This window comes from Tauraco erythrolophus, chromosome 5, assembly GCF_009769465.1.
Source record: "Tauraco erythrolophus isolate bTauEry1 chromosome 5, bTauEry1.pri, whole genome shotgun sequence".
Classification (NCBI taxonomy): Eukaryota; Metazoa; Chordata; class Aves; order Musophagiformes; family Musophagidae; genus Tauraco; species Tauraco erythrolophus.
In genome coordinates, this window is record NC_141469.1 from 41,242,623 (window position 1) to 41,386,260 (window position 143,638).

The 143,638-nt window shown below is 39.8% G+C and overlaps 4 protein-coding genes across 10 annotated transcripts; 3 read left to right on the top strand and 1 right to left on the bottom strand.

The window, feature by feature from the left end:
• Positions 1 to 18,156: 18,156 nt before the first annotated feature.
• Positions 18,157 to 46,268, bottom strand: SEPSECS (Sep (O-phosphoserine) tRNA:Sec (selenocysteine) tRNA synthase). 2 transcript variants are annotated; one of them, XM_086611620.1, is made up of 11 exons: positions 46,155 to 46,268; positions 44,595 to 44,749; positions 42,205 to 42,323; positions 41,959 to 42,117; positions 39,294 to 39,447; positions 35,208 to 35,310; positions 32,838 to 32,967; positions 32,618 to 32,709; positions 24,380 to 24,473; positions 23,643 to 23,733; positions 18,157 to 20,881 (listed from the first exon to the last, which is right to left on the bottom strand). In XM_086611620.1, the coding sequence occupies exons 1-11, from the start codon at positions 46,266 to 46,268 to the stop codon at positions 20,632 to 20,634; spliced, it is 1,461 nt and encodes a 486-aa protein (XP_086467746.1). In that variant the 3' UTR covers positions 18,157 to 20,631. The 2 variants fall into 2 exon arrangements, with proteins under 2 accessions (XP_086467746.1, XP_086467744.1); XM_086611618.1 differs by having other exon boundaries at positions 44,595 to 44,818.
• Positions 46,269 to 49,828: 3,560 nt separating this feature from the next.
• On the top strand, positions 49,829 to 71,730 carry PI4K2B (phosphatidylinositol 4-kinase type 2 beta). 2 transcript variants are annotated; one of them, XM_086611388.1, is made up of 10 exons: positions 49,829 to 50,120; positions 54,265 to 54,437; positions 59,659 to 59,859; positions 60,369 to 60,500; positions 61,651 to 61,804; positions 63,253 to 63,320; positions 63,822 to 63,921; positions 66,501 to 66,634; positions 67,703 to 67,762; positions 70,254 to 71,730. In XM_086611388.1, exons 1-10 carry the CDS (start codon positions 49,829 to 49,831, stop codon positions 70,425 to 70,427), a joined length of 1,488 nt encoding a protein of 495 aa, XP_086467514.1. In that variant the 3' UTR covers positions 70,428 to 71,730. The 2 variants fall into 2 exon arrangements, with proteins under 2 accessions (XP_086467514.1, XP_086467515.1); XM_086611389.1 differs by having other exon boundaries at positions 49,829 to 50,117; positions 54,289 to 54,437.
• Positions 71,731 to 72,155: 425 nt separating this feature from the next.
• Positions 72,156 to 84,824, top strand: ZCCHC4 (zinc finger CCHC-type containing 4). The gene is made up of 13 exons (XM_086612483.1): positions 72,156 to 72,258; positions 72,595 to 72,713; positions 74,054 to 74,136; positions 74,837 to 75,112; positions 75,614 to 75,691; positions 76,005 to 76,077; positions 77,697 to 77,847; positions 78,351 to 78,451; positions 80,419 to 80,540; positions 81,167 to 81,242; positions 82,095 to 82,146; positions 82,898 to 83,042; positions 84,657 to 84,824. Exons 1-13 carry the CDS (start codon positions 72,156 to 72,158, stop codon positions 84,778 to 84,780), a joined length of 1,503 nt encoding a protein of 500 aa, XP_086468609.1. The 3' UTR covers positions 84,781 to 84,824.
• Positions 84,825 to 85,913: 1,089 nt separating this feature from the next.
• Positions 85,914 to 105,903, top strand: ANAPC4 (anaphase promoting complex subunit 4). 5 transcript variants are annotated; one of them, XM_009985809.2, is made up of 28 exons: positions 85,914 to 86,024; positions 86,687 to 86,792; positions 88,267 to 88,399; positions 89,621 to 89,695; positions 89,837 to 89,863; positions 89,962 to 90,006; positions 90,923 to 91,007; positions 91,402 to 91,512; positions 91,704 to 91,787; positions 92,056 to 92,142; positions 92,866 to 92,930; positions 93,024 to 93,066; positions 93,173 to 93,249; positions 93,690 to 93,790; positions 93,870 to 93,921; positions 94,226 to 94,281; positions 96,208 to 96,257; positions 97,193 to 97,249; positions 97,407 to 97,463; positions 97,837 to 97,930; positions 99,630 to 99,727; positions 100,224 to 100,285; positions 100,369 to 100,407; positions 100,495 to 100,596; positions 101,560 to 101,634; positions 102,382 to 102,552; positions 103,748 to 103,871; positions 104,244 to 105,903. In XM_009985809.2, the coding sequence occupies exons 1-28, from the start codon at positions 85,917 to 85,919 to the stop codon at positions 104,457 to 104,459; spliced, it is 2,400 nt and encodes a 799-aa protein (XP_009984111.2). In that variant the 5' UTR covers positions 85,914 to 85,916; the 3' UTR covers positions 104,460 to 105,903. The 5 variants fall into 5 exon arrangements, with proteins under 5 accessions (XP_009984111.2, XP_009984188.2, XP_086467658.1 ...); XM_009985886.2 differs by having other exon boundaries at positions 96,208 to 96,254; XM_086611532.1 differs by lacking the exon at positions 102,382 to 102,552 and having other exon boundaries at positions 96,208 to 96,254.
• Positions 105,904 to 143,638: the final 37,735 nt, after the last annotated feature.

The following is a 143,638-nucleotide window of genomic DNA, read 5'->3' on the forward strand; positions in this document are numbered from 1 at the left end:
AGACGGCAGCGGCCCCGCTGCAGCCAGGACAGACTCGGTGGAGCAGAGACTCACTCACAGCCCGTGGAGAAGCCCATGTTAGAGAAGAGATGCCTGAGCCTGAGGACAGTCGTGGAGAATGGGACGCATGACAAGGTAGAGACGCATCTAAAGTCTATGTGACGACGCACGCTGGAGCGAGTGGCAACTCCCTAAGAATCCGTGACTGTGGTAAAAGCCCACGCTGGAGCAATTCGATGGGGAAGGATTGCATCCTGCGGGTAGCACTCATGCTGGAGAAGTCTATGGATTGCCTCATGAGTAGGGGATCCACTGGAGCAAGGGAAAAGGGTGTAAGGAGTCCTCCTCCTTTAAGAAAAGGAGCAGCAGTAACAACATGGGATAAACCAACCTGCGCTCCCCCATTCCCTGTCCCCCTGTGCCGCTGGGGGAGGAGGTAGAGTCGGGAAGAAAGGAAAGGGGGGGGAAGGTGTTGTTTTTAAGATCCGGCTTTGTTTCTCTTTATCCTCTCAAGTAACTGTTAATAAATTGGGTTATTTTGTCCCCAAGCCAAGTCTGTTTTGCCCGGGACTATGGTTGGTGGGTGATCCCTCTGTTCTTGTCTCAACCCTCAGTCCTTTTATTACATTTTTTTCTCCTCTCAACTTCACTGGGGAAGGAGTGAGAGAGCGGCTGTGTGGAGCTCGGCTGCCGGAGTGGCCTAAACCACGACAATCAGGCATACCCATGTCTGTGTTTTAGCAATTAAAGACACGGCACTCACACGGGAAGGGCTGAGGACCTCAGTGCTTGCACTGCCATTCCCTTCTGAAGGCAACACAAAGTCCTTTTCTCAGGCTTTGAGTGAGCAAAACTGCCTTGGATGATGACTTCAGGTGTGTAATTCCAAGTGCACTTTTCCCACCCCTCCTCTGCCCATGGCTAATTACCCAACTCAGGAGGGGAGGGTGGAGAAGCTTCCTGCCATTGTTCAAAAGGTCTTTTAAAAGCTGTCCAGGTTTTTCACCCAAAACGTTCTTAAAATTTGAATTTTAACTCTTGGCTCTACTAGCCTGTTCCCTTGTCAGCAAAGGGAGCCTGCCTTCTTGGCTCACCCTCTGCCAAAATGCACGAGGAGTTACCTCAATCTGCCTGCTCTTCCCTGCGCTCCGAGAAAGCATATCCACACCAGCATTGGCACTTGCCAGCTCCCACCATCATGGCAGGCCTCAGTGCTGAGAGGCAGGGTGGGATGAGGAGAAGACCACCAACAGTGTATGAGGATCGAGTCAGGGATCCCAAGAGAACTCGGCCCATAAGTGTCCATGGGACCTGGTGGGCTGCATCCAGGGCTGCTCACAGTGCTGGCTGCTGCCCCTTGTAAGGCCACACTCTGTCATCTTTGAAAGGGCTTGGGGGGCAGGAAAGGTCCCCAGCAACTGGAGGAAGGCAAATCTTGCATCTGTCTTCAAAAAACGCCAAAAGCTTAACACAACCCAGTCAGCCTAACTTGGGTCCCTGGGAAAACCACAGGACAAGTCCTCCAGGAACACTTTTCTTCAATGGATGATATTTACCTCAACTTTAGCTTTTGACTTTTTGTCCTGCAATATTCTTGCATCCAAGTGAGGACATTATGGTCTGGATAGGAGGACAGCTAGTGTGTAAAAACTGCTTGGATAGTCGGGCTTAGAGGGAAGCAGTAAATGAAGCATCCTCTACCTGGAGGCCAGTATAAGTGGAGTATGGCAGGCATATGTCCTGGGACCTGTCCGTTTTAACATCTTTATCAATGACACCATGAGTGTACCCTCATCAAGTTTGCAGATAACAACAAAGAGAAGGACTATTCAATACACGAGAGGGCAGGTCTGCCATCCAGTGGGACCTGGACACACTGGAGGAACGAGTCAGCAGGAATCTCCTGAGTGCAACGAGGATGAATGCCACATCCTGCACATGGGAAGGAAGAGTCCCCTGCAGTGACACAACTGGGGCCTAACTGGTTGGGGAACAGCTCTGCTGAGATGGATCTGGTGATGTCGGTGGATGCAAGCTGGGCATGAGCCAGCAGTGTGCCCTGGCAGCATCCAAAAGCAAACAGGGCTGAACTAACAGGAGCACGGCCAGGAGGTCACGGGAGTGACTAAACCCCTTTTCTCAGCAGTAGTGAGACCATGTCTGCAGTCCTGTGTCCAGTTTTGTCCCTCTCGAATGAAAGAGGATGATGAGCTGGGGTGAGTCCAGCAGAGGGCCCTCAGGCTGGCCGGGGTCTGGAGCACTTCCCTGTGAGAACAGGGTGAGGAAACTGGGCTTGTCCAGCCTGGAGAAAAGATGGCTTTGGAGGCACCTAAGAGCAGCCCCTCAGCATCTACGGGGAGGTCCTTGAGGAGGCAAAGCCAGGGTCTTCACTCACAGAGATGCATAGTAGGAGAATGGGAGACAAGAGATGATGAAACAATAGAGGTTCAGACTCGATATATGGAAAAAGGTTTTCCCCAGGAGGACAATCAGACAGTGGGACAGCTGCCCTGAGGGGCTGTGCAATCTCCATCCTCAGAGGTTTGAAGGAACAACTGTATGAAGCCCTGAGAAACCTGGTCTGACCTCCGAGCTGGCCCTGCTCTGAGCAGATGTTGGATTAGTGACCTCCTGAGGTTTCTTCCAACCTGAATCATCCTGTGATTGCACGAGTCTGTGGTAATGGAGCCTTGATTATAGACTCCATAAACAAGGAGCCTGGCTGTATGTGGTGTCGTTGAGGATAAGAAATGCAACTTTGAATTTTTTTGCCTTCCCTATATTTAAATTCTCATTAAAAATGATGGATTATTTCAGGGTATTTTTTGCATCACCCAGATATATTCATATACATGTGCGTCCGTATATATAGAAACAGAGAGCGTCTGTGCGTTTTCCTCTGTGTATTTATCCGCTAAATGCATGTTTTATAATCCTCAGTGTTTTGCCAGGCTACGGGGTAATCTGCTTCATTCAGTAGTTACTCTTGCTCAGGAAAGGCACAACAGTCCCAAATGCTCCGCAGCTTGGTTGCTGGGTAAACGGTAGCTCATTTGTATTCAGCACCCTGCCTAAAAGTGATAAGAAGCCAAATACTCCTAGGAAACAGCACAAATGAAATACGGCACACAGGAGGCGAAGTATTTATAGAAACAAAATATCAGCATTTTCCACACATTTACACAAAGCAATTTCGGTCTTTTCATAGGAAAAAAAGAACATCTCTGGCACTCATTTACTCATTTCCCTGCAGTCATATATTTTGGCCAAAAAGCACTGACTACATAGAAAACCTTCAGGTCACAGCAAATTAAAGATCAATGACAACCTAAAATAGACATTGTCATATTTTCACTCCTAACATGTCTTTGTAATAAGAGCATTGTTTTCCTAAGTAAATAACGTGACATTTCTGCTTGAATGGGATTGTAGCGTCGTGGCTGAACCCTGCCCACAGATCCCCAGCCTGCTATAGAAGAAAGAGTTACATCTGCATTTATCTCCTAGGGACCTCTGGATTGATTAGCTGAAGTCCATCAAGCGCAAGGCAGAGGCTCGCTGATCAAAAAAGCAGCTGACCGCATCTTTCTTCGTGTGCACGCATCAGCCGCAGCTCCGTCCAGGACGGTGAAGCATCGCTGTGTTCGGATGCTGTGCGCCCCGCGCCCCTGGGAACAAGCCCCCTGCTCCAGCTAGGGGTGCTCCTGGCCATTTGGCCAAAATGCTGCAGCCTTGCTCAGGGGAGGTAAGGAGAGGACTGCGACAGCCTTTTAAAGGACTGAGCATCTGCATCCCACGCGTGTCAAACCAAGCCCCCATCGCCTGCCTGTCCCTGGTGTTGCTGCTGGTGCTCGCCCACCCGTCCCCTCCCTGTGTGCGCCAGGGCCACCAAGCACAGCAGACACCCCTGCGGCTGCCTGTTACCCAGCTGGCAGGGCAGCCTGCCCTCTCTCTTCAAATGGATGGGTAGGAATAGAGAACTATTTTTAAAATGTAGGTGGCTGTTTCTTAAGTCTAACGGTGACATTTTAAGACTCTGATTTTATTAGGTGTACTTGGTCCTCCCTGGGTGTGTGGCTCATATAGTCTTATGAGTGGCATTAAGCCTATGCAATAACACTCATGGACTGGAGCAAAAATACGGTCGTTTTGTCATTCCACTGTAAAGTAATAGAATATGTAACAGTTCTCGCAGGAAGCTTAGAAAATAAGCACCTATTTAGCTAATTCCAAGTATTATTCCCATTTGGCTAAGATGTGAGTAAAGGTTGGGAGACACCATCAGCCGTGCCTTCTGCTGTGATCCCTTGACTTAAACGATGATTTCCTATTTGTGGATTTTAGGGGTGGGGATTTGGGAATGGATGAAAAAGACGTGATAAAATCCCAGCTGAAGTGTGAATTTATATTTTATTGCTAGAGTGTTTATTAGGAACACTGAGAAACAGGAAAAACAAGAGAAAATGCTGGAACTGTCTAATACAAAGTAAAGAAATAAAACAGTGAATAAAAGAAAGCATCTGAACTGGAGAACAGCAAAAATACATAAAAAGTGTCTTTTTTGCTGCCATAGCCTACAACTGAGTAAAAAATATTTTGGACAGAAATTACCTGTTAGTAGAAAAGACATTAAATTCAATGGTACTAAGTAATCTTTTACACATCTCTAGTTTCAGCTTCGTTCTCTTCGATCTCTACCAAGGTTAAACAAGCGACTAAGCACGTAGCAGTCAGCACAAGCCAGAGATTTGCAAGCAGCAAAAAGAAGGCTTGGTCACCACTGGCGGCCGTGCGGCAGGAGCCACGTGGTGCTGTTGGTTGCCTGTAGTTTGACAACGTATTTTCTTGAATCTGTTTTCTGTCTGTATCTACACACACAAAGTGCACAGGTAAAGCAAAAACATTTTTAAAACTGTATTCCTGCAGCACAGGTTTCTTGCTCAACAGGGCAGCAACCTGCAAAGCTCCAAATTTGTTCCTGCCTGGCAGAGGAGTGACAATATGTAGCAGCCCTAGACAAGCCTGATAAAATGGAATAAACTAGGGGGGAAAAAGATGCAGTTATAAAATGTTTAAAAACCTGATCCTAAAGCAGCTGCAAAACAGCAAATCCAAGACTCCAGCCAAAAATGTGGACGCCTTGCAAGTTAGTCTGCTTAGGATAAATTGATGCAATACTGTTTCTTACAGAATTTCTGAGCCCTGTTCCTTTGGGCATTGGAGGGATTAAGTAAACAAAGAGAGTTTCTGTGCTTCTACCAAGTCTCTTCCAGACAGCGTATTTCTAAAACTGCCCCTCTGGGCTTTTTCTTAGGGTTATGCTTATTTAGGGTAGATCTGATGACTTTCTGCTCAGTTCTGTGTTGTTCTCTTCCCTCGCATCTATAGTCAAGCATCAGAAAAGTTCCTCTTTCCAGGTGATTCTGTTTCTTTAGTGAATTTACATATGTCATATAGTGTGTCTGGTGCTGATACAAGTGAAAAATGGTTGCTTCACCAGTTTCTACAACACAGCTACATTAGTATAAAAACTATAGGAGACCAAGATAAATATTCAAGCTCAGGACATCTGTTTCACCCTTCAAGACACGTACTGGTTTACTGAGGTCTTTAAAATTAATGCAAACACTCCATTACGTTTTGGATCGTATAGTTAACCTGATCCGATTTCTCCAGAGCTGTAACAAGGACGCCAATGTTTCCAATTTGTGTACTCAAACAGCATCTCTTCCTCATATCAGATTTCTACTTCCCTTGCTAGGATCCTTGTCTATGTTCAATACTCCTAAATCATACAGATGCAACAAAATAATTTCGTTTATTATATACTCTCTTACAGGGTCAGCGAGATCTTATCTACAGCAATGCACGTGCATACGAAGCTGCAGTTTAGGAGCTGTACCTTTCAGTTAAAGAAAAAAGACAGGCTGGGAAAGTAAGCTAATAGCTCTCTGTACGAGGTCCAGGTGCAGAACACTGGAACCTCAGCAAAGTATCAGACAGATCTTGAAGGCCACATGAGGGAGGGCACAAGACTCTTCCCTCCCACAGGCAGGAGGATGGATCAGTAACAATAGCTAACTCAGGGTAGGCTGGAGGCTGAAAAAAAGGGAAAAAAAACATCTGATGCAGAGATGCTAGATGGTTAAATGATTGATGCATCCTTTGTTGTGCCTCCTTGATGTCTCAGAGAAAAATGACCATGCCTGAAATCAAGCAGGCTGCATGGCTTGGGAATTTGGGCATCACCTACAGAACACGGTTTGCAGTAGTGAGGTGGCCACCTCTCAGATGGCTTGGTTGTTGCATCTCTGGTGGTAACAAGTTCAAAAGGTGCTCACATCCGAAACTACCCAAAACTTAGGGCTCCAGATCAGGGGTACTTAAATTCAAAGGAGATGCAGAAATTGGACATTTCTTTGCCTCTGTCCCCGTGAAAGCCTTGAGCCATTGTGTTTTCTTAAAGCACCTTAACCTACCATGGGATCAAGGGCCTCATGAAATGCAGTTCCAGCCACTACTTTAAAAATCTATTCTATAAAATATCATTGTAAGCGCCACCTTCCCCCTTCCCTCCACAGCTTTCTGATCACCATTTGTCAAGGAAATGACAAATCTATTCTCAGTTTTGCCCCAGGTGATTCTCTAAGCCTCGAGGGAAGAGTCTGAGCCTGAGGCTTAGAGTCTCCTCTGGAGGAAGAGGACGAATGTACTTCATCCTTCCCGATGTGCCAAGGAGCAGAAAAAAAATCATAGAATCATAGAATGGTTAGAGTTGGAAGGGACCTCAAAGATCATCTAGTTCCAATCCCCCTGCCATGGGCAGGGAAACCCTCCACTACACCAGGTTGCTCAAAGCCTCATCCAACCTGGCCTCCAGGGATGGGGCATCTACAACTTCTCTGGGCAACCTGTTCCAGTGCCTCACCACCCTCATTGTAAAAAATTTCTTCCATATATCTAATCTAAATCTCCCCTCTTCCAGTCTAAAGCCATTGCCCCTTGTGCTGTCACTACATACCCTTGTAAAAAGTCCCTCTCCAGCTTCCTTCTAGGCCCCTCAGGGTCCATTGAACTGAACAGAAGGAACAATGACCTGTGGCCTTGTGACTCAGGAAGGAGGGGGCAGTGCTCCAAGGATGCCACTGCTCTTCAAGGGAGTGGGGTAGGGGCCCCAGTGAGGTCTGGCGGGGGAGGTCCCATGGCTGCCCGCGCCTCCAAGTAAGGCCCTCTGCTCCTTCAGCCCTATCACACGGCTCAGAGTTTCTATATTTTTTAGGCCAAAAAGCCTTTTGGCAGCTTCTTGATAAACACTCTGGGGGCAGTGGACACCATTCAAAGGGGCTAGGAAAGCAGCATCGCACCTGGAGGTACCCGTGCCTTTTTTTGTTTGTGGCCGTCACGGAGGCAGTCTCTCACCAGAAGTGCTCTGGCCTGGACAGACCCTCTATCAGGAACCGAGAGGGAGCGGAGGGACATGGACTGTCCACGCCGTACCGCAGGGGCACTAGCGATGGCAGCTCTCCTTCTCTCTTGGGTTATGCCCCACTCCAGACCCAGGCTCATGGACACCATCCAGAAGTACCCCGGTGAGCACGTCCTCAGTGCTCAGTCTGTTGCTTTTTATAGACAGCACTGGAGAAAAGAGGCTTAACAAACCCGTGACATGTGCAGATACGCACCCCAAGTGCCACAGCTGCAGGAGGAGGTACACCGGTGTCCGGCGCGGTTGCCCGGCTCAGGCAGCCCCTATGGCTCCGCAGCCACCAGCACTTCTGCACAACGTCACTGCCATGCTGACAGCCGAGCAGATGAGCCTGGTTCTCCCTGGCGATGCAAATCTAACGTCATGGCTTGCACCAGGAGAATTAGCACTATGGCACCTGCTCGCTGGAGTAACGGGGTGTTGCTCTGAACCAGACAGTCACTGAAAACAGAAAACACCTACCAGTTCAAATTCTGCGTCAATGAGCTAAAAGAATATCCTTTCTTAAGATAAAAGACTGAAGTCATCAGGTTATTCTATACCATTCGACTGACTTTGCTTTATATTTACATGACTTTTTCCTTCATTTACATTTTCCCTTTTGCTTTCAAAAGCAGAATTTTAAAGAAGTTGTATTAAGGGTGAGTTTGAGTGGAAATGATTTATTTGTTTTGGAGCAATGTTAACACCCGTTTCCAGAAAGAATGGAAAAATACAGTCAAGATCAAAGAACTTTGAACAAAGACAAAGGTAAGCTCTTCAGGAGTGCAGCCAAAGCTCTGGGTATGGGAATCATGTTCCCAGAAGTAGTTGGCTGTGACCAACTGGAGCATGGGGAAAACCTAAAGACTAGCATGCGAGAGCAACTAAAGGTCATAGCAGCAAAGAAGGAATACGAAAAGATGAGATTAACCTGTTGGGAGTTGCATATTTATCAAGAATAGGCTTTGAGGAAGATTGGCCAGGAAGATGAGGCAGGCAGGAGAATTTGCTTGAGGAACAAAGGGGAGTAACTTTCTACTGAATTTGGAAATAGTTAGTACCACCTATCAGCTAACATTTTAGATGGGAAAACACTGGTGTATTCCCAAGTGTGCCTATGCAGATACAAGAGAAAAGCCATTGCTATTATGATGTTTGTTTTTATAACGGCACTTGAAATATTTATAAAGACAGGGTTCTTAGTTGCACTTCTTGTGACATATTTTAGGTCGGTTTTCCATAGTGTGCTAAGTACTTGGAAAATATGTATGTTTGAGCTTAACAAGATATGATTAGACCAGCATTATTTCTGACCTAATTTCAATTAAAATAAGAGAAAATCCACTGAAAAGCCTTTCCCATGTCTCTCACACTTATTAGTATTTAAAAACACATGCAAAATCTCCAAATGCACTAACAAGCAGCAGAGCAGAAAAGACTACAAGATAAATATCTGTAATAAAGAACTTGGTGCCTTCTCTCCAAAGCCGGCCTAATCAATCAAAATGTATTTTGCGCAGCGTATTTGCCTATTATATTTGCTGACCTGTGTGAGTACAGCTTACAAATATTGGCAGCCTGGTGCTTTTTGGGAAAGGAGATTTCAAGTGAGGTGCCATCCATCATAGTGTCAGCACTCTCAGGACTTGTTTAGAAATAAGCTAGGACTTCTTGGGTTGTTCTGGGGGCTTTTAGTTAGCACTTGTCATTGTTATAGAAATGGTTACTATACAGTGACCAACAAAGGAGTTTCTATAACAGCACATGTTAACTTTGACATGGAACAACACAGTGGCTGCCCTAGTAAGCCTACAATTTAAATGCGGTAATTTGTCTATTTCCTATGCCCATCTTCTTTCAATTGCCCCTTTTTTTTTTCTGTTTGGGTGTTTTTTTTCTCTTTTCTTGCTAGTCTGTTAGCTAGAAACCTTCCCTCAGAGGAATCAGACTGGTCTGCAGTTCAGACAGGTTAAATGTGAGTGGGAAAAGCCTACGTGGAGAGATTTGATTCGGGCCCATCAGGAGCTGTGGTCGTTGCCCAGGCTGGTGCCAAGTACCAGCCACAGCCTCAGCTTTCCCTGAAGTTCATTTGCTGGTTGTCAACAGCCGTTAGGATCAGACCCTGCTCCTGCAAGCGCTATTGACATCTAATTGGATTTGTTCGAAGGCGTTCCCAAACGGCGCTGTTTTATCTCATGCCTTGGTTATCTTTCTTGCGTTGAACAATCGGTTAAATAAAGGGCAAACAATTCTGCTAGGATCTGCCTGCGCTTGGCCCAGCCACCTGGCAGCGATCAATAACCTACTGATGTTCCAGCCCTCGTACAAACACAAGTTGGCCCCGAACGCAGAGCGCACAGCTTATGTCTCTGTCTACCGCGTGTGGATATTACTTAATTCTTTAAAGTCTGACATTTCTGAATGCAGTTGTTATTTCCATGAACTATTAAAAACATCAGGATTTCACAAAAATATTGGAAAGGTATTTGTGTAGTGAAAGCATTCGTGTAAAATGTGAAATCACAGGGGAAACTTTGTGTAGGTATGGGTTAAGTGTGGCTTAGGTGATCAGGATTTATGGCACCTGTTTTTTACTAAAAGAATAGTTTAAATTAAACTATTATGTTTTTTTAAGATATATCTCAGAAGTGACTGGGTTTATTAATTTTGACTTTAATTTTAGGTATTTCTGTATGCTTTCTATTACTTTTATTGTTGAGACTTTGCAGTAAAATTGAAACCAGATTTCAGCAATGCCCTAAGTTTGGGCAGAAATTATAACCTCATTGGTAAACAAACCAACTCTCTGTGTACAGATGCAGCGTATGCTGCTGCTGTTCTTCACTCTCCATCTGTTAAAATTCAAAGAAAAAGATCTTCTCGCAGATAGAACCAGAAAGAAAATTAATGTTTTCAACTAACTGATAGTACTGAAATTTTTGCTGTCAAAATCTTATTTTAGACACATTGTTTTCTGGAAAGCTACACGTAATAGCTTAAAAAAAAAAAAAGTTTTCTGATATGACCAGACTTCCATTGCATGTGCATAAGTTATTTGCTTAACTTTAAGCAAGCTGTATTAAACTTTCCTAAAACCATGGACTTCAAAGGTAGGATTGGCAGTGTGCAAGAGGCTATGTAACTCTCATTGCTGAGGTACTTCAAATACTTAAGAAAAATATCTGTTGACAGGCCTGAAAACTGGCATTTTCTGGCAGTGCATATTTTGTGAACTGAGAGCTAAAGAAACGGTGATAGCTCAGTGTCACTTCCCTGCTCCTCCACTGTACCTCTGGAAGGAAATCAGAGGTCTTTGTATTTTCTAAGCTCCTTTTATCTCAGGCCCTTTGAAATTATCAAAGGAGTCAGCTAGTCAAAGCCACCAGCCTGGAAAATGGGAGCTGCTGATTTTACCCCCGTATATGCCATAATGTGGTATTTGGTCTTGTGAATCCTATAGCAAATCTGTTCAGGCAGAAACATATTTATTCTTGTTTAAGTAGAACAAGTTTAATCTGCACCTTAAAAAGAGAGATGCAAGGATAGGGACAGCATGTGTCCTGAGCTACCTGTCTCGGGTATCGGACTTTGACCTGCTCCTTTGGGCTCTCTGAGATGGAACCAAAGGGCATAACCAGTGTCAAGCAGCACAGCTACACAAAAGGCAACTGGTACTCGGAGGTGACCCTTCTGTCTTTACTTTCTTACCTATAAAACGGGAAGGATACTTACTTAGCGCCACCTCATAGAATGAAGGAGAGAGAAATCCATGTTTTCCATTCCAGGCTTTGTAAGACCTCAGGCAAAACTAAAAACTACAGGCAAGTCTTGTACAATCAAGATCATAAAATAAAAAATGAAATTGAATTTTTAAATTAAAATATTTAGGATTTTTTTTGTACGTGTAAAGGTTTCTCTGAGATCAGCTTTTCCATTTTTTATGCCAGCTGCTAGTTTCTACTGGACTTTCTGGAAGGCCTTGAAGCAAGTCCCTCATGACATATATGCTCTTAGTCTGGACCGGTGACACAACCAATTTTCTGAGCCACCATCATCCTCTGCACTTTCATGACACAATGCTTACACTGTTATATTTTACTGAGGAAATGAGGTCACCCAAGACTCACGGACTCCTAAATACAAACTCCTGTTACCATAGAGCAAGGCAGAAAAACGGGCAACCTCAACCCCGGCGTGTTCAGAGACCAGAGCAGCCTGAACAGCCCTGTCATGCAGGACATACGACCAGGAGGATATACTTATGCACGGGGCCACGTAGCAAGACTCTTGGCACAGGATTTCTGCCAAGGAAATCTGTTTCTCTACATCCAGCATAGGGATGAAGAAGAGCGAGAAGAGCTGCAGGACTGGCCTGTACATGCAGATAGCATCAGCACACCTGTGGAGGACCAACAAAACTGGAGCAAAGAGTGGGGAGGGGAAAGTTGAAGCCACCTTATCATTTGATAAACTCAGGCCTGATCAATAAAGAAGCAAATACAAAACCCCTGGAGTTCTGCCTGCACAAAGGACTGGAGTAAGGCTTGAAGTAGGCTAGCCCCTTCAGAAGCTCTGGAGTTACAGCTCCTCTATTCCACAACGAGTTTCGGACCCATTTAAACCTTTTCCGGGCCAATTCCAATCAGTGCTTTATGGACACCAGCTGCAGTTGCGGCACTGCCAGCCGTGGTTGTGCTGGCCTGGGAGGCCACACTGCCTGTGTCTCCTTCACAGACGGGACCCACCTTGATGAAAGGTGGGACGCAGCAGAAGGTGGGATGCAGAAGGTGGGTGCAGCCAAAGCAGCGGCATGCAGAAAACCAGACCCGTACGGTAAAAGGCAGAACACACAGCCACTGCAAGAGAAAAGGCAGGGGGTTACAGCAACCTGGTAAACTCACAAAGGAGGAACTGTTAGAAGGGCGAGAAGATTTATCATTAAAAAACTGCCCTGCTCTTCCCAATGTGTTTATTTTGGGAACACATTCATTGTGCGTGTGCGGCTTATCTCTGTAGCTCAGAGAAGAGTATAGATCAGCTCTCCGCTGTCATCTTGACTGACAGACAGCTGCTGCTGCAGCAGAGTGACAGCTGAAAAGCTGCGCGATTGATTCCAATACCGTCTTGCTCCATTGCAGCTAACGAGAGGCTTGTGTTCAATCTGCTTTTACTGAAGTGATTTCTTCTAATTGCCTATTTAACACCTTAAAAAATACCCCGAGATACAGGTCAGTGCTCTGGTAAGCTGGTGTTCGGGCAATGTTTTCCAGGTACAAATGAAGATTTGCTTACGCTCAACACAAAGGCAGCAGAGAAAAAAAAATTAATGATCTTATCAGGTAAAGCAGGTGTTGTGGTCACACCACCAAGGTCACTAGCATTTAACAAAACACTCTGAAAACAGAATTGTGGCATGTTCCCAGCAAGGTGCTGGAGTGTTGTAGAGATAATGTGCTCAGCCTCGAGGGGAAAAAAATATGATGCGCTAACGCTCACTAACAGCTGTTAATGGCAGAGTATTGCAGACAAGGAGAAGGATGTTTGACCTACTAGTCCTTTGGAGGAAGATGTAAACAACTGGCTTGATTCCCCACGGCCTTGCACCTGCTATGGCCTTCTATGCTTGTGCCAAGTAAAGGCAGCATATATACTGAATGCTGTCACATCGAAAGAGCTGAGTTTTACCACCACTTGCACAGATGTAGAAGTCTACAGAAGGTGCAAGGTAGGGGAAAATCAGGGCATGGAAATGAAGGAATTGGGGCTCATGCAAGAACAAAGTGAACAGGGAGACTCAGAAATGCAGTTACATAGCAACTAAATGAAAAGAGCATCTTTTAACTCTGCTAAGTGGAGCCCCAGGAGCCTTGTGAGTCACAGCTACTTGCTTCCATGACAAAAATACATTGTTATTGCCTCTTCTCCCTGAGCCCGCTGCAGAGCCATAGCATCTAGAAAAGAGAAAACACAACTCCCTTTGGGATCAGCAGACCAAAGAACGCAAGGCCAGCTGAGCAGTTCACTTCTGCCTAGCTCACACCTGCAGAAGGGCCACCGCAGCCCCCACCTTGCTTGGTGGTGCAACGGCATTTCATTATTCGGAGCACAAAGCATACCGTCACCAGAGCTGGAACACCCTCAGCCCCGCTTCACTCCATTAGCACATCCACACGCACCTTACAGCCTTGCTGAAGGCTACAACCTTGCTGAAGGCAGCAGCAGTGTTTCACTCACTACAACTTTTAATGCTTATCAGTATTTAAAAAAAATAAAAAATTAACCTCATCAGAGTGTATGAGTGATAAAGAAGTGTTCATCCTGCCCATCTCAGTGTGAAAAGAAAAAACTATTTACCTGTAAATGAGTGCATGGATCCAGAAGTCACTGCATGAAGTCACCACAAGGCACCATGAAGGGTATACATACCTTACAAAGACCTCCAGCAGCCACAACAGATTCTTTCTGAAGACACAGAGTCACTGAGAAACACCTCACCTCAAAAGCCCTTGGAGACAATGAGGCTGAAATTCCTAAGCATGCCTTCAGAGACGAGAGGAACTCTGCACGGCCTGACCAGACCACCTACTGCTAGAAGATCCACATGGTGCACGTCTTTTCTGAATCCTGAAGTGCTGCCCTGACACAGATTTAACATTCCGCTGAAGTTTTTAGAAACAAAACCGAAGAGAAAACCAGAACGTGACAAATTTGTGCCATCTGCATGGAATACGAGCTTGAGTTTTAATAGCATCAGTTATATCGTTATTAAAAAACATTTTTATAGTCAAATCCATTTACCGATTGTAAACTCTTCAACAAAAAAAGCGAGCAGCATGTGTGCTTGCACCTGCAGCCTCTGCGTCCAGTTGACTTCTTGCATATGAAGCTGTGTATCAGTGGGGATGGCAATGCACTGAAAGGCATCCTTCCCCCTCCCCATCCTTCTTCTGATGCATCAGTACAGCAAAGTTTGCTAAAAAAAAACTCACCCCAAAATACTCAGTGGGGTGAGGGGAGAACAGAGTACTAGAAATTACTACTATTAGAGGGCAGGCTACTACTGTGATGAAAGGAGAGCTGTATTTTGAGAGTATTCTCTGGTGCTTGCACTGTGCAGCAGGTTGAGACTTTACTAGGCATACCCAGATCCTGCTGGACTTGCTACCTCCTCAGCTGCGTGGCAAGCATCTCAGGCTACTTCTACTTATATAAACTTCCCAGACACTTTCCTCATCTTCCATTAAAACATGTGTCTTGAACTGTATCCCAAGCCCCTCTACCCACTAAGCCATTTGCAGTTCCTTTGCTACCATTGAAATAGATGCTGTGTAAAATCAGGAGCCAGAATCTACTTCGTAGCTTCATTACAGAGGAATCCAGAAGAAAACACTGAGAGTAGTGAGACAACTTGGGTTTAATCAAAAGTTTATACAATATGTTGCACAATGTTTTTTTAAAGATGCTTCTCTTTAGTTACGTTTGACAGATTCTTCTTCCCTCAATAGCTACATTCCTCGTTTGACATATTACAGACCAAACTAAGCACTGTTTCCATCTGCAGTTCCTCAGGCTCCAGAAAGACTAGTTATAGGATTAACTAACTGCTCAACAGGATTTGTGCCTGCAAATTAGCTCTACTTGTCACATCTGCGTGGCAATCCAGTATCAAACCAAAGCAGGAACGCTTTGCCCTGCTTGGGCACAGAATTCTCCTCCTGCAGCCAGAGCTCATGGCTGCGTTAGACAGCGATCGCTGGGCTGCGGTGCCAGAGCAGCACACGCTGCCCCAGCGCCCACCGAGGGGTCACTGCACCCAATTCAGCTCCTAGAGTGAAACAGTTTAGGTACAGGATGAGAATGGCTGCAAACACTTTTTAAAGAGTTTACATAGCAATATGAGCTTTATGCATAATAAAAGCCAAACACATTATGACCTATCTAGAAACCTTCTAAAACGCTGGCAACCTTGCTCCTTTTCCCTGTATTTCAGCCGTGTGCTCCTGTGGTACTTTTGATCACAAGAAACATGCCTGAGAAATGCCTTTTGGAGAGAACGGAACAGTAGAAACACTACACGCTTCTCTTGAATCCTAACAAATCCTAATTGGGATGCCTAAAGAAGGATTAATAATGCACACATCTCCGTTGTTGTCCTGTTACTTGTACAAGACCAACTTCCCCCCTCCCCAACCAGCAGTAAGTTTAAGATGGTCACCTACCGTCTGCAGCTCTTTGAGAACAATAGGAAAGGTAGCACCCAGCTGAAACCCACCGTATTCTTTCTATTCACGTTAGGCTAAAAACCAAGCAGCTGTAATTCTGCTACAGCTGATTCAGCCTGAGTTTGAATCCAGGATCTAAAGGCAAATTAAATTTCACCGTTCACATTAAGAAAGCAATTCAGCTTCTGAACTGGATCAGCTTTGATGCTTTGCTGAAGAATTTAGTTGAAATGTGGTATGATCAAAGTCTCCTGATCAGCAGCAGATATAATTATCAAACTGATCTTAATTAGATCATGAACTTGAATTTAGGATCCCTAAAGGAGTATTGAAAGCGTAGTCCAGTTACACTGAACTTGGTCCAGAACACTGAAGCTTATCCGTCAAGACAAATATATTACTAGTTCTTTGATATGACAGATGCTTGGTAAGTGACAGAGCATATGCCTTTTTAACTATGGTTTTTAAACAGAATTATTAAATGGCACTAAAGTGTATGCTGTTATCTTTGAGCGAAAAAAGTATAACACATGAAAAACAATTATTACAGAGCACATAGAGCACAATTTTTCAAGTACTAGTTTCAGAATTAAACACATTTGAACAAAGGTTCTCTCTGTGGAGAGTCACTTTGTAACCAATTCAAGCCTTTAAATAGCTATTGTTTAAAAAAATTGTCAGCTACTGAAATTGTTTTTCCTTCAGATTCCAAATCCTGTCAGGCCAGGTTGATTAAAATGTTGCATAAAAAAAGAAAAAAAGAAAAAAAAAAAGAAAAAAATAGGCAATCTAATCACCCCTTATAAAAGTGAAAACAGCAACTCAATTTTTAAAGCATCATGAACAAAAGGCTATAGCCCATCTATCATTCACATATGGATTCATGTAATGATTCTTCAATTAGAATTATTATCTATACAGCAGCTGAAGACTGAGAACTGCTGATACATTGCAGATGAGAACATTTGCTAGTCTCTGGGCTCCAGCCTTTCTTAAAAAATGATGATCGCACAATATAGATTGCTCGGTTTATATGTGTATTAAGCTGCAATGCCAGCATTTACATTTGCAACATTACAATTTTGCTTTCTTAGGCTCAAGAGAATTTGCTGCATCTGGTAGATTTTATTTGCTTTGTATCTTAGGCAATCGTTACGAACAAAGTGTGAAAAGGCAGCATTATTACTCAAACAGCTCTTCGTTTTGTTCATTATCTCAGATACTACAAAAGAAGTAAACTAAGAGTGGGCCTGTGAGATGGGTCATTCAGTGTCAGCTTGCTTGCACGATATTATCCCAGTGCTATTTTTATAAGGCAAGTCCATCTGCTCCTTCATTTCTTTCACCTATACAGATCCAGGTAGCACAAGATGCAGTATCAAAGGGAAAGAAAAGCATCTCACCGAACAGTTACAGGCACCATAAGGGAGAAAAGCCACCTTGGCGATTCAGCCTGCAGCAATTTGAGGGGGCCCTGCCTACCCATGCGCCCTGCTCTGTTGCCAAAGGTTACTGCCTTCAGAAGCAGGTATCCGTAGAATATACGTGCTGCAGAAGAAGAATGGGAAGCGTGCTAGCTCTACAGCCACTGCTTCTCATACCTGCACTGCTCAAACATACCTCCGTTTCCGTATTTGCTAATACTGAACTGCGGTAGCTGCCAAGCAGGCAGATCACTTTGCCACCTCTGCTACAGGGCAGAAACTTACAGCAGCAGACTAGGTAGCAAGAATGGTTACCTCCTAAACTTCTCTTTCTGAAGCTCTTCTGGAATATTTCAAGTGCGTGCCCATTCCTATTTCACGGCTGGTAACCACATGCTGTGACCTAGATGACGGAGACAGGTAGCTACATAAATAGTAGCTGTGAGAGAGCCTTACTAAATGGGCATCTGTTCCTGGCGTTCCTACTAGGGCTCTTGCTGCATGAGCCCCAAGCATGTTCTGAAGCCCAGGTAGCTTTCCTAGATGTCTCACTAGCCCTGTGGATGTGGAAGACTGCACATAGGCTCTTGCAGATTTTTGAGGTATGTGGAAGCCTTTAGCGACATGTGCCTATGTAGAGGTCAGGAAAAGGGCTGTACAGCTAATTAAGAAGCTTCTCACTTCACTGTACAATCTTTGAAAGATTTTCACAGAAGGCAAATATTGTTAATATATTTGTTTTGCTCTGCATAGTTTGACAAGCCTATGCCCTACTCTTAGTGAGACCTGCCGTAGCCACGAAATCTCCCCATATCTGTTACACAAAGGAAATGAAAACTCTGATCATGGGTGTATGTTCCAATATTATTTCACTGCTTTATTATAGGTATTGGTAAATAGAGAATAAGTGATTTATACTCTTCCTTGAAAAATACTTTTAATCTACTGAATCTCCTAAACAACCCATTCTTCTCCATTTACTTGGAAGTATATTACCATTCAAATTAATTAACATTTCATTGTATTTATAATGACATTATATAATGCTTCCATCTCTAAAGAACTTAATATTAACTGAAGACATTTAAGGGGACAAATCAAGCAAACAAAATCGAAAACTGGTACACCAGCTTACCAAAGTAACATAACACAAATATTTAGTTCGAGAGTTTATACACATGATGGGGCACATTTCTCAAAACATTTTGAATTTCCTGACATCAAGTGGCACCACCAAGGTTTGCAAACAGATGTAATGACACACAAATTAAAAAATGTTTTAAACCCATAATCTTAATATGTGTTTTTTTAAAATAAAAAATGTTCAAAAGGTCAAAATCAGAACAAATCACTTAATTCTTTCCCTGGATACTTGTTTATAGAGGTTTGTTGAAATTTTCGGCTTTGATTTCAAATGGGAAACATTTTGAAGACAGGAAAAACACTACCCGAGAAAGCAGTTCAATCCCTAGTAGAAGTGAGTGAATTATTTGCAGCAGACAATTTATTGTGAGACCGTAAAAGGTAAAGGTTTCTTTCCCTCAGAGAAGGCAACTGCTGTTTTCTTTATTCAGTTTCAGGATATTATTCATCAAATGCTTATTTTAGCTGCTTCCACACACCTCCCTAAACTCTTGTAACAATAGCTCTAACGTTCGCATTATGTGACTCGCCAACTAAATCAATAATTTATACTCATTCAGGCACGGAGCAGCGATATAAAAATCCAGGAAGAAAGGTACCACTAGGGCCTTGTGGTTTTCACTGGCTGCTACAATGTACTGAATACTGAGGCAGTGAGCTGCAGAGTTTTGCCTCCCAAGCTTGTGGAAGAGCTTTACTGGAAAAACTGAGGTATAGCATGCTCTCAATTAAAAAAAAAAAAAGGCAAAAAAGAAAAAAAGAGAGAGAGAGGAAGGAAAGGAATTTACATCTCCTTATAGCCACAAGGACTCAGTGGTCAAGTTATATTACATTTCTCCTAGGATGTGTTTGTACAGCAAGTAACAACCGCGACTGTAGTCTGGGGAGCCATACCTTCCCAAGCTTTAATCCATCCAAGGTGTAACTGTAGCACTAGCAATGTAGAAGCAAGCAGTTCAATTTAAGCCCAAGATACAAGGGACCTCATTAAGTGAGAGCACCTTCATGATGATTAGCACACTATTAACTTCTGCATATTAACATCACCTCTTGCACCAACTCATTTGAACATGCGAGCTAGACAATCTTTTCAAAAGCGTCACTATTTTGATTAAGCAATTTACAGAGGGCTCTGAAGGATACGTGTCTCAGATCCCACCAAACAAAGTAGCTAGAATACTTCCTGACATTTTGAGCTCATTCATTGTGGTGTCCCAAGTATTTCTACATTACAGGCAGATGAAGAAAATGTCTTTGAACATTAAGCTCGCTTTGAACAGTAAATGACATAAAAACTACGTACAACGTAGGAATTGCATTTAAGAAGAATTAACTAAAAGTTTTGCAACCTACAGCACTGTCACTTTGATGAGACAGAACCTTTGTTTCAGGAACAGATTCTGCTTAATGAATTCAAATCAGCAACAGCACACAGCCACAGAAGCAACAGTGCCAATGGCAAGAGACACTTCAGAAATGGAAGTCTATACATTCTAACAATGGACTAAAAATGCCAGAATACCCTCAGGTCTCACTGGCTCTTGAAACTGCTGTGTTAATTCAACAAGGCATTCCTCCTTTTCAGTGGATCTCTGACTTGATCACCCTATCAAAGAAAAGATGAAATGGAAAAAGACAACTGTGCCTCTCCACTCCACAACCCCTTGCTTTCATTATTAATATTGCTTTGGGTTGCTGAACTTTGTTAAATGTTTCCAACAGCTGAGCACTGACAGGATATGAGGTATTTTAGGTTTTCCTTTTCCACTGACAGCTGCTTTGTTCTAGTCAGTTCTTGAGAGGTGAGAACACCTGAGAACATTACTATTTCAACTCTATCATTTCCTCATGAAGTTTTAACATTGTATTTAGTAAGGGCTATCCCAACACTTACATAAATGTTTGAAAAGAAATGAAAAGTGGCACACATGCTGATGCGAAACAAGACATATTTCGAGAGCAGTGAAACATTTCTTGCTGGATGGTCTACACCTAGGAAGGAATTCAATCCCTGTCACAGAAAATCTTGTTAATCAGGAATATGCGAATAAGCATTCTGTGATTTGCTGAACACTGGTCCAAACAGTCACCCACAGACTGAAAGGCCAGCTCAAGGTCTTTATGAATGTAAAGGTTTACTTTGGCAGATATTAAGTGCATTTATGTGCTGCAGAAAATTTGTGTTTGGCCCTCTGTCTTGGAGAGAGTATTACCTACTCTCTTTAAAGCTGCATTTTCACCCATTTTTTTTTGTCATTGCTGTTTTCAGATCAGGAATAAATTTTCTCCACTGCAGATCACAATGCTAACCCAATACAAAGCTGACATACTTCGAACAAAAGTGCATCTTCCTATGTTACTAAATCTGTATCTTCTAGTCTTCAGGTTGTTCTGTGCCTGGATTAGAATTATTTATTTCATTTACACTGTTTTCTTTGTTTGCTTCTTTTCTAGAAGTCTTCAAACACTTGTCAAGTCTTTTTAGGAATACATCTACATCTTGCTTTTTAATTCCAATTGCTGAGGCAGCATTGAGGTAAGCACAAGGATAGTCATTTGCATGTGACATAAAGCCTTTAAAAGTGTAGTTATTCACTGTTTGTACAGACCCACAGGGAACAACCCTGAAACAAACAAACAAAATTGTGATTCAGTTACAGATGTCTTGGATATTTTATGTGATATCCTACAATGAACACACTTAAACAAGTTCCTATACAGTGTAATACCTGCTAACTCTAAACAAATTAATCTAAGCAGGCTTAGATCAGGCATTCTCCAAGTTAGTGCCCAAGCATCACTACGAATGACAGCAGTAGCAGATCCTGAATTAGCTCATCTGTGTGCATGTGTGTATGACCCTCTTCAGTTAAATTATATAAAGGTCTTCACTACCGGAATTTATGAACTCCCCAGTGTGTGTGGGGAGAGACACCTGCAGCAAACTTTTCTATTCTGTAACAAGCTGTCGTGGGTTAGGCCGCTCCAGCAACAGAACCCCACACAGCCGGTCACTCACCCTCCCCCACCCCCAGGAATGAGGGAGAGAATTAAAGGAGAAACGGGAAACCCGCAGGTTGAGATAAGAACAATTTAATACAGATGATTTAATACACAGTGTAGATGCTCACCACCCCCTCTTATCTGAAGCCCGTCTCGTCCCGAAGCTGCAATCCTGGACGAATGCGAGGCCCCGAAATAGAGAGGGGCAGAGACAGAGAAAGTACTCCAAGAGTGGGAGTACTGGGAGAGAGAGGGGGAGAAAAAAAAGGCAATAGAGCAAAAGCGCAGCAAGCACAAAAGAGCAGAAGCGGCGAAAGAGCCAAAGCGCAAAAGCCCTTCTGCCTGGCTGCCCCTCACTTTTATACTGGGCATGACGCTGCATGATATGGAATACTAATTGGCCAGTTTGGCCCTCAATCTTAAGTTCCACACAAATCACAAGGGGAATCATGTCCCCCTTGTCCCGGCTATGCTCCCCCCTTATCCCGCTGTGCTTCTGCACTCAGGCCAGAACACAGCACACTGAAAAGTCCTTGGAGTTTCACTTCCAACCACAAACATCAGCTTGCTATCAGCATTCTTCTCAGAGCGAGCCTCTGAGTAAAACCAAAACATGGAGCTCTTCTAGCTGCTAAAAAGAAGAGCTGACTCTGTCCCAGCTAAAACCAGGACACAAGCCGTAACTATCTGACCTGCTCTGGCTCTGACCTGGGTCGGTTTGCCTCCTCTTAGGCAACCTGGTGACCCTGACCTCTCTGGGATCACCATGATGATGTCAGCCTTTGTGCAGACATCTGCTTGGCATAGTATACTGCAGTCCAAAACGTCTGGGTTCAAGTGATTCAGAGTGCTGAGGATCCCAACTTCCTCCCGTCCATTCCTCTCTACTGCATCTCCCTTTTCCCCCATCCTATGACGTTAACCTCATATTCATTCCCTCCTTGTAGTGGATACTTTTTGCCATCGCTTTTACCTCTTCCTCCTGCTAAGAACCTCTACCTATTACATGCTATTTGTCAGTACTTTCAGTACGTATCCACTCCCCGATAAATCAAGACCCTAATCCACATCCTTACTTGTTAAAGGAACAACTCGCCTTGTGGCTATAGTTAAAGCCTACACAAGCAGTTAACATCAATCAATTGATAAGAATTTATAACCTCTATAGAGACATTCCCTGCAGTTCACAGAAGAAGCTGCATTCAGACAAACACCACTAGGATCAGCAGATCCTTCCTCTGTCCAAGTGCTCAGACCACAGGTTAAGTAAAACCCTGGACGCTACTGAAATAGGGAGTTGCTATTCCTACCTCTGACATTGAGCACAAGCATAACATTTAAAATCTGTTGAAATGCAGGGTCAAGCAGTATAGTGTATAGTACAAAAGAATTATTCGCTTACGTACAAAAAAGGAAAAATCTGAAAACTTTATATGAGGCAAAGAATTGGAGAATTTTAACTTCAAAAATTGAACCTCTAGAATCATTTCAGCCAAAGACGGCTGAAATTGCAGGACAAGCCAAGGTTAGGACAGGCAAATTAAAAAGAGCATCTAACTACAGTACATATAGATTTACTGCCATTCATCTGTGCGGGAAGTGGAATAATCCAAGTTAATGAAGCATACCTTCTTATGTGGAAACATTCAGCTTTGCTACAAAAAATTGACATTAAGTCTATGGCAGAAGTTAGCATGGCAGCAGTAATATTCAGATTAAGAAATCCTGCCAAAACAAATTTTAAATAATTCTCTTCTTCTAGAAGGTTTAAACCAAAATAATGAAAAATCATTTGGCTTGCGTTTCCAGGTACCAATGTCTCTAAGAATAAACTCAGCTCAGACTGGCTAAGGTTGTAGATTTTTAAGGGTGTAAGGTTTGGTTTGCTTTTTTTGTTGTTTTGTTTTGTTTTTTTTTAAACACAATTAGTTCCGGACAGCAGGATTTTCTTCCGTATAACAATAAGCTATGTAGGGTATTAAAAGCTTATTCCCCTGCTATCCAGCACAACCATATTTGTGCTGCAATAAACAAAACAAAGATCTTCCCTAAGTAGCTTACAACTTAACTATTAAGATCAGACAACAGCTGGAAACTAAATGAAACTAAGGGATACTAGGGAATAATGACACTAAATTAAATGGGCATAGATTATCTATTTAGCCTACCAAAGCTAACAAAGGGGGCCTCATTGCTAACTCAGGCAGGTAGACATTATTAGTAGATAACAGTGAAGAAGAAGGGTGTATTACTCTCTGACTTGTTACTGTCAGACTGTAATCTGTAATGATGAGACAACTGGTAAAAAACAAATATTATAGGATTTCATAAAATATATGCTAATACAATCCCCTAAATTTTTCAAATTCATAGCATTCTCACCTTGCTCCAGAAACTTGTCTTGTGAAAAGCATAGATCCAAGCTGAGTAACAGCAGCATCATTATTTTCATCTAGATTCTTCAGTGACATGGCTAAAGCAACAAAAGGTCAGGTCAAAACTACAACAAAGCTTCTTTTTCTCCAAACAAGAACCACAGAGGACAAGTGTTTTCCAATAACAAAAATCTAGCCAAATATTTATTTTCAGATACAAAGAAAAAAGAAATACAAACCCTACATTTCATAATTTTTAGTTTTCCCATAATCTGTCAAAGATTACTTCTTTGGTTAGACTGTATGTAAGGCACATTCTGCACAAGTAGGCAATATTATCTTGGTGTTCAGCAGAATTTTTGGTTAGAACAAGTATCCTGAGTGGGAATTTCATAATCTCTTTTACAGCACTATAAATTGACGGGTAAAATAATTATACCTTAATTTATTTTTAAATCTAGTTATTTATAAAGTATTACTACATGCTAACATCTTCTGACTGCCTTGGTTACAATAAATGAGTATGCTGGACAGGAGAAATTTTGTAAAAAAATAAAGGGTTTGAGTCACTACTCTACTTTTATAGCAGATTATCTTATTGGGTTCAATGGTTTCACATCAGCCTGAAAACAATTTAATGAAGCATAGTGAACAATGTTTAATATATAGGAACTGTATGTGAAAGTGCATTCTGAGTGCACAGTATATTAAAAACATTTTTAAAAGATAAAAAACAACAATTACCTAAGGATATGGGATTATGTGGTGTGTCTAACAGTCTCTCATTGTGGTTATCCGCCAGCTTCTTCAGCTCACTTGAAAGATAGGAAAACATCTCCTAGAAAAAAAGACACAGTATTTTTGTTATTAGCTCTCAAACAGAGAAAATAGTACCTATTTCACAAAACTGCTAAGTCTCCATTATATCCTACAGGTGTCCAGCTGATCCTCTCCTCTTTTCACGTGTACCAAGTAAGTGGACCAGACAATTCTCTGAAATCATTCTATAAAGGAACAGCTCCATTTCCTGAACACTGTTCTTCCCCCTCAAGCTGGTACAAAGCTCTCTATTTGGTCTAACAGACATGCTTGGGATGTCATTCTCTCTCTGTAGCCCTGAAACTTAGGGAGGTAAAATGATAGCATGGTTTGGGTTGGAAGAGACCTTACAGATCATCTTAGTTTCACCCCTCCCGCCAGAGGCAGGGACACTTTCCATTTAACTTTGATCAGCTTGCTCAAAGACTCATCCAACCTGGCCTTGAACACTTCCAGGGATGGAGCAGCCACAACTTTCTCTGGGCAACCTGGTCCAATGCCTCAACCACCTTCAGAATGAAGAATTTCTTCCTTATCTCTAATTACATGTACCTTCTTTCAGTTTAAAGCCATTGCCCCTTGTCCTATCACTACATGCCCTTGCAAAAAGTCCCTCCCCAGCTTTCTTATAGGTTCCCTTTAAGTACTGGAAGGCTGCCAGAAGTTCTCCCGGAGCCTTCTCTTCTCCAGGCTGAACAACCCCAAATCTCTCAGCCCGTCTTCACAGGAGAGGTGCTCCAGCCCTCAGATCATCTTCACGGCCCTCCTATAGACATGCTCCAGCAGGTCCATGTTCTTCTTCTGTTGGAGGTCCCAGAGCTGAATGCAGTACTGCAGGTGGGGTCTCGGGAGAGCAGAGTAGCGGGGCAGAATCACCTCCCTCGACCTGCTGGCCACGCTGCTTTGGATGCAGCCCCGGATATGGTTAGCTTTCTGGGCTGCCAGCGCACATTGCTGGCTCATGTTGAGCCTCTCATCAACCAACACCCCAAAGTCCTTCTCCTCAGGGCTGCTCTCAGTCCATTCTCCACACAGGCTGTACTTATGCTTGGGATTGCCCCAATCCATGTGCCGGACCTTGCACTTGGCCTTATTGAACTTCATGAGGTTCACATGAGCCCACCTCAAAATCCTAATAAGATTCGCACTGCACAGCAGGTCTTACCCCACCTCACTCCTGCAAAAGCTTCCACTCACCAAGCCCCTGAGCCACAGATGGCCATGTTATGGCAAATTGCTCCTTAGTTTGCTTTCTCTCTATTAACACATTCCAAACTAAGAGTAATGCATTTTGTTACTATGTATCACACAATCACAATTACCACTGGTGCTAAGACTTCTTTTTTTTTTGTATGAGAATGGCAATACAGTCTCTTCAGGAGAAGGCTATGAGTAGACATTTGAATGTATGTTGTTTCACACAATATATACTTCCCTGAATACTCAGCTCTACTGTGTAGCCAGTCCTCTTCCTGGGACCAGCCCCTCCTGTTCAAGCCTACTAAAAGAACGGAGATATCTGAATTTCTGCTATCACCTAATTAGATTGCACCTTTATTGTGAAAGTGTCATAAAACTGAGATTCATAAATGTTTTGGCTCAAGTACAAGTCACACTGCACATAAAAGACTGTTTCTCTTACTTCATCCATATTTTATTTTCTCCCTCTTCCCCAGTAGTAATCTATGATAATTGCTCACACTCTTCCTCAGTTTAATATCTTCCTTTTTACATATCAGCTCAAAACAGTTACAGGCAGAGTGAGAATAAACACCATTCTTCTTATTGTATCCTTTGGCTTCTTTTCCATCCTTTTTAATGCTTAGTCTCTCATAAAAACTGGCAAAAAGATACAGATACTCTTTTTAAAAGATATTAACCACCAGATTTTTCCTCTTTTGGGCCACAAAGATTGTGCTGCTCATATCTGCTTCAATGTGACTGTGTGTTTAAGCATCCTCATCAATTTCTGGACCTGACAAGTGATTTTTCATTCTCTAAATAGAGTTGCCTTTTCTGTTTGTAGACCAGTAACCTGTTCTGACCTGTGCACTCTGACAGATACAAATTAGAGCTCGTGATCAAAACTATATTTTTGAGCAGAACCTCCCAAAGGTCTTATGAAACCAAATGAGCTTTGTGGTAGCGGTTAGAAGTATGTTACAGCTGCTTTACTTGAGCCACCGTAGTCAACCCAGTCTCACTTCATGAGTGACAAAATGAACACAGCTCCTGACCTGTTCTTCCTAATACCATAGAACGAATTCAGCCAGTGAGGAGAAAGTACCATGTTACTGTCTAAACGAATCAGGCTATTGATTCAACTATCAACAAGAACATAAAGCTCCTGTAATGCTTGGAACAACAACAAAAATTTTGGGAGGCATCTACGGTTAATTATCAGAACCTGAAATTTGCGAAAAGTCATTCTTATTTTTCAGAGGCATTTGTAAATCAAGTGATTTTATGGCTTCAATTAATCAGAGTTTGTTTACATTTCACTTGCAGAAGTTGAAAAACATTTATGTTTCAAACGTGCACACGCTTTTGCCTTCCTTCTGGTCCCTCACTGAATATAAAAACACATTACTCGTTCGTTATTTGCTTTCCACAGTGAGCATCACCAATGTGTTAGCCATTTTATTAGTACTTCTTTGGAATACAAATCATAAATTAATTTGTGCTCCCTCTGCTGGCTATTTACTTCTACATCTGAAGCAAAGGACTACAGAAGTACATACTCATTGTGCCTGCTATGGAGATATTACTGGTGAAATTAGTACTGAGAAAAACCCGTACTGCAACAGGAAGAAATTCCCAAGTAATTAATTTTTGTGTATTGTAACTAGGCAATTCTCTATTTCAGCTCTTACAGCATTTATTGATGAAAGGACTGCAAGTTGGTATAACGAGTTACCTACTGTATGAATGTATTAAATTACATAAAGATTAAATATCTAGGTTACTATATATGAGCCTTTATATACATAGAATTTGTTAAAACAAGGGAGAATGAAAAGACAGTAAAAAAAAAAATAATCCAAGTATGTATTTCCATCAGTTTGTGTTCAGGTAGCTTCAGTCAAATTCAGAACTTCCTATTTTTATGAATGTCACTGTTTTACATTTTCCCATTGGAAGCCCTCTAGATATTTTACAGTTTCAGAAGACGTTGCAAAATAGATTGACAGCCTTTCTGAAAAAAGGAAAAAAGCAATATTTTTGTGAGGTCAAATCTATAATCAACCTCAATTATAAAATGTTTCTGTTACCTGGAAAATTTATAAGCACCCTAAGCAATTAAACACAAGTGAGCTCTTACATATTGATTTTCTGTGGTAGGCACTCAAGTTTTCTCCAATGAAGTTAACTACGATGCTAAAGTTGCACCGAACAACCCAAGCACTAAATGCCAGTTAAGTTTCATTATTTAATTCACTCTTTCCCCTTAGAAACTTATCCCAAACCTTACCAGGTTAGTGAAATGAATGCTAAACTATGTGAAAATGTCTTGCGCTTCTTCTGGTCTTTCTAGCACCTAAACCAGTAAAATACCTCAAAAAATATAATGAACAAGTCAACAACTGCGTATGCATTAAATTTGCCAAAGGATTCAATTATTTGAACAAAATGGTCTACTTCCACATACATATACAAAACCATTTTCAATTATTTTTGTAAAAATTATTAAAAATGTTTGAATAATAGTGTATTTACATTATAAAACTATTTTTAATAGAACCTACACTAATATGGCTGACTCTTCATTTGTTGTTCCATCGCGACAGGCACTGTTCTTCTTCCAATGGAAGTTTCCCGCCAAGAGGTAAATAAGTAAGGAAAAAGCCAGTATCTCCAGAGAAAAAGCAGAATGTGGGGGTACTAAATATGCCATTAGTCCCACATCAGGTGACAGAGAGACAACTGATAAGGGCCAGAAAACTTCTAGTGTGTGACTGAAACTATCCTAGCTGGTTCTAACCACCCAGCCTGCTTATGCTCCGAGTCTGTAACACTCTGCCTTCGTCCCTGTTTCACACTCATTTGAAAAAATGAGTTGTCCTCAGAGAACAGCCATATAGCTGCATACAGCACTGCAGAAGACACTGCAGAAGAGTAATTTTACAACGCCTGTGCACTACATACAGACTGCCAGCTCTCACGTGCTGTACGTGAGACTGATCAGGTCCCATCTTAACTTACTTTGCAGCAGCAGCTGTTTATAATGCAACCGGCACAGCCTCTCTTCTGCTTTGCGTATCAGGCTGACCAGCTGCATCAGATCTGCGATCTGATCAGAGCGCTGGGCACGCCACTTCCCGCAGACAGAGCGAGGCTGCGGTGCTGAGCACGGAGGCCTGCTGGTGTGGGCCCCAGAAGAAAGCTGACTTTCCTAAAATGTTGCCAAACACGACAGAAACTATGTGTACGTGTGTGATACCTACACGTGCCACATACCCTCATATACAGATTCTCTTGTGTTGCAAGATCAAGACTTTTTGTTGCGAATTTACAATATACTGGAAAGTGTTAAAACGTGACATTAATTACAGAACCTTTAAATCTTTAAGCATATAAAAGTAATCCAACAGGAACCGCCCAGTTTCTTGCCAAACCTGACATGGTAATGCTAACGCTCACAATCACCACACTCTAAACTGAGGTCTCACTTAGCCCCGATCAACACATCTTCTCTTCAGCACTTCCAAGAGCTTGAGATCAGCCTCCTTGCGGGCCATGCCTCTCCAATACACGCTTTGAGTACGTACGCCTCTTTGAAGCCTCCATTCGTACTTGGCACTTGTTTAACTACACACCACCATTTACAATAAAGATTACATTCAGTTCAACTCTCTTGCCTCCAGCCACTCTAAAATTTCAAAATGGTTCCACGTAGTTCACACGAGGAAAATCCTGCAATATTCCCCACACATCTGACAAACTACAGTGTAACAAACTGACTAGACACAAAAAAATGAGGAGTAACAAACATCTGTCTTGTGAGAATATTTGATTCTTTACATTTTTAATATCCAGCATAAAATGGCTTTTCTTTTATTCTTAAATTCAATCATAAGTAGAGCAGCAATATAAACTCACGCTGAACTGTACAAATAATTTATTCCTATCAGAATAATTACAACGATGATAAACCATGAAATATAACCACAGTATTTTACTGAATTGTAAAACCCAAACAATTTCCTCCCACTTGGTGTGATTTTAAATATTTTACATACATATTCCATAAGGACATAAAAGTTACTCCAGTTAATCACTCTTAGAAAGCATACAGACAGATGGATACAGACATAAAAAGCTCCATCGTGTCCCAAGTAACACAGAAATAATTTAAGAAAATCAGAATTATCTCGATCGTTAGATTGTTAAGGAAAAGTCTAATGTGGAAATCCGTAACTGCTGAGAACAAAACGAAGCCATCACCTCTTCAATAATACTAGTATAATAATTAGTTAAATGGATTAAATGGACCACATTGGAAAATAGTTATCAGGTATTAAACCTGATACGTAGGGTCCTGAATGTAAACCTTGAATGTAGGGTCCTTGTTCTCCGTCAATTCTGAGGTGACAACTGAAGTTTACTGTTTATGCTATTACACAGTGTAACCACTGTGTTTGCTACCTGCAGCCTGGTTCAGAGGCACAAAAACACACACGAAAATAGAGTTTTAAAGCCTGGCAATGCAGAATATGCAACATAATCTGTACTGAGGAAATCAAAGGAGTCACTAGAAAAGTGTAACTTTTACATATTATTACGAGTTCTTTAAAAGCAAAGATATTAATAAATTTGACTATGGATCAGATGTCAGTATTTGCATTACAAAAGGACCTGGAATCCTCCACTGAGATCAGAAAACCACTGTTCTAAACACCACATAAACATATAGAAAAAAGAATACTGAAAATTAAGAACAAATGAAAAAACCTTACTGTTGGTGGTCTACTTCCATCCTTTCTCTGGAAACATCAAGGCTAAATATGACTGTTGAAAACATTCCTTACTAAGCTTTCATATATGGCCACCTTTATTCAGTCACTTGGACAGCATGTGTGTGCAACTCCCTTGCTCTTCTGTCCTCAGATCCATTGCACCATTTTAAGTCTTCATATCATAACATATAATCTCATGCTCTTAGAGAATTGCACACTCCACAACTGCCAGCTTGTCAGAAAATCCCACTCCATGTACATGCTACTCTCCTTCATATAATCTCTTCCTTTCCTATGTGAAACGGTTTATCCGTGCAAAAGAAAAACTGGGCACACTATTTCCTTCCTTGGCTTTGTCAGATTAATTTCTTCTCAGTAATATTCTGCTCTTTCTGGCTTGAGCTCAAATAACCTGAATTAACACTCATGTGAATAAGGGTAAGGTAAAAAGAGAAAGAAAAAAAAAAAGCCTGAAGTTTTTTATAGCTGACTTTTTGTGTGAGTAGGTGTAGCTGCACCGATATAGAAAGGAGTACTCAATGTCAAGCTATAAATAGCTCCTGCTGGGAGCCTAATAGTTCTGCCTCTGCTTTCACAGAGCACAGGCAATAAACTATCACTATTACATTTTTACAATTCAGGAACAAACAGATTTAAGCAAAAAAAGGTTTCTATTTCTACAGCAAATCCAATAAAAGAAACATATTTATGCCATATATAAGGTTGTGTTTATAGAGTATACTCACATTTGAAATAAAAAGATCTGAAGTTGTAAAAATATAATGCTTTATTCACTTTAGAATTCTACTTCCAAGAAAATGACATGATTCAAAAATATATAGCTATTCATTAAGACATTTTATTTATGAAATAATTATAATTTGACTTAAGAGAATATTTACCCTGTCCATTATGTACCTGCTACTAGTGTAAATCTAACATCAAAATCAGCTTTGCAGAAGACATGATGAATTCCCTTGAGATTCTTTTGAAGATGAGGGTGAAGGGGGAAAAAATACAATCTGCTTTTAATGAAGACACAAGCCATACATGGCAATACATACAACAGTCCAGAATAAAATGTTAGAAACTGTACTGCAATAGTGGCAAAGATGGTAACTGCTTTCAGTGCTTTACAAGACATGTTTTCACATCAGTTGCACAGATCACTTCTTAGTTTTTGTAAGGCCACTAAGCTGGTTTGGTTTTCTATAGTCTAGCTATTCCTATGGGATCTCAATTCCAGTACAGAATTTCTGGATGCCTCTACAAGTAGCTAGAAACAAGTCACAGGATCCAGCACTATTGCCCTGCCAGGTAATCAGAGGCATCAGCAAGCTGTCGGCAGCAAACAACTGGAACGTAGGTTCTAAATAAAATAATGGAGCAGATCATGCATGATTTAAAACTATTATCAGTATTTAATTCACAGCATTTCCTTACCTAAAACCCTCTACAAAAAGAATCCTCTGTGTTTATACATAAAGATAGCAAAATCAGGCCTGTATTATGTCTAGAATTAAGGACAACTCAAGATGTACAGGTCCCAACCTTGGCAACTTGAACGTCTGTGCAATGCAGCTATACCCAACATAAAACGTACAGTCTGTGAGAGGCAGAGAAGAAATCTAGCTCTGTATCTAGATGAACACCTTAAATGACAGTATTTTTCTCTTTTTGGGGCCATGCACAGTATTTATAACTTAACCTGAAGCTGTGATTCTGCAGAGAATGCGGTACGCAAACATTTAATTGAACACTATCATAGCACAAAGACACAATAGGGCCAAACAAAGAAGAGCAAAGACCCTTGGGTTACCTCTGAGTGTCCAATCTCACGCTTTAGCCCTGGAAGTAGTGTGATCATGGTAACACAGCACAGTACTTCTCAGATTAAGCTTTTGTGGGCAAATTTCTCCTGTCTTAGTCACACGTTAGAACAACAAATTGAATACTGTACAAGATAGCACAGGACCTCAGTTTAGCTTTATGGTTTGGAAAACAACATGGAAATGACGCTTACTCATGAGCACCATTTGGCCAAGAAGTAATTGTATCATACTGTCTTTCCAGATTCAGAGCTGTGAGCTCAGAAGAAATTAAACGGCTTTCTAGACAGAACCTGGATTTACTACACAAAGCAGTTTTGCAACAAGACTTTCTTAACAAGTGACTTTGAGAAAGTGCTGCTTGCCAAAAAGCCTACCTTTCTTTCTTTCAGTAACTGTTTGTAGCCACTGGCACCTAGAGACAGAAGTGTAATGAGGACATCTAAGGAAGGAGATGCAGATGCTCTTCCTGAAAAAAAAACAAAACAAAAACCAACAGATTAAATTGGCAAAAATAAATTTAATGTGAAAGAAAGCTGATAATCAAGTTTTCTACAGCTATTTCGTACGGATGAAATCAGTCCAAGAACCAGTTACCTGGATACATTTTGCTGATCTCCTGAATGAAGGACTCATTGAAGCCAGCAATGATAGCACCACCTACTGGAACCATAAAATTTTTGTCCAAGCTCTGAACAAAAGCATCTATTCTGCCTACGCGAGCACCCTTTATTAGAAAAGAACAAAAAGAAAAAATCCACAGCAGACATTAGGAAAAAGGAAACATGTGATAGCATAATAATTACACAGCAATGTAGCTGAAATAAATATAATTCCTGAAACCCTCACAAGATACTGTATTTGTGATGAAAAATTAAAAATCATAGTATTACCTTTTCTGAGCATTGCTCACTATTATTATCACTATCTGCTTACATAGTACTTTACAAATTCCTATTTTGCTATGATTTATAATATTGATTTTAGTTCCTGCAAGTCTAAATGCATCTTATTTTCAACCACAACCAAAAAAGAAACCCCTTGGAATTTAATGGGAGTAATACATTTAAAACTGTACAACCTGAAACATTTCACAGATTCTCACAGTAAAGGACTACAGGTTAATGCTTCATTAGAAAAGAAGGTTTTTCTTGATACATGTATAAATTTGCATTAAAACAAGAGCACTGTGACAGCACTCTTTCTTATAAGGCTGCCTGCTTTATAACTTCTTATAGCAGATCCCTCACTTCCCAGAACACAAAATGTCCTTATACTTAGCCCACTCAGATATTCTTAATGGAAAAAAATGTAGATTCTGCAGTACATCTTCAATTTGAGTAATACGCTACTGTGATCTATACAATTAAAAAGTATGTAGCATAACAGAACCTGAAAAGTATATTAGAGGACATATATATTGAAGTATATTCAAATATATACATAATAAAGTACTACGAGCTAAACCCAGGAAATAGAAACAGAATTAACAGCTATAGCAAAAAGAGTGAAAAAAGCAGATCCAACTAAACCACAGTTATTATTTCTACGTTTTAATAGCTTAGCACATGGGAGATGGGAAGATGCACTCCGAGTTTGTCAGCTTTTTACTGGGAAGACGAATGCCAGCAGCTGTCATTTGATTTAATTGACAGAAGACCACCAGAGGAAAAGCATGACAAGTGGAATCGTCTCAAAAGCTCCTTCCCGTGATACTCTCACAAGTTCTGTTCACACTGTGCTCAGCATGTACATATTCCTAAGTATTCATTAATAACTACTTTCCTCATAGACAGTACATTTTGTATTGCAGGAAATACATTTTTGTAAATAAATGCAAAACAAGTCAGAGCTCAAAGGTATATATTAGCCTAACCAGAGAGCAAACAAACAAAAAAACCCACCCCAATCAACCTATCAAGCCAAGAAAAACCACAGAAACCAACACAGTAACAGTTCTATTTGTAGCTTTGTAGACTGAAAAGATTATCATTAGATACATTTAATGCCAAGAAACTCAGTAATTCCACAGTCCCCTTCATGCCAGAATTTCACTGAACTTGTGCAAGTTAAATACAACAAATGCATTAAATACATTACAAATAAAGCATGCGCCATTTTCTATTTCACGTATCACTTCAAGTTTTATCAACTTCCTTCAGTCTCTCAAGATCTAGAAATGCCAACATGACGTTCCTGTTATAGTTATCTATCAAGTTGGTCATGGCCAAGTTAATAACATAATGTCTTCTTTAATAGAAAAAAAACCAACCTGGACATTTTAAATTTATAAGAGTTCAGGATCCCCTGGATCCTGTTAAAAAAATATCTCCCTATTCTTTTGATATTGGGCATCAGACAGAAAAGATAAAATATTGAAGAAACAGCGCGTGTACCTTGCAATGAGCAAAAATGCAAGAATTTTAAGTTTCATAGCTGATCTTAGATTTAAGCAATCTCTTTTTCAAACTAAACAGAAATTAAACTTTTTCAAGCACGATTTTGAACTTTGAACCCACTTTTCTCAGCCGTTTTCTGTGACAACAATATTTTAACAGTGGCAACATCTGTAAAGTTTTGCTGTAGAATCTTGTACCTTCAATTGAAAATCTGTAACTCACATGCTGTTAAAGGCTTAATCCCTATTCAAGTATGATCCATTACTCTATTTTTAGTTAATAAGTTTATGAAATGTTTTAAGAAAGCTTATTAAGAACATTTTTCCATTATAAAAGACACTTGAACATAAAACAAAAGCTAAATAAATTTTGTTTTAATACACAAAACGCACATAACAGCAATATTTCCCTCTGCTCTGCTTTCTCAGAAAATTGTTCAAACATCAGACACACACGGGAATAGTATCAAAGCTGTGAACCATCTGATAAAATTTGCTACTGTTATCTGCAATCAGAGATTTACTTATACTTGTTAAAAAAATTATCGTTTGATATACACAGCTCCTACCTGCTGGATAAGATGCATACATTTTGAAGACTGAACTCCATACGCATTGTTGACAATATGGGGAATGTCATAATTAGCACAAATCACAGCCAGTTCCTCCAGTCTATGAGCATAAAATTGTGATTTAGAGAAGCATTGATAACTGTAACTCATGTTACAAATCAGACCATTAGAAGACTGAAAGGTCTACAAGGAGGTCAGAATGAGAAAATAAGCTTTTTTGATTAGTACTTCAAAGTAGCACTTACCACCTTATGCTATTAACGTTAAGAAGAAAATTCTGTTAGCTTTTCATATGCTACAAATTGTTGACATTGGCTGAAATTTGTCATGCTTCACTGAAAGTTTTGTCTGGAACACAGTAAACAGATCCCAAATCATTCTGCTTCAGATAGAAGCAGGGGTTTTTTTTATATTTTAATGATAACTAACAGAGCATTAGCTAGTTACACTTTTTTCCCTTTTCTTCTAATATTCAACCTGAAAATGGCCTAATGGAAATTTCAAGATGTGTCGTGGGAATCAAAAGCATCATGTAACGATAAGTCTTTACATGCTTCTGTTTATTTCAAAGAACTAGTATTTCAACCCTTTGGCTGAAATCTCACTTGCATATTTCAGATAAACTGATGAACAGAAAAGATATTCTTCAAAGGAATGGAGAGTCTTAAAATGTCTGAATGTGGGAATCAACAAATTAGAACATTGTTGAACTGTTGACTCAGAAATAAAGACAACTCTTCACTTGCCTTTAGAAATCCCCAAAATCACAGCAAGCTCAGCCTGGATTGATTTCTCAGTCAAACTAGGATTTATGTGGGTGCACAGGTCATTTTGGGTAAGGGTCTTCAGCATTTTAAACACACATGTACTTAGTACCCTTTTTTGAACCATTCCAATCATGCTGTTTTTGAAAAAAGCTCTTGATTTCCCCCAAACTTGTGAATATATTTTATAAATAAAATCTGTTTGAAAAAATGAGGTAATATATAATAATTTAAAGTGACAATAAAGGTAATATTACTTAAAAAAAAATCTGGGAACTCTAAACCTTCAATGCATTTTTACTGTATTTTTTTGTACAGTCTCTGACTGTAATTTACTGACATTCATATAAAATGTGACAGAGTTTGAAAACATTTTCCAAGAGGTGATATTCCTCTGCATTCTATTTCTATTACATTGCCGAGTGTCGTTTTGTAACGCAAAATTCAGCTGCAAACCTCAGATTAAATTTTCTAAACCTGAATGCTTAGGAAAATATCATCATCACTGTGTTATCCCTAAAGAAATCACAAGTATTTAATGATTAGGAAACACCAGCAGTATAATGTACGTATTGATCTTCTACAGTCAGGAGATATTCAGCAGGAGCTGCATGTCCAATAATTTTTCACATTTATCAACATCCTATGTAACAAAATACAGGAAACATAACACTACACAGGGCAAAGCTTTTGCGTTCTGATCTGCTGATCTTAATCAGACTCATTCCTCACCTTCCACAGACTAAAGGGAAAACAGTTACAGGCTTCTTTTCGAGTGCAAGTAGAGAATTTCACCGAACTTGAAACAGAGAGGGTATACTGCTATGTATGTTCACCTTTCTCATCTCCTGAGACTTACAGGAGCAATACGCTAGCTTCTACGAGTACTGAAAACAGAAAAGTCTCTTTACTATTTCTAAAAATATTCTATTGAAAAAATAGATCCATTATTACAATACAGGATGAGAGTGCTACAGTTTGAAAAGAATATGTGATTATGCAAGGGAAGCAAACAATTACGCACACCATTTTTCTGCTTCCAAGGCTTAAAACGAACCATTAAAAGAGCTGCTAGTCATATTAGAAATATAAAGCATTAATGTAAGTTTGGCTACTACTCAAGTTCTTAAAAGTCACAAATAGGTCTTACAGGAATATTTTCCAGCTTATTTGTTCTTTCTCTCCTGCTTGTGAAAGTTCATAAAAAAGAAAGCTTCCCTCTTTCTTCTAATATTAATGAAAGTAAAAAGATAGCTTACCTACCTAGCAGAGCCCTCTAACTAAAAAAGACATTTTTTTTTTCCTTTAACCCTCTTAAACACAGTAGTTTTAGAGACAACTCAGAGCAACAGCAGGTAACAGACTGTCTGTGAACTTATGTCTCTCTGAGGAAGGGGGTTTATACACCAGGCGAATTATTCTCGTAAAGTTAAACAATACTTCAAAGGAAAGCTATGGGTACACAGGCATAAAACACTTACCCTGACCTTTTAACAATCCTAAGCCACTTGAAATTTTAAAACGCCACCGCCACAACTAAACAAAGCCTTACAAATGTAAGATATTTTAAAACAGACATTTAAACTGGTACCCTCCAGAAATGCTGTATGGGATTTTCCTTCCTGTAGGAAGATGAATGTTATGGCCTTCAACAGTTGACAGTATCCTTTAAATAGAAAGTGCGTTCGAATCCTCCTATCCATAACACAGTGCCACTACCTAATAATTCATCTCTTAGTTGCAGAGGACAAAACAATCGCATGTCAAAAAGAGGAGGCAGATAAGGAAAAGATTCATTTACACGAGCTATAAAACAGACCATTCAATTTTGATAGCTGTGATTTAGGTTAGCCAATAAATCTGCAAGTCAACTTCAAGTAATGTTCATAGTATTCTGACAGAATTATATGGTTTTAACTTCCCTCTAGCAATTGGGTTAACCTATGATAAATACTGGGTTTTTTTAAAGGTAGGAAAACAGAGCGAAACATATCTTTACTGGCCATGTTTCAGCGTCAATAGCGTTTCTTTCCTACACTTGCAAATATTCCACTTAATTTTCCAGATAAAGTAATTAACAAAAAAAGCATGCACTGCAGATGAATTCTAAACATAAGTCTTTTCAATTTTGTGATAAACTAAAAACAATTAAAATGGAACAACTGAGACACTACATTTAAAACTATGTAAAAAAAGTAATCTTACTAGTACCTCATGCTTCAGTGTACAACATCTAGGTCCATAAAAATATACCTGTTCAACTGTAAAACCTAACCAATTTGCTTCTTGATACTTATTTTCAAAATAAGCAAACAGAGAAAGCCAATTTTCTGAGTAACAATGGTGCTCACTTCAGACAAATGACTCAATATACCAAGCGCTTTAGCTACCTCTACTCCAACAAGTCATTTTCAGATCGAGAAGTTCTCCAAATATTTCATAACCAAGCTACACATGGAAATAATGTCTCAGAGGTTCTATTTCCCATTCATAACCGTAATGTTCATCTCAGCTTCAGCTAGTGCCTGAATGACATCTTCGTAGCAACTATGGAAGTTATGTATATGGACACATAATATCAGGAAAGAATGCAACGTATTTTAAGCTTCTTTTAATGGGGATTTAACAGCTGGAAACTGTAAGAAGTAGCATCATGCAACCAGGCAGCAAATGTTCAAACCAAGATAAGTTACAGCAGGGTGAACCATGTTATACTCATACAGCACTTCTGCCCTAGATGCTTCCAAGAATTTCCTTATATCTTAATTAGCCCTATAAACATCAGTACAATACAGGAAAGTGTAACTCCAGCAAAGATTTTAAATTTAGATGTAGTTTTTGGTTTTGTTTTTTTTTTAAACTATATTAACAGCCTAGGAAAATTCATCATTGGCTAGAGGAGAAGAGTAGAAAAGGTGACAGTAATATTAAAATGTGGCATTAGCTATGGAACTGTATTTCCTGGACTATGTTTCTATGAAAGTCTACTTTTGCTACTTCCACGAAATTAGAGGAAAACCACTGCCAAACTGACATTCACTGCACCACAAGAGATCATCATTAACATCAGTTATATGACAGAAGGAAGACCTTCTGCATTTTTCTCACTTTTTTAATATATTTATCTGAAAGTGGAACATTGTTTCAACCTTCCATTTTCCTTAAGTAAAGGGATTAAAGTATTTTCACTAATTTAATTATTGGAAGCAATTAAGCAATTTTAGAAAGATGGACAAGCAAAACACGAAGGGTTTTTTTTTTTTTGTTTGTTTGTTTTTTTACAGAAACAAATAACACACTTCTTACAAAGACTACTTACCTATCAGGTACCCTTGGAGCAAAGCAAGATGTTGTAGAATGCACACAAAGAATATTTTCAGCACCAAGAGCCTTGATTTTAGCCTCCACTGCTTTGATGTCTGTCCGCAGCTCATCACCTTCTAATACATTTTCTATTACCACAGGCTCAAAACCTGATCAAAAAAAGCAGGATCTGAATGTATAGCATCAAATCTCTAATTGTAGGTTTTCAGTTTCAGTATAAATTTGAAAAATCTTCCAGCTTCTGTTGTTTTAACAGATTCTTTCAGACTTAGATTAAGAACACAGCTACAGAAACTGTTTTATTGTACAATGCCCATATAGCTAAAAACTACAATAGCATTCTTGTTAAATACTGGACTCCAGACAAAAGCTTACCTTACATTCATTGCATGCAAGAGGTTTGAAGATTGTTTTAAAAACACATTAACCTCTTCCCTTCCAATTAAAAGAAAGTGCTTGAGTGGGATTCTTCTAAAACACTAGCATACTGAAACAGCCTCTCTAGGATGCTACTAGATGTAGCAATGCAATAATGATATTATGAATTGGTTTTCATCATAAGCCTCTGCTTTATCCAATCTATAAACTTCCAAATTACTTCTTACAAGATAAAAATGTCCACGTTTGACATCAGTTTGAAAATGAACTTTGTCATATCATAAAATCCAAGCTATTTCCCACAACAGCTGAATCTCATAAGGTTATTTCTCAAGGACGCATATGAGAAATGTTTGAAAAAAAGAAGTTATCCCTTTCTTCTAAATGCTGGAATGTTTCCAGTTTTGGAATGGGCTGCTCAGGAGGGATGTTGAAAAACCAGAGAGCATCCATCAGAGGGCTACCAAGATGGTTGCAGTATAGCGCACACAACTTAGGAAGAAAGGCTGTAAGAGCTAGACTTTTCAAGTCTGAAAAGGAGAAAAATATCTAATACCAGCCCCCAGCCCTATGAAAAGTAATTATGAAGACAAGAGACTCAGACTCTCCTTGATAGGATATAATAAGAGGCAACAGCAAGAAATTTTGGCTTGAGAGGTTCAGAATAAACAGCAAGAAAATCTTTTTTTTCATTCAAAGGATAGCACAGCACTGGAACTGCTATCCAGAGAGGTTGTGGAATCTCTATTCTCAAAGATTTCAAGATTCAGCTAGCCAAAGGCATGGCTGACCTAACCTAGCGCTTAAAGAGTTTTCTTTCTTAAAGAGGGAAGCCTCCCATGGTAGTTGCTCAAATTTCTAGCTCATAAATAAATCAATCAATCAATCAGAAAGGTTTTGTTTATGGAATAAAACACTGGAAACCATATATTCCCTTTCCCAAACAGGTGTGGCATGGCAGCAACATCACGCTAGCTGAAGCAACTGTTATCTTTCTTAAAAAGCAGGCAGATGTTCAGTGTACTGAAAAACAGTAAAGGAGAAGAGGCGAGGAAAAGGAGAGTGATTCCAAAGCAGTGTAACATGGCAGCAGCAATGTGAATTTTTCCTTCATGGCTCAACACCATGCCTTAACACTGACATATAATGCTCAAACTCTACAGAAGAACTTGGACTGGAATGATTTATTGCCAGTTTGCTGTAGCCTGGTTTTCAGTTTGTGATCCAGAAGACAGAGACTGCATTCAGTTGTAAGATATCTGATACCTGCTTCTCTCTTATTTTTAGTTGATAATTCTTTTAATTATGTGCTAGTTAACTATTCAAAAAATTAACAGATCAATTATATGTTCTCACAACCTTCTCCATTATAAACTTAATTTCCTTAGCTTGATGTTCGAAATTGAGCATAATCCCAAAACACTCCCACTTTTCTTATATACATGTTCTATTTGTTACGACCTGACTCTTTTTAAACACCTCTGCATCTCACCTGGACAGAATCCAGTCCCTGCTTCTAATTGTTTAGTCATTTTTATCTAATGAGTATTTTATGCAAAAAATAAATGTGTCCTAGGAACTAGGACCAGAATCTATGCCACCACCTGCAGGTATGTGCACTGAGCTGGAAAATTACGGTCTCCCTTACTTGCCCTTTTCTTGATCCCATGCATCTGCTGCAGGAGGGGACAGCTTCAGTGCACAGATAGACTTCTACCCTTAGCTTACTCATGTTGTGGTAAACAAGGAATTCCATTTGAGAGAAATTAAGGTTTGAACTAGGAAATGCACCAAACTAATTTCCTGAGTGAGCTGAGAGACACTGCAAGATTAAAAACAAATAGGGCAGCTAACACTTCCCATGTTCTAAAAGAAAAGAACGCGCAAATCAGACAGCTTGTCACCTTCTGATCACAATTCCTAGGACACGCATGCTTTGTGCATAAATCTAAGAGAGGTATTTGGACCACGAGCCTTGGTTTTACATAATTCGCAGGACAGCAAATTAGGCATCTAATTCCGAGAGTGAACGGTAACTTCCTTAGTATTGAATTCTCTATTGACTACTTTATACCTCAGCATATGCCTACATTTTACAAGGCATTGAGAAGACAACTCACACGTGTGATTGCATGCTAGAAATCAGGTGTGTAGAAATAAAGCACTTTGAACTACTGTGCATTAGGCCTTTTCTGGATTTTACTGCAAGCATACGATCACTCTAGATGAAGTTTTATACCTGTTAGAAGAACACACTGTGTAATCAGTCAGCTTCTTCTTACCTGCAGTTATCATTGATTTAAAGCAAGATTTCTGGTCTATACGTGGCCAGATAATGTATTTTGCCTTTGGTCTCTTGTGCCGCAATGTTAAAAAACACAGAGTTAGACTCATGCCAGTTGCCATAGGAACCACAAAGCAATTGGTCACTGTCCGGACACCTGCACATAAAAAGCAAGTCAGAAATTACCATGAAGAACCCATGACATGCCCCACAAAAAAAGAGATATTTTCAGATTTACACCTACCAGCCAGCTTTATAATATCCAGAACTATTGAATTAGTAAGTTTGTTCAAAAGGCTAGACCCTGCAGCTTTAGGCTGGACTGCAGAAATATCACCCGACCTTCCAATTCCATGGATCAACCTAAACAAAAAAGGTTGAAAACATACATCAAATTTTTTCACATCCCAAAGCAATAATTCTTGCAGACTGAAGAGCATTTAATTTGATAAACAATTGTGCAAAATGCTGCATCCAACATAACATCAATATCTGCTATAATGAGTTCCATTATAACAAAGTACATATATTCATATGAAACTGCATTTTTTTTTTAACAGTAGATTAACAATGTTCCAGCATGCAAGCAAAAACTTTCAGAAGATCCATAGTGGCAACAACTTTAGCGTCTGGCAGGCTTCCTTTTAAGCGCACCTCAGCAATTCTTGGTGTCTGTTGAATTAGCATCATAAATGCTGACACGGTCAGACACACAACTCCAAGGAAAACAAAAATCAGTTGCCTACAGCGTAGCATACCATAGGCATAGTGGTACTACACAGTTACTTCCCTGACAAATGTTTCATCCCTAACAGGGCAAAGAAATAATACATACTGTGACAAAATGTCCTGAAAGACAGGTTAATGTATCATTTTGCCCATCTTTTTCCACATACTCACTTCATCTGTCTCATTCTGCTATCCAATATCATGTGTCATGCAATACCATCTCTCTCTGTATTCTGTATATAAATTATGTTTATAAACTGTGCTTATACATGTTGGATACTATTTAGCATCTTTCAGGAGTGGAGGAACCTGAAATAGTTTCTAGAATATAAGTTTACAGAACTAACTTTACCCATGGTTGAAATGCAGCAGCTGCTCAAGTAAGCTAGTAACAATATACATCTATTTATGGCTTTAATTCTGTTTTTTCCTTGGGAATAGAGTAAAATGCAGTCTGATTAGTGTATGGAATTCAGAACTTCTTGGGGCAGAGTTTTACTGCTTAAATTTTTTTCCCCATTACAAGCTGTAAGTTGAAATCAACAATAGCTTGATAATCAATTGAAACTTGCACATAATCCTCACTCCATCAAAAATATTTTCTTCCCTCATTCCTGCTGCTATGTTCTTAATAGCTTTCTCATACTGCTACTTTTTCTTTTCTGCACTTTTTCCTAAAGAGCAATCCTCCCTAAGACTGGCCCTTAGAATTTATAAAGCTGAAAGAAAAGACAGCTTGTGAACCATCTCCTGCTACCTTCATCATTCCCAAAGTTATCTGGAAAACTTACTGCAGAAATAAGTGGAGCACAGGATGCCTCTACGCTTTTCCTTGCTATTGCTGATGCTCATAGGTGAATGCAAGATGCCAGGTGACAGAACTGCATCAGACCAACAGTAGCTAAACGCCAGCTCAGGCTCTCTCCGGCCAGAAGCTGGGCATGCTTTCTCCAGCATTGTCAGAAAGCAATACTTCCCTCAGATACTCTCCCCAGTGTGACCCTCTACCTCACATATCCCAGATTAAAGAGCAGTACAGAAAACAAAAGAGCCAAACTGATGTATTAGTGGCTTTTTTCATTAATTTTTCATGATACCGTAGGGCTTATGAAAGCCATTAAGCCTAAGTAATTCAACTTCCCTACGGTAAAGCTCACTAAATTTCTGGTCTCTGATATGGTTTTGTGTTAATCTTTGAAGGCAAAACATTTCAGGAAATATCACTTTGTTTCAATCTTGTTAGATAAAACATCACAGCAAGGTACTGAGCACAAAACTCTATGCAAAAATAAAGTATATCTTCATAAAGAAATTAACACAGAGCCTCTAGAATTATAGCATCCAACATATCCATCAAGTGTCAGAAGGGCTACAAGCTATTAAAAGCTCTTCTTGTCTTTCTCAATCTCCTTACTTTATAGAAAATCTATTATAGATGGACTGGGTCTTCATGTGCATATCAACTAATCACATTATAAAGATATTAATGAATATAACAAAATACTGTTCACTAGGAACGTTCAATACTTTACAACTACACTATGCAATAGATTTTAATAATATACAGATAAAAAACTAGGCAGTTTTAAAAAAACGCAAGTGAAGCATGGATTGTCTTAAACCAGGAAGACCTCTGCTTCCCTTGCACACAGTCAACTCAACATCTTAAGCTTCTATCAGTTCAGCATACAGGACATAACTCTGATAAAATATTTTTGTTTCATTCAAGACTCTCCAATGAGTTACGAACGAAAATTCAATACAGAAAGTTGTATCAATTCAATATTGCATTATATTGTTTTTCTCAAATGCTATCAAGGTCTCAAGTAACAAGACACAATAAAATATGCCATTTGGAAACATTAATAATAAATATGAATAATTCAAATTGCCAATAATTGGTACCTGTAATGCCTTCGGGCAACGAGTCCTGACGCCACTCTTCCTTCCCTCTCACCCACACCACAGTTGCCCAGAAAGTTATTGCTATCCATTATAGCGAGTTCATGAAGAAACAGTTCAATGGTGCTTTCATCCCATCCATCTTCAGGACATTTTCCCTTAATAATAATAATAATAATAATAATAATAACAACAACAATAATAATAATATAAAGGTAACTACCAAACTTGGAAATTAAAAACAAACACAACTGTATGCAACTTGTTTGATTAATGTTACCCTTCTTTCCCACGCTGAACAGCAGTTTCTATTTTCATTATGTTGTTTTATATTATCTAATGTTATGAACTTGTATTCAGAGAAAAGTTAAAATAATGATTTTTTCCATACATTCAGTGCAATTATATTAGCATACTCTAATATTGAAATAGTATGGGTATTTTCCACTTTTTTGTACACACAAAATCACTGCAGCACATATACATTAATTACTCCACAGAAGACTACAGATTATTTGATGTATTCTCTAGACAAGACTCTACTACCACAGGAATTCACCAGAGAAAACTGGATGAAAGGGAGATGATTGACTACTATAGAACCAAAAATATTAATTATCATCAGAAGGGAAATACAGTTTCACTTGTAATACATCTGCCTATCCGTATATTTTCCTTTCTAGTTATTATCCAAAAGGTAAGGAAACCACGTACAGAACGTAATGCGTCAAAACCGCAACCAGAGACATGCTCTTCCTTGTGCTGCTTTAAGAACTGCACTCATCTTTGCAAATTGCAGAAAAGATCCTCGGAGGAAAGGTACCCATAAATGCATGAAGCATTACTACAGCGGCTCAACCCCACCGGCTTTTTTCACATGTCCCAGTAACAATAAAACGAACTCAGTAAAACTGCTTCATTTCTGAAATGCAGCATGAAAGTTAAGTTTGAAACAGTGGATGATACGACTAAGGACGTTCAGGAATTGAGATGTTTGCATTGATAATGATTTCTGTACATCGGAGACAAAGAAATATAATTGTTTTAGCACGTTACAAGAATCATTTCCGGCCTCATGTAACAACCTGTTAGTATCTTACTGTTTAAAAAAAAAAAAAAAAAATTAACCGTTTCTGGTTAAATTTAACCGTTTGCTGGGCCCTTCTCAGCAAACACGCAACTGAAGGCAACCTCTTTTACTCCCAAACGTGGCCTTTCATTCTGGGGCTCCGTAACGTTTCTGCCCTCTGTCATCCGTGCCCGACCTGCCCACCGGCACGCAGGGCCAAGGAGGGCCGGGAACACAGCGTGGGAGACGCTGGGCAGCACAGCCGGGGCCTCGGCGGGGCCCGCCAGGCCGGCGCGCTCACGGCGCTGTGCGGGGACGCTCCGGCCGTGCCCGAGCGGGGCGGAGCACAGGCGGGGGCGGCTCCCTCGCTGGGCCCCGGGCCGGACCCATGCGCACGGCCGCCTGCACCGCCGAGCTGCAGGGTCCCGGCGCTCAGACCGCCAGCTGCCAAGGGCGGAGGCGGGCGGGGGGCCCGGCGGGGCGGCCCCGGTTACCTGCTCCAGCAGCGCCCGGAGGCGCAGCTCATGCGCGCGGCGGCCCTGCGCCCCCTGGCGCACGTAGGCCGCCGTCACCAGCCGCTCGCTAGAGCCGAAGTTCTCCGCGTTCATGGCGGGGGAGCGGGGCGGGGGGGCAGCGCGGCTCCCGGCGGCAACGGCTCCTGCCGGCGCAGCGCGGCGTGCGGGGCCGCCGAACGGGCCACCCACGAGCTCGACACTTCCCGCCCGAGGGGCCGGTGGGAGCACTGCGCATGCGCCGCCGCGCAGCGCCGGGGCCCCGCCCCTCACGGAGGCGGAGGGAGGCGGGGTCGCGCCCGGCCGCCTTCTCCCGCGCTGAGGGCGGTTACCTGCGAGGCGGTCTGCGCCCGATGTTGTCCGCGGGAGGCCTCGGGCTCTGCGTGGAGCGCTCGGCCGCCCCTGCTGGAGGCTGCGGCGGCCTTGGCGCGGAGCCGCCGTTGGGTGTCTCCGTGTTTCGCGCTCGGAGCGGGCCCTCCACGGGCTCCGCGCGCTCCCGCAGCCGGCGGCCTCTCTGCGTGAGGGGGCAGCGGGGCAGGGAAGCGTGGCGGAAACGGCGCTTCTTGGCTGTGAAGAGCCTGTCCGTGGGTTGTTCTTTTTTCCTTCTTCCCCAAAGTTTAGTAGTAGACTGTTGAGAACCAGCCACATGCCTTCCCTCGAGGTCTCTGTCAGGGTAAGGGTCTGTCCTGCTTCTCACAAAGTCGCCGTGAGCAAATCTGTTTGCGTGGCTGCGCGCGGCAAAATAACGGCCGCGTCCTCACTTGGTGCAAGTGCAGCCCAGCCGAGCTGCCAGCGCTGTGGAAGCAATGCAAGAATTGCATTGCAAGGGGAAAGGCACACTACTAGGACAGAGCTAATTTGCTTTCTTTCTTTTTTTTTTTTTTTTAAGACAGTTATGCCAGTAGGAAATCTGGGACAGTCGTTGCACCTTTACTGGGAACTGCCAGAGAAGCCTCAGCAGGTGGAAGCTTACCTGGAGCACGGGGACTCCTCAGAACCCTTGACCACCCGGCTCCCTCCACTGTGCTGTGCACTCGGGCAGCCATGGGGGCCGGCGGACTGCCGCTGGCCTTCCCGAAATAACCAGCAGCAAGCGTGTAAAAACTGAAGAGGTGCGTTAAGTACACAGTGTGTTTGTTCTAATGTTTAGTTTTAGCCAGGCTGTACCTGGTCAGCTGAGTTTGTTTATGAAGTCTTAGCTGATTCTTCTGTTTTACAGTTTTAAGCCGAGACGGCTAATTAACATGTGAAAAGTACTTAGAGACCGTCCTGCTTCTGTAGTTTAATTAGCCTGATTAGGATCTTTCAGGCGTTCTGACAGAGTAATCGTACACACCTGTTTGAATTGTTGGCTCAGACTGTAACTAACACATTTTCTTAGTCCTTTCGAAGAGAAAAGAGCTGTGCAAGTTGTATTGTCCCGCTGCTTAGTCACCGTAGTCATGCTGCATCTGGGTTGTTGTGATGTGTGTTGTTGCTTGTTGCTTTTAGAAATACAGAGAAGCTATTCCTCTGGTTCTTTATTTTAAAGTATCACAAGAGGGCGCTCACCTAAAGCTAAAAGAGCACGATTTTGCGTGTGTGTTCCCTTTTTTTTCTTTGTTTTTCCCACTCCAGTGTTTCGACACAGTACTCAGATATGTATTATAAACAGATGACAAAGTACGATGTATGGATTAGAAAGATAGAGACAAAAGTATTAGCAAGACGAAAATGATCCACCTAATTTGCATGATTTAATTGTTAGTAATTTTAATCCAGATGGCTAATTGAGAATATTAGCTACTCAGAATTAAAATTAATAGCTTGTTGATAACTATGATGGTGATGTGTATTTTCTTTAATTATGAGCTGTCATAGTTTTTGAACTCTGCATTACTGAAGATGGAGGCAATGTAAAGACTTTGTTAGATCGAGACCTGTGAGCAAGTTGCAGAATCCTCATTGCAGTAAAAGATGAAAACTACTATTAACTGCATTTAGACATACACTAGCATGTGTATATGAGTGCCTAAATCAGAAGAAATAACTAATGAGTTACTTCTTGTTTAGTTTATTCAAAAGAAAGGACTTTCAAACTTTTTAGAAACCCAGGGATGAACTGTTTGACAGAACATTATTGAAACAGCCACGACTCATTCGTAACTAATGTAGCTATAGGGAGATGTGGGCTCCCTTAATGGTCTGCTGGGCAAAATGTCAAACTTCTCCCATTTTGATTTGATCTTTTTGTTCACTTCACACGGGAATTAACATTGGTATAATCTTCTGTACAGAAAATTACCTCCAGTTGCTGTAACCTTCATCTGTTTGTTTACTAGGCGTAAAATGGCTGTTCGTCTGGAGTCACAGCTGACTGCATACATTCACTTTTAATAGAAAGCAATGGAATCAGAAACGCAAATGTGAACAGATTTTATCAAATGTTACAGATATTAATAGTTACACAAGTAAATGGTGCTCAACTTAGTTCCAAAGTCCGCTGGTGGACAGGTAACCCGAAACAAAACAAACACAAGTCAAGTGTTTCAGTAAGGGTTTATTTTGTCTGTAACCAAGCAAAGCAATTCTCTTGCTGTGGTCCAGGTAATGTACAGAATGAATCCTTATATAGTGAATAATTGTGAGAATAAGGACTAATAAATATGCACAATTACTGTTTTAGCTGAGAACTGATTTGCTTCCAGTATAATCCAGAATCCCAGTTCTATACAAGTACTTCACGCGTCTGTCTTTCTCCTATGTTTCACCAAAACCTTTGAGCACAGCACTGAGGAAAACCCCTCTTTTGTAGGGAAGTGTGGGAGAAGGTGTCTGTGTCGAAGTCTGATTTGGTGTGTTGGGGTTATAGTTGTGTTCTCTTTCTTCCAGTTAGTAACACAAGGATGGTTGTTGGAACATGGAAACAGGGACAATATATTAATATTGTGTTCGCTTACATTGTTTCCAGGCGTCCTTTTGGAAGTTACCGTGATGGTGTAGAACAGCGTGTTTTACAGTGCGGGGCGGGAGAGCAGGTGGCCGGTGGGGAGGGGTGGCCAGAAGACAAGCCTGTTTCAGATGTAGAAACAAAGCAAGTTTCAGGGGTGTTTTCGGTAAACGACAGGCAGTGAAAATAACGCCGGTATGGAGGCCTGTGGCTGTGATTTCCCAGAGGAACGCTGAGCGGATCGTGCCGCTCTTAGCCTGTCCTAAACCACCCGCAGACTAGCACCCGTGGGCCGCAGCGCCTGGCGCTGCCCCAGCAGCTTTTCCCTGCCCGCGGCGGACCTGCTACAGCACCGTCATCCTGCCAACCCGCTGATTCCCCGAGTGCGATTTTGCCGCGAGGCACGGGTTCTCTGCAGGTTGATGTCCCAGCCCCATGCCTGGTGGCTGCCTCGGAGAAGGCTCTGGAGCCCGTACCGCCCGCTCCTCGTCCCGGTGCCGACGGCCGCTCGCACGCAGCGGCTGGTTGGCAGATATTTGCGCGAGGCCCCTTTAAGGCAGGTGGCGGGGGCGGGGAGTGCCGGTGCCGCGCGCATGCGCGGGGCGTGGCAGGAGCGGCGGCCGCGGCGCTGGCGGTGCCGGCCGAGAGCGCCATGGGCTGCGGCGCCGGGGCCGGGGCCTGAGCCTGCCCGGCGGCTCCTCCCTCCGCGCCCAGCCCCCGGCCGCCCATGGCGGAGCCGGGCGCTGAGGAGCTCGATGAGCGGCTGCTGCTCCTCGCGGAGCCGGCGCCTCAGGGAGGGCCGCCCTGGCGGGGTCCGCCGGCGGTGAAAGCCGCCCCCGGCGGGGCTGTGAGGCTGTGTGGGGAGCTGGGGCTCGAGGAGGAGGACGGCGAGGAGGACTCGGGGCCCGAGGGGGATGGAGAGGACGAGCCTCTCCTGCGGGCGTCCGTCACCGGCCGCGGCCGCCGGGTGGGCGCCGCCTGGGACAAGGAGCACCGCGCCGCAGGTACGGCCCGCGGCCGCCGCCTCTCGCGGAGGGTCTCGCTGCGCGGGGTGCGCCAGGGCGGCTCGGGACAGCGCGGCCTTGCCGGGGGAGGGCTGCCCGGTGTCTTCGGGGGAGACGGGGCTGGAAAATACCTGTTAGGGACTAAAGTACGCTCGGTGCGCTGTGCCAGGTTCCTCCCTGAAGTGTCCCTGTCTCACGGGGAGCTTGTTACGAGCTCTTATCGGAAGGCGTAACTTCAGCGAGGGGGAGAGGTGCGTGGCCCTTGCTCGGCATACAGGCTTGCTGACTAATAGTCTGTGAAGGGAAAGTGAATGACTCGAAATTCGAATGCTTTATCTTTACGTGCAGGGCCGAACGAACTCGTTTACATCTTCATGAGTGTCTCCACTGTTACTTCTCCTTGTTCTGTGTCTTCTGTTTCGTTGGGCTTTGCTTTGTTTGTTTCTTTGGGTTTTTTAAAAAAAACCAAACTTCTGGCTTTGCATGTTTTACAGACTATTGTGTTCTGTGGTGGGACTGGCCGCTGCTTCCTGAACGCTTTGCCAACTCTGTCAAGTTTTCTATTTGTTTCGCCTATTCCAGCAATTACTTGCTTGTTACCCCCATCTGTTCGTCCTGTAAAGAAATTTTACTGTTTCTGTTATTTGTTCTAATCATCTGTTCACTTCTTTGTACCATCGCATGTATTAAGAGTTTTAGATGTGGACTCTGTCGTATTTTTAGTTTTCATAAAAAATTATGTTTTCTGTGTTTTGAAATCCAGTCCTGAAGAGAGAAAGAAATGTGATGAGAAAATTCAGAAGTACAAGAACTTAATTATGAATTTGAAAAGATGCATAAGCATGGCCATTATCTAATTCTAAACGTACAGGCAAGATGATAAACGACACAATATTTTTGCTTACTTTTTTTATTTAAACTTTTCAAGTTTTCTGATTCTGTGCACCTTGGTAAATAGATGTACATCTAGGAAGGGTTTGCTGATGGAAATCTTTGGATTTCTAATAGTGTTTGCTTTTTAAGTTATATGGTAGGATTTCTTGCCACTGGTGAAAACTGTTCCTTTTGCAACAATAGTGTATTAAAAAAAAAAAAAGAAACCCCCATCAATATGAGCAAAAGAAGTTATGCTAGTAACATTTTTTTTTTTTAGTAGCCAAGAGAGCTTTTGCTCATGTACTGTGTTTAACCATAAGAAACAACAAAAAAAATCTCGTCTTTCAACCAACGGTCCCAAGTGTAGACCAGACCTGTAATGCAAAACACGCCCTTAAAACGTTAGAGTTCTCTTGTCTTGTTCCCTCAAGACTTAAGATGGGTTAATGAGACAACGATTCCAGCAAAACATAGTAGTTAATGCTTCAGAGTAAAGACTAGAGCCCTGGGTCTTGAACTACTAGGGCAATTAAAACGGTGAATGCAGAGTGGTACTTGAGATCTGCCCCAAGAGTATGGTAAGGAAGTCTCAGAACTGCGATTGATCGCAGCGTCTCATCTCTTGTTCTTCTTTCCTTTTCTGTATGTCTAACACCTGAAGGTACAGGATCATTTCATGTGTCAAGTGGAACAAACATGCAACGGATGTTATTCACACATGTTACGGCAATATGGGGAGTGTTTTCACGATGGAATTATGGTCAGAATATGGGACTCTATATAGAAAAAGATGGATTTGGTTGAAGGGACTATCTTTAATTATGACAATATTAAGGTAGTATAAAGCTGGTTTAGTACTGAAGGAGTTCATACGTGTTACTCTTGCAAAGTGTATTAGTTTAGCTTATGTCATGTTAACTTGAAGGAGGAACAGGTTGGGATGTATACATGGATTATAACATTCATGTCTTCTTTGGTGTGTCCTCATCATTCAAGTATAGCAGCTTCACAGCCTTAGACCTTGTCCAAATTAATTTGAAAAAAGTTATTGAGCATGGTAGTGTGTCTGTGTAAGACCTGGTCTCCTGAGTAGGAGTTTAATGAGAAGAGTAGTTTTCAAGAGTAGTTGCAGGAAAAAAGCTTGATTAGTTATAATTGTAAGTTTAGAGACTGTACTGGGAGTAAGTTGTGACCATAACATGCTTTCATAGTGGGAAACTTGATGAAAATATTTTTTGAAGGGGAAACCAACTCGGAAAACCCTGCCACCTTCAGCAAATACTAGCTTCGATTCAAATGGCTTATATTCATATGGAGAGTGTTGATAAACTGAAAGGAAACTTCTTAAAACTGCCAGTTTCCCTGTTTTCAGCCTGTATGTTTCTGTACGGCCCAATCACTGTGGTAGCAGAAGGCTTTCTAGTAGCATAGTAGCAATAATGAACAAATCAGAAGTTTCAAAAATTATTTTTCTCTTCTTAGAGCATACAGCATAATGCTATTTGTTCATTTGCATTTAATTTGATTTTTATTTGAATATATTTTTTCCTGCAGTTATATTTTCTGTTAGAAAAGACATAGTTGAAGAATTTCCTCAAGACAGTGAGACTTCTTATGGTTTTAGATTCTGGAATGAATGCACAGAAATTAAAAACTAACTCTGAGAAAGTTGTCTTCTGCATAGGCAACTTCAATCCCTGTGACAGAAAGTTCACCTGTAGATCCTCTCCATCTGGAAGACAAACGTGCAGAGCAACTTAATATGGAGTTGTATTTGGTTTGGTAACAGTATAATGCGCAACCTTAGTTTTGCTTTCACTGACAAAAACATGTAGTAGTTGAGCTCAGCTGTGTGATGTGATATTTCTCATATAGAGATATTTGAGACTTGAGTATGGAATAAGAATGAATGATTCAAAGTGGCTTTTTCCATAAAAATAAGTGTATTGTGGGTGGGGTTTTTTGGTTTCCCTAACTCGCTTAGGTACTTTGTGACAGGGAAATCTTCAGACTCTTTTCCCCTCTCTCGGTGGCTGACTCTATGTAATTCAATTTATTGATTGTCCCTGACAGTCTCAGTAAAAGCCTTAAAATTAAACTAGTTTATTCAGACATATTGGTCAAGTAGTCTAACAGATTCTGATCTGATTTGCTGTAGTTGCTGATCCTCAAGAATGAGCTGTTATTATTTGCCAACTTATACTAAGGTTTTCATGTGTTTAATGCTTTTTAATTGTTTTTGTTTGGAAGCCATGTTGTTATTTCTGAGTGGTTCATGCAAGCAAGTGGTAACGTTGTAGAAAACTTCAAAGAATGTCCTGTGCTACAAAAAGATGTTCCAAAACATGGAGTGATTTTTATTATTGATTTGTTATTTGGCTATCCACAAACTCTTTACATTTCTTCAAGTGCTGAAATGGGAACAAGGTGACTTTATCTGTAAATGTTTCAGAAAGAATAATGTAGCTGTTTCTTAATGCAGAAATGAGCTCTAACGTGCAGACCAATTAAAATGCCCTCAGCATGTGGAATAATCCTAGCCTTGAAAGTAAGGTACAGAAATCCACAGTTTTGAAGCTTACAGAGAAATCGTTTGAAAAAGTGAGAGAGCAATAGATGTAGTAAATCCTGGCAACTTCTTTTCTAGTTATCTTTCTGAATGTTTGCATAGAGTTTGCATAAATGCCTACATAGAGCGGGTCTTTTGGTCAGTGTGCAAAGAAATACTACAAGTAATTGATATGTTTTACTGTTGGAATGGTGATGACATGCAGTACTTCGCTGAGATATTGGTGCCACTGGTCAGTGCTACGCGTAACATTGTTTTGTGAATAACTTGGTTGTGGCTTAGCAGATAACAAATATGATAGCCAAGCTGTTAAATGAATGGTATGATTCCATTCTAATAGTGAGTAATGGATAGTTTACTTTCAGGTAGCTTTCTCTGCAAAAAGACAGAGAAACCTTAAGAATGGCAGCATTTTTTTTTCCTACAGGTTTGATTTGAAGGGATTTTTTACTTATACGTTTCCTTATGTAAACAAAAAAAATCTTTGAAAAGTATAAACGCTTTGCAGTGGTAGTCTCAAATTAGTTGCTGCAGATTCAGCTGATTTACTTTAAACAAACAGTTGATTAGGCATGGGTAAATCAGTGGGAAAACTTGTGCTGCTTCAATGGACCAGATTTTTTGGCCTGCTGTTGAATGGACATTAGCAGGGAAGGCTGTTAGCTTTTCAGTGTATTTACTTATGTTAATTTGTAGTAAAAAATTACACTTAAGATTGCTTGTTTTCTTATTTTTCAGGACATACTACTGATATGAATATATTTTTAGATGATCCAGACTTTGCAGAAGTTATTTTGAGAGCAGAGCAAGCTATAGAGTGTGGAGTTTTTCCGGAAAGAATCTCTCAAGGATCCAGTGGGAGTTACTTTGCCAAGGATCCAAAAGGGGTAGGCATGTTACTGCAAAGTCAGAGACACTTATCAGCAACGCGTTTAAAATGGAAATTTAAAAATTCTATTTAAATGGAAATTAGTTTAAATAAGTTGTTTAATAATTTATGATATGCCAAAATCTATGTTGGAAAAATCAACACAAGTAATGTTTAGATTTCTAATTGTGTCTTGCAGCATAAGCTAAGCCAAAGTAACTATTATTTCTCTGTTGTAGTTTTACCATGTTTTGAATGATCTGCACCAAAGAAATATGGAGAAAATAAAAGGGCCTCTTTAACATCTGAAAACAATTCAGGGATTCCTTTGTGCAGAAGCTAACCTTTTGTTCTTTGTGTGTTTTAATTGATTTTCGACATAACCGAGCTTCTGATTTGGGTACTGTTTAGGTTTCTTTAGCCAAGCCTCCTAAGTTTTTATTTCTTTTCTTTTTAGATAGTCTTTTATTTAGGTCATGTCTCCTTCTTCCTATAAGATCGGTAGATGGGCAAGAAGAGTGATATAAATTCATCTACCTTTTTACTTGTACTTGTTTGCTGAATCTTAACTTGAAGATTCGGTTTCCCCTCCCTTAGTGGTAAATGGTACCTTGAATAGCAGTCATCAGAGGTGTCCTAAGGTTACTCTGAGACAGAAAAGTAACAGTTATCTGAATAGCTTGCTTGAAAAGTAGCATTTGTCTAACATTATTTACGAAGAGAAAATGATGTTTCGGACATACTTTCAGATTGTTTTCTTTAAATCAGAAATACTTTGTCTGCTTACTGACCTGTTCCAGAAAAGAAGACTTGCAACCCCCACACCTTTGTTAATCTGTCATATCAGAATTTATCTGTCTGTCAATCAACAGCCTTCTGAACTTAGGTAGATGTAGATATTCGTTAATCCTGAAGATCCCAGTTGTGTTGGGCGTGGAAGTTGTAACACTTCAAGTGCCTAGGTTTTCACAACATACTCAGATTGTTGTTCTTCCCTGCATCCCCAAAATAGTAATTTCCCATTTGTTTAGGAAGGTGTAGAGGTTTTTTTTTTTTGTTTAGCTTTTATTCATATTGTTGGTCATTACAGAACGTGTTCCTGTTTTACCACTTAGTTTTCTAGATGTTTGGTTTAATGCCACTTTTCTGGTGATGGTTGAATGAGTGATTTTTTTGGATAGTTAATTGACTTAATACAAATAAATATATGAATTTGTGGATTATTCCTAAGATGGAAAGTGGCAGAACTGACCCTTCAAAATCTTCCAAGAACTGCACGTTGCAGTTCATTCTCTGGTGTTCCAGGTACGTTTTTTAGGAATGACCCCCTTCATTCTGGTGGAGGAGAGCCAAAGTAGGTTGGGAAGAAAAGAATTCTTTCTCTTAATTGCTTTGTGGGATTCTTACTGTTGCATACAATGCTGTTAAAATGAAAACCTGTTCAAAGTTTCAGCAGACTTTTTAAACTTCGGGTCGCTTCCCTACTTGAATAGTTCAGTTCCTTGCAGGTTTTCAGGTTGTATGCTTATATTTACTTATTCAAACTTTATACTGTTTTTAAAGAGGTGTTTTAAATTAGAATTTATTGTCGTATTTAATATGCAATAGGAAAAAATCTAAGTAACCAATTACTGGTTTAAATCAATACTTTTTCAAAAATGCAATGCATGATGTGTCTAAAGAGCATTCTACAGTATTATGTTAAGAATTCTTTGGAATTGGTTAAGGATTTTTTTTGGAGTCTTTCTTAATGCTATGCGATTGAGAACTTTCGTTCTTAGAAAGTCAGTTATTAGACAAATTACTAGAAAAAAAAATCATACTTGTTCTGGATTCCCATATGTACAAATCTGTTTTGTCTGAAGCCTTTCTCAACTGCTGTTGCTGTTTTTTGGTGACTAGGAAATGCCTGAGAGACTCATTGTGCCCTGGGGCTAATGAGAGAGAACTTACACGTTGTTTGTGTAACTAATAGTGTTTTGGATGGAGCACTTAATTTCCTTGTTTCTTACGTGGTGATTTTCTTGTTGGTTTTACTTCTGCTTTGCAGTGAAGTGTTGTTGGTTTTGTTCCTAGTTAAGTTCCCAGTAGTGACTAGTAGGTCATTGATTTGAATGTAAGTATTTGAGAGAAATGAATACTAAAAAAACAGTTGTGGTTTTTTTTTTTGTGGGCCAGAAAAATTTCATTTCAAAGTATGAAAGTATTTGCCAACATGAGACTGTGAGAATTGTGATATTGAGTTCTTAGCTGACTTTCGATTTTGCTTTTAGTCTTTACACCTAATTTAGAGCTTGACTAAATTTGTTATCCGTATTAAAGGTCTGATAAAACTTCACTTTGTCAATAGTGCACCTCCCATTTGTAGAATGGATTTCACATGCTGTTTGACAGAGTATTGCATCATTCTACTTCAGACCAGTTTTGTGACTTGCGTTCTCCTACTATTCTTCTTGAGTAATCTCCTCTTCCTTGTGCTGGGAAAGAGCTTATTAAAGATGTGCTAAGCCTTCTTACTGGTCAGTTTCTGAAGTGTTTACCCACACTAATACAAGTTACAAGTAAAATAACCTGTTTCCATTTGTTCATCTTATTCGCTGATTCGGGTGTACCGGAAAGATAAAACTAAAATTGCCTAAGGAAAATGATTGGCTTTTTGTGTTTAGTGGCATAGCTGTACACGGATATGAAGCAGTTCAGTACTTAAGCAGCACCGTTGCTGAAGCGTTGACTGTTTCTGCGTTTGTTATCCATTGTGTAACCAATAAAGTAAAAGACATTGTGGCTGTTACAAACTGTTCTGCAATATGTTTTTGACAGTTTTTCTATTGGCTGATTGATAATGCCAATGGAGTCAGTCTAGAAATTAATTTTGACTTGCAAACTTAAGGCTGGCCATGGTAGGTTGTCTACATAGTGAGCTTTCTGGTTCTGCTCTGGTCCTCAACAGCAGTGGCTCTGCAAAATTTAGCAAGGTTCTAACTTTACTGAAACCTTGAAAACTGTATCTAGATTTGATAGCGTAGCACAGTTCAGTCAGGCAAGTAATGGAATGAGCTAAGCTACTTTTAAAAATGAGGAGTTTATAGGAAGTATTATCCAGAGAGTGATTCAGAAAAGAGGTAATTAATGGCTTGGCATATACTATCAAATATACCACTACTTTTCTGGGAAATGGAAAGCTGCTAGCTTTGTTTTTAGCAGATAGATACCTGTGACTTAATAGGAAGAAATTAAATAACTTTTTAACAATTCTAAACCTGACATTAGAATTTTGACTAAAATAGTGTACCAAGTAAATTCAGTTTCCAAAGTGTTGTGTTGAAAAAAAAAATGTTCCTAGAACATCTCAGCCTTTCATGTTGCATAAAATATTTATTGTAAGCATAATCTTTTGTGTAGGTCTAGATTGAATTGTATCTGTGCAGCTGCATAGAACTTGTTTATGATTTTGAATGTAACCTTAGAATCACAGATAATAGCATGCCAAAAACAAGAGAGTTTTTGTCAATTTGTTTCCTGCCCCTGGAAACAAAGGAAAGTTATTTTGTAAGATGAATGCAAATAGTGTATTTTTTAACTTAATTCTCCTGGTAGTTGATGGGAATGAATCTAAACAGATAGACAAGGCAGATGATGCTACTAATGCCTGGTGTCTTGAGTAATCTGTTTGCAAACTGAATGAAGTAAATTCTCCTTAGTTAGCTTGTTTTGAACAATCTTGGACTAGCTAGATTGTCTTGGACAGAGTGGGTGAAAATTCTCTAGAAGCTAGAACAGCTGTTCAGGTCCTCTCCCTAACCTGGTTGAATCGGCAGTTCCGGAAGCAGAGTGCTGGTTTCTGACTGCCAGCAAACGCGTTCGTGACTTAAGCGTGTAAATCAGCTGTGAGCGTTGGGGCAACAACAGGCAGTGTTTAGCTTATTGAGAGATTCACTTTTTTTGATAAGGATTTAGAAAAGTACTGACATGTGAAAATGCTTCTTAAACAGCTGTTCTTAAATACTTACTAGCTAAGAATTTGATTTACTTACCGTAGTCCTGTGAGAAGGAACGAAGATACAGCATTTTACCTGAGCTGGAAAAGAGTAATTACGTGGACTTTATGCACTAGGTTGAAGTTTATCACAGGCAATTGGAAGGTTATATATTTTAGTGTGGTAACAATCTAGTGGTTTGAGGTTGACAAATATAGAATCACGTGTAGGAGGCACCTTGAGAAATCATCTACTTAATACCTGTGTTGTGGAGCTGGATCACCTGAACATGATACCTGATGAATGTCTATCGAACCTGTCGTTAGTGACATCCTGTTTTGAAGACTCCACAACCTGGCAGTCTGTTCCAGTCTTGAGCCACTCTTAAGGTTCAAAAGTGTTTTTTCTTTGCAACTTATCTCCTGGGATTTAAGGCTATCGTTTCTTGGCTCATTAACAGTAAATGTATTTTCCTTTTTTCTGTATAGCAACCTATTACATAGTTCATTGTGCCCCGTTTTCTCGTAGGCTGAGCAATCCCTGTTCATAGTCTTTCATTATTCACATTGTGCTTATTCTCATTGTTTTTTCAACTTTCTCCAGTTTGTTAACACCGTTCTTGAAGCATAGTGTCCCAAATTGGACACAGTACTCTTGAGCAATTTTAAGCTTTATGACATGTGTCTAGTGTAAATGGCGGCTGTGTGAGCCATTGTCAGACTCGAGTTGAGGAATCTACAGCAACGGTGAATGACACCACTCTTTGGAATTGCAAAGTGAAGAATGTTTTCATCAGTTCTAACTTAAAGCAAAAAATAAAATAGGTGTAAAAGACAGAAGGTAACATTTGATTATTAGCATTCCGTATGTTTGTCACTTTCCTGGAACCATTATGTCTCTGTCTGAAATATCTTGTCAATAAGTTATTTAGTGGGTTAAAAATGATTTTTAAAACTACTTTTAAACCCTCCTTTTTTAAAAAACAAACAAACAAACCAAAACACTAGTAAATGTTAGCTGGTTTTGATTTTTCTCTTATGAAGAGCTTCCTTTGAATTTGTACTACTTTTAGGCAAGCATTTCTTGATAAAACTAACAAAACAGTATTCCATATAAATTTATTATTTCGTCATCTAAAAAGAGCAACTGGAAAATGCAACGTATAGTGTCTAACCAATACTTTCAAATAACTGATTTTCAAAATAATTTTGATCTTTTGCAACTCAAAGCATTCATACTTTAATCTTATATTATTTATCCTAGAAAATTATTGGAGTGTTCAAACCAAAATCTGAAGAGCCTTATGGACATCTAAATCCAAAATGGACCAAATATTTTCACAAAGTTTGTTGTCCTTGCTGCTTTGGCAGAGGCTGCCTCGTTCCGAATCAGGGATACCTCTCTGAAGCTGGTGCCTATCTTGTGGATGACAAGCTGGGGCTAGGAGTTGTACCTAAAACTAAGGTAAAAGTTAAAATACAGAAATTATTAAATGCAAAAAAAATATTTAGTGACAGATTTGTCATTCTCTGGACTGTAGTTGTGGAGACATCCATGTCTCTCATGGAAAAGTAATTTATAAACTACTGCAAGTCCACTGGCACAGTGGTTTGGTGTAGAAAGTGACTGCAGGGTTGTTTTTTTTAAGGAGATATTTGCAATCTGAAGTGAATCTCTTCTTTGGAACCACTTCAGTTTCTAGCATTTTCTGACACTTTTGTGCCTCATGTTTTGGTGAGATGCATCAGAATTGCAAAAAGCAGCATGTAAAGGTTCCCACTTAAGTCTTTTACCACATTTCTATTTGAGATATGTAAAATAGCACATATTCACCTTTTCATATAAAATTTTTTGTTGGAAATATCTGATGCTTCCTTTTTGCTTTTTTGACAACTAAGCATAAAATTTGCTGTAAATTCGTAGTTGAAATAATAAGGAATTCTGAGCTGTGTTTTTAAATTTCATATTTTAAGGTTGTCTGGCTTGTCAGTGAGACCTTTAATTACAGTGCAATAGATCGTGCAAAGTCAAGAGGAAAAAAATATGCTTTAGAGAAAGTGCCAAAAGTTGCTAAAAAATTCAATCGAATTGGACTACCTCCTAAGGTAAGATGAAAAATAAGTAATTTGTGCATTTCCTGATTCTTACACAAAACTTTGTTGAAAAAAAAAGCATATTTATAGCTAACTTCAACAGTAGAAGAAAAGCCTTATTGCTTGTTAAAAAAACTATCTCTGAATGACTCAAGTTTGATAAATATGACTGTTTCTACACAAAATCTATCCACTCTGTTACATCATTTCTTCATTTTAACTGCTTTAATAATATCGCCACTTGTATCAGTTTGCAGTCTAGCTTTCTGCTGGAGGAGTAACATGTTAAAAATACTGTACATCTCTCACCATTCTTTTTTCTTTTTCTTGACTGTTTATTACATTTCCCTTCAGTGTCATATTTTTATATTGTCTAATTGCTGCTTCTCTGAAATTTAGTTCTTTCATTTTTCCTAAATATTTACTTTTTTTCTTGTATTGTTTATTTCATTCTTTTATCTTGTTTTTATTGTTCATCCTACCTTCCTTTCATCTTGTGTGCAGTAGTCCACTGACTGAAACCTCACACCTTTCTTGCCTAATGAGCCTTATTGTATCCCCCAAATATTACCACAGTGTTCTACTCCTAAACTTGTAAAACACGGGTTATGTGCAGTTTGGGTAATCCGCTTGTGACAGTTCCCAGCAACTTTGATTCATGCGACACAACCTTGCATGGCGTATATCAGCATGGTTATTCCATATGCTATGTGTTTATCCATGTCTCTGCATGCGTGCAACTATCTGCCCTTTACTTCTTGAATGTAAGCCCTCTTTTGAGTTTTAATCTTGAGCAGCTTTCCTGTTGCCCACGCCTGTGAAGCCTATGCCATCTGTAGTTTTCTTCCTTAGACTCTTTAGGGAAATGTATTTCAGCAATTATCATGCAAAAAGTGTCTGTCTTGAAAAAATGTTAATGCTGCTTTCTTATCAATGAAATCTACAAGCTTTTCAGAGAGGAAGATTTTTCTTTGTAATTCTTGGTGAATTTCCTAGGAACTATTGAACCAAGTGTTTCCAATGAAAAAGAGAATACATGTTACTTCTTTCTCTTTGTTTCAAATACTGCTCATAATACTGAGTAAGAAAGAAGTTCATGTTAAAAATTATTTATGTGACCTACTCAAGTGCGTTTTCCAAATTAAGTTTCTTAATCTTTCAGGTTGGCTCCTTCCAGCTGTTTGTTGAAGGATATAAGGAAGCTGACTACTGGCTCAGGAAGTTTGAAACTGATCCTTTACCTGAGAACACAAGGAAAGAATTTCAGTCACAGTTTGAAAGATTGGTTATCTTGGATTATGTAATCAGAAATACAGGTATTTGTTGGTGTCTTTTGGTATCTATCTACTTTTGTGAAGCAGAAATGGTGAGGAATGCTGGGTGAAATCTGCTTATGAAGGCTTTTAATGCATTTCAGATGCTTTTTTCACAATTGAAGGCCAGAATGTTGCATTTTAGACTTTAAAAAATTTACTTAGGTTAAAGGAGGGTGGGGTTTAAGGAACCATAAGAAGAGCCATGGCTACCATTCCTTTTATGCTAAGCTGGAGCTGATAACAGCACAGTTCTGCATCAGTGCAAAATAGTTCATGTTCGTTGTGACTAGGCACTGAAGTACAGCTGTGATGTTTCTCTCTTAGTTCTCCTGCATTCGTGTCTTTCACTCAGAAGCTGGGATTCTTCTATTGACTATGTAGGTGACTTATTTCCTCAAGAATCCAAAGGCAGTTGTATATTTAATATACTTCCTTTGCTCCTTTGTCAGAAGTGGGCATCTTTACTCTTCTTCAGACATGCCAGCTCTAGTTCATTTTCCTTTTCTTTAATTCACTTATTAGAGAGCAATACAGCTGGCAATAAGTCACTCTAACCTGTGACTTTTTAGAAGCAAACTAAAAGAATAAAGTTTCATACGAGCATAATGCTTTCTAGCTGCTGCTGTGGCCTGTCAGCTTTATTGAATAGATCCCAGTGTTTCTGAGCGATTATTGTGTCCTGTGATGTTCTTAAAATTGCAAAGAAAATACTCAAATTCAAAGCCTCATTACGTGGATGATTTTAACTTCATCTAATATATCTAATCATTACAGAACATGAAAAATTTTCTGATGAACGTTGAATTAAACTTAAGGGAGCACCTTAAGATGATGGAACTACAAATCCATGTAATCATCCTCAATCTGGAAGACTTTGTCAAAGCCTTCAATATCTCAGTTTTGTCTGAATGGTTCAGATGTTTTCAGATCCTGAAAGGCTCTTCAGTTTTGACCCCTGCCTCTGTTTTTGAAGAGTGTTTTCTCCATATAGTCTAAAGTCAAACTATCCATGATTTTGGAGGGCCTCTGCCTCTTCCCGTCTGCATTAAAACAAGCTTAAAAATTAAGTCATTGTGGCTGCTGCTGCTGACAGTCTTTTCCCCAGGAAAAGTGCACACTACAGCCAATCTTTCTGTGTAAAACAGATGACAATAGTTTCTGTTAGGTTTTGTGATATTTTGCTGTATATTCAGGCAGTTGGGGAAACTAAAGCAGTAATACATTCCGAAGAACACTTTGGTAAATTTTTGATCTTTCCAGTAAATCAGTTGCCTCAAACATCTCAGTAAAGCCAAACCACACGTATTGTGATGGGGAAAAAACTTTTTGAACAGTTTTGCCTGACTCATTTGGTAAATTCTCAGTTTACAATATTAGTCATTGTGTATAACTGTGACGATGATTTATTTGTAAGTGAGATGTCGTGACATGTGTTTTCCTCTTTAAAGACAGAGGTAACGATAACTGGTTAGTCAGGTATGAAAAACAAGACGATGGACTTGATCTGTCAGATCAGGTAAGAAAATTGTGCTCCGAAACTTATGTTCTTTAAAGTGTTTAGTTTTGACTTGCTCTTGCAGGGTATTACATGCATGGCTTTAATCTTGGTGTGTGGTCTCAAGAAATATAACTGTAAATTATTCTAGGTGAAATAGATGGGAAAACCGTTTGGATTAGACTAGCCTGGATAGAACAGTGCTAGAAGTTATTTTTATTGTTGTTTTTTATTTTCTTTACTACCTTGGGCTATGATAATAATAAAACTGCCCACTGTTGCTCAAACATTTTTTTTCAGCTGTTTGCATGCTCTGCTTATCTTGTGTTTGGGGGAAGAGCTCCTTTTTAATGGTGGTAGAGTAAGAATTACATGTGCTAGAGTTGATTTGAATACTCCTTTATATTGTTAAAGCTGGCTTTAAGCAGTGAAGCTAAAAAGTATATTATTTAGTATTTTTTATGTTTCACAGTTTTTGTGAGCACATAGAAATAACTTATTTTTGAAATATTCCTTCCATAGGATAGCCAGTGGACTACAGCTAAAGAATCTGCTATTAAAATTGCTGCAATTGACAATGGTTTAGCATTTCCTTTTAAGCATCCTGATGAGTGGAGGGCATGTAAGTATTGTTTTCTTCAGTCATCTTCTTTTGGGAAAGTAACTTCTAAATACATTTTTATTTTTTTTTTTTATTTGGGTTGTAGTAGGAAACTAAAAAATCATCACTGTAGTTATATATTGAATTTTTAAATAACGTGCTCTTCTTCAGAAAGTTAGCAACAAATGCAATTTTTGCAATGGCAATGCAATGGTCTGTTTTCATATTTTTTACCCTTATACCTTTAAACAATATTGATATATAGATATTCATAAACATACTATTCCACGTAAGCTGATGGTGGAATTGGTGAAAAGATCAGCAACACGTCTCTCGTGCATTTTCTTGAAAACCATGGTAGAAAATTACTTGAGTGCAAGGATGTGTAAGTTCTCTCTAATGGCCAAATTTGTATTTCGAAACAAAGCGTACTGTTGTAGGTGAACAAGTAGACGTTATGTCTTATTTTTACTTGTCCTCAGCTTTAGCTTGCTTTGTAGAAGTTAGTCTTTAGTTAGCATTTTCGAGTAGACTGAAAATTGCTGTTACTGGTAAAGCTGGATTGCTTCTGACCACGTCTCTGACTACTTACAGTTTAGAGGGAAGTGACTAACAGGGTTTACAATTATTTCCGTGGACTATTAGCTGATCAGGTAATTATGGCAGTTAAGCGTGGGCTAGTTTTACTGTCAAAAGGCTAGTTAATTACCCCACCCAGAGCCCTGTATAGTCTCTGTGTATCTTTGATACTCAGTAGTTACTGTCCTACATATCTCTGGGCTACAGTCACTTCTGCAGCTGTTCTAGAGACGTTGCAATTATTGCTTACTTTATACCATCTTTTACTTCAACATCAAAAATAATAAACTTGGATGGTCCTTTAGAATTCTTTTGCAGTTGGACAAGTGTGTGACAATTATGTAAAGGTAAACTTGTAACATAACATTGTTTAAAATTGTGGGCCCTTAAGGGGTAGAGCATGTTTTCTTGATGACTAGAGCTGGCCGATCGTCAATGATAACCTCCTTAAAGCCAGAGAATAGCTTATCCAAAAGGCAGGAAGTTGGTCCAGTATGGATAAACAGGGAACTCCTGATGGAACTGGGACAAAAAAAGCACATACATTAAAAAAATGGGTGTAGAAACTCCCTTGGAAAAATAGAGACTTTGTCCGAAAGTGCAAGAATGGAGTCTGGAAAGTCAAAGTTCATCTGGAGTAAAGCTAGCAGAGGATGTGAAGGGCAACGAGAAAGGCTTAAGTAAATTAGAAGTGAGAGTGGGACTGAAGAATAGTGCAGCAAGGATCTAAAGACAGAAGGCATAAGAAAGAACAAGATACTCAATGCTGACTTTGCCTCAGTTTTCACTTGTAAGATTTCCTCTTAGGCTCTTAAGTCTCAGAGCTCATAAGCAGAGCCTCTGGGAATGAGTCATTACTCAAAGCAGAAGAAAGAGATCACTTAAGCAAAATGGACATACGGAAGTGCATAGTAGCAGCTGCCATGCGTTGGAAACACAGTGGGAACTGGCTGATGTCATTGTGAAGCTGTTTTCTCATCACTCTTGAAAGACTGTAGTAATGTGGGAGGTTGCTGATGACTAGAAGAAGGTAAGTATCGTGTCCATCTTAAAGAAAGGCAAGATGCAGGGTATGAGGAACAATGGAGTAGCCAGCCTAACCTCAGTCCCCATGAAGATTGTGGAATGAGTATTCCAGGAAGCCATGTTCAAGCACATGAAGAACTAGAAGGTGATGATGAAACCAGCATGGATTTACCAGGGACCAACTGTGTTTGACTGACTGGACAACTTTTAATGACAAGATGACTGGTTCTGTAGATGAGGGGAGGACAGAGAATACTGATTTTCCTTGACTTTTGCAAGGCTTTCTGCATGATCTCTCATAGTATTCTTGTAGTCAAATGTGAGATGCGAACAGACTGAGGTGGGTGGAAAACTGGCTGGACTATCAGACTCAAAGGGCTGTGAGCAGTGTTAGGAAGTTCAGTGGGTGGCCTGCTACTGGTGATGTTGCTGGGTTCCTGCAGCTGATACTGTTTGGTGTCTTGTTTAACATCCGGTAATATTAATTACTCTTACAATAGCTCTTGAAAAAGCTGTTTAATACCAATTATGGGAAAAGTTAAGAATTTTTCTCGGCATGCTTAGAAGAAAGCATTTTAATAAACTAAAAAATTTATTAAAAATAGTATCTACTTAATTTCTTTTGTTCTTCAGTATGAGTCAAACATCTGAAAGATTTCTATTTGATTGCAGCTGTTATTTTACTCCTAAGGAAACTGCATTACCAAACTAGGAGAAGGCCTCTATTGTTGCTTACAGCATTTCATTTATATACCTTTTTTACTTATTGCTTAAACTAAATATTTATTACTTAAAATGTATTTTCACTGTTTGGAAAAAAAGGCTAAGTACCTGTAAAGCTGGTTTTGTAACTGTAGCCAAAAGAGGTTTATGGGGTAACAATGTGAAAAATGATGTGTTATTGGTAGGCAGCAGAGTACTGTGTCAGCGGTCAGCACTTGAGAATTTATTTTTGCCTGTTGTTAATCAGTAAACGTCCTGTTTTTCAACATTAGATCCCTTTCACTGGGCTTGGCTGTCTCAAGCAAAAGTTCCTTTCTCTCAGGAGACTAGAGACTTAGTTCTTCCTCGCATTTCTGATATGAACTTCGTACAGGATCTTTGTGAAGATCTTTATGAACTATTTAAGGTGAATTGAGTGCTTCTTTGAATTCAGCGTTACTGAAATAGCTAATACCTGTAATGGAACAGTTAGATTATTTTTCTTTTTATGAATTTAGCTTTTGTATGTCATGATACTGTGCTATTTCAGCTTTAACACTAGCGTCATAGAAAGGGTTTATATAATTAAGATGAAACTGTCACTAGTGTGGCTAATTGATAATAATCAGTTCATTTGAAAACACAACTACCTTTCATATATGTTTCACATAATCTATTAAAGCTAGTTAACTTTTATAGCACAAATCTGTCTAAAAACTCCATTTAACGTACCTGTGTGGTGTATATAAACTGTAGCAACCTGAGGAGATAATGTATTTAATGTAACCTAAAGTACCTTTCATATACTTAATTTTACATACATATAGCGTGTGGAGTTAATGCTGAAATCTTGACCATGTTTAAAATAAGACAAACTTATTTTAAAGATACTGAAGCTGGCCTACAATATTGACATATGAAGGAGTGTCCTTCTCTAAAACATTCAGTAAACAATAGTGTCAGATGTTCACGGGAAATAATCCAAATGGTCAGGATGGAAAGAAGTGGAAATTTTAAACTTTTAGTGAAAATGCAGCTGTAATGTCAAAACTAGATCCTGAAACGTGTTTGCCATATTTGCGTTTTTGACTCAGTTGTACTCAAGATGGCTCCGGGTTGTCTGTTAAACCCAGTGGAAGTTGAAGTACTTGATAAATCTGAAGGAGGAGGAATTCTTCTGCCAGAGTAAAAGTGAGAGTCAGGGCGGTGTAACTTTACGTGATAGTATTAAGCCAAGTGTACCATGTGATGGTACCAAGGCCCTAAAGTGGTATCCACTGATGTATGTTACTCTGATGACGTGGAACATCCTTTGTTTTCATGTATGTAAACTTGCTGCAATAAATAGACCTTTTTGTGGGTCTCGCTAGGACTATTTAAGCTTCCACAAACTGTTATAATGTTGGTAAATACGACTGTGTTATGAAACTGATGAATTTGCATTATATATATGTATGTAATTCCCTATAATAACAATTTGTTTTCTTTAATAAAGACTGATAAAGGATTTGACAAGGCTACTTTTGAAAACCAAATGTCGGTTATGAGGGGGCAGGTAAGACTATTTTTTTACTTTTTTTTTAAATGTATTTAATTTGTCATCACTTCTTAGCTGTTTTTCTTAGATCTGCACAACCTGATTCCTATTGGATTGAAAGACACTTGAAGGTATTTTCATCTGAGAAGACTAAATTTCTTTCTAGAGTTTGTTCTTACTTGCATATATATGAGACAGTAGAAAGTGTATACAGATTTTTTTATTTTACAGAAGATTTTATTAAATAATATACTTGGGTTTTACTTGTTTTATGGGGAATAGGGGAGGACTTAATATCTATGTGTTCTTAGAGGGTATTTTAAAAATGAAACACTGGAGAAGAGTCATAAACTTAAATGGAAAATTTGGTGGGTAATTTTGTTCTGTTATTTAAATAAATTAGACTTTAATTTGGAGTGTTATCTTGATCATTGAAATACCTCTCACAAGAAAGTAATATTAGGTAATAAAATTCCTTCATCCTAGCAAATGTCAGAACCATACTTGGAACCAATCCGGCCATTTTCAGCCTAGAAATTTGATGATAATTGTTGTTTTTTTTAACACCGAAACAAGAGAGAAAAGTTTTACTATATTCTTGATGTTTTAAAACTTAAGACTAGAGCAATATACTGGAAAACAAGCTTTAGCTAAGAACAAATTATTTAGTTCATTGTAGGCATAAAACAGTGATTTGTGAAAATGTAAAAGCCAGACACGTTTCCTAGAGTGGCTTAAATCTGACCTTTCTCTGAAGAGTTTCCTATATCAAAAAGTACCTTGCACAAGACTGCAGCTCTGCTTAGTCAAACATAATCCCAGTTAACACTAGTTGTGGTGGCTAGAAGCCAGTGCACCTTACTTACTAAATCGCGTTATAGGAGTTAGTTCTGAAATAACTTTTCTGGGAAGTTTGTGCAGTCACTGGGAGGTCACTTCTGAAGTACTCATACATCTTAAACTGTGTTGAGTAGCTTTTTTGTGATGAGACAATTTGCTACAGGGAATCTGTTACTTAACGAAACGCTTAAGGAAAAAACCTGATGTATATCATTGAGAGAGATCTAGGTAAGATTGTCTAAATTAATTTCCCACCATAACGGCTGCATCTGGACCCTTTCTTTGCACCTTTTCCCTAAGGTGGATTAGGTGGATTTCAGCAGAGATGTTGTGGGTTTTTTTTTTAAATATCTCTCTAGCTATACAGAAATGTGTTTCACTGGAGGAGATGTCAGGTTTTCAGGCGTGGATTTAGGGAAGAAATGCAGATAATGAGTTACTCTGGAATGTGATTGGAAATACATCAGCAAATGATGCCTTTAAGCACTGACTTTAGACTTGCTCTTAGTGTAAAACCAAAGTATTACAAAGATATTATAAAAGAGTTGGATAACTAGATCACGTGATAATGGATTCATTCATTTAAGATTAATTTGGAGGATAGCCAAAACATCTCTAAATACTTCCTTAAAAATGAAAACTTTAAGAATTAGAAAATGAAGGATCTAGTTGACAAAGATAAGGAGGCTGAAGAGAACTATATCTTGCCTGTCAGGGGCAAGATCTTTAAATCTAAGGTATCAAAAGTAGTTAGAAGCATATTTTTATGAAGGGGGGAGGGGGGGGGGAATATTGAGAAGGGTTTCGAACCCAAGATAAATAGTTCTCTCAAGCATATAGAGAATAAGCAACAAAGTAACACAGATCTACAAAGGATTGCCTTAGAACTTAGAAAATGTAAATGTCGGATGGAGTTGCCGGAAGAGCCAAGTTGCAGTAAACCATGCAATGGACTTTATCTGTCGGGTCTCTTCAGCCAGGAAAGTGCAGAATGAACAGAGGATCAGCAAGTCACATGGGGAAGAAAGGGGCATTGTGCAGAAGAAAAACAGGCTTGGTATTAAGGGTAGTGCCAGTGTGTCACTACAACTCAATTGAATACTTGCATCAGTTTTCAGCAGGGTAGCACTGAACATGGCATAAATTATCAGAGCAGTTATGAGCACTGGAGTTTTGGAAAGAAGGTAACAGAATCCTGGGAGCTTAGGGCTGAATTTGGATCTTAACACTGGTTTTGATATGGGTTAATAATATGGCTTCATATTTTCTGATATGAAAATAACTTGTAGGTAAACTCCTGGTAGATCCTATGTTAAAAACATGTTGATTGCTTTCTTGCAGGTTTTTTTCATTAAAGGTGCAGTGCTCTTAAGAGATGTGCTAAATTTAAAATGCTCTCAGATTTTTGTCTCTTAACATTTTCCAAAAACTTGGAGAGGATTGCATGAAATATTCGAGAAAAGAATAGAAAGGTAGTCAGGTAGCAGTGGGATGTCGTAATGTTACCAAATACATAAAATATTTCTACTTGCAATGGAGTATCTTTTAAAAAATAATTTGACAGCACAGTCCTCTACAGAATTGATGTAAGTGTGGCATCTAAATTTGCAAGCCTGTTAGCCACAGTTTTCTTTGTGTGCCCTCACCTTGCCTACTTCTAATCTTTCAGATACTAAACCTTACTCAGGCATTAAAGGATGAAAAAAGTCCCATTCAGCTTGTTCAGATGCCACGTGTGATTGTGGAGCGAAGTAGCACTGGAAGTCAGGGCCGAATTGTTCACCTGAGTAACGCGTTCACGCAGACCTTTCACAGCAGGAAGCCTTTCTTTTCCTCCTGGTAGCAACAAAAATACATGGGAAGAGTAAGTTTCTCTTAACTTCAGAAAGCTGTTTCTGTGTAAAGGCCCTACAATAATGTACTTCTGCTGTATACCAAGAGCTCTGACTGCCGACACCTCAGAACTTAAATTCTAAAGACTTAAGAAATGTATTTTGAATGTAATAAAAGTTTACAATTTTTGTCTCAAAATTGTGAATTCTTATGTCAGGGAATGAGAAAAACTTGTCCATATTGTATTTTTATAGCCTAAATTAATGTATTCCAAATAATATTCTGGATAAGGGAAGATACATGGTTTGTGTATGCTGAGAAACTACTTTTGAATACAACAGGAATTCTTTTTGTTTAATATAAATGTGAGAACCTATACACTATCGATTTCTTTTTATATGATCTTTGAAAAATAAGCTCAGAATGTTGTCTTTGATTTTGAAAATGCTTTTCATTGGAATTTCTTCCTGATGTTTTAGGCTGTTTATAGATTTTTCATAGGCTAGTTACTTGAAAAGTCATGCACTAAAAAATAAATTAAACCAATAAATCAATCTGTCCTTGACAAACCAGTGAGAGAGAGAGGAAAAAAAATGCTCCAAGTACGATTTTGCACATGGGGACCAAAAGTAGTTAAATAGTTTAATTACAGCAAAATTTCAACCTGAGTAAGTGCACATAGTTCCTGCTGTGACAAAAAGAACTGAGTGTGCGTTTCAGAGGTTGAAATTTCACCTGTAGCTTTTAGGACTTGTGTGTTTAAGCACATGTATGGAAAATTGTGATATTTCTTTATAGATCCAGCACAGTGAAAGAGTCGCACCATGTTGTTACAGGTTCGTTTTGCCATACGTCTATAAACGTGTTCATCAGTAGGCACCAAAGTGGTTCGGCACTGTTAACGACAGCAGCACTGATGTGTTCGTCACAAACACGGCTTGCCTTTTAAATTTCTATCCAAACACACTGTTATTTTTTGACTGGAAAAAATAAAAAAGACAAGTGTAATAGGTAGAGCACAGAGACTTACTGTCATGCCCTTAGCAGTGTCATGCTCATCTGCCAGTTGCCGTTTGCATTTATGTTTAAGTTGCGTGGTCTAAGACTTAATGGTCATGTTCCTAGATCTGTGGCTTATGTAACATGGTAAATATTATTATTTAGTGATTTTCTGGGCTGTTAAGACTGGGAGTGGGAGAAAAATTGCTGCTTTTATGAAACTCTCAGTATTTCAGACATTGCTGTATTTTGTAATCCTAAGCAATACTGTTGAACTCAGAAAAAAAAAAATAAAATGCTTGTATTTTGTATCATTTTGAGTGGATGTAAGTGTTAGTTAATCATGTGAACTGCTGACGTGCTACATTGAAACGTTTAAGCCTTAAACGCAAAACTCCCCGTAGGGTGGCGTTCAAGAGAAGAAGGAAACGGCCACCTTTCTAAACTGTCCATGGTTGGTTTTATCCACAGGGCTTATGAAGAAAGCACAGGCGGTGTTTATGTACCAGGTGTGCCTGCTGAAGAAAACAAACGCCACGGTCTGAAACGGGCGGGGTTCGGGCTCGGCTGCCTGGCTCGTTTCGCAGCTGGCGGACACGGACGCTGCTTGGTTTGGGACCGAGTCTTCCTCCGCGCCGCGGGGGGGCGCCGGAGCGCCGGCTGCTCCGCTCCTGCCTCGACCCGCCGCCTGCGGCGGCGCCCGGCGGGTGGTGCGGGCTGCCGGGAAGGAGGCGGTAGTATGGCGGCCAGCGGCGCGGCGGGCTGGTGCGGCCCCGAGCGGCCGGCGGCGGGCGAGCTGAGCCTGCTCGGCGCGGCGCCCGGCGCTCCCAGCTGCCCGCACGGTGAGCCGGGCGCTGAGGAGGCCGCTCAGGCGGGGCGGGGGTGGCGGCCCCGCCGAGGAGAGGGAGGAGCGGGGCCGGCCCGGGGCTCTGACGGGCCTGGCTGAGGTGGCCGCGGTTCCCGGGGCTTGGCGGGGTTTGGCACTTCCCTGAGCGTCCCTGTGTCTTGTCCCCAGCTGCTTGCTCGGCTCCCCTGCGGCGGGTGGTGTTTTACAGCGGCCTTTAGTGCCGCGAATGTTCATGCTGTGCTCTGGAAGCCTGACGCTTGCAGTGGAGGCGTTAAACCAGATCTTTGGTTGGCGTCCCGTGTGTCATCGTATAAATGCGTTTGTCCTTTAGGTCCTGCTCTTCTGTTTGTAAAGACCAGCCAAGGAAGAGAAGAGGGAAGAAGGTTTTATGCTTGTTCAGCTTGTAGGGATAGAAAAGATTGTAACTTTTTCCAGTGGGAAGATGAGAAGGTAAGAGAGCATTGCGTAAGACTATGGTAAATATTGGGATTTTTTTTCTCTGTTTAACAGAATATTTGGGAAAAAAAATATTTTGTTCTGGAAATCTGTGGCGATTACTGTTTTATAAACTTTGTTTAATAGTTTTTATTTAGCAGAGTGCTTCTTTCTGTCAGGAGAATATGTTTCAAGTATAACTTTGAAGGAAGGCTGTGTACATTTTGAGCAAAACTGGCATTTGGTACTGTATTGCCAAAACACTTAAGTGTTCAAGTTATAAAGTTTGACAATACTATGCGATGTTGAACAAAATAGGATAGTTCTGATCCCAAGAGGTCCTCATCTTCCATGATTAAGACAGAAAAAGTCTGGTGGATACAGGTAAACAATGGGATATGCAAAATAGTGAGATGGTGGTGCTCAGTAGTCTCAGAATATCTGCAGCAATTTCTCTTCATCTAAAGAACTTGGTCAGATAATTTTAGGGTAACAAAATTGGGATTGATGGATTGATTTGTATTCATGGAGAGCTTGCTATGGTTTTTGTCCGCTAGATTTTGTGTTACTTTTTCTGTTACCTAAATGAGTATCTTGTGTTGAGGTCGTTGTCCTCAGCAGGTTGGCAGGCTGGAATTTAATTGGGTTCACAAGCACTTTGTTGCCGTGCTGGTGACTACTGAGAAGTTACATAAAGAGAACATGAGGTGGTTAATCGCTTGGTTGTGTAGGTTTAAATGGTGTTTTAGATGCCGCTTGTATCATGGTGTCTTTTGTTCTGTTGAATTTTACTGTCTTCCCCTTTACACGAATCAGTTCCATAAGCTTTGTGCAAATGTCTTGAAAATGTTAACTGTGAAACCATTAAGTATGTTTCATGGAAACAACGTGAAAGATTCAAAGAAGAGCCGTCATGCTTTTAAAATAATCACACAGAAAAGACTTGGGCAACATTTCTACTGTCATCAGCTGTGCAGAATCAGATCGTAGTTTTTCAAAGGGAATGCAACTGCTGGCATGCATTAATGGAAAGTATACCTTTTTCTGTCTTTGTCATAATAATGTTTTGAGTTTTTCCATGAGTATTGCACATGGGAGAAGAATTAAATGCTTCTATTTTTTGCACAGCTTAAATTCACAACGACAGACTCATGCTGTTATGCAGTATACCTCTGTGCTGCAGTCATCCTGGTTCTTCTGAAACAACAATCCAAAGAATGTGATAATTTTTCTATGCGGAGTAACTAAAGCACGAGACCTTTGATGCACCCTTTTTGTTTAAGAATGAGTTTTAATGTACAATACAGGGTGATATCTGTTCGTTTTGTAACTTCTTATATGCGTAAATTTTACAGGTGTCGGAAACTAGGCTTAGAGCCCGTGAGGAATATAATAGAAATCATCAGCCGCTGTTTACACACAGACAGAACGTGGAAAGGTATTGTTATGTATACTTTCTTTAGTAAAAATCAAGTAATGCAAGTTTAGGTACTCTGAATGTAGAGATAATGTTTCAGGATTCTTCAAATAAGAAAACATGCCCAAGGGATTTGGAAAAATAAGAACTGGTTGACTGCAATGGGAAAATAACATGAAACATCCTATTAGAGCATGGTATTTTCAACCTAGGAACAGTATCTTTTTTTTGGTTTTGTATGTATGTATAGTTCTTCTTACGTTAGTGCTCATAATGTGCTAACAACAAGTTAGTTGCAGTTTCAGTTCAAAAAATTGTTCCTGACTTTAGTGTGCAAAAGTAACAGGCTTAGCACTGTGAGAAGAAGCAAAGGTGATACAGTAACAGATAATGTCTGAGCTTCGTGTATAAACATACAGGACTACTTGCTGGTAGTTGATACGGAGTCTTCACTCTGTAATCCGGATATTCTGGAGACTCTCAATATGCTTGGGCAGCGTATTATATGCTTGCTCTCAGGGGAGGCTTTTGCAGAGTGTCCGTGGAATATTTTTTCATATTGCTTCACTCACACATACATAGCGGAGTTTTGCAAGAGTGGCTTAAACTACGTTGCCTGTTGGAATTGTACCCTTACAAAATATGAAACCTCCTCCATAGCTCCACATCTTTTATAGAGGCTTTTTCAAAGTTTGTTCCCTATTGTCTTTTGTAATTAAAGGTACAAGAATTTTGTTCTGTTGCCGTTGTCAAAGAGGAGGTTTTGCCAGGAATGCCAGCAATTGCTATTGCCGGCTGAATGGGAAGAACACTCGGATCACCAGTTCCTGTGTGATATCTCCACTGCCCAGTTAAAAAGTCCTAGTAAACTTCTGTATCCACTGGAAAACAAAAAAACAAATGCACAGTATTTATTTGCAGACAGAAGTTGCCAGTTCCTGCTGGATCTTATTGTTGATTTAGGATTCAGAAGAGTGCTCTCTGTTGGAACACCCAGGTACGTCAGTGAGAGTTGTTGAACTTTGAAATAATATTTCTGTCTCAAAACTGTGCAGCTTAGTAATATTTAAATATTCAAGGATTCTCCCATAATAAGAGGTTCACTGTGTTTTAGTTGGTTGGGATTATCCAAGCGCCTAGTGGGTTCTTGCTTTGAGCTCCTAAGATACAGGAGAAGACTGTAGCTGCACTGCAAATAACACACACGTACGCAAACACGCTTAGATGTCTTGCTTTGTTTCTTACAGAAGTGACAATGAGATTCTTTGCTTCTGTTTGGGGTTATTTTGTTCATGGTGATCCAGAAAGCTACACTGCCTTTTCATCTTCTAAGACTAACAAGTTTTTCTAACTCTGAAATTAGCCAAAATCAGGTTACTCCATTTTTTCTATTTGTTTGGTTTTAGGTTTAGTAAAGTACCAGGCATTCTTGTCTTGCAAGATAATTTCTGAAACCGATGATTATGTGTTACATTTCTTTGTTCCAATTATACTTCAGGCTTCATGAAATGATCCAGTCAAAAGCATCACAAGAAGATTTCAGGGTTAGAAGCCTTCTGCTAGATATTGATTTCAGGTAGGTTTTGATAAAACTTTTATCTATCTGAAGAGTATGTACCAAAATTTGTGTTCTTACTGCTTTAAAAGATAAATTGGTGTTTGTTTTCCCTTTCCTGTCTCTGCATCTCTGTTCCTGCACACATACACAAATGACATCTGGTTTATGAGAAAAGTGATTATACTTAATAATTCCCAGTATTGGTATGTGTTGTCAGTAATCAGAACCCAAAGGTGACGTTTTTCTTAAGGCCATGTTTTCACTGTAAATGCCCCTTAGGGCAGGCAAGAAGTTGTTTATATTTTTCTACTACTTAAAACTTATTTTACAGGTATTCACAGTTTTACACAGAAGATGAATTCTGCCACTACAACATGTTTAATCATTATTTTTTTGGTGGAGAGGTAAGGCCAAGGGTTTCTTGAGTGCTTTGTAGAGAAGTACATGTTGTTGATGCAGAATTTAGTAACAAAATCATGGCTAGCCTTGTAGAAAACAACTATCATAAGGTAAAAATGGTCAACAGTAGTGGAAATCAAAGAACAACAGCGCCTTGTCAGTAATTCTCTCCCACTTGATTCAAAGATAAAGTTACCTATTGAATTTATGCAAACTGATGTTTCTTGCCACACCTTAACTGCTGCTTTTATTAAAATGACAATTTGGTGTGAGTTGTCACCTTGTGTAAGTATTCATTAGGCCTGTTCTTGTGTTGCTACAACAGAATTAATTGTTTTATTCCCAGCCTTTGCAAGCCCAATGGATGCCATGGGACTTGTTCAGTGCTACTTGAGGTGGGAGGGAAGAGGAGGTTGTCCTGCTTTTTCCAGGCAAGCAAGGTCAAAAGGTTAACCTTGTTGTCATAAAATTAAATTGAGTTAGTGCCATGGTTTAAAAAAATGCTGAATTTCTTTTTAGTTTTAAAATGTCACATGAAGTGCTTAGTTTTTGAGTTCCTTAGGAAACCTGCAGCTGCAGTAGGACATTTATTGTAGCTTTGTACAGAGAATCACAGTGTAATTCAATTCCAAACATTAGTTTCAAACATTTATCCCAATAGTATACTCGCTCTTCACTTTTTCCCTGCCATTATTAGTAAGTCACCACTGATTTGCATAAACGTGTTTATCGTAACACCTTTAATGCTATGTAGATAATTTTACATTTTTTTTCCATTCTAAAGCCTGATTTTGAATGGGATCTTGAAAAATAAAAGGAATTGCGTAGAGTGAAACGGGCGCTGGTCTGAAAGCCTTACCTTTGAATAGTTTTATCCGTTACTGTATTCAGGTTTTGTATTTTTCAATTAACACAAAAGACTGTTCATTTTCATTATAAACACTGTAGTGTTCTTTTCAAGGTGTGAAAAGGTGACACCTGTAATGGCGCTGTGTCGTGGTGTATTCAAGGGCTGAATTGCAGCACTTTTGAATGCATATTAGTGCTAAAAATCTGGTTTTGGAATGCAATGGAATCTAAGTAATAGATGAATGAACACTGCAAGATGACAGTGAATATGTAACTTTTTACATTTCCTTTAATTATAGAATCCAGGTTGGATTGCTGAAATTTGAACACTATATCTTTTTATAACCAGTATAGATTTAATCAGTTTTCAGTAGACTGAGGTTTTTCCCATTACTTTGATAATGCTTTACAGAATAAAACTAAAGTTAAGAGGCATGAATAAACTGTATTCTGAGCCTGAACTTTGCTTTCTTGCTATGAATGACATCTTTTTTCCAAGTTAAATGTAGTACCCTTAGGAAGAAGACTATCTTAAGAAGCTTGAACTGCAGCTGCCCTTGATATGTTCTCTCCAACTGAACAGGGCACTTGTTTTCAGTGTTTCAGACCTAGCTGTTTTTTTTAAATGCTACACAAGAGGAAATTCACCTCCACAAGAGGAAATAACTTCCATGCTCAAAGTTGAAACTTCTAAAATAATAATTTTACTGCCAAATACAATATTTTTAGGATTCTTGAATTTGTATTTCTGGAAGTTAACCTCTGTTTCTTACAGGTTGCACGTGAAACTTGTAAGAAATTCCTGTATCAAGACAGTGGCGAAAGAGTCATTATGGTAACTGATCCGCCATTTGGAGGTTTAGTGGAAGCGCTGGCTTCTAGTTTTAAAAAACTGATGGCAATGTGGAAGGAGACAGAAAAAGAAGGTATGTATTACAACCAGATGGGTGGTTTGAGCTGTAGCATCACTGTAAGAAAACGTACGTATTTAAAAGTCTGTGATTCTTGCTGCTGAGGTGAATGTGAACACGCTCATGTTATAATGCCTGGAGATGAACTACCATATATCCAATATACTCTCCTGATACTTTTAGTGTAATAATACCCAATTTGCTAAGTCTCTCTTAAAAATTTTCATATATTCTTTAAAAATCTATTTTGAAATTAAAATGGACTTTAAAGGTAGAGAAGAACAAACTGTCCAAACAGTACCATTTCTTACCAATGTAGGCAGGTGACAAGTTTTTTTAGTTAAGTGGAGCTTACAGCTCCACATATACAAAATATACCAAAACTGTCTGTCACCTAAAGGAACTCATTATTATGCCCAGCATGACATAAGTATACATGTTTATGTATTTACTGTAAATGTTTCATGCTTCATGTACCTTGTTTTTCTTTAATGTACACTAAGTCCTTTCGTTACTAGGTCATAACAGCCAAGAGATGCCCATGTTCTGGATATTTCCATACTTCTTTGAGTCTCGTATTCTCGAATTTTTCCCAAGCTTAAATATGATGGATTATCAGGTATAACTGAACCCAGTGAGTCTGCTAAATTTCAGTTGTGTGCAATGTGAACAGGGATATGAATAAAAGCAGATATAATGGTACCACTTGTGTGTAGATGGGCCACCTTCTTAAATTGTGGCTGCATTGGAGGCACTTCAGACCCTGTGGTGCTCATCACGTGGACCCCAGATTCTGTATTTGTGTTAGTCATACCTTTGATAACTTTGTCACACTCCTGTAGTTTATTACTGTCTACATTTAGCCTGTATCTGCAGCTAAACAACAGCCAGCTGTTCTGTTACCCAGTCACCCCTCCCCACTCGAGAAGGGCAATCAGGAAAGGGAAGGAAGACCTGTGGGCTGAGATAAGAACTATTGAATAATTAAAATAAAATGGAATAATAACAGTGATAACAATAATAATATATACAGACAAGTGGTGCACAGTGCAGCTGCTCACCAACCGTTGGCCAGTGTCCAGCCTGTTCCCAGCTAGTGATCACAGAGCAGAAAAGTCCCGAAACCGCAATCCTGGAGAGAGGGAATAGGCCTTGTGAGCAGAATGACGAGCGAGACCGTCCAGGGAACAGCGACTGTTGAGGAAGAGAGTGAAGGAGAGAGAAGAGAAGAGCCTGTCCCCAACAAACTTTCCAATTTATAGTGAGCGTGATGTTACACAGTATAGAATACCCATTTGCCAATTTAGGTGTCAATCACGCTGGCCATGCTCCTCTCAGATTCTTGGAGATCTGGGTTGTTATTGAAAAATAAGTTGAAAAGTCCTTGAGCAGTATATATACCTGCATATACCATGACTGACTACAAACTAAAACAAAGTGTCTTATCAACTGTGTTCTGACCTAATCCGGTGCTGCAGTCTTGTTAAAATGCAGCTTCTCTGAACAGAAAATTAATTCTATGATTCTATCCCAGCAAAACCAGGACAGTTACATACCTTTAAATCGTCTGTCATCTGTCCATTAACTCATTTCTTCTGCCAGTTTTTCAGTGTGGCAAAATTTGCACTAATTTCGACAGGTGTATGTTGCTGAGGTGGGAGATAACTTGAAGAACAGTGTTTCATTTTTCCCAGATGTTGAAATGTCAGTAGCTTGGTGGGTTATGCCCAGCCCTGGACAATAAATAAATAAATAAATAAAGTCTTTCATCTCGAAAACTGCTGGGACCGGAGGAGAGTTACAGCAATGGAAATTTTTGGAATTGGGTAATAAATGAAGTTGTCAGTGATAAACCAGTGATCGGGCATCAGCTTCTCCAGTATTGTATCTATGCTTGAAGTTGTTTAAGAATGTGTACATTGGTGACTTCTGAAAGATCAATCATGGGTATTCATGGTTTTGAAGTTTTACTTTCTCATATAACAACTCTGCGTAATGTTTAACATGGGTGTTTCAGGCGACATATTTGTATCTTGTAGAATGGAAATTTGTGGAAGAAAGTTGGAAGCTTGTTCTAGGCTAGGCTCTGCGTTGCTGCTAGTGTTCAGAGATGAGAACTTAAGTGGCAAGTCTCTGAAAGCAGTGCTGGAAAAAGCAGTGCTGATTGGATTTGCAACTTTGTAATTGTTCTGAGATGGGTGAATATGCATGTCCACTCTTGTACTTTCCAGATAGGCCAAATTGTACATTTCTGTTTTTTTTTAATGGATTGCACTTTCATGGAACAAACTACTGCCATGTTATCTCAGATATCCCATGCAAAAGAGCAAAAAGAGATAAGTAAAATAGGATTATTGTAGTGTTGGGAATTTAGTTTCCTGAGGCTAGCCTCCTGTTACGATTGCCCAAATTTAAAAATAAAAGACAAAATACTTCTTGTAGAATTTGTAGTCTAATTTGTAGCTAGTCTTTTATATAAAAATGAAAATTTCATAAGGCACATATAAAGATAATAAATATGTAAATAGTTCTGTCTGTGCTTAGGATTCAGTTTAAGACTCTTTTTCTATGGTTTTATTTTTCTAGGTAGACTATGATAATCATGCACTTTATAAGCATGGCAAGACAGGTCGTAGACAGTCCCCTGTCCGTATCTTCACGAACCTCACCCAAAGTATGATTGTACTTCCTGTAGAAGAGGGTTATAGGTAAGATGTGTTAATGCTCGAGTGACTGGAAGTGTATGCTTGTGCTTAATTAGGGCATAAAGTCTCTAATGGACTTTGGGATGGTGCTGTTCAGTATTTTCATGCGTAACTTTGTGAGGCCAGGCTCAAGAGCACACTTCTCTGTCTCATTCTAAGGTTGCAGGTTCTATAAACGATGTGTAGGAGAGATGGGCACTTACAAAGGGATGTGTGTTTTCCAGTGTGGAATGATGAGATTCCTCAGCTAGTCTGTAGGAAATGTTGTGTACGCTTGTGAGAGACAGAGATTTACAGCTATCCCTGATAATCAGCTTGATTGAGACAGTAGTTAATAAAATTAACGCTAAGAGAAGCATCAAGGACAAAGGAATGGATTTGGTTTGATTTTACTGCTGATAGTGTTTCTAGTTTAAATTCAGGCACCTGAATTTTACTGTTTGGATGTACTGTGTCTAAATTGATTATGAGGCTCTGGGCCTAAGCGGTGATTTTATGCATCCAAAACATCATCTTTAATTTAGCAGAGTGATTTTGCAATCTTTATATTTATTGTTGAGCTTGTATTAAATTGATTTATATTGCTTCTTGATAACAGACCAATACATTTATAATTATTTTTTTTCCAGGTTTTGTGCTGTGTGTCAGCGGTACGTTAGTTCTGGTAACCAACACTGTGAGATATGCAATTCCTGTACGTCAAAAGTAAGTATTTTGACTTCTGTCTGGATATAAGTTTTAGCAGTAGTCAAATAATAACTTCTGTAAGTTTTGGCTTGGTAAAAACCTATTTTGATACTGATTTCCTTGGGAAACCCCAGACAGTTCAGTTTTGTAGACTTAGTATTAACTTCACAGGACATAATTCGTAGCCCACTGGGATCTGATTTCTGTTTCCCAAATTCCTTTGTGTCGGAAAGAGGACAGGAAAAGTTTGCTACTTCCCACTTACGCGATACCGTATTCATCAGTGGTCTGTTGACACATTTCTTCTTATGTTTCAGAAGTTATAGAACTTGCCAGCTTCAAAGTGCAGCCATTTTGCTGTGGTTGTCACAGGTTCTCAGGACTGTTGTTTTTAGGTTACAGTCCTTCCTACAGAGGACTTGTTTCTGTAAGTAATGGGGACCATATATCAGTAGTTTAGTTTTAAGACAGAATCAGTGTACTTAAAGGGGGCCTACAGGAAAGCTGGAGAGGGACTTTTTACAAGAGCATGTAGTGATAGGACAAAGGGCAATGGCTTTAAACTGAAAGAGGGCAGATTTAGATTAGATATAAGGAAGAAATTCTTCACTCTGAGGATAGTGAAGCACTGGAACAGGTTGCCCAGAGAAGTTGTAGATGCCCCATCCCTGGAAGTGTTCAAGGCCAGGTTGGATGAGGCTTTGGGCAACCTGGTGTAGTGGAGGGTGTTCCTGCCCATGGCAGAGGGGTTGGAACTAGATGATCTTTGAGGTCCTTTCCAACCCTAACCATTCTATGATTTTTTTCCCATGATTTTTCTATGATTTTTTTAAAAAACAAAGAAACAATGCATTTGTTCATCTTTTGTAGGATGGTAGACGATGGAAACATTGTGTTCTTTGCAAAAAATGTGTAAAACCCTGTAAGTACAGAAAAATACTTTTCTAAGTAAGAGTACACTTACTGTTTAAGCTCTAGTCCAAAGAAACTGAGATGACAAACCAGAAAATACTCTGTAAAAGAAACAAAATGTGATCACTCAGAGACATAAAGGAAAAATCTGTTTCACATGAGTTGCGATTTGATAACTTAGGTGTATTTGCACTGTGTGAAAATTTGATAAATTATTGTAGATCCTATTTATATTTGTTATAGGAAAACTTACATGTTTTGGTTTGTCATATAAGTGTTTCCTGATTTGTCATATAAGTGTTTCCCAATTTTGTAAACTTTTTCATTAGAATTTTATAAACAAATAGGCAATGACTGGAATATTTGTGAAGGTATGATCAAGCTGTTTCATACACAAATGCAGTTGTATTTGTAACCGTGTTTGAATAGCTGAAGCGATGATTTTTGTTAACCGATTCAGAAATCGCAGTTTGTAAGTCCATTTTAACATCCGGACTATTTTTCGTGTTACGGGATCACATATGGGATAATAGTTCTAATGGTGAAATAATTCAGTCATATTGAAATAGTTAGTATATCTAATGAAGAAGTACCTGGCTGCCTTATGAAGTGTGATAAGCGACCAGAAACTGACTACACCCATCTCTGTAAAACTAAAATAAAAATAAAACCCTGGTAATGTAGCTTATATTTAAAGTTTAGTTTCAGAATGATCATTCTAAACACTTCCAAGATCATAAATCGTGTTCCCTATTTTCCAGCTTGGTTTCACTGTAACAATTGCAACTGCTGCACTCTTCAAAACCACACGTGTGAGAAGACTGATGCCGGCTGTTTTGTTTGTGGCAAGGCAGGTCACAAACGCAGTACCTGTCCCAGCCTCTCTCGCACCAGAACAGCTTGCCAGTAAGTGTGATGTTGCATTAATATAATAAAAGATAACATTCAGATAAGATTAGATCTTATTTCGTAGAAACGATTTAGAAAGAGATTATTTTGGCCTTGAGTGCTGATGTCAGCTTTCACTAGTGTCCACTTGGCTATATTGCTGGGGAGTACGTACTGAAGGAGGATGTGATAAAACCCAGGCAGGTCACTTACTCTGGCTCACAAGTCCTTAACCGTGGCTTTTCTTTCAAAACTGATTTGTACGGGTCTCAAACACAGTGAATGGTGCATGGGATAGCTCTGCCAAGAAGATTCAAAATTCATGAAACACTTTTATCCCCTTCGGGTTCCTCATGAAAGCGCAAAGAAAAGAGTCACTACGCTGTTTTTATTGCCTCCTGTCTCTTCTCCTTTGTTGGCGGCATCTTTTTTCTTTCTGTGATACAGCCTGAATTTCCACCATGTAAGATCTGTATTAATGAGAGTCACATTAAGTACTTCTATTGTGCCATGATTGTGCTTCTGTAGCACACACAACCACATACTTGTATGTATCAAAAGACCAAAAAATGGTGTGTGTTGGTCTTCAGATGGAACTAACTGAAAAGAGGAAAGGGGATTCGCTAGGAGGCGATCCAGCAGTTGGCTCAGTCTTTCCAGTTGGGGATAGTTGGCCTGCACTTTTGTAACTTCCTTTCCAGTGTGCATGGGTTCGTTGGTGATTGTTGACTTGGATGGCTGTAGGAATGGAAATGCAAATCTTTCCTCCTAAAAGATGCAGCTCTGTTGCATAGTGAGACCCAGATGGTTAACCTCTGGGATCAGTATCAAGAGATTCACCGGGTGCCTGCTGGATGGAAGGGGACTGTAGGTGCATTGCTTCATGTCCTGCTGTGGTATTAATCTGAGTTTTGGTTATGGAGAGTTAGTGTTTCATGTTACATTTCTCTTTCAAAAATTCTCTCCCTTTAATATGTTTTTCTTTGCCTAAAAAAGTAAAAAGAATACTAAAAGAAATTCATAAAACCTCACTTGTTTCTTCTGTCGAGTATAAGTTGTACTGGTTAGCCTTTCAGGCTGTCAGTTGTTTCTTTTGCTAATTTAATGCAGAAGATAACTTAGGTTTCTTTTACTAATTAAAACATGCGTATATTTTATGTGTAAAATTATTCAGTGGTTTGTGTTATGAAATACATCCTTTGTCAGAGAGAGGAAACAATCCACTTGATAGTTATATTTAGGTCCTATATTATTTGCAGGAGTCTTTGTAATGTTATTAAACTTTATGTACTTTCTTCTAAGCCTTTCTGCCATATATTCATGCGTTATATATTGAGTCTGTATGTGCTTTTTTGTACTTGGTGAGTGACGTTTCTTCAGTTTTCTACATCCATTTAAAGGTAAATGACGAAAAAGTACAGAAATGTAAAATAATTAATAGCAATAAAGTGGACAGGCAGTTTTAGGAAGATCAAGTGTCATAACATTGTAAGATGGAATGTTCCTTGTACTTTTTTTGACAGTACTTCTGAGCTCATACACTTACACGGACAGATTATTTAAAATACCAGCAAATGTAGAAGTATGTTCTCCATTTTATTCTAATCTATGTGTTCCTTTTTTGCTTTACAGAGCTGACAAAAAGCAAAGCCAGAAAACTCTAAAGAGGGTAAGGATGGGGATCCTTAAAAGATCAGCTATGAAGCATGCCATATTCTCCAGGAAGAAAGTAAAGAATAAGAAAAAGAAGACATGACTTTGCTTGCTGATGCATAGTTGTTTTTTTGTTTTGTTTTGGTTTTTTTTTTTATGGCCAGCCTTTGATTTCGTTTTCTAAAAATGTTAATGCTAACATCCAAAATAAAACCTGTTTGAATTAAGTGACTATTCTTCCATTATACATCATTACTGCCACAAAAAAAAAAAAAAAAAGCTGAGTAAGCCACACACTTACCATGTATTTGTATAATGTAACCATTTTTAACCATTTTTTGTGTTTAGGATTAGCTATTTGTCTGATTTAGTGGGAGTCTGAAGTTAAGGGAGGAGTACTGCTGATGGGTGAGCTATTGGTGGATACTGTGGTTTTGTGGTGGGTATTGGGGGACTTGGAGCAAGGCGGGGAAGTGAGTGTAGGTGATGGGAAGGCACAAATTCGTAGGAATCCAAGCGCTGTTAGTTCCACTTGCAATATGGAGTTGAGTTTTTAGAATTTTCTCTCCGAATGGAAAAAAGCCTAACAACAAAAAAATAAAGGTATTCCGGAAGCTTAGCAAGAGGAAAAAAGTGACCTTGTAAGTATGTTTAAATTTATTTTTAAACCACTTCAGCGAATTAAATTAAACAATCATTGATTTTAATGTTTTGGATTGGCACTGCTGAGAGAGATGGGCTATATTGTCAAAATGGGAGTTGAGCATCGGTGCAGCGTGTTCTCGGACGCAAGCGTAAGGAAAAGGAAGGTTTGTATGGCCGCAGGAGGGCTGACCCCCCGCGCTGGCCCACTGCGGCTGAAGCGGCGGTGCCCTGCGCTGCGGGCAGGCGAGGCCGGGCTGTGCCAGCCCGGGGCCCTTCCGCGGGGCCTCCGCGGCCATTTCCCTCAGGGGCGGGAGCCGTCTCCCGCCGGGGAGAGCCACGGCCCCGCGCTGAGGGCAGGCGGGGCGGGAAGAGCCCGACCGCCGCCTCCCCGCTCCGCGGGCCCGGCGCTGCGGCGCGACAGCCCGCGGCCGCCCCGCTCCTCCCCAGGCCCAGTCCTCGCCGCGGCGGGAAGCACCGCCCCCGGAAGCCGGGAGCGGAGGGTGGGAGGCCGGCGGTGCTGTGGGGTCTGGGGGTGCGCGACGGGTGGAAGGGGCTCGGCAGCCGCTGGTAGCAGTGCCGGAGCGCCCCGCCGCCATGCCCGCCTTCCGGCAGGTTGGGGAGAAGCAGCTGCCCCAGGAGGTCGTCTTCATGGCCTGGTCCCCCAAACGGGACCTCATCGCCCTGGCCAACAGGGCGGGCGAGGTGAGTGCGGGGGCTGCCGGCCCGGGCGGGGAGCCGCGTCGGCGGGCAGAGAGGAAGGGCTCCGGGAGGGAAGAGCCGCTGCTTCTGGCAGGAAAACGCTGCCCGTTCCGTGCAGCCGCCGAGACGCCTTTGCTGTTACCCGTGGTGCGGTCCTTGGGAGCCGAGTCAAGCGTTTAGGAAGAGCAAATTTTTTTTGTCGAGCTTCTCAATACTTATTGACCCTTCCCTTTTCACTTTCTAATTTCCAAACAAGTTAGCTGATGATTCTCTCAGTGCCTGCGTCTGGGGGGGTTTAAAGCACATGAAATTTTCTATTAAATCTATTTTCAGGTATTATTTTTTTTTTCTGGAACCACTGTGTGCGATCATGTGTGAAGAGACTGTTGTGCTTTCAGGCCCCCTTTGCTGGAGAAGCATAGGTAACCCCTGCTGCTTCCAGGCTTCTGCACGGCACAGCTTATTTCTCTGCATTGCTGCATTGTAAACAGTATATCATCCTCTAGAATGACATAGGAGTGAGTAACCTACTAGAGGAGCAGGCGATATTTAAGACACAGGAGTTCTTAAAGAATGGTTTAAAAAGCACATCTTGAACTGATTTACAAACTGGTATGAATGGGAGGACGTGGTTTATTTTTCACTTCAATGTGTTTGCTTTGTAGGTTTTACTTCATCGCCTTGCGAACTTTCAACGAGTGTGGAGTTTACCTCCAAATGAAAATACAGGAAAAGAAGTGACTGCTCTTGCTTGGAGACCAGATGGCAAAAGTAATGTCAAGTATATGAGGTGATATGGTGTAATAAAAATCCCATTGGAAAACAGAGAAAGTTGTGGTGATACCTCTTATCTGTGAAGGAAATTTTAAAGTAAACTGTGTCTGAAGAGAAGGGTGGCTTAATTTTATGTAGATTTTTTCAAAGTAACAGAGAGATTTACACTGATGAAAGCAGTTGCAAGAAAGATTTGCAAGGTGGATTTAGAATCATAGAATCGTTAGGGCTGGAAGGGACTTTCAAAGGTCATCTAGTCCAACCCCCCCTGCAAGGAACAGGGATATCTCCAACTACATCAGGTTGCTCAGGGCCTCATCCAACCTGGCCTTGAACGTCTCCAGGGATGGAGCATCCACCACCTCTCTGGGCAACCTGTTCCAGTGTTCTATAACTCTCATGGTAAAAAATTTTTTCCTAATATCCAACCTGAATCTACCTCCCTCTATTTTAAAACCATTACCCCTTGTCCTATCACAACTGGCGCTCCTGAACAGCCTCTCCCCATCTTTCTTGTAGGCCCCCTTGAGGTACTGGAAGACCGCTATAAGGTCACCCCGGAGCCTCCTCTTCTCCAGGCTGAACAGCCCCAACTCTTTCAGCCTGTCCTCATAGGAAAGGTGCTCCAGCCCTCTTATCATCTTCATTTATCATTTATGTCCAAAACACTGCTTTTCAAAGTATAGCAAAACTAAGCAGAATATTTTTGTGTGAGCTGTAAAATTTATTGGGAGAGGAAGAGGCTGTTTGATGAGGTTTGGCTGAAGAGCTTAGGTTATTTAGCATAAGCAGAACTATAGAGGCTAAAATTGCTCTAACAGTACACCAGAGAAGAAAAAAAAAAAACCTTTTCCTTATCAACAGAAACAATGTTGAAATTAGTAGCTTAATAAACCTAGACTGGAAATTACTCAATTTTTTGACTCATTAGAGGTGAGAGAATGGGAACAGTCTTCTTTCATGATGTGAGTCAAAACTACCTATATTGTTTTATGATGAAGTCTGAGGAGTACCTGTACCTGCCATATGCTTTTATGGATGAATAAAGTTAAGAAGAAGGTGATGCAAAAGTTGCTCAGTAAGTCTTAAATTGTATTTTGTTGTAATAAAACTCAAATCTTTCTGGTGGACAGTCTTTATATATAATTTTGGCCTCAAATTCGCAAAAACTGAAGCCTCTGCTTTATCACAACTTCTGTTAGAAATGTTACAAGCGTATTCAGTACAACATGTAGATAAATAATTGTGAAATCAGGCCTTTGACGTAAATTTATCACCTAAAATATGATAGGATTTCAAACCTTCATTCTAATAAGTAGATTTCAAATGAGAATTTAGAAGGACTATAAATAGATGGAAGAGAAAATTCTGTCCAGCCATTGGCTTTGAAGACACATTATTTTCTAATTTAGTGTAAAAGTACAAAGTTTTGCACGTTGGTTATTTATACATTCTACTCATCTTTCTCTAGTTTTGGCTTTTGGCCTTACTGATACCAAGCGGATTATTCTGTGTGATGTAGAGAAACCTGAAAGCTTGCACTCCTTCTCCGTCGACTTGTCTATTACTTACATGCATTGGATGGAAGTAACTGAGGAAAGCAGGTGAGTCTGAAAAGCTCTAGAAGTAACTATGGGCTATGTAGTGTCACCTTACTTAAAATTCATGCTTAGTATGTTACGAGCAGTCATATAAAATAATATTATGTAGCTATGGCTTTTTGTTATCACTTCGGTAAAATTTTCCTTTTGATTAGAATAGACACATTTCGCACGCTTATTTTTAATGCTGATATCTTAGACTTCTGGTTTTTTAGGTTATGCAGAAATTTCAGCATGATCTTGAGTGCTCAGCTCTTAAGAGCTGCTTAATCTAGTGTTAGCTTATACAACCTGTCTTCTGATCCAGTTTACTTCAATAGCAATTAATTTATTAAGCTAATTATAATAATGTTATTATGTTCATCTGTTTTGTTAGTCAGAACAAGTAATTAAATCTTTAGTTCAGTGCTTACATTTTTCATGGTGTGCCTTTAGTGTTACATCCAACCCCAGTGGCAATTCCGTGGTGGGTGTACTTGCTTCACAAAGTCAGATTGCCTCTGGTGACCATGAGCTCTGTGGCATTAGACAATTCTCAGCAGCACTTGTGAGCTGGAGGATATCGTGGTCCCTGTTTCTGTGATCTTAGAAAAACCTCTGACATGCACCTTATTGCAGCGCAAGACAATAATTAAAAAAAACCCATTTACTTAAAAAAGGAGGTACCATAAGCCTTACTTGGGGATTTCCCTCCCACCTCCAGAAAACACTGGTCTTAAAATAGCAAGAAAATAACTGCGTCTTAAATGACTAGAATTCTTCTCTTGATGGGGATAGACTTATCTCCTTATGGGGAATGTCATCTTTCTGGCATGTCTACGGTGTGATATTAAGTACTGTAGTTTATAGTCTGCCTCTTACCGTAAAGCCTCTTTAGAGTGAAGCTTTTTTGACATGTAGGTAGGTTATACTGCGGGGTTGTGCAAAGTTTAAACAGAAAGCCTCAGTCAGTAACTGCGGTACAGGTGATGAGGGACTTGGAAGCAAGCTACTAAGCCAGCAGATACAAAGTTTATATTCTCCTTTGGTGGAAATAAAGAGGTTTTAGACTTCTTTTATTAATTTGATAAATTATTAAAGTCCTCATAAGGATTTACCTTCTGATATTTGTAACGCTCTAATATACATGACATATTGAGTATATGCTTCAACTTTGAAGTTAGAAAGAGATTATCTTCCCTCTTGAATGCTTGAGTAGTAAAGACAGCATTACTTCTTTTTCAGTGTTCTCACTTCATTTTACAATGCTGAGGATGAATCAAATCTCCTTTTGCCTAAATTACCAGCGCTACCAAAAAAGTAAGCATTATACTGTTAAGCTTGAGAAGATACGATTTCTCATTTGTTGTCATTGTTTTGGTTATTCATCTTTAATGCTCTACAGATGCTTTGGATTAGATATCTGCTCATTGTTATTGAGAATAATTATTTTGTTTTCAGTTACAGTACCACCGCAAAAATTTTCAGGTAAGAAATTGTTATATCTCTCTATTTTTTTGTTTTATTTTGTTTTCTGTTATTGAGACAATGTACATAAACCCCAATCGTGCGTTTTATATTTTCAGTGAAGAAAAGTCAGATGAGATTATGAAGCTTCTAGGTGATGTAAGGTAAATCCTGTATGTGGGTTATTGTGGGTTTTTTGGTTGGTGGTTTGTTTTTTTTTTTCTAAAAGCCATAAAATAATGGATAAGTGGTTTTACTTTTAACTTATTCATGTTATTCTGTTGTTAAGGGTCCTGGAGAAAGGAATATGGAATGTCACTTTTTTTCGTGTACAAAGATAGAGTTCAAAAAAAATACTAAACCAAAAAAAAGTCTCTATCAATTTACACCTTTTCTTCTCAATTTAGAGGGATTATAAGGCACTTTATCAGCACCTGCTGTTGGTGTCATATCTTTTCCTCAGCAGAAGATTGATTGGGGTGTGTTTGAGAGCTATGTTTTATGTGTTACTTAAGCTGGTTTTAGAGACATTTGTGAATGCTTATTATAGACAGGCAATTTCTGTGGGTTTGCGTGAGTGTGACAAAGCTAAACTTAAAATTAGCTCTGAAATCAGCTGTATTAGGGTTACTTTAAAATAAAGTAAATATCTCTTACTAGGAAACACATGAGAAGCAGCTGGAGGAAGTGTAGTTTAGCAGACTGAGGCTGGCTTTGTGAAGTGCTTTTGGACTGTTGTTAGAACTTTTTGTTTCTAGAAGATATAAAGTTAGTGAAGGTGGTCTTCTGTGCCTAAATTGTGGTGTGGGGTTTTTTTTTCCCTATTCTGTCAATTAATTTGGTAATGGATGCTCTTTCTGTAACTGTTAGAGGCAAGTTCTATCAATGAAATCCAAGCTAATAAATTTTTTGTGTGTTTTTTAAATTTCTTGTAGACAGTAGCACAGCGTTTCTTTTCGTTCAGTGATTCTTTAGAGGATCTTTAGTAAAGGGATGGAATTTAAGTATTAAGAATTACATTTGTAGGCATTAGAATTTGTTTCAGTATGCTCATCAACACATCTTCTTCTATTTTTATAGGCTTAATGCTCTTGTCCTTGGTGGCAGCTCAGGGTTTATTGAGATTTATGCTTATGGAATGTTCAAGATTGCTACAGTAACTGGGGTATGTTCCCTTCCTTTCCATGTTTTTTCTTCATAATATACTAGGCTACAGCTGAATTGAATGAAAAATTACATATGTATACTTACACATAAGTGAAACTGAGGCTTTGAAATTTAAAGAAAGAAATAGTTGTTTCTCTTGATTGGGTTGTATGGTTATTGTTGGAAAGACATTCTAACTCTGGCAATGTCAACATCTTGTTTCAAATGTAACATAGTTCAACCCTACTCTGCAGTAAAAAGAGTGCTTTTGTTCCTGAGCAGTACCCAAAAATTCCACTTTGTTTTTACATGTCATTGAACACAGCCTTCTTTGTATGTCAGTGTCTTAGAGCAGTAAATACACCTTAGCAGAAATCGAATATTTCATTAACTTGTAAACTGAAATCCTTCAGGTGGCAGGTTCTTGTCGTGGATTATGTTTATCTAGCGATTTGAAGTCGCTATCGGTTATTACAGAGGTACAAGACTCTTCAGACAGCGAAGCAGAGATAACATATTTTCAGGCAAGTAAAGTAATTTTAAAATATGTTCTTTAAAAGTGAAAATGCTTTTTACATTACTTTTCTGGTAGCTTTATTGCTTCGCCATTATTTCCAGAAAAAACACAATTCACTGTTTCTAGCCTTTTTGAGATTCACCCTGATTTAGCTTTTGGATTTATAACATTAACTGCTGCTTTTTTCATTTGTTATAGCTGGACACTAGTCTATTATCGAGTTACTTACCTGAGGTAACTCGAATGGCCCGGAAATTTACTCACATTTCGACTCTGCTACAGGTACAGTTGTGTTATAACAACTTTTTAATATCACAGTTCTCACAGGCTTCAATATTCTTAACGCAAGTGAAATAAATGTTTTCTAGTAAAAAGTTTAAGTTGCTTTTAAGTAAATGTAGATTTAAATTCCTCTAGCTTGGAATTTCGTAGTAAATTTTATATGATATCTACAGTATATCTTCCCTCTATATTGTAACATCCAGTTCTTGCATGTGTTTTGAAGGAGGGGAAAAAGGGAAAAACACTCATGTCTGTATCTGTATTACAGTATATAAAGTTGTCATTGACATGCATGTGTGAAGCGTGGGAAGAGATACTGATGCAGATGGACTCACGGCTAACTAAGTTCGTACAGGTACTGTAGTATTAACCATTCTTTTGGGAAAACATTTTTTGCAGAAGTTCTCTGTTGGTCATGTTAACATACTGCGTATCTTAACGTCGTTTAAGCATACTGCCTCCAGGTAACAATCTCTTAAGTTCAGAGGCAACCTGGAACCTACTGTGTGCCAAGTGCTCTGTTGCTGAGGATACGAGTACAATCAAGTACGATTGTGCTTGAAGTATTGTGATACTTCTTTATTTTATTTATTCAAAGTTATTCAACAGTGATAGTTTTTGGCTTGCGCAACTGTTGGTCAGTTACTTTGTTATTTAAGATTCTGCTCTTTGTACTTCAGTCATGGACCAACTGAATACTGTAAATGTTGAGTAACAGCCCGCCAGCACTTACAGCCTAGTTCAATGGAGCATGTGTGACAGCCATGACTAAGATGCTCTTGGATTTGCTTAGATTTTGTGTTCATTGGTGATGGCTAGAAGTTAATTGAATAAAATAATTTATTTATTCTTCTAAATAAATTCTTGGTGATGGCGAAACTGGTCAGAATTTTTACTGGGCAATACAACTGAAAATAACTTAAAATCCTAGAAAATTTCCAGTGATCATTAGTCTGATTTCAGCATTCAAGGATATGAGTGGAGCTTCTGATATAGTTTGGTTGAAGTGTTTGTGAGATTGTTTGGTAGCCTGGATTTAATGTCTTTACCAATGTATTTCAATCATTTTGACTGACAGGAAAAGAATACAACCACTTCTGTTCAGGATGAGTTTATGCAGCTGTTGTTATGGGGCAAAGCAAGGTAGTTACTGTTGTTTTATCTGAGTATGCGTTTGCATTTGATATGGAAATACAAAATGAACACATATTTGGTTCTCTTCCCAACCCCCTTTAGTCTGGAGCTTCAGGCATTACTAATGAACCAATTGACGGTAAAGGTATGTTAATGTTTTTTAACATACTAAAGTAATCTATTTCAGTATCTTTTAATCACTGTTCTGTTAACATAACATCATTATATGTTTGTATTTCTTTTTTTAACAGGGTTTAAAAAAACTTGGTCAGTCCATAGAGTCATCCTATTCTAGTATCCAAAAGTTGGTCATAAGTCATTTGCAGAGGTAAGTCGCAGAACGTATATTGAATTATAGATAAGATGACATATTATCTGCTTTGCTAAAAGGCAGTATGCTGTATCACTGGCTCTTTTGTATGTAGGTGTGCTGGCATGGAGACCGTGATCATGACAAAATGTACTAATTTACTTTTGGGTAGTGGAGAACTGTTGAAGTATTTCGAATGATCTCCATGGCACATCACCTGTATATCACTGCCTGGTGTGTTTATAGGCTACACGCAAAATAATTCACACCACCTTTGGTGGTTAAAATCACTAGGACAATATTTGCTTTTTTGTGAATTGGTACTTTAACTTACATGCCAGACCACCTTATCAAGCACTCCACTTTGCACATTAAGTGATAAAAATGTAGCATGCAGTGAAGCAGTGAATTTCCAAAGGATGACTAAAAGATTGTACTATTTTGCTCTGCCTTCCTAGTGGGTCCGAGGCACTGTTATACCACTTGAGTGAATTGAAAGGAATGGCTTTGTGGAAACAAAAATATGAGTCTCTGGGATTAGATGCATCTGGAATTGAAGGTACAGTATTGTGTGTGCTATTTACCCACTCTGATTTCACTTTCGGAAGCTTAATAATAATGGTTCGCTCTTTTTGCAGAGGCTATTACTGCTGTTGGTTCTTTCATCCTGAAAGCAAATGAGCTGCTTCAGTAAGTAGAAAGTCTGCTGAATTTAAAAACCATGCCTATTGAGTCTTGTACGTAAGGGGAAGCATGTGGCTGAGTATAGAAGTTGGGAGAGCAAGGCTCCTCTGTTTGGTGGTGAGCTTTTATCTTGTCTCACTGCATCTCATAGACTCATACCCTGAGAACAGCCTTACTTGGAAGGTTGCACTGGGCATTTTTTAGAAAATTGATAGTGCTTGCAGGCCTTTCTGTAGTAAACATGGGATTTAAGCCTCGAGCAGCTTGTGACGTTTATATCTGGTAATTTCTTTTCTTGTTTCTTGCTCAGAGTTATCGACAGTAGTATGAAAAACTTCAAAGCATTTTTTCGATGGCTGTATGTTGGTAAGCTTGACGACATTGTAAGCACCCAGTATATGTTTTGTATTGTAACCATTGGAGTGTTGGCAAGTAATTCAGCCAATCTTAGTTATAACCATCTGTTTATTTCTATTGTAGAAAATTTCTGGACATCTGTAAGGTTACAGTTGATGAGGCAGAAATAATTTTAATATTAAACATCTAGATCATAAATTTGATAGTTCGTAATTAAACTTTGTATGGACAGTGGGTATTCTATATACTTACCCTGTGATGTTACTCCAAACTGCTGTTTGCTTCATGAGCAATTTGCTGGTCTTGACTTGGAGAAGTTAAAGGGCTTTATTTTACACTAAATTTGAAGTATAACTCTTCTTTACTCTGTCACTTGCTGTTTTCTCCTGTGGAAACCTAGTTAGCTGTAAGATTATGCACAGAGGTAAACAGTCTCTGAATGTCCAGATGCACGTAATAGCCATATCCAATTGTAGCCGGATGGCTGCAGGTAAGATGTTAGAAGAAAGTGCAGAACGCGGTATTTTAGCCTGCTTGTTTTTACATAGTGGCTATCAATAGATTTATAATTTTTAATTGATCTTTTTAGAACTACTTTGCAAAAATCTAAGCAGTCTTACCAAATACTGTGAAAGCACTGGAAATGCAGTGTTAGCACTCACTAGCAGGAATGTAGTGATTTGAATTTTTAAAATTGCGGAAAGCAGAACTGTCAGAGTTCTCTGTTATAACATTAGAACTTTAATTATTTACATGTTCACTGTGTTTCTTGTGTTAAAACTAAACAAAGAACCGTTTATCTAAGCCTCACTGATTTAAAATTGCTTCTATGCAGTTGTCGTGGGTTAGGCCGCTCTGGGAACTAAACCCTACACAGTCCCTCTCTCACCCTCCCCCACTCCCAGGGATGAGGGAGAGAATCAAAGAGGAAAAAAAAGAAAAGAGACCCGTGGGTTGAGATAAGAACAATTTACTACTACCGCTACCAATATATATATATACACAGATATGTACAAGGATAAATAATACAAACAAGTGATGTATGGTGTAGTTGCTCACCACTCCTTGACTGAGGCCCGTCTCGTTCCAAAGCTGCAATCCCAAAACGGATAAAACTCGATACCACGATCCCGGATGAACGGGAGGCCCTGAGACAGCGAGAGAGAGAGAACACCCCGAGAGTCCGAAAGTGACAGTCCCGGAAGGCCCTTCTTCCCGGCTGACCCTCACTTTTATACTGGGCGTGACGCTGCATGATATGGAATACTAATTGGCCAGTTTGGCCCTCAATCTTAAGTTCAGGTACAAATTGTAAGGACAGTCGCGGACCCCTTGTCCCGGCTATGCTTCCCGCCATCCTGTTGTGCTCCTGCACACTGGCAAGAACCCGGCAAGCTGAAAAGTCCTTGAGACCTCAGTGCCAACCACAAACATCAACTTGCTATCAGCATTCTTCTCAGAGCGAGCCTCTGAGTAAAACCAAAACACGGAGCTCTTCTAGCTGCTAAAAAGAAGAGCTGACTCTGTCCCAGCTAAAACCAGGACAGCAGTTCTCTTAAAACGCATTCTGGGCATGACGGTATTCATGTATTTTATATATATATATATATATGCATTTTACTACTCTTAGTATGTACATGAATAAATTCTTATGAACCCTTTTTAGAATAATGTTATCTCATTCTTGTAGAGGGTACAATGCAGGTGGAGAATTTTTATCTTTAATCTTTTCCAAGGTTTATATTGTAAGCTAGTGAGACAAGTGATGCTTAGTTTCAGTCTTAATTCATAGTTCTTCATTCCAGACTCTCTTGCTTCTGACAAATTAATCTTTCCTATTTTATCAGCAGTATCTTGTTACATAGCCATGGAAAATTAAGAATATTAGGAAAATTTATTAATATTAATGCAGTAAGAATATAATTTTTCCCTCAGCCATGTTGAGGATGTCAGAAGATCATGTGCTTCCAGAGCTGAACAAGGTAGTAGTAACATTTTCTAACAACTGATGGTATACTCTGTATTCTGCTTGACTTAGAGGGCAAGATTGAAGGTTTATTTTTGATTCATAACTTAAAGAATAGTGTCTGTGTCATTTATTTGAGAAAGGTGATGCCTGCAGAGTCACACTAATATGCTGTCTCACAGGAATTACTTTTTCTGTTTTCTTTGTTAATACTGCTCTTTTTAGTATACTGTATGTGAACGCGAGGTCTCTGTGTATAGCAGCTCTTTATATGCCCTAAATGACAAAGTTAACCCGAATGGGATTTTAACGTTTTTACCAACGCCCTGGTGGAGGAGCTGGAATACACCTGCATCAGATTTGCAGACATCATCACACTTGGTGAACCAGTTAATACGCTTAAGGGCAGAGACGCCTTCCAGAGGGAAGTAGATATATAGGCTGGAGGAATGGACAGATAGGGACCTCCTGAAGCCCAACAAGGACAAATGCAAGGTTCTGTCCTGGGGAAGCGTAACCCCCTGCAATTGTGCAGCAGGGCCCCAGCTGGCTGGGGAGCAGCTCTGCTGAGAAGGACTTGGGGATGTTGGTGGATGCAAGCTGGGCATGAGCCAGCAGTGTGCCCTGGCAGCCAAGGTGTCCAAGAGTAACCAGGGCTGTACTAACAGGAGCATGGTTAGAAGATCAAGGGAAGTAGTTACTCTCCTTATTTAGTGCTCATCAGATCACATCTAGAATACTTCCTCCAGTTTGGGGCCCTCCTATACAAGAGGGACATGAATAAACTGGAGTGAGTTCAGCAGTGGGCTCCCAAGCAAGTTGGAGGCTGGAGCACTTGCCCGGTGAGGACAGGCTGAGGTGCTGTGCTTGGTCAGCCTACAGAACAGGTGTTGTGTGCTCATTGAAATGTATTTCTTATCCTTTGCTTTTCTTACCATTTTTTTTTCCTTTTAGATGACCCAAAAAGATATCACATTTGTAGCTGACTTTCTTACTGAACATTTCAATGAGGTAATTTTATTGATTTGCCAAGTACAGTGTCTGACTGTACTTTTGCTGCCAAGAGTTTAATCTGAAAAATCTTATAATAAAATAATTCAGTCTTTTGTACACTACTTCTCATTAACTTTGGGTTTAAATTATGATTTTGTTTGCATTGTTTTTTCAGGCACCAGAACTTTACAATCGTAAAGGAAAATACTTCAATGTGGAGAGAGTTGGCCAGGTAAAGAACTAGGGAATAAATGGAAAAAGAATAAATGAAAAAATCCTTAGACCGAGAAGCTTTTAAAGCTGTACCCACTTTTCTTCTCTGTCCCTTTTGCTCTGTGTTGCACATTCCAGAAATGGTAAAGGAGAGTATTTTATTTATTTTTCCCTATTGTTACAAAAAGAAGTGTTTAAAAATGTATCTTAAAATATATGTAAAGTAAAACATAAAGTTCCACCTGGAAGGGGTGGAATATTTAGTTTTAAGACTAGGACATGTTAAATTAAGAAGAAATAATCCACAGACTCGTGAAGAACAATATTGGAGGTGGTCTCTAATGTCCCTTGTTCTTAAAATGCAATCTTACGAATGTCTATTTGTTTTCTAGTACTTGAAAGATGAAGATGATGACCTTGTATCACCACCTAATACAGAGGGAAACCAGTGGTTTAACTTTCTTAAAAATAGTACTCATCTTAAAGGTAATACGTGCTTTAGTAAAAAGTGAAAGTGAGTCAAATACATGTGTAGAATGTAACAAATGTAGAAGAGTAATCTGGTTTTTCGTGCTTATGAGTTATTTCTGTAGTGTTAGTCATGGGTCTTCATCTGAGTAGAATAAAATAAATGGACCTTGTTATTTTACACAGTTGTTATGTAACTGCTTACCCAGTCAATTACCGTTTTCTGGGTAATAGGAGTTTCCTACCTTTTATGTACCAGTCTCAGAAATGTTGGCTTGGAAGGAATCCCAGGAGATGTCTGTTTTAAGAGATCTTAATTCCAGTTCAGGGAAGTAATAATTTTGCTTAGGTCACAGCTAGGGGAGATGAACTGACTTGTTCTCTTTCACTGGAGTCTGAGACTATGTTGTTAATTAGTGATGGAAAAGAAGTAAGAGAGACTATGACAACCTGATGGCGAAAATGATTCTTGTTTAATTTTAGAAACCATAGACTAAAACTTCTACAGCATAAGCTGTCTTGTAAAAGAATTTTCTATAGCTGCCTTTTTCTGTCTGTTTAATTCAATAAAAAGGGGAAAACTGGTAGCATTTTTGTTCAGAAAAGTAATATTTAGAAAATGTATTTTTAGACATACTTTGAAAATATGCTTGACACTTTAAATGTGTAGACTACGTGTCTGGTCATTTCTGATACTACCCAAGGTTTTTTGTTTGTAGAGATGGTTTGTAAGTGGGTTTGTTGACATTAATTTGGCAAGTATCGAGATGTTTATAGGATTATAGGACAACTAGTGCTTCTGTCATTGACACTTTCTACCCTCCTTTGGTGCTTTAAATTGCTTTGTTGGTTGATGTAATTTTTATCATTTTCCAGCTAAACATGGGAAAAGAAACAAGTTGTGTACTTGAAATAAGTAGTGAGATTTAGCTCAAAAGCTAAATGTCTTCTTACAAAGTAGTTCATTTCGTAAGAACAAATTAGTCCTATTGAAGCCAAATCATAGCTCCTATAAAAAGTATTAAAATTGTTTTGCTTAAACAAGTTATTTTATGACAACTGTGTTTCTAGCTCTTGTGTAAGTGCAATTCTGTCTTTATGCAATTTTGAATGGGCTGTGAAGAAGAGCTGGAGGGGCAGGCAAGCCTCCCTTTCTCAGTCATTTATCTCATTTCATATTGTAATCCAATCAGTTAATTGAGTTAGAATTTATAATCAGGGAATAATTTAGGTGGTCATCTGATCCAGCCAAAGCAGGACTGATTTTGAAGCTCAGCTGTGTTCCTCAAGGCTTTGTGCAGTTGAGTCCTTTACATCTGCAAGGATAGACACCCTGCAGCCTCTCTGAGCACCCTGCTCCAGTGACTAACTAGTCCTTGTGAAAACTACTTTCCTTATATCTGATTGGAACTTCCTTTGCTGGAGCTTATAACTGTTACATCTTCTCCTCTTCCTGTGTGCAGCTTTGAAAATTGTGTCTTCTGTAATTCCTCCTTTAGGCAGCTGAAGACATCAATGGGTTGCTTCTAGTTAGCCCTCGCTTCTCTTAGGCTAAAAGAACCCAGCCCCCTCAACTTCTTGTAAAGCATGTGCTCTAACCCTGCAGCCATCTTACTGACCTTCCACTGGACTCGTTCGACTTTGTCACTTTAATAACAGTGTAGTATGTTTTTATAGAGATACAAGCATTTTTTAAACGAGCTTTATCTGTTTACAGAAAGTCCACTTCTGTTTCCCTACTATCCTGAGAAATCACTGCATTTCGTCAAAAGGCAAATGGAAGGGGTCATTGATCAGTGTTTACAAAAGCCAGCAGTAAGTTCAATTTATGTAAACGATAACTTTCTTTTAGGGGTGGTTAGTAGTCATGCTTAGTAAGGCCTGAAGTTTTAAGCTTTGCCTTTGAGTGCCTACAACTTGAGTGGTGGCATGTAGCCCAGCTTCACCATTGCCAGGATGTCCCAAGCCTTTAGCTAGGGAGAGCGTAGTGGGGGATTTTTTTGTTTCACGTCTTCTGTTACCATGTTATTGGGATCTATTTTTGATGTTAATTAGCTTGGCTTACGCGCTGTGTGCTAGATACCTGTGTTAGTTGGCAATACATTCGTCTGTATATTATGAAGAAACATGGAACAAGTGTATCAAGTGACGGTAGTGTTTGCGTTAGGGATGTTTATTCCAGGGTAAACATTGATGGATTTTTCCTTCAGATGTTTTTGTTTGGTTACTTGTTGTTTTTTTTTCCTTAAAAATCTGTGTAATTATGAATAACTGCCTACTTTTTTTGACCTATTTTCATTGTATTTGCTAGGATGTAATTGGAAAGTCAGTGCATCAAGCAGTCTGTGTGTCTCTCTACAAAACTTCCCAAAGGTATTTCTTTACATTATTTCTAAAGCTCAGTTGCACAAAATTGCAGTAGCATTTTATAAGCTGTTTTGTTTTTTCCTTTTCAGTGAAGATTCCACACCTCAATTATTTAAACTACCATTTCTGTAAGTACGCTGCTATTCCTTGTTCTGTGTCATTTACCAATTATTAAAACTTGATCTACATTTTCATTTCTTCCTCCCACATTACAGGTGGAATGACAAAACATCCAATATACATTATGTTCTCTTCACTATGTTAGAAAATTCTATTTCTAAAATATACATTTTGAGGAGACCTACTGATACTTCCAGGTAAGACAAAAAGAGGGAAAAAGTGGTTTGTGAGCTTCAGCACATTCATACAGAGACAATTACGACTTGAATCTATTTGTAAAAAGAAGAAATGAGCAGCATGAATACAATGTTTCTTGGCTACTAGAGAAAATGAGGAGGACACTAGGAAGCGCAGTAGGAAACTGCAGCAGGAGTTTGTGTTGTATTAAGCTCAGAAAATCTAATCACGAGACCCAAGGTGATTTTAGGCTTAGGAAAAAAGTTGGGCTCCCTTAATTTTACTCCTCACAGAATTACTTGCTTGTGCAGACTTGTGAAAAATTACAAGGAATCATGCTTTGTGTTGCTTTGTCTTACTGTAAATATTATTCTTTGATTAACCCCTTGCAGCCTGTAATGTAATACTTTAAGGAAAAATAGGAGATGGACTTGCAGGTGCAATACACAATACATCTCTTTGGGGTGTAGTTTTGTGTCCCTTCATGAGTTCCCGTGTCCAAGATGCATTTTGTCACTGCCTAGTTGTGCTGATACAACTGTTTAAGGTGCATTCTGTCAGTGGGATCACTGAAATTCTTTGTTTCCAGTTGAGAGCTGCTGATGACAAAATTACAGCCTTGTGGTGTTTCTATCCTATTTCCTCCCTCATTGATATCTAAAACAGTCCAAACTAATTTTCTGGGAGTTTGAGTAACAAGTAACAGACCTGAGACTAGGGCAGTTGAGCCAAGAGTTCAGCAAAGAACTGTATCCCACAAGCCAGGCGCAGTTTCCCGTTTGACTCCATTGGTTGCATTTTGCTGAGGGAAGAAATCAAAAGGTTCCCATCCACCAGTTACATAATTTTGGGATGCAGCTGTGTATTGTACTAAGCTTAGACAGTCTTACAACACCTCTTACCACAGTTGCCATTAGAGGTTTTGGATTCTCTGTGAATGGAAAAGAAATTAGTCACTGAGATAATGAACACTGTTTTTCTAGGTCCGTCAGTAATGGAATTCTTGCAGTAGAGTTTGGAAACTTCTTGAATAGTATGAATGGGAGCTCAGACTCCAGGTCAGTATATTGGATTTTTCTTCCAGAATTGCAGATTGCTAAACTGAAGACCATGTTTTCCAGTGTTTATTTTGCATGAAGTTAACTTCTCAGGCGTTGTGGTTTGACTTTTATCCTGCAAGTTACTGCTTCAGGCGCTGGACCAACTAGTAGTCCCTGGGTGAGTCAGGCTATCGGAAATGGCACAGGTGCATGATGAGCTGCACTCATCTCAAGGTCAAGCAGATTTTAGTTTTCTGGTTGAAAACCAGAGCTGCAGCACATATGCGAGAAACAAAGCTAGTTGGAAACAGCTCTTGCTTATATCTGTGGTGTTCTTTGTGTAAGATGGAGTGAGACTTGATATGCCTGAATGAAGGCTCCTTAGAAGGCATGGCAGACTAAGCTCATCCTTTTCACATAGAAAGGCCCCACGTGATTTGCCTCAGTACCTTTGGTTGTGTTTCTAAATTTTCCCAGGTGTTTGTGTTTACTGTTTCTTACATTTCACCTGAAATGGGAAAAAATAAGATTACTAGTGAGCTTTTTTTTTCCTTCAGAATCATTTTTCCTGCATGATACGGAAGTCTGCGTAGTCCTGGCTATCTTTCAGTGTCTTAGCTGCATGACTGACCTTTTTTATTGTTTACAGTAAAGCTCACTGTTAACTACTGAATACTTTTTAACATGAATGTTGTGCAACTTAAAAATATTTTAGTTCTGTATTCACTTTTATTCCTTGATGCTTTCTAAATTATTTTCCTGTAGATGCTACAGTTGTTTAGATGCACACTTCTATGATGATGAAACTGTAACTGTAGTTCTGAAGGAGAGCATGGAGCAAGAGGGGAAGGAGAGAGTCTTGGCTCAGCTGCCTTTATCTTCAGTATACACAGATGAGGACCAAGATAGGGAATTAGTCTGGGATTCTACTAAAAGGTACTGAAAAACTTTGAGCAAGTCTGAAAATGAAGAACTGAAAAGCAGATTAAACAAATATTCTGATTGTGTATAGTTACTCATGCTTTGTATGTGTAAATATTTTAAAAACAAAAACTCTTTTTGTGCCAGGGAGAGTGGAGTGGGGAGATGGAACCTTCCTAAACACTTGGTTTTGCTTTTTCGAGACTGAATACTACCTGTGTACGTGACTTTCCTGAAATAGGAGGACCAATGATGTCTTATAGAATCAGAAATCTTCTTTTCTTTAGAGGATGCTAACTTTGCTGGTCAGAGTACTGGAATTCAGGATATTCTCAGCATATTTTCTCGTATTCATCTGCCTTGTAATAAGGATACACAGATTTCTTCATCGTTCCCCTGGTAGTCACACTTACAACTATTGTCAGTTTAGCCTTCAAACATCAGAGTCGATTGTCTCTCTGTGTTGTCATAGAGAGAGGAAAGTGTCTGGGGGAAGTGAAAACACCCACCCACACGTACTCAGACTGCCCATTCCCATCTCCCCAACGTAGTTCAAGTGGTGAATCTTTCAGTTGTTGTGCCTCACTTGCCTTTTCGTTTTTCTCCCTATGCCTCTCTGGTGGATAGCTTAAGATATATTTTTACTTCAAAATAAAGAGCCATACTGAACTGTAAATATTTTTTAAATGCCACAAAGAAACTGTGTATTGAAGAAGAAATGGAAAATATTAAAAGCAAGTTCAGACTAATCCTGGCTACTGTAATAGGCAGGAAGTTCCATCATACAGTCCCTATGAGTGGGAGTGAACTGGAGTGATACATCTTTGAAAGGTCATGGAGGCCAAGCTTCTGTGTATGTGGAGAAATCGCCTCCAGGACTTTGTTGAGAAACTCCTCTTCTTGCAGAGGAGAGATTTGAAGGAAGCCATCCTTATCCCCCTGCTGTAGCTGTTACTTGTGGGAAGATCAGGCTTTACAGTTCCCTTCTCACCTGCTGTAATCTTTTGCCTCAGTTGAAACATACTGTGTCTCCACAGTTGGATCACCCGCTCTAGAATACCTGTAGCAGCATTATGGTGGCTTCAAATGCTTATCTGCTTGTTGCATATGATATAATAAAACATAAAAATCTAGATTGACTGAGGTTTTTCTTAGTACTGGAGTTGTTTCTTATGTAGTAGCTTTGTGTTTTTCTTCTTGCTATGTGCAGGCTGGATGAGCAAAGTGGCGAGATACCCACACATACTGTCTTCTTGGAGAATCAGTGGAGAGTGCTGGAGAATATGAAAGCTCAGTATGTTTCTGTAAATGGCATTAGAAAAGTTTCATGTGTGGTAAGTACAGTGCCTGTAAACTATTAAAGAAAACACGCTATGACTGAAGAGAGTGATAACCTGTTTCTGCTAATTTAGTGAGATTTATCAAAATTTTTTTAACAAATAGATTATTCTCTCATAATCTGTTACAAGTGTGTCAGGATACAGTCATACCTCTCTTGTAACACATGGAAAATCTTTAACAGAAGTTAATAGATCTACTTGCTTTACTTTTCAGCCTGCAGAGCAATTAAAAAAGTTGCTAATTTCCTTGATACCTCCATTTCAAAGATAAAGGCTATTTTCAAAGCTATTGGCTGACATATTTTACATGGTATTGGTGCTTTTATTTATTTACTTATTAATGGAATCTTCTTAATGTCTCTGTAGCTAAGTTCAAATCTCCGTCACGTGAGGGTGTTTGAGATGGATGTAGAGGATGATGGGGAAGCTGAAGAAGAAGAGGAAGAAGAAACAACTCAAGTTGCAGCTGGGGAACCAGAGGAGCTAAATCAGTCTGCAGATAATCAGGACAATGTGTGTGGTGCATCTGCTGAAGAACTGCCTGATGAAACTGAAGAACACGAATCAAGTCTGGATCCTTGACATAGGCTTTTATGCTGGTAAAGGGACAAGACTGTAATCTAACTTCAGGCTGCTGAGGTGATGCATCCTGTACCTACTCAAGCAGCTGTGGTGGGATGTTGTGTATCAGAATTCTGTATTGCTTCTCAGCTAAGACTGTATTCTGGAGTATGTTTATTTGACCCTTTTTTGTCTGGCACGTGGTTTGGTATGAACTAAATTTCCTTGAGAGCTTTTCCATTTGCAATTTTTTATAGGTAAGGAGAAAAAGAAATACCAACTGACATTTTTGTACTTAACCTGTTTATTCCTCAATACTGTTATTGAGATAAAATGGACTTGTATGTGAAAATAACAAAACTCAGGACTGAATTCTCTTCTTTTCAGACTTCGTGTTCTAGTAATGGGTACAGAAGCTTCTGTAGAGCCGAAATCTAAGAGTGTGTGGCCAACAGGCTTGCAGATCAGCATAAGGCTAGTTAGACAACAAAATTCAGCAATTTTTACTTAAATACATACTTGTAAAAACTCTTTTGATAACGTCCGTCCTCAGTGACACAGTATTTCAATCTGTGCAACATTCGTGTAGGCATTTAGGTTTTGTCAAATGTTTGCATGTCTCAGCCTGCCTAGTTTCTGTGAGGTTGTTCCTGAAAGTCTGTCTTCTCCAGCTGGTATTTTTGTAATAAAAAGTTACAACAGTGAGTGTATATATATTTTTTTTATTGTTATTATTCTGATATGGCATTGTATGTTGTTCATAGGCTTCAGCATAATCATGTTACTTGCTAATTTATATATTGCTGTAGGACTGATGTAGTGCTAAGGAAGAAACAGTGTGTAGAGATCTAAAATGTTTTCTTCCCTACTAGCTGTCAGAGTCTTAACTGACTTAAAACTCAGCTCTTTGAATGAACAGTGCTGCTAAATGCATGATCTTCCTTCGGAACAGTGAGTGTACCTTGTATTTGTGAAGAGGACCAGGTCTTGGGCATGAGCTCCATTCTGTACTTCAAAAATAAATAAGTCTTCCGAATTTGCTCTTTGGCATTGCAAAAATGAAATACTAGACATACCCTCTTTCTCTTGTTTTGAAATATGCCATTTTTAAGTAACTGTTTTTAAAGTGGACTTTTGAATTCACATTTTTGGGGGACACTCTTGTAAACAGAGCTGTTCAGTTTTGAGAGAGACTTCTTATTTTTTTCCGTGCCCTACCAACCTCCTTGAAAGCTGTTTCCTGTTCAGCGTTCTCATCTAACAGATGCTAATTGTAGAAGGCACAATGAAGCTGTAGGGCCAGAGGGACAGAAATGCCCATTCAAAAGAGCTGTGTAGAGCAGTTACTCTTGATGAGAAATTGCTTCTACAACAGAACCCACTCAGCTTAAGCCTGGCCTTGTGTTCTTCCAGGAAACTTTTGCTCCTAATCTAACTTTTAAGAATTGTCACACTAGAGTGCTTGGAAACAATTGTTTTGCTGTGCTTTCTGCTAAGTAGTTTTACTCCATGGGCATATGGAAATCTGATCTGTCCTGCCCATAATTGTTTCTAAATTTGTGTTAATAGCAGGTTTGTCTCGTGCCGCAGGGGCATGCCCTTCAGAAATCTCCCTGAGGTTATTGTGTGCATCTTTCTAGTCCAGTCTTGGATATACTTGAGTCAATGGGAGTTTTGTTTCTGGCTTCAATAAGTGCAGGTGCACTTCTACATTTCACAGTGAAATGAATGCATCCGTTTATGTCAGTGCTTCCGACTGCATTGCTGATTCTTTCTGTCAAACTTATTTTTGTTTTGCTACCAGATTTCTGTAATAATAAATGTGTCAGTAATGTGCTTATTCATCCGTTTTTAAAAGGATGGTAGAAAATACTTGACCTAGAAGTTTTTCAGGATTTTGGTGGTGTCTGGACATAGTGATCTCACTTGTGATCTTCTTCATCCTTTTCTTGTGCTAACTGAAGGCTCATGCAGCCTTTTTCTGTGGGGAGTTCATTCTTTCTTGATAGTTTTACAGTCAAAAGAACTTTTATATTTTCAGCAAGTGTGCACACAGCCCACTTTGTAATACTAATCTTTAAGTCTCTAAGAATCATTTACTGCTTCCTTTTTTTTTTAATGTCTGCCTGTTTCGTGTGTAGCATTTCTAGTTTTTTAAAGATCTTGGGCAGCTTTATGACTTCAAAACTTGCCACGTTGATGAGTTTCTGCTTCAGTCTCTCACCATGTGGTGCTGTTTTCCTTCACAACCTGGGTGTGCCGTGTTACCGTTGCCTCTCACTTATATGGATTTCGTTGCACACTTGCACCTGCCTTTGTAAATGACCATTCAGCTGCTCAAAAAGACAGGAGCTAGATGGAGAGAAATTGTGAACAAAAGCTTGATTTAGTTAACTATTTCTTTTTGCAGAGGGGAGAAGGGATGTGTATTTTTGTAATAATAACTACAGTTGGTCCTAATGCTGCTTGGCTTTGAAAAACCTACTTAAAAAAGCTTTAACCCCACATGTAAACCTTTATAGTATGGGAGAACCATCTACATAAGTACTTCAATTCTTTAGTAAATTTTGGTGGCCTGTGTTTAATATCTGTAGTCAGAGTTGGCTCATGTGTCTTGTTGCATACTGCAATAACGTCTGAGAAGATCTTTCTTGCTTCCTTAAACTAGCTGTTTCTCTTGGGATTGTGACTCTAATTTCTTGCTTCAGAAGCTGGTTTAGGGGAAGAGCTGGCTTAGCTTGTGCCATGGAGCAGTGGTAGCACTCCAAGAAGGACGTTTTGGAGAGAGGAAGAAAGACTTCACCATGGATCACTTAATAAAAAGCAGTAAGGAGAATTCATATGATTGAGGAGAGGGAATGAAAGGAATTGTCACAGGGGGAGTGTCAAGGATGGAGATGCAAAATGACATAGAGGTCTTTATGGAGAATGCCACTGTGGAGGAATACTAAGAAAAAAACACACCGCCTCTGGAAGTGGAAGAGAAGAAATCCCACTTGCAGGTGAATGTAATGCATTTAACGTTACCTTTGGGTTAAGTAATAGAACTGCTGGCAAATCAGTCTGGAGACCCTTGGTGCCAGCAAAGTCCAGGGTTGAAGTAAGTTATAATGAGATATAAATGTAGTGTGGATGTTCCATCATTCTTCCCCCAGGGGGTATTATATAGCTACTGTTTCTAGCTGGCAGTTCTGCAGCTCTGCTAGCAGCTCTGTGCAGGTGATGTAATCATGCCTGCTCCTGTGAATCAGAAGACCTTGGGTGGTTTTCTGCAGTTCTGACACTTAACCTAGAGGGTAAAGACAAGAATCCTATCAGGTTTAGTTCTTAGAATTCTTACCAGGAGCCCTGCCTCCTAGAGTGAGCCTATTCATGCTAGGAGGGGGGAAAAAAAAAAAAGAACCACTTAGGGCCTAATATAGGAAATAAAATACTCTTACTGTCATACAAAAGGAATTCATTCCCACATCAGTAGAGCTCTTGCATGTTGGATCTAGTGTTGGCATTCTCTTAGTACGTCACTGAATCTGTTCTGCTTTGAACAAACCAACTATTGACTAAAATGTTTGATTCTGTAGCGTGGAGATCAGGGTGCATGACAGCCACCTGAGAAGGTGATGTTCAAGGCCTTCTTCCAAAGTGACCAGAAAATGGGATTTGAAAAAAAAAAAAAAAAACCAAAAAAAACCACCAAAACAAAACCTCAACCTTTTTCTCACCCTAGTGATTCTTTTACAGATTTAGAGGAGCAGTCATTTTTCCCTGTACTTTTTTTTCCTAAATTAATTATTAAAATTAAGTCTTCAGGGATTGATTTTTGCATCTCGTAGTTCTCAAGAGAATTCATATATAAGTTCTGTAATGAAGACTTGCCCTCAGGTGCACTGAAAATTGTTCTCTTAAACAGCCACTACAGATAAGACCCACAGGGGCAAAGGTAAGGAATTTGTTCATATGGTCACATATTTCTTTTATGCTGTTGAGGTAACCTACGGTTTCCTGAGGATAGCACAAAGACCAGTGCTTTCAAATGTTGCAATAGCCTGAAGAACAATAAACTTTACCTTTCCATATGTTGAATTAACCATATTCCCTTCGTCGTGGAATCCTATTAGACCAGAAGCAAATGGACAATGCTTTTTGCTTTCTCTTTTAGAAAAGTGTGGTGTTTGTGACGTCCCTGCTCTTGCAGCTGATCTGTACTAGGCTCAGTGCTCCGACTGCTCAGCTAATGTTCAGAATGCTGAAACTCGGAAGGAGGATGGAAGGCATCAGTGGGCACTGTGGTTTTCAGTAGTGCGTATTAATTTTGAAGTGATGCTATTTTGATCAGTTGTGTGAAAAATAACATACTATTTGCCCTAATTTCTAGTTATTTTTCTAAAAAGTATTATTAAGGCAGGAAAATAAACTAGTGAGTAAAGCAGATTAGAATTGTTGGGTTTGTTGTGGTATCTAGAAATAAATCTCTTGCACATTAGTTTATTTTCTAGAACATTTTTCAGTCTATAGTAATCCCTTGAGAGAGATAATGTGGAATGCAAATGGTCTTATTAGACTATTAAAAAAACTTAATATTGGTAGACAACCTGTTCATAACCTATGGCTGAATTATGTTTAGTTCACTTCTTGTCTTAAAATACTGTGCAGTTCTGCTGTGCACTGAAGCAATTTCTCTGTTTTGTTCTGCAGTAAGTTACAATTTCTTTAGTTCCCTTCCATGGTTGGTGATCACTGAAATTTTTGGAAGATTGCAATAGATATGTTAAGACTAATACGAATGGGAATGTCTGAGAGTTGGAGGTACCAGAAGGAGCAGCAGCAGCAGCAGAGGGGCTGTAAGAATGTCATGTGTTGAAGTCACTTAGATTAGCAGGTCATCAGAATCCTTGCATGTGTCTACGTGCAGGTGGTCAGGATGTGAAGGACTTGAGCAAATGAGCAAACCCTCATGACTCTTGGAGGCAGGGCAAGATGGACAGACTGATTGACAGTTCCTAAAGGTACAAAAAGTCCTATCCAAAACCAGCACACAGTTGCCAGTCTAAGAAGAGCCCAAAGTGGTAAGAACTCAATAGCTGATGTCCCTTTTTCTATGTTGTCACAAGGAGTCCTAGACAGACCTCCTGGATTCAAGAGCCTTGGCACCTGAATTTTGTACAGACTGCTTGGACACACACATCCAGGTGTTTGTGAGTAAGTGGATATAAGGATGTGAGTGAATGAAATCTGTTTTGTTTTAAAATGAAATCAGCTTCCCTTCTTACACTACTTGGCTTTATGGCTTGCTATGTTGCTGCTGCGGTGTTGATTATGTAAGAAATAATGGCAAAGAGGATGGGTGGATGTAGCCAGGTGTTTTTAAAGATTGAAAGGATGGACCAAGTCTAAAGAGAGCATGAAGAGAAAGTGGAGGGCAAGAACTAGATACAAAGGTTTTTAGCAACATATCTGATGAGATAATTTTGGAAGACTTAAAATACCAGTCCAGAATTGATTTCTCTGTGGTATCTATTAATCATCTTGATGTTTGAATGCAACTTAAAAGCAAATTGCTCAGGGCCAAATTCCAGCTTTGACTATCCCTGTAAAAGGTCACTGGAGGCTCCTGGACACAATTAAAAAGCAGAATTTTTCGTTACATTCCTACTATGTTTGTGGCAACGATTAGATCAGACCTACTTCTTGCTCTGGTTTCTCACCAGAATTTATGACAGATTGGGCGTATTGTGGTCGTGTAAGGTCAATGATATCATGACTTAAAATGGATAAAAAGAGTTCCTCGTACTTGATGTCAATATCCAGACTACAGTAAAAAGAGATATAAACCAGCAGAGCTGAGTGCTTCATAGGAATTTAAAGAGACTGATGTTCCTAAAACAACACCCTACAAGTAACAAGTGACCAAAGCTTTCAGGTTCCTGACTGGATGCTTCACTTCTACCTATGTTCTAAGTTTTAATTCCTTGCTTAGTAGATAAGCCTCAGGGTTGGTTTCTGCCTTCTATAAAAAGCAGCCACTAATCTGAAATCAGAAGTGACTGTATGACTGGGCATTAACTTTCAAGTTACTTTATACCCAGAGGACTTTCTTCCTTACAAATGTTGAGTTTTATTTCAATGGCAGGGATATCTACAATACTAGGTGTGCTGTGCTCCCAAATAAGAAGACATGCTTTGTACTGGGTGATTAATGTTCAAAGACTTCTGCTCGTGAGCTATAAATACATGGCTAATTGCGACGTGTCTTAGTTTTTTCCCTTTTCCTATCAGATTTTAAAATACTTTGTAAAATAGAATGACTTTTTTTTTTTAATGTGAAGAAGCGCGGTATTTGGCAGAAGTATTGAAATGGTCACATGTCAAATAACAGATGTGATACCCTTCTATAAAGATGCAGTTGGTATTTTGGAGAAGTTTGAAGTTACTGAAGATTGAGAGAAAGTAGGATCTGACTTAAATCAAGGGATCTGATAGCTTGCTCGGGAAGAATGGCACTCAGAGTTGGTTTGAGTTGGTTTTCAGGGAGATGATAGATTGAGATGACCAAAGTCTAAAGGATTTTAAATAAATTGCAGCTGGAGGAGAGTAAAGGGACACCTTGTCCCCACTTTCCTGTGTCCCCAATGTATTTTATCTTTGTAGATTACTAGTAATTCCTTGACCTGAAGCTTGATTGCTCAGTACCGAGTGAAGGAACAACCCGAACTGTCATGGTCAAGTATATTTGTATTTTACTGACATGATCTCAGCTCTAGCCAAAGTCCTGTGCCACCCTGTCCTTAGCGCAGCAAAGCTGATCCAGGATCAGCCTTTGGTTCTAAAGTCCTGGTTGTAGGAGATCACCCAACAAGGGGAGAGTGTTTCTCTCCTTTCCTTCCTCCTGGCTTAGTACCAAACATCTACAAAAGCAAAGCTTAGATGTCAGTGAACATCCTCATCTGATTCACTTCACAACATTAACATCAGCAGAAATCTGCAAGTCTTTGCAGTCAATAAGAGTCAAAGAGGAGTAGTAAAAAAAAAATACAAGAAAAATGTACACAATGTTAAAATAAAGTGCATTAACAAAAGCACCAATTACATATTTTGTAGAAAAAAGTCCATCAGGAACTCCGATTGCAAAAGCTGTCTTTTACTGAAGTGAAGCTGTGCTGAAGTCACTGTCGGCACGTTGGAACTGGGTTGTCTCAAAGTGGGCGGAGACAGAACTTCAAAACAAGTGCATCCCTGCTAATTATAATTTGGGATGGGGAAGGAGGCAGTCCTGAACAAATGTAGGTGAAATTTACACCTTCCATTTTCCTACAATGTTTATTCACTTCTTTTTCTGTGTTACGACTAGAGACTTTCAGATTTAAGGTTCTGTAACAGACCCAAACTTCCCTTTTACTTTTTCTGCTTGTGTTAGGGATTATATGTACTTTTTATTCCATAATGTCCCTCAGAGTTACACTAACGTGCATGTACTCATCACAACAGCATGTGTGGCTTGGTTATTGCTGCATTGAATTTGTAATCTGAGTCACATTGGACTTCCTAGAGTGGGATCGTCTGATCTGTAGCGAGCTGCTTTCAGTAAAGCACCAGCAAGGTTAGTTCAGTTTGCTGTGGTTGCATCCTCTTTCTACTACGTGAAGTATACACAAGGAGTATGGTATTTGGGAAGAATAGTTCTCAGTGCAGCCATCTAGCTGGAACTGGCGCTCTTGCTTGTTGGGTCCTACTGTGTTCCAAGTTGTGCAAAGTGAAGCCTATTTTAACTGAACAGCTTGTATCCTTTGCTTGGTGTTTCTCCATCTATTGTTCACCGCATATGGTGAGGTCCTGAGTTCTGGTTCATGGATGGGACTTTGCTGTAGCTGCAGCTGAATTGCTGTCCTCTGCCCAGCAGCTCCAAAGTTATGCTAGCAACAGCCTGGACTCACAAGGGAGCTCTTGTATCCTCAGATTATTCCTGAGTGTGGTATTTTGCTGCTGTGAGAAGCTGCAGTTCACTCCTAGTGAATGAAGTAGCCCACTTGCACACATCTTCAAAGGCTTCTAACAGAAACTTGTCCTCACTGGTCTTAATTCTCTCTCAGGCTGGTATCCTTCCACAACTTGAGACTGGATACATACTTCTCTTTATGCATGCTTTTTGCCTTGGAGAGATAGCCAAAGTTTGTATTCAAGTGATAATATTTTAAAACAAGTGATGGAGTTGACGTCAGAGAAAGATTTAAATCTGGAGACTATACTTTCCTCCCTTCCACGGAGCTTCAAGGAGAACATGCGAATTCAGACCGAATCAATTTGACTTTTGCAAAATCAGCACTTGGTGGGTGTTCTGCAAGGTCCAGACTCATGCCTTGATTTGAGCATTGCCAGTTGTGACAATATTTTTTCTTACCTTTGGGTGTCATGTGGTGACATGTTGTGGTACAGAATGAGAGCAACATAACTTTATGGAGCTATTCTGGGAATGTTGTGAGGGGGGATATATTTTGGTGAGGGTTTTTTTTTTTTTGGTGTGGGTTTTTGATGTTTTGTTTCTTTTTAAAACTTGAATAACTTTGACCATTATGGTTTCATTTGTGATCTAGGTCTATTGATTTATAGCAAGTGTGTTTTATCAGGTAATTTCATTATTTCATTTTCAAATCTGATATAAAGGAGGTGAATAAATTCTAAGCTCTAACGAACCTTAAAAGGGATTATGGGGGCGTTTTATAGCAAACTGTTGTGACCGTCTCAGAAATTAAGTATGACTGGACCAGAAGCAGGAGTTGAAAAAGAGCTACGCAGAACACCACTGGTGTTTTAAGGGGATAGCATTTTTCCTTGAGTCCTCACTAAAGGCTGGATATATCTTTGCTTTGGTAACTATATCTTTCCAAGCTCTTCATCTTCTTCCTCTTGTTTGTTACCATTGCTTCTGGGGTGGATTTTGTGACTGTTCCTTAGCTGATCTATTGCAAAGTCAGTGTTGCTTATAGTGCTTTCTATCCAGCATAAGCTGATCCAGGTGTCTTTGCTCACAAGAACTTATCTGCTGCCTGTGCTTGAAGAGTAGTAGTAAGCATGCAGGGAGGATGACCTCTTTACTCAGTTTATATTCACAAGAGGATATCAGACTTGGCAGTAAAATAAAGCTTCGTCATGGTATTGTGTCACTGAGGTGTCAGCACTGAGAAGTGATGGCAGCTGTGATTGTTTCCTGAAACTCCCTCTCCCAAGAGAGTTTTGTTCAATCTCTTTGCCAAAACAGTTGAAGTTACTAGTGTTGTGTGTCAGTGCTTCAGCAATATTTGAAAATATGGTCACTCTGTGACACATTGAGGTCGGGAGGTATTATTATCTGTTTGCAGGATGAGAAACAACTGTGGCAGGACACAAATCACGCCATACATTACCTTCCTTGTCTTTTATTCTTCCACCTGCTGCTTTGATATAGAGCAAAGTGAAAGTCTGCTTCTCAAGCCAACTCCTAACATGAGGTGGGAATTTGCCTTCTCTAAGGGCCTAGGATTTGCCCATAGGGAAACAGCAGTGGTGGAAATCCTGTAGTGGTTTCTGCAATCAGGGCACTGAGTTGCTGTTTTCTGGTCTAATTTTTGGAGACTGCTTCCACTGTGCTTATCATAACCTTGTTTAATCGTGATGCAAACTTCATAGTTATTGACAGTGATGTTCCTAAATGCCACACATCAGTTTTGTTAAGATCATAATCGGTGATTATTTTTGTTTGTTTGTTTTATAGAAAGAAGACCTTTCACTCATTTAAAATCTCAGTACTCCCTCTATGTGTCTAGAAGCCTACTGAAAATGTGGGGCTGACATAAGGTGCTGTAGCTCCATGATAGCTGGAGATCTGTTTTGAGATGTGAGGGAATGTATTAGTCATAGGTGGCCAGCAAAAATTTCAGGCACTGACTTTGAAAAAATATTCACAGTGTTGCAGACAGCTATATAAGCTGCATAGGTGACACTTTTGTTTCAACTTTGTTCACTAGTCCTGTGGAAAATAGAGAAAATATCATATGTATTTTTGTAATCTAATAGGTTCCTTAGTTAACTTAAACTTTTGGTACAGGTAAAACTCAGTTCTCATTTTTTAATTTTTTTTTTTCTGTGTACTCCATACTCATCTTCTCTAATCTTAACCCATGTAATAGTAAGGCCATGCTTATATAACTGTATCCTTGACAAAACTCTTAGTTAAATGCTTAATTTTAAACATTTGCAGTTCTATAATACGTGGGTTTGAAGGAGCTGGTTATTAATGTGAGGCAGACTGCGTTTTCATTTTCAAAGGACTTTCTATTCAATCATAATTATGGGTTATTTTAAATATAATTATTTCCAGGATCTCATTTTCTCAGTTTATGAAAGTGTTTTAAATAAAATGATAAATATTTGATAACACCAGTTAGACTAAGTGGTGGTGGAAGGGGAGAAGTATTTTTCATTCTAATAGGCTTTCCAAGCTGTTATTTTAAAGCATTTTTCAGAGTTAAGAAATTCTCTAAAAATAGTTTTGTTTCGTCAAAGAAAGAAATAATTTGGAAGCGTTGAGAAGAATAGATAAGTAAGAGCATCCATGAGAAATGAGATTGAGTACAGAGTCTCCCTTCCTACACAGACATTATCTACATGATGGTGAAAGAGTTTTTGTTTCAAATGTGGCGATCCTCCCAGTGCCTTTCATTTCTCATTGCAATACCTGATTATGGGATTGCTTTTAGACATGTACTGAAGTAAGTATGTAAGGGAGGCACTATTTCTGTTACTCATTGCTGGAAGTTGCTTCATTGTTTGGATGGAATTTACCTAACATTTGCTCAGTAGTGTAAACATTTGGCCAAATATTCATAGTTTCAAATAACTCAAAATCATTTAGCTGATAGAAAGAAAACTTCTTACCAGAAGAAGTTGATTCTTTCCCAGAAGCTTGCAGGAAGGAGTGTTACAGATCTCTGAAACATAGTATTTGAGTTGCATGATCTTCACTGCTCTTTGGCAGTACTTGTGTGGCAGAGGCCTTCTGGAGAATGGAATTAGTAAACAAAGTCCTTTTTGTTTATGTTTCCACACTTTGGATAATAAGCTATTTAGTTTCAGGAAGAGTAGTAAATGCGTTTTCTCTCACATTATGTGTTCAAATACTGGTTTTTGAAGCTGTCGTCATTTCACAAAACACAAACCATCATGAGGACCAGATAGATAGAAAAACTGTTTTTCTGATTAGGAAAATTCTATTTGACTTGATACTGAGATAGGGAAGGCAAAAGAAAAAACCCGTATGTGTATCAAATGTGTGCCAAATTTTCACTTTTATTGAAAAACTAAACCCAGCTCTGTCACTTGGTAAAAAAGAAAAGCAAAACAATAAAACTATTTCAGTCCTTTCTTTTAACTAACAAAATATTTATTTATATTATCTGTATGTTACCAAACATAGGCCAGACAGAGGATCAGACACAAGGTACAGTATGTATGATTTCACGTTTTCTACATATCCCCATTTTTAACAATGGAGTGTTTTTCACAACAGGAGTTTTCTGGGGCTCTTGATGGAGAGAAAATACTTGGTAGATACTGACTAGTTTCTACTAGCATGGGTGGGATATAAGAAGCTCCACAGTTGGCAACAAATAAAGAATCTAAAAGTGTCAGTCATCAATAATTTGGGCAGAGCATGGAGAGTGAGAGGTGAGTGTGGGAGGAAATGGGAGAGACATAGGTGGAGACAATATTGGGCAAAGCTGATGACAGGAGACCTTGTGCCTTGAAAATGAGAGCCAGTGAAGACTTATAGAGCAGCCCTAACTTGACAGATACGGAAGGACATTCTGTGTCAGAGCAATTGGGTTCCAGTATGGAGTGTACTCAGAGAGCTACTTCATTTTCTGGTTTATTTCCACATATAAAAACAATTTAAAAAAAAAAAAAAGAAGTTAAGTAATTTTCTTTGGCAGACTTCCATCAAGTAGGAGGCCCAAACATATTGCTGTTCTTATTAATGTTTATACAGTTTTGTCAGCAATTCTGCAGAATTTATTTATCTAACGGAATGTGTCAGCCCTTGCTAAGGTGTACTGTTTGCTATGTAGGAGTGGTAGGCATATTAAAGGAGTATAGTGTTGCCCTGCATCTAAAAATAGAAGTTGGCAGAAAGCAAATGGAAATCTACGTCATACTTTATTTCAAGGAAATTAACTGTAAATCAGAGCTGGACATAAGAAAGGTTTTGTCTTAAAATTAACACAGCGTTTCTGTGTTAATTGACTGAGTGTATCTGTAAATCGTGTCTGAACATAATGAAAGGCTTATTTTCAAAGCGTTGTAGGCAATGCTGATAATACTAATGCCGTGCCAGATATGAACCAGGCAGGTACCTCTGAAAATCTGGGCTTTAGTCAGGAAAGTTTTCCTGAGAGTGGGACTGAAGCATTTGGGCACGTGCTCCCATTGTTACAAGCACATCTGAAATATATGTGAACCTGATGCATACTTACAACGGATTGGTGTAGATTTCGGTGAAAGGCATGATTTTTATTTTCACTGCCTCTGGATAAAAAATTGCCAGCCTTCAACCTGCTTGCTGTGCACACATTGTAGAGTCAGTGTGTATATGCAGAGTGGCCGTTTATCAAGGATTTCTAGATACCTGATATCCTTTAGAGCAGCGGTTACCTAACATCCAGAAAACAGAGAAATGACCAAACAAAATACCTAGAGGGAAAGATGATGGTCTGTGTGGGAAGAAACCCTCAGAAGTTTGGTGGTACTACTTCCTGGTTGCTGTATAATTTGCATGGTTTAGTACATGAAGCACTACGTTATTTTAAAGATCCCAGTGTTTGGCACATTCATTACTTTCTCAAAGCCAGACTTCAACTTTGTATCAGGGGACATAAATCATGGAAGGCTTTTGATGCTGTCCTTTTTCCTTTATGTCATTTCTATTTCATCTGAAGACCATATATGTGGCTTAAGATTTCTGATTAAACCTGTACTTCCCCATTGCTGACTATTTGTGATGTGATGCTGAAGGGATATTACCATGCCTTCTTGACTGGTCCTTCAGTTAAACACAGCTAGGAATAGATCTGGGATGGTTAAGAGTGTGAGCGTCCAACTGGAGAAGAAAGACAGAAGCATTTTTGCCTTTGAGGAAACGGTGAGATCCATTATCTTGTATGAAAGAGGAGGGGTGGGGAAAGGAGATGTTATATTGTGAGGTTTGATTTCAGAAACCTGAGGGTTTACTGTGCTATGAGGGGGACTAGGAGCCAGGAGGCATGTGGCTGGAGTGAATATGGGCCTTAAGAAGCCAGCTCTACCCATTACTTTTATTACTTACATATTTTGACTACACATAATTGCTTTTTCTTTTTACCTTCTGCTTGTTTAAGCTAAACTTATTCAGTCTCCCTTCAGTGTGTATATTTATTACCCTATGTTCAAAGTGATCTCTTTGTAGTAATTGCTTAAAAGTCAGTTTCTAAGAGTATTCCACCTATTCAAATTGTTTCAAATAGTAAGAACAGAGAGCAAACGCAGAAAATGAGAACAAAGATTAGGTGGATTTGTTTTTAAGTTAAATGAGTGGAAAATATTTACAGGATTCATTGTTCTTTAACTGTAAAAGCTGCCATTGAATTCCTCTTTGCCTTCATGTTAAGTTAGCATTTATTTCTGGGAGCCTTCAAGCAATGTTTTTCTTTATATCAGATGCACACTTCAAACGCCAGTGTCTTCTGCTTAATGACCCGCCGGAGGCCTCGTTAGGCTTTCTCTATTGACCCAATCCTTACGTTTGGGAATCTTCTGAAATGAAGGTGTGCAGGTCAGTAACCTTGTCCCATGCTTTGACCGTTTGGAGTTCATCCTAAAAGTGCTTTGGGGAAATGTACTTTGCTTACTAATAGCTCCATTTGGCCTAATTAAATCTGTGCTGTCTTCATTTGTGCAGTCTGAAATGTTGTGGCCGTATTATTGGCACTTCAGAAATACAGGTTTAATCTGCCTTCGGAGTTTGTCCTAAAATGACTCTTTAGTACGAAAACCTGTCGCACTCAGTTGTTGTAGAGATAGTTTCGATACATCTGTGATGTTCTGAAAGGCAATATTTATAGGGAGAAATTAATATATTTTATCAGACCAACAGATATAGCCGGAAAAAAGCAGAGTCACTTTAAGGAGATGTGCTTCTTCAGTCTCCGAAGATTTGTTGCAGCAACAGATTGGTTGAAAAGCCCCAAAATATTACTTCTCTCTAAAAACCTGTTTGACCTGCCTTTTGAAAAAGCTTAATGACCTTCTTCCAACATAATTATAATCTTCTACTCCACTTAAATAATTGCTCTAACTGAAAGTGGGGTTTGTCTGAGTTAACCAGATCAAGAGAGGAGAATGATTTTACCTCTATATGGGTTCAGATGAAATGGCAGAATTGTTGTGAATGTTTCATTAGCATCACGCTCCCTAAATTTGTGTCTGATTCAGGTGTTTAGTTGCTGTCTCAAGATGATTTTCAGAAGATGCCTGAAAGAACTTGAAGAAAAGTGGTGTGTTACGTGCTAGCACAGATAAACTAGGGCTGGTAGGCTCTGGGAGACCAGAGATGAGCACAGAGACCCTACTCCTTTCTTTTCTTGCACAAGGCTTTACCTTCTAAGCCATGGCATGAGGTCATTTCTTTTTTTCCAGAGCAACAGCTATGTTGCCATAGTTTGTGTGAGCTGTGGTACCTTGGAGATAAGCACTGGTCAGGTGCAAAGACAGAGAGAAAAGCCAGTTTTCCTGTTGCAGAAATTCCGCTATGCAGCTCACTCATTCTCCTCATCTCAGTCGCCTTATGTTGCTGTTGTCGCTGGAAGAATAAAGCACCCTTCAACTGCATCTTTGCTGCCCCAAAAAAGAAGGATTGAAAAAATAATGCTGGAGTCATCTGCCATCTTTTTGTGCCAGGATTAGTGGATGGCATGTACTGAAAGATAGTTTGGTCCAAAGCAAATGGGAAAGTGATAGCTAAATATTAGTTAGACAGCTGACCCATCCATCACTTGGTACCAGAATACCACTGAATTTTGGACTTAGTATGTAAACTCATCCAGTACAAATCTGACTGCTGTGAAATGTGATATTTGGGTTCGATTTCTCTGTTAGAAATTCCTAAATTAAAAATATGAGCAACCTTTCCATAATCAGGAAATGCAGGCTAATTGCCAGAACTGTTTCAAAGGGAAGGATTTGATTGCCTATCATTCTAATAGCTTTAGCTGTTTTAAATAATTTCAAAATATCTTTTAATTGCTTTCTAAACTTTTAAGATTACTGTATTTATTTATTTAGTCATCTTCTATATAAATATATTTCAAAATAAGATGATTAAAAAAGCTTTTTCTTCCTTTTCTGATAGAGACAATAGAGGACCTCAGACTTGTTGCAGGATTTATTCTGAAAATATCTAATAATTATAGGATGAATGAGTGTTTTATGAATGAGTATTGCTTATTTATGATGCCTCATCTGGATTTGCCCTTGCCTGTGAAATTTCATTTGGACCTAAATTAATTAGATGGCTCTAATTAAAGGAAGGCCTTTGATCTGAGAGCAGGAAAGCGTGCTTGCTTGGAGGCTGCACCCTCTTCTTTATCTGACAGCATCCTTGAATCTTAGCAGCATGTAGTAATTAGGTGTGTCAAGTTATGAGTTGATTCATCTTCTTTAAGTGGTCCCAGAGGAAGAGGTGGAGGACAACTGTTCTCTAGAGGAGGCTGTAGACAGTAAGATGCATAATGTTTCTTGAGTGAGTATCCTCAATTCCTGATACTTCCTTAGAATATGTAACTGCTAATATTGAAGTTCTTCAGCTCTGCAACATCCCTGAAGTGCAGACACAAAGGAGGCAAGTGCTGCTAAAGTAAAAGGTAAGAGAGGGAGCAGAAACACAGCGTGTGCATTAAAGTAATGTAGCTGTGTTGAGGAGGTAGACCAAAATGAGTTCATTTTATGGAGGTAAAAAGACAATCTTCAGCACGCCAGTCAGACAGCACTTGTGATTCTTCCACCTGTTTTGTGTAGTTTACTCTGCATGTTTCAGTTAGTGCATGCTCTTGGCCCCTCCCATAACTGATTAAAGTAATCAGCGTCCTTTTGAATATGGAGCCCCAAACACCACAAGCTCTATGAATTATTTGTTCTAGGGGGATTTTCCAGGGTTGCTAAGTACTGCTGTTTCAGTGTGGAATTCATAATTGAAGCTAACAATATTCTTTAGTTCTGATTTTGAGTTGCAGGTCTCCTACATGTGGGTGCAAGTGCATCCTGAAAAGAAGCTGCTGTTAATTATAAAGCAGACTCAAAATACAAAGTCATGTCCTTGATTCACTAGATTCTGTGATAGCGTCCAGAAGTGGCTAACCTTCCTTAGGGTGTTTTAGCAGCTTTCTGCTACATGTCAAACAGACAGCCAAGCACAAAACTTTGTTCAGATTCTTATGTCTGGGCCAATGCTCCATGGTCTTCTCCTTACACCTGATTTAATTTCAGCAGCTCTGGTACCAGAGAAAGAGTCAGGGCTTCAAGTGTGTAGGAGGGATGATGGCAAGGTCCTACCTACAAGGCAGAAGAGCTTTGTTTCTGAAGAAGAGGGTGCTGCAAATAGGTGGAGAGTGAACAAACGAGAGTAATTTTTTTTTCTGTTTTCTGGCTCTTTTGGGGAGGAAGCCACTATGCATTAAACCATACTGACTAGAACTTGACTAGAGTGAGGAATGTCACAGGAAGGAAACCGAATTAGGAATTTGTGTTTGTTTTATTTGCTGTTACAAGGAATCTGCTGCTGGAAGTACACATCCTAACCCAGGTGTTTCTCTTGAAGGAAAATTATCTTTTTAATGGTTTGTTATGAAAACTTTCACAATAGTGCCATAATTCAACAAACAAATAAATAAATAAAAGCTTGAAAACATCTTCACTGGAAGATAGTTAAGCGTAGAAAAATTCAGATAACTTTACTAATGTTTTGAACCTGGAACTGTTGTGAGATGAGCAAATGGCGTGGGATGAAGCCACGCATCTAGGATATCAGAATTTTTGCCATTACATGAGAAGATCAGACTCCAGAACAGAAGCTAAGTCTTCTAATAGTATCTTCTACATAAGGTCAGGGTTCAGTCTTCAGAAAATTCAGTGTGATGATAAGGCACAGGCATTAGTTAACAGTCATAAAGGAGATAGGGTGTTATCTAGGGAGTTTCTTCCTGCTCACAAAGCAAAACTAGTAACTTGTTGAACTTATTTTTAAGATGTAAGGGAACACTGAAAGCTGACATAGAATTAATTGTCAAGAAGCTTTATCGATATTAAAGCCACTCATACTGAGTAGAAGTTACTAAATGAAGATTGCAATTGTAATGCTAATTGTAAAATTGGTGAAAGGAGGGGAAGATGGGACCTAACCTTCCCTCCTACTCTAACTTGCCTTAGAAAATTTCAGAACTTAGCCCACACCTGGCTGACATGTTTGTGTTGTAAAACGTGTTCCCAGCTCCAGCTAATGGGATACGTCCGGGAACTCTCAGGCAAGGGAGGCAAAAGCATCTCAGAAGGTATCCAGATAAATATTAGCTGGCTTGTGTTCTACACTTGTGATACTTTTGGTTTCAGTCTCCTAGCCTCACCTGAAATCTTCCTAAATAAGCTTTTGTTTGTTTGGTTTTTTTTTCTTTAAGATCATTTGGCACCATAGGGAACAAGGACACTCAGGGTGATATTAACAAACTTTGGAGACTGCAGATCTGGGAAAAAAAAAAAATACAAAACACACATATTCAGACACCCCTGTGAGAGGTCCATGGTCAGGTGAGCGTGGAGAACGCAAGACCTGAGCAGTTTTAGATCATAGCACAAAGGACAACACTGGGGTAGACCAAAAATGAATGCCTCTCCTGTAAGGGATAGACAGGAGAATGACTCCCTGTTGCTCTGGGGGAAACCTCAAACCACCATCTGAGGGCCTTTGCACAGGGAAAGGCATTCTAAATATTGGGGTAAGTAGGGGAGGGACGGGAAAGTTCGTGAAGATGAAGTAGGAAGTGCAAGTTGCAATTTCACAGGGCATCCTGAAATAACAAATGCCTTCTTTGAGGGGAGTGCCTGATCCTCATCTGATTTTGGCATAAACATATCAGTGCAGGTTAGTGCAGTTACTTTTTTGATTGCTGTGGGTTCAGTTTGTTTTTGTCTTTTCTGAAAGATAACAATCTGGACGTGCAGCTGTCAAGCTGTCTTTCACAAAGAATACTTGCACATGTATATGTAAGCATACGCGTAGCAAAAAGAATTCGATTTACATCTAAAAAAATAAATCACTTTTTGTCAACAGTGTTCCTGTTTGTCTGCCAAATGTAAGTTATATATCCCGAGAATAACAGGAAAACTAGGTCCTCAAGTTGTCATCGTGTGATCTTAAAAAAGGCTATTTTTTTTTTCCTAAATGCAAGTGAAATGGTTTCTTCTGCAAGTGCAACAGTTTTATGTAATACCCACACTCTCAAGCACAAATAAAACTTACCGGAATACAGATCTACAGTCAGTTGATATGTTCAAAGGGGTCAGTCTTCATTGCTGATGTAAACTAATCTGAGAATACGTCATCACTAAGGTGCAGCCCCGTCTGCCTGCCCCTGCACTGGCTGTATGTTCTTACCCTGTAGGTAGGTGTTGATTGCTGCTAGTGGCCAGAGCAGAAAGACAATCAACAAACTCATCCATGTCTTATTGTCCAGTTTCAGGTGATCTCTTCTGAGCTCAACTTCATCTTAGTTGATAAGCAGTGATTTAGAAGTGCTTTCCTACTCTGATAATGGTATTCATTGCAGCAATGACGAAATCAATAAACAGGTTTGATTAATTATATTTTTCTGTAATTCTAATATTTTTTCTAAGATTAAAATAATGAGAAAAAATATTCCTTGTAGAAGTCAACTGTCTGGCATTACATCTCATGACAAACCAACTCCCAAAATACACTTAATGAGCTTCCTTAATCAGGCTAGATGAATCCTTAGATAATGTTGATGGTTATTGTTTAATGTTTTTCAAGTTCTGTATTCTCGCTTGCTATAATAAGCATTAGTATAATAAACAGAATTATACTTAAGTTAAAAACCACCACTTGAACTCAAAGATCAGAAAGTGATGTACAAATAACCTCCGGTTTCTTGTAACAGATCCGTAACTTCTTCTGGGCTAGGTGGTGGTTAGTAACATGATTTGAAGTCCTAATTCCTGCAGGCACTCTCATTCAAAGCAAGTGTGCTACTGTTCAAAATTGGCACTGTGGCTTGGATCCAGGGAAAGTCTGAAGAGGCTCCTAAGTGCTGGATTGTATCCCGGAGGCTGAAGAAAAGCGTGTACTTGACAGCAAAGACTCAATTGCTCCTTCGTGTCCTCCCTCTCCCCAAGCTTGTCTCGTCTCTCCCTGCCTCTCCAATCTGAGCTTGACCTAACCCTGTCTCTTGTGCACCCTGGCTGCTTTGTCATCTCCTCTGCTCTCTTTAAGTATCTTCTACCAGGCTTCTTCTCCAGCCAGTCCTAGATGTCCCAATGTCCCCTGAGCTCACTATGTAAATCACCGCCCAAGCTCTTTGAGCCTTCCTACTTGTGAACCTCTCCCCCTCTCCAGACACCACCCTCCTTTCTGAGGTGCCCTGGTCCTGCCCCCCATCAATGGCCCAATATTTTTTCCCATTTTGCTTGTTTAACTAGTTCCTATTGCGCTTAGCTGCCCATTTTCCTAATCTTTCCCTCCCTCTCAAGCATAATTTCTTTCTTCAGTCTCCTTTTCTGTTCAAAGCTTTCCTGTTTCCTGGCTCTGTCTCACACTCTTTACCAGCCTTACCTCTACTCCTTCTCAGATCTGTCTCCCTTCTTGCTCATCCTAGACAATTTATTAATTTCTAAACCCTAATCTCCTTATCTAGCCAACACCTATGACCAGCTATGTCTGGAACTCCTCACTATTAGATAATCGATTCTTGCCAGACTATTTCCTCTTGCAATCTATTGTTTCTACACACCTTTATTCTGGTGAAATGGCACTCGCTGCCCTGATGGTGGGCAGTGTCACCGAGGCCACTGCAGGCATGGGAGATCAGGCTTCCCCACTCCTAGCTCCAGCGCTGGTTTCACCTGCCATCGCTCCTGCCACTTTGGGCTGATGCACGCTTTGCAATGCTGGAGCACAGAGTACAGAGCTGTGCTGAGACGGAGTCGGCTCAGATGACTTCATGTACAGACCCCATTACTTCTTTTTATTGTTGGTATTTTTAAGAGCTTTTATGTTGTTCCGATCTCTTTGGGACCGCTTATGGTTACTGTAAGCATAGCAAAGCTCTCATCTAGTGCAGACTGTACATATTCTATCAAGCCTTAAAAACAGGCTACATTGATTTTAAACATGGCAATGAACGGCTAGCTGGAGTAGTCAGTAGAGATTTTGACACCTGTTTCAGAAGGGCCAAGATTTGTCTCACAACAGTCATAGCTTTTTATTCTTACAACACTCAAAGCATTTTACCATGTGGTTATATCTGCAGGTAACCTGTGGGTGTGCTTCTCAAGGAATTAACTGAAAACATAAAAAGCCTGTAGCAAGTACTCAGAAGCCAAAATACAGCCATGTAAGCTTGCTTTGTGCTGCTGCTTGTTTACTTGTGAGTCTTTGTTATATACGATACTATTTCTCAAATGAAATGCTATCAAGTCATGTTTTTTTGCCAGGTTTTTTGGGAGTTGGACTCGATGATCCTTATGGGTCCTTTCCAACTTGAGATATTCTATGAAATCCAAGTGCATCTTGTAAGATTGAACATGAATGAACTCAGCTCTGTAGTAGCTCTGGCTTGATTAATTTTTTATACTGTAGGTAAAATTTTCGGAAGTCACATACAAAACCAGTCATCAAAATGCTGGAGAAGCTCCCTAAGGCAAGTCACCATTTTTATTTTGTGAATGAGTCTAACTTTATTTAAAAAAAATAAAATCAGAAGACCTCTACCCTTAGCACTTCAGTGACATGGAAAGTGTAGCTATAATTTGTTTGCACTTGAGATTCTAGGAAGAATTTTTGCAAGTGAAGATAAAGAAACCAAGGTCAAAGACCTGTAGGAAGCTAATAGAAAGTGGAGGAGAGTGGCAAAGCACTCGAAGGCAAAGACCTTTTATCAGAACTGTAAGAGAATTGAAAAGAAAGAGCAGAAGGCTGGCAGTGAAGCAAAAGGAAGGCAACATACTAAGCAGAAGAGTGCAAGCGCCTACGGCAAAGGAAGGTGAGGATGCAGCGCCTGGGTTGAGGTCACTGCAAACTTTGGCAAGACAGGTTTCATGAAATTAAACATTGCGTTATATCTGAGTGTCACCTAGCACGAGATAGGGCGTGGCCCAATACTTTTCATTTGATAAGTAGAGACCTAACAGCACTAAGTTTGAGAAATCTTGTTTCTGAAGTAGCCAACCTTTCCCAAGCCTGGGGCTGCAGCAGTGGCTGTGTGGGACCCCCTTTTCAAATCCTTCACCTGCTCACTCATCACAGCGATTAAAACAGATGACTGCTGTGCGCGATGGGGAGTTTTTGGTTTCTTCCACTGCAACATCTGGAGGTCCTTGGCAGATGCTGTGCAGGGGACCCTGGGTACCTGCCTCGGGCTGTGCAGGCAGGCGCAGAGCTGCAGCACCCATGAGTCTCCAGCCACACCACCCTCCTGCATTGGGGCACAAGAGGGACCTTTTGCACCCTTTGTCTCTTCTGGGGCATCTGTGCATAACCTGGCACTCGTTATTACTAAGCTCTCTTTTGTTTTTATTTATGGAAATACTTTCTGTAAAGAACAGAGAACAAAAAAGCAAACATAGTAACAAAAAAAAGATGCTTGGTTGTCATCTGTGGATTTACGGAAATCTATTGTTAGGCAGAGGGACTGCGCCGTCTCTGCGGCCACAATATTGATCTGCTGTTTCTGGTAGGTCTTTCAGTGCATCTCTGGTGACGTTATAACTGAGGGGTGGTGAACAGAGCTGAATGCGAACAAGGTTTGTGTGATTTGGCTGTTTGCTCATCGAGAAATAAGTCCGTTAACCAACAGGCAGCGTAGCTGGTGTCAGTTGGTCACAGGTGATGCAGTTTCAAATGTAAATACACAGTGGAGATGAATTAAAATTGTACTAGCTATGGAAAAAATGTGCGAGCATGTGTGCTGATTTTCAACCACTGCTGACTGTCGTAGTCTTCAATGTAAATACATGACCAAGATTAATTAAAATTTTACTTGACGTGGGAAAGGTCTAGTAGCAGAAATGTGCAAGGTAAATAACGGAGGGGAAACCACAGAACAAAACAAATAGACATAGAAATTATTCTTTACTTTCTGCAATGGTTTTTCTTCCAGATAATAGCATGATTTGTATTTCTTATCTGTGAATGTCTATTTGCAATTGTAAACCCATTTGAATTTATCTTCTAATTATAAACAGGATGAATACAGAAAATGAAAAATGGATTTGTGTATGGATATGCCTATAGCGTTCAGTTCTGACGTAAAATAGTATCTTGGAAAAATTACTCACTCTGCCCTTGAAATAATTTTTTTTAAAACTGCTCTGCAAATTTTTCAGTTTGTCAGATCAGCAGACATAATATTAAGTATTTTCAAGCTAGAACTTGAAGAGAACCAGATATTAAATTTTATTGCATCAAGAAAAATATTCAAGATCTTAAGCATGGACAGAGAAAGACCTGGAATACAGTTCTTATTTTTAACCATAAGGATCGTTTTCTCTGGAAACAGTTGACTAGGGAACATATTGGCTTTCTCATTGCCTGGTCTCTTTAAACCAAGACTAAATATTTTCTCTAAGCTAGATGTTTCAACTTCACTTCACTGTAAACTAGATGTTTCAACTTTTTGATGTTTACCCACAACAAAATTACGGGTTTGATGAAAAGTCATTCGGTCAAATTCAGAAACTGCTGTTTCGTAAATCAGAGGAGATAATGAATAATCATTCCCTCTTATAGCCATACAAATTTTTTCCTCAGTTGTTGCTTATATAGAACGCTACACTTTCTCAAATGTGAGAGAAATTATGTTTCAGTACCTGCATGCTCTCAGGTACTGAAACAATTAAAATTATCATCATAATTAAGCAACAAGCTTAATGGCAGCTGCAGTCTCTGGTATGGAGGAGAAAGCAGAGTGCATAGCAGTCTCCAACCTACTAATAAACTAATGCCAGCACCATGGTTTGGGTTGGAAGGGACCTCAAAGAGAGGGCTTGGAATTAGATGATCTTTGAGGTCCCTTCCAACTCAAACCGTTCTGTGATTCGATGATTGCTTCTTTCTCTACCAGGGCAAATCACCTAAATGTGCTTTGCTTGTTCTGACTCCCTAAGTTATTAGGGGAGTCTTTCCTCTTGTTTTTCTGGAGCAGGTCCTGGTCAGTAAATGGAAAATACATCCATTAGATTCTGGTATTCGTGTTGAGAAAGCTTTTCTATAGGCCAGGTGATTTAAATATGCCTACTGAAGTAAGAAAGTTGCTCCTTATTGTGAGTGAGGACATGAAAATGCAGCCCTTTACTTGCCCCTCTTGCCTGCGATGTGTGTTATGCAAACCAGTGTTCACTCGTTTGTACTCTCTCAACTTCCTCAGTTTTCCAAAATTAGACCTATTCTTTAGACATCCCAAGCACTCAATGCTAGATGGGTCAGCATTGCAGTTACCTGCCGTTCTGGGTGTTAGGCAGCCTTAAAGCTCGGCGTTCGTTTCTCGCAAAGGCTGTTTTATCCAGAGCCATCTCTCTGGATATTGTTTTCTTTTTGGTTGCGAAGGCGGAAGCTTCAGCTCTTCCTTGAGGAGTCCATGGGTGGTGAGCCTGCGTTGCTGACAGACAAACACACCTTTTGATCAGTGGCCCAGGAATCAAGATAGTTGGGTCCTGTTATGTGCCAGCTGGTGCCTGCACATGTCAGGTCAAGGCACAGTACTTGCAAACTTCACAGGGGGTGTTATTAATTGACTCGGACTTACTCTTTCCACAGTGCCCAGTCTTCCTAGAACTAGGCTGGGGTGCTCTGTTGTCGGTCTGGCTTTCCTTTCGCTGTAGGAATGAGACTCTGCTTGTTGTGTTAATACTCAGAGAAGCACCTTGTCAGTGCTAAAAATAGTAACGAATAATCACGACTACAAAGCCGAAGAAAACAAAGATAGAATCTGGGAACCCTGAGTTTGTAAGTCTTCACTTTTGGCTGGTGTTTGTTTCGCCTTTTTGTTTGGATTTTTTAATTTGTTATCAAATGAAACTTTGATAGACAGATTTGCAGCTAAGCCGACTTTATCTGAAAGGCTAACAAGCTTTTCAAACAAAACACTTTTTTTTTTTTTGTCTTTATTGGGTTATAAAGCTGTCTTCTGTGATACTTTGCAGGAATGAAGCAAGGTTAGGTGTTCGAGAGGCTTAGCCTGCAGAATTTGACATTTTCAGAGGCCAGAAAAAACTCTAGGCTTCTCAGCTTCTTTGTCTATCTTATGGCAGTTCATTGCCACCCCAGCTGGAAGTATTTGGTTGTTCAGATACTGCAAAATAGAAGAGAAGTGGAACTGATGTGAAAAAATATATTCTGGCAGACCTTTTTTATGTTCTTCTCCCATTCTGTGAAATGAGGGAGTCCATTAACATTACTTTTCTGCTTATTTATTTGCAACTGTATTTTAGCTCCATCTGCTTTGCTGGCTACGAGGCTATTAGCACAGAGAATAAAATACAGGAGCAAAACAAGCAGCTCTTAGCAAAACCCTCTGAACACAAGTGTTGTAAATGACTGAGAAAATTTATTATTTGTGTTGTGAAAAGCTTAACAAGTGAATAGCAGGGCTATAGGACCACAGAAAAGGAGAGGGGTGGTTCTGCAGGGTTTTTGTACTGAAGTGCAAGCAAATGTATGGAGCACAGATTTCAATATTTAACGCCACCGATGCCTGAAGGGTTGAGCCTCTCATCAGTTAATTATGAGTATCTTCTATGTTGCTCTGGAAACTGCACAGCTGCAAAGTGTGACTCTGAAGTCCTTCTGCCCATGCAACAGAGGTGTGGAGAGCTATACCTCACAGCCTGCATCCTCGTGCCTCTCCTCTCACAAGGCTAGGTTCTGTTTTATTCTTTTAAAAAAATTTAACTATTTTTATTATGCTATATGTATACTATTGTTATTATACTGTTTTATTATATATTTTTAATTATATTCAGAGACATGAAGACTGTTGGTGATCAACCATACAAACAGCTATGAGAATAAGGGACACCGAAGAAGTACCCTGAAACTTGGGATGTTGTGGTTCCTCATGCGTGCCTGTAACTTGACTGTGTTGGCCGGAAGAGGAGTGTTTGTCACAGTAAAATGAAGCTCTTCGTACTGTCAAAACCAGTCTCATTAGAAGTCTGTGGAATTTGGGCTCCTGCTTCACAGAGGACAGGTCAGCGCCAGCCACTGGAAGATGGTACAAGAAAGACTTGACGTTGTGCCAACCCAAGCTCATCTACTCATAAACAGTGCCTTTGCACAGAACTGTGTGCTTGGGTCCAAAACCAATGTAGTTGCATTAGAGAAATGCTGCACCCTGTCACGTATGACCGGGTAGTTCAGACGCTGCTTAGCACTCAGCATGGCACCACTTAATGCCTCTGAATTCTGCTCCCTCAGAGGTATCTCTGCTCTGTTTTTGGCCATCCGTGGAGACCAATGTAATCAAGAAACGAGCCTGAGACACACTGCAGTTTAACAAGATGTGCTCCTTGGCATTTTCGCTGTAATCTCATAAAGAAATTTTTCTTACAGTCCTACTTGCTTTAGATATAAGACCAGTTCTGTGTAAGTCAGGGAGTACGTTTGAACAGTCTGAGCAGGATGAAGCTTTTAATGAACAAACTTGGATGAAAAAAGAGAAATTTGGCATTAATTATTATTAACACAGAAAACAACAGATGTATAAAACTTGCTCGTTTCCTTCCCACTTTTGTGGATGGAAATGAGTCTTCTGTTTGGATTGAAATCTCTGGAGTTTCCATCAAACATTGGACAGCACTTGCTCATCCAGAAGCTGTCAACACCTCTTCTTATCAATGCCTGATTTTGGCAATTTGGTATAGTATAAATTCAGAGCATTGCTTGTAACCTCCTCATACCTTGCATGCTGTCTGTCACCAGAAGCAAAGCTGAGGTTTCTCTAACATGTACAATCAACAGTTGAGCAATGGGGAATCTTTCCTTTGTCATGCTTTGCATGCCATTAGGTTTGGGGCACTGTTATTTGCTTCCTTTTTGTGAGTTAGACATAAATTAGAGTTCCTGAGTATTTATTATATTTAAATATCCCATGGCATTTCTTTCCTGAACCGTGTAATTCAAAAGTCAGCACCCAATCTTTCTTCACCCTGGTGATAACTGCTGATGTTTGCAAAGCACTCTGCGTCGTCCTAGCTGAACTCTCCAAGCTGGGTGAGTGTGGTACAATGCACTAATGTGGCTGAAGCACTAGGGCACCTGAAGAGTATGGCTGCTGTAGGATGTCACCATCTCCAGACTGATTACAATGTCCTCTCTGCAGCACTGCTTAGATGATGCTGTTACACTTTATCAGTTCTGGGGCTGGTTTGGCAGTAGGCCAACAAACCTAAATAATGGCACTATTGAGCACATAAATATATCTCAGACGTCTGAAAAGGTTATTGGTAGACTGCAAGCTCAGATTATGGTCCAACCTACATCATAACTGGAAACATGGTGGGGTTTCCCCCCAGCCCATTTTCTCCTTCTTGAGGGACCATCCATTAATATTCATAGTGCTTTGCTTCTCCTGTGTTCCAGCCTTACTTCACTGCCTTCTCACAGGAAGCCCCATCTGCCCAAGGAGAAGACTCACCACTGCTATGCCTAAAGTCATCAAGTCCTTCAACCTAGTCCAGTGGACAGGAAAGATGCTTATCACTGCCTTCTGGGAGCTCAGGATACCAAGGTATTGCCTTCACCTAACCCATCAGTCAGCAAGGATCACAGTGTACTGATTTAGTTCAGAAAATGAGTTTAAGGAAAGAATTCAAACAAACAAATGTTTGTAGGCTGCCTCTTCAATTAGCAGAGAAAAAAGCTGTTTTTGCAGGAGTACTGTGGTATGTTGCTAACTCCTGAACACCTTCTGGAAGGGTAGATCCCTCCCCATTGATTGCGATTGACTGGAAACTAGCAAGAGTAAGCGAGCGAGGCTAAAGCTAGCTATCTTAGTGCCTCTCTTGGTTACCAGTTCTTAGTTTTTTTACATTATTTGTCTAATAATCATTTTAACACAATCATGAAGCCCTGTGCTCTTCTGCAATTCCCAGTTGTTTCTCTCTTCTTTCTGGATGACAAATATTCTTGCTTTGCCTTTCTATCTGCTGCATCTTCCAAATTACCTCCAAGAGTTTCTGCAGTGAAGGTATATATTGTCAGAATGAACCCTACATGACAAGAAACCCATAATTCTTTTGTTCTGACCAGGTTCAATGTAAAGCTATATAAAGTACTGGCCTAATAGCAGTACCCGAAGATAAACTGACCCAGACTGATGCTAGGCTGATGCAGATGGACTGCTTCCTGCACCTTTGTGTATTGCTTAGTGCTTTTATAGCTTTCTTATCCATAGGTTGAAAGGAGTCCTTGTGTGGAGGTTGGAGGTAAGTGAAATACAGATGTCAGGAATTTGTAAGGATATATTTTTTTTTTAAGACCATGATAAGACAGTGACTATTAAGTTAGCATTCATTTCACTGAGCTAAGCCTCTGAAGAGACCAATAGTAGTCCAGGCTGCCTATAGTTAACAGAAAGCAGATCAGTCTATTTTAGGTAAAGTGTTTTATGAAGCAGAATGAAGCAGAATGAAAAAGTTTTTGAAGGTACCCATGTTTTTCCAGTAATTAGAAAGGAACATCAGTGTTTCTGTTACTCCAGTGGTCAGAGGGTCTTTACATCTGTGAGGATGAGAGAAAGGACGAGAACAAGAAGCAGCTCAAGAGAGCTATGACAATGTAACTTAGCACCTCCATAGTTAGGTCCTCTTCAAACAAAGAGTGTAAGCTGAAATTATGGAAAGCAGCTACAGATCATAGAATGGTTTGCGTTGGAAGGGACCTTAAAGATCATCTAGTTCCAACCTCCCTGCCAATGGCTGGGACACCTTCCACTTGACCAGGTTGCTCAGACCCTCATCCAACCTGGCCTTGAACACTTCCAGGCATGGGGCAGTCACAACTTCTCTGGACAATCTAGTTCAGTGCCTCACTACCCTCATAGAGAAGAATTTCTTCCTTAAATCTAATTGAATTCTACCCTCTTTCAGTTTAAATCCATTACCCCTTGTCTTATCACTACACGCCCTTGTAAAAAGTCCCTCTCCAGCTTTCTCGTGTGCCCCTTTTAGGTACTGGAAGGCTGCTAGGAGATCTCTCCGGAGCCTTCTGTTCTCCAGGATGAACAACCCCAACTCTCTCAGCCTATCTTCATAGGAGAGGTGCGCCAGCCCTCGGATCATTCTCATGGCCCTCCTCTGGACCAACTTCACCAGGTTCATGGCCTTCTTATGTTGGGGACCCTAGACAGAGTGGAGAGGTAGAATCACCTCCCTTGACCTGCTGGCCACACTTCTTTGGATGCAGCCCAGGATATGGTTGGCTTTCTGGGCTGTAAGCACGTTTTTCCAGCTCATGTTGATCTTCTTATCAACCAACAACCCCAAGTCCTTCTCCTCAGGGCTGCTCTCAATCCTTTCTCTACCCTGCCTGTATTTGTACTTGGGGTTGCCCCGACCCATGTGCAGGACCTTGCACTTGGCCTTGTTGAACTTCACTAGGTTCGCATAGACCCACCTCTCAAACTTTTCAAGGTCCCTCTGGATAGCATCTATTCCCTCCAGTGTGTCGACCACGCCACACCAGCTTGGTGTCATCAACAAACTTGTTGAGGATGCACCCAATCCATGTCACTGTCCAAGATGTTAAACAGCACTGGCCCCAGTACTGACCCCTGAGGAACATCACTTGTCACTGGCCTCCACGTGGACATTGAACTGTTGACCACAGCTCTTTGAGTGCAACCGTCCAGCCAATTCCTTGTCCACCAAGTGGTCTATCCATCGAATCCATGTGTCTCCAATTTAGAGACAAGGATGTCGTGTGGGACAGTGTCAAATACTTTGGACAAGTCCAGGTAGATGACATCAGTTGCTCTTCCTTTGTCCACCAATGCTATAACCCCGCCATAGAAGGCCACCAAATTTGACAGGCATGATTTGCCCTTAGTGAAGCCATGTTGGCTGTCACCTGTCACCTCCTTATTTTCTATCAGTCGGTATATCTTGCAACTAAAATCCTGCTTTCAAACTGGGTATTCAACCTATGTTTCCATATAACAACCATGTCGTTTATTTCTGTTGTCTGGAGTGGAAGCTTCTAGGGGGCAATTTCCAGTATTGAAAGATTTGGCTGAAAGCTCACCCTCTTTCCCTCTTGAGGTCAACATTTTTCAAATTTTCAAGAATTGATTTTACTTTATCTTTTTGCCTACCATTGGGATGAATACCGGATTTAGAAATTCCTTCTTTTTCTTCTTCGCCAGCATGACAGGGATTTTCAGAGAAGCTGCATTTTTCTAAATAAAGGAAGTTAGGAATTTAAGATCAGCACTAGAAAGGTCATGTAGTTTCTTGTTGGTCTATATCATTAGAAATGCTAGCTTTTAATAATGCCATTAAACTCTACACATCTCTGAGTTATTTGATGATAGTCAACACATCCGTAAGTATTTTTTACCTGTTCTTGGCAATTGTTTGTTATTTTTGTAAACAGTCACTGGCAGATTTAAACATTTGAATCATGTGAATGTAAAAGCAGTAGTGTTGAGAAAAGGGAATTTTTATGTGAATTAATGCTCAAAGAAAGTTGGAATTATCTCATAGTTTGCTTTTATATTTGGAATACATGGCAAGCAACAACATGAGGGAGGTGTTTCCGTGGGTGCACCTCTTGAAAGTGTTACCATCAAATTGCTCCTATGATTCAGTAGAAAATACACGTTTAAGGAAATAATCAAAATTAAAAACTCTGTTTCGTACATCTGTTTGTTTAGGTTTTTTTAAAACATGTTAAGCTTTGTATTTAACTACATTCTTCAAGTGGTACTGTAATCATTGTCTATACCCATTATCTTTTTTCTCTCCTCCTTTCCTTCTTTGAACATCTCAATTTAAACTTTCATTTATTATGACTTTTATGTGTTGTTTGCCTGTATGTGATTTCCTGAGCTTTGCTGTGACTTGCTATTATTAGGGTGCAAAATTTCTTTCACATATGGGCCCTCAATTCTTTTTACATCCAAAAGTGATACCCATCTGATAGGGGCAATAATAAAAAGGCTATTGTTTCCTCTATTTTCTGACCTCTGGCTGAATATAAGATATAAATTTCCAATCTTATAATTGTAGTCTTACTTACCAAACAATTGGTGCTTGGTGTTAAACACACAAAATTTAATGTGCTGGTTGCTATTGAAAATTTTGGTCATTTGTTTTTGTATGAAGGGCAACTGTGTTAGCTAAATGAGGTGTATCTCCAGGCCCCTGCCAGATGGCCACCCCTCCTCCAAGGCCAACTCTGCTGCTGAGCTGCCCAGGTTATCAACTCCTAATCTTTTCAAGTGAAAATGATTTGAAGTAGCTCTTGACCCCAGAAATTGCTGTTCAAATGACCCTGCCCACGGGTGTTTGCCTAGAATAGTTGTGGTTTGAAGAGGATGTACAGTCAAGCCTTACCAGGAGTTACTCAGGAACTAAACTTTCTGGGCTCACATCCCACAGACCTTTCCTCTTGTTTGAACAACAGTTCAATTCTCAGTCCAAGAAACATTTCCTTCAGCAGTTTTATTGTTAAAAAAATATGAAACGCAAAGAGTTTTGACAAATCTGTGTTCCCAAGAAGTGGAAGGTCCCAGACACCTCCAATTCTAACCTCCTTTCCTGACTCCTTGAAGTTTTAGGCAGTGCTTCAGAAAGGCAGCTTGAGTGATCTGCTCGCATTTCTCTTGAAGCACTCAAATGGCAAAACCCTAAATATATGTCCAGTGAGACACTGGAGTGTTATGTTGTTCCATCAAGCTGTGATCAGTGATGTGACATATCTAATTTCTGTTCCAAGTTCCTGATTACCCTTATGTACACTGTTGTTAAATATAAGCCCATGTTTACTGTGCTGGCCTTCTACAAAATATAAATAATAAATTATATAAACTGTTTTGAATCAAATGTAAGAAAAACAAAGTTAATTGCAAGGGCTTAAAGGTGGAGGGTAGAAGAGTGGCTGCCTTCTTCTCCAGGGTCCCTGAGATCTGTCATGCTGATTCTCCTACTCAGTGATTTCTGTATTGGGCATGGCTCACATTGTGCTGGCCAGCCTGACCAAATTCTCAGGAAAGGTGGGAGAACTTTCCTGTGAGCCTTTCCAGCTCACGAGTTTGTACTTAAGTGCTATGGAGTGGTTTCCTGCTCCCCAGAGGCATCCTCTGTCCTGGCCTTTTCATCTCAGGGTGGGCATAGGAAACCTACCACTGCAGGTTTAGCAGCCATCCTGAGCTGGCTCTGTTTTCCTGTGTCTTTGGCTGTGAGCAGTAGTCCTGAACTCAGCAGGTACCTCTCAGAGGAACGAGCTGTGTGGCTTGGCACCAGATGAAGGCTGCACCAGGTGAAGGCAGCTGCTGCTCTGCATGACACACTAAAAAAAATTTCTCTGCTGTCAGGTAGGAAAGTATTTACTGTGATGACTGAAAGCGTCCCCCATTTTCTTTCTCAGGCATTTTTGACACACTGCTTTGTATGCAAACTTATTTGGTGAATAAGGGTTTCCAGCAGGTTCCCATGCTGCACAGGCAACCCTAGGTACAGTGTGCCCTTCTATGTTGTTATTCGATGTAACAGCAGCTGAGATGATGACACACTTTATAAGGCAGTTCTCACCCCCAAGATCTACCTAAAAAAAGAAATTTTTAAAAAGTGATACTACTTTCAAGAGCCTGGAGCCTCAAATGCTCACTAGTGTAAAAGAGAACAAATCCTCTGTACAACTCTTTGTTTTGTCTCTAAATAGTAGATAATTTATGTTTGCTTATACACTTTGCATAGGGAGGATCTACTCTGTGATGAGCTTTAGGTAAGAGTGTTTTTTAAATGTTGCTCAAACAGTTTTTTCCTTTCTTTACCACTAAAACCAATTTGGCTATGTGGGTATCTGTGTCTCCTGTTGATCACCAAGTCAATAGTGCATCTTGGAGGGGAAAAAAAGAAAGACACTACTCTTCTGGGGGAAAACATAATTAGAGTCAGAGGTGGGGAAATATATGGATCATATCTGAAATGACAGAAGGAGCTGCAGTGCACTAGGGAGGCTGGTTACTTGTGAGCCAAAATTCTGAACTAATGGGAAGAGCAAATTGTAGGTAAGATGGCTTAAAAGTCTGCTGTCCAAGAGGGAGACAACAGGGCTGGAAACAGCGAGTGCAACACGTTATCCATGTCAGAAAGGAGAAAATGGTGATCAAACTGATACAGGTTTCTTGTAGTGTGGAAGGTCTCAGAACAGTTTTTAGGGCAAGAATTATGAAAATATGGAGGCTGAAAAAACAGAGAGTCAAGTGCAGGGAGGTTGTGTTAACCCACACATTTTTTGAATAAAAACATTTACTTTCTAGAACTGTTGAATTCCTTATCTGTGTTCCTGTGAAACTGTGAGTATGTTCTCAGAAATGAAGTAATACCAAAATCTGGAGAAGTAGTATTGTGAGAAGTGTGATGTTGGTGAAGAGCTATCAGACCGATGTATATCAGTCAGTCAGTATTGACAAGGCTCAGAGTATCTTACCAAAACCCCCCGAAGACTGCAATACTAAAAATTAGTCTAAAAATATATAAAATACAAAATGAGTAGATGGCAAGAATATTAGAAGTCAGTGGTTGTTTGCATTAACTGGAGAAGTAAGTCTAGGAGAACAGCTTATCTAGACAATTCTGGCTCCCTGTTCTTCTGTAGCACTGACGGAGTCATCTTCCAACACTAGAAACTCTACTATAGCTTTAATGCCACGTTTTAATTTCTTGAATCTCAAGCCAAGGTTAAAATTCCTTTAGTGAGGATTGTTCCACCTGCCAGAGTTACTACTGTGGCAGAAATGGCCTTAGCATGCAGATTGTCCTAATTCAGAATAGAAAAAGTGGAGCTGTATCTTGCAAACATTTATTGCAATCCCTGCAATCCAAAGTCTGCAAAAAACTATGCATTTTCTTAACTGTGAGCAGTTCTACTGTATCATCGGCATCTGTGGACTAGACAGTGTCAGCAGTTAAGCCTTGAACCTCCAGGTCTGTGAGCTTGCTTTCCTTCTGGCCAGTTGTAAACTGGAGAGGGGAGGATGAGATCTGCACGTTCTCACCCTGCATGTCTTAGATAGAGCTGGGGAACGTTTCTGTGTGGCGACAAATTACAGCACAGGCGGATTTACTGGTGGATGAGAGCGAGGACCAGCACAGGCATTAACAAGTGTGACTGCGCAGAGGACGCCTCAGCCCTCATTCCCCTTCTCTCCCTCCATCCAGCTCAAAGCAGAGCATCCCAGCAAAGGCTGTGGCTAGGGCAGGAGAGTTTCTACTGTGTTCCTACAGCTTGTGTAAGCCAAAATGTAATTTCAAATGGCAGCAGCACAAGCTGGGGTACTGCAGGAAGCCTCACTGGGTGACCAAGGGACAATTTTACTGGCACAGATAAAACTGCCACTAAACTACTTCATTTATGAAAGTGCATTCAAGTCAAGAAAGTTCTCAGAAATGGTTGTTCAAAATGAACATCTCCCTGCCCTCCCCTGCAAAGAACAGTTTTAAGCTCAGGACCACCTGGAATCTGGAAAGTTTAAAACAAAGATTGCAGGATATAGGTGTGTTGGTATTTCATGTATGGTATGACACCTATGCCAGGCAATGTTAACTTGTCCTTTGTCAGGATTTGCTCTTAACCGTTTCTATCTCTGTCTTACATCTTCAACATGCTGTAACAGCTTAATTCTCTTTAATGTGAAATGCTCTGTGCAAACATCAGATGTTATTATTATCAGACATAATTAGCCGTATGTGTTTTGTTTACAGAATACACCAAAGGTGCTGGAAACTGTTCTATATGCCTCCTAAACAGGTCATGTTGACTTTCTATTAATAACGTTTATGGTCTGCTTTAATCTTCAAAGTGCAAGACCAGTAGTTGAATCTGCCACTTAGTAAATACTTCACCTTTCAGAAAGTGATGGGACTAAGAAAAAGGAGCAGCAGTGACTTTCCAAAGGAAATATCAGTAAGTCGGTAAGAGACACAGTAACATGCTTGACATTACAAATAAATGTCTTGTATGAGCTATTTCTTCCTCCTCACACTGCCCTTTGCTGTGATGGTTTGCTGTCTTCATCTCCGTAGCATCCTGCTACGTAGGAGCGCTTCATCTTTGCAGGTAAGTGCATGACGTATCACAGACATGAAAGACAAACTGCAACAGGCAACAACATTTACGTGGACTACTTCTATGAGTAAAGGGAGAAGGAGCTGGATCAACTCTTGTGCACTTGTTTGGTGTGTGCAGTCACACTGTAAACTGCTGGAAACCTAGACAGTTTGCTGTGTTCCCATTATTTTTCAGGGCTTGTACTTCCTCACACTACTTATTTGCTCATGAGAAACGACCCTGTGTTTCCCAAGGCACCACATCTAGAAACCGATGCTCGATTGCCCCCAGGCCTTGGCGTAGCTGTGAGAGCGTGCGTTAAGCATCCTGGCAGGAGCAGGGGCACATCTGAGGCGCAGCCCAAGGCAGCGAGCACAGGCCACCCGGGAGGCTCCTTCTTCCCTGTGTCCCCAGCACTGTCTGTCTCGTCGGGCCGTGGTTCCCAGCGAGTGCCTTGGACAGGCTTCCATCCTGGGCGCAGTGTGCCCTGTTGTCCTTAATGCCCCTGGGCCAAAAAAAGTCCTGGTCGATATTCCTGATGCTAAGTTTCAGTGAAAGGAACAACTGCAAACATGGAAGAATTAAATTTGATCAAGGGTTTCAGTCTGTGGAAAAGTCATATATAATAATTATTCTGAAATGTCTGTTTTGAATAACTCTGAATACCACAAACTCTGTATTTCACCCTCTTTTATTTTATTCAATAAGGCTTTTAAAATAAAGAAGCTCTACAAACTTTTGTCAAACTGACATAATGAAGTAACAAGGTGCTCTGTGGTATATGGCATGTGAAAACCCCTGCTGTGACTAAGAGGGGAGAAGGCTGATAAGTCAAATCTTATTTCCTGGAACCAGTAACAGTTTATCAGGCCTGTAGAGACCAAGCTGATAAATAATAGCAGACCAATACGAGCATGGTGTGGTGATCAAAGACAGCACATAACGTATTTGTAAATGGGCTATAGATAATTCATTGAAATTAGCATAAAGTTGCGGTTTTACAACTCTGTAAGTCTTGAGTTACACGCCAGCTGTAACAGAGACACCTCTTTAAATCTTAATATATGCAAAATGACACTTGTTACCTTCAGGTTTAAAAAAAAAGTCCTTCCAGTACAATTAAGAAGCAATTCTTGTCTTCTCACTGCACTAATTTATGCTTGTTACTTAAACAAAGAAACAATTTCAAAGTAATGAAAGTCTTAGATTTGTGATATTGTCATTTTTATTGATACTGCAACAATTTTAATGAAAGTGCATTAACTGATTATGAAGACTATGTTCCCACAGAGTGATACTTAGCAAGACTTAGAAGCAACAGCTTAATTAGGTCATATTATGCCAGGAAATGTACACTCATCAATAAGCATAATATTCGGGCTTAAGTTTGAAGAGGCTTTGGAGAGCAGCCAAACTATATATCCAGAGGTTTATCAATCAATCTTTTTTAGAGAGATAAAATTCTATTTTCCTATGCAGAGAAATTGTTCATAATCATTTGAATAGTTAACAACATCCACCTTTTACAGCAAGAAGATGGTCTCTGCTGTAGTGTTACCTCTTTGGACTTGAGTGATTAGCCAAAGTTTGGATCTGTTTGCTTTCGGAAAAAAGTTAATCATGAAGTTAGGTATCCTTGAAGTATCCCTCTGTACTTCCAAGAAATGTTCAAATTCCTGTTCCATGAATTCAGCTTAAGAACAGGACAGGGAATATTTTGCTGTGATTTGATCTTGAAGTCCCTTGGTTACTTTCCATGCCTCACTGCTTGGAGCCTCTTTCTGCCAGCGCTGAGCCCAAAGGTTCAGAGATTTATTCAATGCCTTTGAATCCTGCTTTGTGTGCCACATGTGAAAGGCTGTTACATATTTTCCTTGTAAAAAGAAAACACTCATGTCAGTTTCTGATTTTTGAGGGAAACAGGCAGGAAAAACCCTGCATGTCGGCTAAGGCTGAGGGCTGCGAGAAAATGCCCTCTGTCTTGGATTCCTCTTTAGGTTTATGTTGTGTCTATTAGAGTCTTTCTTTGGAAAAGCAAATATTAGTCTCATTATTCCCTTAATTGCCTTTTATAAAGCCAAAAATAGTTGTCTAAAAGAATGAACTCTGAACAATTAAAAAGCAGCTTCTGCCTGCGTGCCTTGGTCCATGTGATGTCTTACATACTTACATGTAAGTTCTTCTAAGTCAATAGGAACTGTAATTATGTGTCTGTGGTAGATTTTAATTTTCAATCGTTTACAAGAAGCTATGCTGTTAACAGATGGAGAATGTCTTCTAATTCTAGTGAAGTCACTCATTACGTACATCTTAAAGACAGACGCCTGAATTCTTTAGAAAGGCCATGGAAATAGAATTATGTTACAGAAAAAAAGCATTACATTTATCCATGTGTAACTTAAGGCTGAGAACCAACATCCAAATTATACTGCAGGGAGAGCGGGGATGGTTCCTGCACCACGTACGGTGTCATGTTTCAGAGAATAAAATCCTCTGAAACCATCCACAGTTTTTACAGGTGACAGTAGGTTCGGATCAAAAGAGTTTATGTGGCACAGACATCACTGGAGAAGTTGCTGTGACAGAAGAAGATTTTTCTGATGCATGGCACAGAGAAGTCTCCTAGTTGCAAGATCTCACAACTATGTAGCAAAACTAGTTTGCCTAATGCAGTTAAGAAAATTACTGTTGTGCTCGCTCTGGAGATGGCCATCCTTGCACCTGGCTTGACTTGAGATCCTTTACTGATTATTCTGGCAGAAATAGAACAGAACAAAACAGAATAGAACAGAACAGAATAGACTACTTCAGTTGGAAGAGACCTACAATGATTGTCTAGTCCAGTTGCCTGACAACTTCAGGGCTGACCAAAAGTTAAAGTATGTTGTTAAGGGCACTGTTCAAACGCCTCTGAAACACTGGCAGACCTGGGGCGTTGACCACCTCTCCAGGAAGCCTATTCCAGTGTTTGACCACCCTCTCGGTAAAGAAATGCTTCCTGATGTCCAGTCTAAACCTCTCCTGACACAGCTTTGAACCATTCCCACATGTCCTGTAGCTGGATATCAGGGAGAAGAGCTCAACACCTCCCTCTCCACTTTGTCTCCTCAGGAAGCTGAAGAGAGCAATGAGGTCGCCCCCCAGACTCCTTTTCTCCAAACTAGACAAACCCAGAGTCCTCAGCTGCTCCTCAAAGGACATGCCTCCAGCCCTCTCACCAGCCTTGTTGCCCTGCTCTGGATGCATTCGAGGAACATCATATTAGATGATAATCATGAGTAATCACTCCTGAACTATATATTAAGGAAAGTTACCTTTTTTGAGATGTATTAAATACCAGATGGTTTGATTTTTGTTGTTAATTTTGCAGATCTAGTTTAAAGATCTGTACAGAATTAGTGTATTGGATAATTAGTTGTATGGAAAGTAAATTCAAAGAAAAGAGATTTATCCTCTCACCTTATGGCAATGGATCGCCATAGAGTTGTCCAAAAGTTGTCAGGGATGAAGGTATGGCCAAGCACTTCACAACAGTAAATAACTAACGGTGTTGTCGATGAAATAATTTGTAATTTAAACTACAGATTGAGGTGTTTAATGCTTTGTTTGGAATGTACAATTCTATACGGAATTAGTGCATATATGGCCTTTGAAAGAGTAGCGTGTTTGTGCAAGATAATTTATTTTGGCAAAAATCCTAATTTGAAGTCACTCTCAGATCCATCTTTTAAGCTGAAGTCATTTGGGTAGAAGATGAATAAGTATGGCTGTTGTACCTGGGCAGCTGCTCTGTTGGCAGTGTGTGGAGGCCTGCAGCAGGATGGGCAATGCAGGTGCAGAAGTGAACAGGTTGGAAATGTGAGATGAGTCTTCTCTTCAGTGTAAACATGCTCATCTGGCTGCAGGTAATTATACTTGCTTATCTTGCTACTGGCAACATCATGTCCAGTGTCAGCCAAGGGTTAACAAATTGTGTAGGAAGAAAACAATGGATTTCTTGAAAAAAAAAATGTTTGTACTGTCTGTGAATAATGGAGAAGTCAACAACGCCTACTTTTCCCAAAACACTTTGAGATCTGTAAATTAAGGTTTACATAAGAGTGTAAATATTATTTATTTAAGAGCTCTCACATTTCCCTTCACCACTTCTCTTCTTCCTCTTCCCTGTTAGTTGTTTGTTGGGAAGATGCTATTTGCATTCATGAATATGTGTCTGAAGTGGGAGGCAACAACAGGATGTGGAATATAAGATTGGTTGGGAGAGTGAACAGGAGCAGGGAGGAGAGGGGGTGTGGGGTGGGGGCGAGGTAAGGGGAGAGACTATAGAAAGAGTAAGGAAAGGTTATCAAGAGGGGAATAATATTGGGTTTCTTTTGTGATTAAAAATTTCGTAGCCTAAAGCATCAGCAGATCTTTGTTTTGGGGTTGGAGTTTTTAATGAACATTTCTTAAACCTTTTAGTTAAATGTTCAAGACAAACAATAAAAGTTTAGGGCAGCTATGATAGGAAAAGTTTTAAAGATTTATCTGGGCTTTAGCTGTCTAAGCATGTGATACGATTTGTATTTTTAGCATTCTGGCTGAAATC

Bases quoted from the DNA above. Each gene is read 5' to 3' on its own strand.
- SEPSECS (XM_086611618.1), bottom strand. From the start codon at position 46,268: ATGAACGCGGAGAACTTCGGCTCTAGCGAGCGGCTGGTGACGGCGGCC. The intron at 39,448-41,958 runs GTAAGAAGAAGC...TTTTTTGATCAG, and splicing joins TAAATCAATGATAACTGCAG to GTTTTGAGCCTGTGGTAATA. The intron at 32,710-32,837 runs GTAACTGGTTCT...TTTTTTTTTCAG, and splicing joins GATCAGCAAAATGTATCCAG to GAAGAGCATCTGCATCTCCT.
- PI4K2B (XM_086611388.1), top strand. From the start codon at position 49,829: ATGGCGGAGCCGGGCGCTGAGGAGCTCGATGAGCGGCTGCTGCTCCTC. The intron at 60,501-61,650 runs GTAAGATGAAAA...TTAATCTTTCAG, and splicing joins GAATTGGACTACCTCCTAAG to GTTGGCTCCTTCCAGCTGTT. The intron at 63,922-66,500 runs GTAAGTATTGTT...TTTCAACATTAG, and splicing joins TCCTGATGAGTGGAGGGCAT to ATCCCTTTCACTGGGCTTGG.
- ZCCHC4 (XM_086612483.1), top strand. From the start codon at position 72,156: ATGGCGGCCAGCGGCGCGGCGGGCTGGTGCGGCCCCGAGCGGCCGGCG. The intron at 76,078-77,696 runs GTAAGGCCAAGG...TGTTTCTTACAG, and splicing joins ATTATTTTTTTGGTGGAGAG to GTTGCACGTGAAACTTGTAA. The intron at 81,243-82,094 runs GTAAGTATTTTG...CATCTTTTGTAG, and splicing joins GCAATTCCTGTACGTCAAAA to GATGGTAGACGATGGAAACA.
- ANAPC4 (XM_009985809.2), top strand. From the start codon at position 85,917: ATGCCCGCCTTCCGGCAGGTTGGGGAGAAGCAGCTGCCCCAGGAGGTC. The intron at 94,282-96,207 runs GTAAGCTTGACG...TTTTTCCCTCAG, and splicing joins TTTTCGATGGCTGTATGTTG to CCATGTTGAGGATGTCAGAA. The intron at 97,464-97,836 runs GTAAAGAACTAG...TTTGTTTTCTAG, and splicing joins ATGTGGAGAGAGTTGGCCAG to TACTTGAAAGATGAAGATGA.